The 116,417-nt window shown below is 45.8% G+C and overlaps 2 protein-coding genes across 2 annotated transcripts; both read right to left on the bottom strand.

Moving 5' to 3' along the window:
- Positions 1 to 23,433: 23,433 nt before the first annotated feature.
- On the bottom strand, positions 23,434 to 51,460 carry LOC142796429 (uncharacterized). Its single transcript, XM_075887004.1, has 3 exons — positions 51,382 to 51,460; positions 41,867 to 43,702; positions 23,434 to 23,816 (listed from the first exon to the last, which is right to left on the bottom strand). Exons 1-3 carry the CDS (start codon positions 51,414 to 51,416, stop codon positions 23,510 to 23,512), a joined length of 2,178 nt encoding a protein of 725 aa, XP_075743119.1. The 5' UTR covers positions 51,417 to 51,460; the 3' UTR covers positions 23,434 to 23,509.
- Positions 51,461 to 72,152: 20,692 nt separating this feature from the next.
- LOC119170628 (cytokine induced apoptosis inhibitor 1) lies at positions 72,153 to 102,661 on the bottom strand. The gene is made up of 8 exons (XM_037421845.2): positions 102,578 to 102,661; positions 102,179 to 102,334; positions 101,857 to 101,991; positions 93,895 to 93,962; positions 93,152 to 93,269; positions 83,734 to 83,856; positions 73,336 to 73,460; positions 72,153 to 72,575 (listed from the first exon to the last, which is right to left on the bottom strand). Exons 2-8 carry the CDS (start codon positions 102,330 to 102,332, stop codon positions 72,462 to 72,464), a joined length of 837 nt encoding a protein of 278 aa, XP_037277742.2. The 5' UTR covers positions 102,333 to 102,334; positions 102,578 to 102,661; the 3' UTR covers positions 72,153 to 72,461.
- Between the last annotated feature and the right edge of the window lie 13,756 nt (positions 102,662 to 116,417).

The raw sequence follows: 116,417 nt of genomic DNA, 5'->3' as shown, positions 1-116,417 counted from the left end.
TCATCTTGAACTTTGACCCATTTGCGCAGCGCGTAGTGTTGCAAATTACGGCAACTGCGATTGTGATGTATTCGTTGCGCTCGTCAGCTCAAAATTTTCAAACCTGGTGAGTTGCCCTTTAAGATGACAGCCTTTCTTGGGATAGTTCGCCGCAACAATTTCGGTCTGTGTATGTAAAAGGGTCCTGTGGGTCACCCGACTAAGTCGAATGGTGATTGATTGACTTATATGTGGGGTTTAACGTCCCAAAACCACCATATGATTATGAGAGACGCCGTAGTGGAGGGTTCCGGAAATTTTGACCACCTGTGATTCTTTAACGTGCACCCAAATCTGAGTACACGGGCCTACAACATTTCCGCCTCCATCGTAAATGCAGCCGCAGCAGCCGGGATTCGATCCCGCGACTTGCGGGTTAGCAGTCGAGTACTTTAGCCACTAGACCACCGTGGTGGGGCGGCGATTGGCGCAGCTACCAGCCATCTTGATTGGTGTTTCTGCGTTCATACGTGCTGACATTGTCATTCAAGAAAAAAATAGTGCGCATATTGGTGCGATTGGTGCATTCGATACAACGCGGCTAAATTCAACGTCATCTATCACCGTCGGAGTATGCGCATATGGGCGTCAACACGCCTTTAATCACAACGGATGTGAGCTACCAAGATGCTACGTCAAATGGACTGCAGTGCCATCCGCTTCGACTTCCTCGGACACTGCGTCTATAAGAAGAGCATCACCCGAGTATCTTTTTAGTGGGCACGTCGGCTGGTCGCCTGTGAACAAGATGACAAACCCCTTCTTCTATTTCACGCAGGTGAGCAATAAGTACTCATCAGTCAAGTCTAGTGACCGTTGTCTAGTCCAGCTGACGTGCCCACGTCGTTTGTGTGCTTTGTTTCACTACGCGAAAGATGCCATGTACTCTTAATTGTCTGATGCTTTGTGGCGATATCGAGCCCAATCCAGGGCCTGAAACGGAAAAGATGCTGTGCGAACTTCTTGAAGGTCAAACGTCAATGCATAAAAAACTAGAGAAGTTGGAAAACAGGCTTAAGAATGTCGAAGACTCTGTGGCAATCGTTAAAGAACTCGGAACTAAACTTGTGAATTTGGAACACACAGTGTCACAGTTGGATAAAAAGTTGACGAAGCTTGAGGACAGGAGCAGGCGGAACAATCGTCTTGTTTTCGGCGTTCCGAAGCCGTCTGGGGAAACTCAAGAATCACTAGCGCAGAAAGTGACTGAGGACATATTTCGAGATACATTAGCAGTGAAGGTATCCTCTGTAGAAAGAATTCATAGAATTGGCCGTCCGCGTACGAACCAGTCACCCCCTGTGATTTTAAAGTTGTTTGACCATCGCGAGAAAGTTTCCGTTCTCAGCAACGGTTACAAATTAAAGGGAAAGACAATATCAATCTCAGAGGATTTCTCGGCTGCCACTAGAGAGGTTCGAAAGGGTCTATGGGATAGCGCGGCTGATGACAGGCGAGATGGGACAAAGGTAAAGCTAGTTTATAATAAAATAAAAATCGGCAGTGAATTGTACGAGTGGGACGAAACGAAAAAGGCACGAGTACCAAGTAATCAAAACCGCGAAAAGAGGCGGACAACCGGCCGTCAGCTCCGCTCAGGCGCGAGAGTCGCGGAATGAAATAAAGGCCTCAAAAATACTTTCCGATGTCTTAACTTAAATGACCGAAGTATAATAAAGAAAACAGATGACCTAAAAAGCATAGTTGCCACTCAAAGCCGCCATGTAGTAGTTATTACAGAAATGTGGCTGCACGGTGACATAAGTGACTCGGAAGTCGCACCACATGGATACCGTATCTACCGCAAGGACCGTGATTCCCGCGGTGGCGGCGTTGCTATTTTGTAAATCGACTCTTTGCGCGTTGCAGGACTACCAGATATTACCAGCATTGAATGCATATTGCTGAAAGTTCATCTCGATGAATTCCATTTCGTAATTGGCGGATTTTACTGCCCCCCGAATAGTGACGGTACTTTTTTTTTGAGGTGCTAAACGAGTTCATGTGCAGGAACCACGTTTCTAACCTTGTGCTAACCGGAGATTTCAACACTCCACTAATTAACTGGGATGGTGATTTTCCTGAAGCACTCTGTGCCTCCGCTGAACCACTCGTGGACATTGTTTCATTACATGGCCTAACACAACTAGTAAAGGTGCCTGCAAGAACACAAGGAGATATAGTCAATCAATTTTGGATTTCTTCATTATTAGTGAAAGTGTTCTTGATCGCGCCCAGAGAGTTGACATATTCAAAGGTGTCTCAGACCACAAGCTCGTGTGCCTGAATCTTTAAGTGAAATTCCGATCACGGCTGGCGAAGAAAGAGTGTATCGTTCCAGTGTGTTCTCGTGCTAGTGATGTTGATATTTTGGATGTTTTAGATAGTTCTTTTTCTTTGTTTAACTCGTTTTACGAATCTAATGCCTATTATGTTGAACATGTGTGGTGCTTTTTTTGAAAACCTGGTTTTGACTTGTGTGGAAAAGTTTATCCCACACAAACGACACTTGCAGCGTACACACAACCCGTGGATGACGAAAGAGATTGCACGTCACCATCGTAAGTTAAACAAAGCGAAAAGGCACTACAGGCCGTATCCATGCTCAAGTGGTTCAGATATAAGATATCGGAGTTACGGGAACAACTGAAGAACAGTATTAAAAAGGCCAAAAATCTTTACGAACACATTCGTCTTGAAAACTTTCTTAAAGCTTCGCCAGAAAAATTTTGGCGACACATATCGCCAAAGAAAAAAGATCCTCCTACTATATCAATCGATGGTGACCCTGTGACAGATAACGCAGTCATTGCCGAAGCTCTTAATGCTTATTTTGGTTCTGTATTTGTCGTTGACGACGGCCGCGCACCGAAATTCAGCAAATTTCATCATAGCGAACCTATGGATAATGTGCCTACATCTGAAGAAGGCATACTAGCGCTACTGTTAAAATTGGACGAAAAGAAATCGCCAGGCATAGACGGTATACCAAATGCATTTTTAAAGCGATATGCTGAATGGTGTTCTAAATATCTATGTCTGTTGTTCCAGAAATTCCTGTCTAATGCGGATCTTCCATGCGACTGGAAGTACGCGAAAATCACGCCGATCCCTAAAGCAAACGCACCATCAACTCCGTCATTATATAGACCAATTTCCTTATTATGCACATGCGCGAAGGTACTAGAGCACATAATTTTTAAACATGTATCCAGCTTCTTTGAAAACAAAGACTTAATTGGTTCCTTCCAGCATGGCTTTCACCGTGGTTACTCTACAGTCACCCAGCTCATCGAAACTGTCCACGACTTAGCAGCAGCCCTAGACAAACATAACCAGGTCGACATTGTATTTCTTGACTTTGAAAAGGCATTCGGCCGAGTCTCACATCGTTAATTATTATTGAAGTTAGAACCAATACTCAAGAACACCAAATTATTAGTTTGGATAGAAGCCTACCTCTGATGTATACGACAAGTCGTGGCCATTGATAATGTACCTTCGCGTGCCATTCCAGTCCTTTCGGGTATCCCACAAGGCTCTGTTCTTGGTCCTTTATTTTTTCTTGTATACATCAATGACATCGTTCGGAACATACCCGTTAAAATAAGGCTCTTTGATGATGATTGTATTATATACTGTGAAATCACCACACTCCACGACCAGATAACATTAAATAAATCTTTGGACCGAATTCAAACATGGTGAACAGACTGGCAAATGGCCCTCAACAAAAAGAAAACTGTCGCAATGACAATTAGTCGCAAAAAGCACCCTATAACGTTCTCTTACTGTTTTGATAATGAACCTCTGGAAGTAGTAACTAGCTATAAGTATTTGGGAATTATCATTTCCCACGATCTTAAATGGAATGACCACATTGACTACATACATAGAAAGGCAATGAAAAAACTCGGATACTTGAGGCACTTGAGTAAGTCCTCTCCATAAGTTAAAATATTAGCATATAAAACATTTATTCGGCCACTCTTGGAATATTGTGCCGCTGTTCGGGATCCATACACAAAAAGAAACATTTCAATAATGGAAAAAATACAGCGGAAATCAGGTTCATCTTTAATCAATACAGCTGGGAGGCATCAGTAATATCTCTTCTAGAAACGGCTGAACTGGAAAGATTAGCAAATCGCCGATACCGCGAACGAATGAAACAATTTTACCTTCTTTATCTTGGACACTTAGGTATCAAAAAAAAAGGATACATATCTAAAAGACTCCCACCGGCAGCCTAACTCGGTCCCTTCATAATAAAAAAGTAAGCGAGTTCTCTAGTCACACCAACATTTTCCAGTATTTTTTTTTCTCGAGAACTGCAGCCATGAGGAATTCCCTCCCTTCAGCTGTGGTGGAATGCCCGTCGCTATCATCCTATCTACAGGCCCTTCAATCCATGGGACTTAGCTCTTACATAATTTTACAGGAACCCTGGCGCTTTTTTTCTTCCATATATTTACGTATTCATGTTTTTAATAGTTATTTAAATATCTTGCTGGTGTGCTTGTATGAACTCGTTGTACTCTTCTTTTCTTGTTGTCATTATCGCCGCAATGCTTCGTATGTGTTTATTGTAACCCTTTTTTTTGTATTCGTTTGTACCCACTCCTGCCTAAGGTCTGAAGATCAGACCGGCAGTACTGTAATAAATAAATAAATAAATAAATAAATAAATAAATAAATAAATAAATAAATAAATAAATAAATAAATAAATAAATAAATAAATAAATATTTTGGTGCAACATCAGTATGATGTCATCAGGTAGTGTGTGACATTATTTTTAAAATGCATAGATGAGTAATTATAAAGACCGCAGTGCTTATGACTCGGCGCTGGTAATTCGACGCAATGACTGAAAAAAACAGGCGATCTAAACCTACATGGTGCTGCCACCTACCAGTGACCTTGCGTTCTAGAAAACTTCTAGATGGCGTTTATATCTCACGCAGAGCCTACTTGTCGATTTTCTCGCGCAGTACGTCAAATAAACGTTTTTTAACCCATCTCTCTCTCGCTCGAGCCAGAAGACAATCGTCTTTCGACGAGCTTTGCCAGCAGACCACGCAGATACGTCGCTATTTTTTTTTTTCAGAAGTACTGCCGGCCTCGCACATGAGGCTCTATACAGGGGTGGATGATACATAAAAGAAAACACAGAAATACAACAAAACGAATACTCCTCTACCACCATCTCTCTTACGTGCTGCCTCACCCGAGACATTTGTGCGCTTCTGTAGAAAGAATCGGTTTCTCCTGAATCCAACTATAAAGGCGCGGGAAGAGGTGATTTTCACTGACGCCGCTCAGCACCCGCGAAACCAGGACCACAATAGGTCCGTTCGATTCACCTGCACCAATCGGAACCAGTTCGCGGCTGTGCACGCGAAGTTCAAAAATTGTGCAGCGTGAGTCCAGTGATGCAGGCACAGTGCAACACCCGAAACGGATGATGATTTGCCGACAAGGTACATGCCTTGTTTCTGTTCGCTTAGTTTACACCAGCGAGTTAACACTGACTGATGGCAAACCACACATGCGTACAGTTTATGAGGCGCGAACATCTTGGCAAAACACATCGCGTTAGTACCAAGGGGCGAAGTGCTGCGTCGTCTGCTCAGCTGCAAGCGCGGATGCACAAAGCCGGCACCACCGGCGTAGGAGGTGCAGGAAAATTTTGAACCAGCGCTGCACTTCTTCTGCACCTTTCGAAACGAATGACAGGGTTCAAACGTCGTCAGTGCTGCACCGATGAAACGAATGGCAAGGTGCAGCACATCGTAAACTGGTTCATGTGGGGCAGGCGAACCGAAAGTACCTAAGAATGTACGTGTCCGCGGCGACGAAGGTATACGCCGAGGGTGCCGAGTGAGATTCACTCTTCGCAATGGCGGTCGTAGACAAGAAAGCCAAGATTGAGACAGCAGGCTTTGGAATGACCTGGTTGTTAGACGCAGTGGGTGAAACGGCAATCGCTAAACGGTCCTAAACCAAAGCAGAACAAAAAATGCAGCATATTCGTGGAGTGAATGATGAATAGTGGGGCGAAGCATTCGTCCGTCCATTCGTTCTTGCTTCCGTCCGTCCATCCATGCGTGCGTCTGTGTGGCCACCCGTTCGTCCATCTGCTCGTCCGTGTGTGCGTCTTTTAGTGCGTCCGCACGTTCATCTGTGCGTCCACCCCTGCTTTCGTCCATGCATCCGCTCCTGCGTCCGTCTATGCATCCATCCGTCTGTGCAGCCATCCGTGCGTCCGTCCATGCATCTGTCTGTGTGTCCGTTCGTCCACCTATTCAACACTCCAAGTACCACCATCTCGCATCTTTTTATCATATATTCCTCATTAGGGAGTGTAAGGTCTGGTGGTGGAGGCCATGGAAGCGAGTCTTCTCGGTCTCAAAAAGGGCGCGCTTCGCAAAAAGCCGGTTCTCGGGAGACGATAATCTCGGCGTAAGCGCGCCCCTTCTGGCAAGAATACCGCGGTCAGTCGTGGCTTCTAGCAACCCGCTAAAGGGTCCCCGGACTGCGCAATGCCGGCGGGTGACGTGAGGACAGTGCATAGCGACCCATCCGTCATGTTTAGAGTCCGCGGGACGGCTGTCGTGCTGAACAGCGTAATCATCCAGCGGTAATGGAGGGGGCCCGCAGCCGAACGGCGCCACCATTGTGTGCGGTCGCACAGTTCGCGGAACGTTGTGTGCAGGCCGGTCCGTCCGTCTCTCTTTCCGACCGAGCAGTCGAGTGCGGGAAGAAGAGAGTGAGAGGAGGGGACGGCAACAAGTGTGTTGACTGTCCAATAAACAGACTAAATTGCTTTGGTTGGCCGTGAGGAGAATCGGGAGGGGCAGCCGAGGTATTAAAACCTGGCTTCCGAGTCCTCGCGGCTGTTCTGGTCGCAGTAAAGAGTGCTCTGCACTATCGGCTCTGCCGAGGCAACATGCGACGCTTCCGACGGTCAAGTCTTGTAAATATGTATATAAGTTTGTGTATATAAAGTCGAGTTGTTGTAACGTTTGAAATGTGCTGGCCTCCATCCCCGAACAAGCAGCAGCAACGACGACAAAACAGGACGGACACCGAGAAGCAACCAACCTTCCACTCCCTCTGTAGCAACAGCCGCTACGCAGCTGGGAGAGCTCTGCTCAAGGGAACAGAGGGAGTGGGGAGAAGGCTGAGTTTTACTGGCGCAGTCCGACAGGATCGAGACGACGACGACAAGGAGCGCTCTGCGCAACAAGGAGATCGTCGTGTTGCGGAGAACACGCAAGACCAAAAGCCAAGACATCGGCTGTTCCAACGAAGAGCCAAGCCACCAAGCTGAGGAGGCGGCAGTGTGGCAGTCATCGACCCGAGGAAGCCAGGGGCCAGCTACGGTCATCCCAGTTCATCAGTCCGGCGACAACCCCGGCGACATCGAGCAAACAGCGAGCAGAAACTTCGAAAGTGGTGAGTCCTCTGGTGTTCTTACATCTCAGGGGTGCCGCTGCCTTTATTTTTGAGTTTTAAGGCGTCCTATGGACACGAGGTTTGCCCACTTGAACCCGGACAGGCGAGCGCAGGCCATGAGTCGTGAGTCGGCGGACAAGAGCGACGTGGGAAACCCGGGAGAGGGTAGTGCGCGGGAGAGCCAGAAAGATGGCCGTTTCAGAAATCTCACGCCGGAGCGTAGACTGCAGGAATTGCGTTTGGAGATGGAGAGGCTGTCGCAGATGATGGGCGGAAGCTCTCGGTGGATTGGACCCGAGTTCGGCAGGCGGGATCCCTGTAGCGAACTGAGACGCTACTCAAAAGTACTCACAGGGGTGTTACCCAAACTTCCAGCCGAGGCTGAAGCACCAGTGTGGTTTGAGTCCGTGGAAAGTGCCCTAGAAGCGTACGAGGTACCGGGGGAGTTTTGGGGACGTTTAGTTTTCCCGTTGGTAGCGGAGAGAGTCCCGTTTTTGTCCACGCGGCTAAGCCCAACAGAGCACAAAGATTACCAGGTAATCAAGCAAACGGTGCTGGACGAGCTCAGACATTCAGCCGGGGAATATCTAAAAAGATTTTTGGGGTCAGGCAAGCGTGCGAACAAGGGGTGGAGACCTTTTTCGACACGTTTAGAGAGCTACCTCCACTTTTACCTTGAGGCAAGAGGGGTGTCGACATTCGAGGGCCTGGTCAAGCTTTTGGCGGCCGACCAATTAAAGAAAAATTTGTCGGAGGAGGCCTTGCGGTATGTCACACTCCAAGAAGGTAGAGCGTGGATGAGCACCCCAGAGATATCCGCGTTGCTGCGAACGTTTGAAGAAGCACAGGGGACGAACAGCGCCGCGAGGCAGGCGAAGCAAAGCGCGGCGGAGTCGAAAAGTGCGAGCAGGGCTAGATCCGACGAAGAGACAATGAAGAACCGCGGGGCTGGGAAAAACCGTATCGTGGAGGGGAAACCAAAGCCCAGGGCCTGCTACAGTTGCGGCAGTACAGGGCACCAGAAATGGAATTGCCCGCAGCGTCAGAAACAGTTGACGGAAGTGCTTCAGAACAGTAAAGACAGCTTAGCGGCGCGTGTTTCGATTGAAGGCCCCACGGCCGCACACAGTGATTTAATCCCAGTATCGCTCGACTGCAAAGACAGACATATAGGAGCAGTGTTGGACACAGGTGCGGAAATTACAGTAGTCCGTGAGAGCGTGGTCCCGCCAGAGTTGGTGCAACCGCAGGGGATGGTCAACCTGACTTCGGCGTTCGGGGAGAAAGGACAGGCCAAGCTCGCAGTTATTCCACTGACTATGTCGCGCGAGCGTGGAGTGTTTTCCGACGTTAGGGAACCAGTCCCAGTGTTGTGCGCGTTAACGGACCGTCTAACGGCAAGAACAGATTGCCTACTTTCCGAAGAAGCATGGAAACTACTACACGAGGAGAGCACCCTCGAAGGGGTAGTGAAGGGTACCTCAGAAGTGGGCGGCGCTCGGCCAGAGTTCGAAAGCGAGCCTCAGCATGCCGAGGCCGTATGGCGTCAGGACGAGGTGGACACTCGTGTAGAATTGGTAGAGCGACACGCGACCGAGGAGGTGTTGATCAGCGAGGTAGCTGTAGCAAGCCGCGATGAAGGGGATCAGCGGGACGACAGCGTGTTGCATAACAAAACCCCGAGCGTCGGCATGAAGGAGAGGTCCGCGTCAGAGGAGTTTCGCGAGAAACAACGGGGAGACCCGACTTTACACGAAGCGTGGAGAGGAGCGGCGACAGGAAAAGGCAGTATGCTAGTAATCGACGGGTTACTTTATCATAAGGATAAGGTGTTGGGGCAATTGGTAACGCAGCTGGTACTGCCGGAATGCCGCAGAGGGGAAGTTTTGCAACTGGCGCACGGGTCAAGCTGGGCCGGGCATTTTGGTTGCCGTAAAACGTGCTCTAAGATCAAGTACAGTTTTTATTGGCCAAGCGTAGGAAAAGCGAAGTACATAACGCTGCTCGACCTGCGAAGAGGTATTTGGTAGGTACCACTTGAGCCTTCTTCGCGCCTGCTGACAGCGGTTGCGTGTCATCGCGGACAGTTTGCCTGGACGGTAATGCCCTTCGGGCTTAAAAACGCTGCTCAGACATTCCAGAGGGCAATGAATGAACTGCTAAGGCCACACAGCGGATACTGCTGTGCATACCTGGATGATATACCCGTTTTTAGCGAAACGCTCGAAGAGCACGCGGAAAACCTGGGGCAGGTGTGTGAGACCCTAAAGCGGGTTAACCGGAAGGTCAAGAGGGATAAGTGCCAGATAGCTCGTCCATCGATCCGGTATTTGGGACACGTGGTAGGCTCGGGACGGCATGCACCTGACCCTGAGAAGCTTGCAGTGATCAAAGGTTTAAAGGCGCCGGAAACTAAAAGAGAACTACGCAGCGTACTGGGCCTGTGTGGCTACTACCGAAGCTATGTGAAAAATTACGCAGAGGTAGCGAGGCCCCTGACAGAGCTAACGGGGAAGCGAATCCCGAACCGAATTCCGTGGTCCGCGGAAGCTGAAAGGGCGTTTCAGCGGCTTAAGATCGCACTGTGTGAGGCAGCAGCATTATCGACCCCTGATCCCGAGAGGCCGTATTGGCTGTTTACAGACGCGTCCGCGGTCGTGGCTGGAGTCTGCCTGTCGCAACGTGCGGACGATGGTACCGAGATGCCGATCGCATTTGCAAGCCACAAGTTCTCTCCAACTCAAACGCGCTGGTCGACTATTGAGCGAGAGGCCTTTGCAGTCATCTGGGGTCTGGGAAGGTTTGATTTCTGGCTCTTCGGCGCACAGGTTACCGTGGTGTCAGACCACAACCCCCCTAGCTTTTCTCACCCAGGGCACTCTTCCTGGGGCTAAGCTTACCCGTTGGGCCTTGGCGCTCCAGCGGTATCATGTAGTGGTGCAGCACAGGAAAGGCGTCGAGCATGGCAACGCAGATGCGCTTTCGAGGGTGCCTAATGAGTGCTGGGGAATCGGCAGCGGTGCTCCGGGGGTCGAGACACTAGAGGACTAGGCGCATGGTGGACACTCAAGAGTGACGTGCGCGAACCTGTGGACAATTGAACATTACCACGCGTTGAAAGGTCTATGTGCCTCAGTGAAGTGTATTGTTTCTCTTGTGCGTGTGTGTAGCATGCAGGAGTTATTAGTATTTGGTTGAATTTGAACAGCACCATGTGCGGAAGAGTGTCTGTGTGTTTCAGTGAACTGTTTTTTGTGTGTATATGTACGACTGTAAGCATGTAGAAGTTTGTTGTTTGACTTGCCTGCTTTATAGATTGTACTTGTGTACACAGTGACCTCGTGTCGGTTTTTTTTTCTTTTATTTGCTATGTGGTGGCGTCCGTTTGGTGGGGCCCCAAGGGTTAAGCAGAGAAAGTATTGCAAGCGTTTCAGAAACATCTCTGGCGTTCAAGGAACTGCGAAGGGTGGCCACAAGGTCGGGGACGTGCGGCGCCATACCTTTATGTTGTTATTCGCGTAGCTGCATTCGAGCGCTTGCGCGAATCTTGGAAAAGGCGTGTAAGGTCTGGCGGTGCAGGCCATGGAAGCGAGTCTTCTCGGTCTCAAAAAGGGCGCGCTTCGCAAAAAGCCGGTTCTTGGGAGACGATAATCTCGGCGTAAGCGCGCCCCTTCTGGCAAGAATACCGCGGTCAGTCGTGGCTTCTAGCAACCCGCTAAAGGGTCCCCGGACTGCGCAATGCCGGCGGGTGACGTGAGGACAGTGCATAGCCACCCATCCGTCATGTTCAGAGTCCGCGGGACGGCTGTCGTGCTGAACAGCGTAATCATCCCGCGGTAATGGAGGGGGCCCGCAGCTGAACGGCGCCACCATTGTGTGCGGTCGCACAGTTCGCGGAACGTTGTGTGCAGGCTGGTCCGTCCGTCTCTCTTTCCGACCGAGCAGTCGAGTGCGGGAAGAAGAGAGTGAGAGGAAGGAACGGCAACAGGTGTGTTGACTGTCCAATAAACGGACTAAATTGCTTTGGTTGGCCGTGAGGAGAATCGGGAGGGGCAGCCGAGGTATTAAAACCTGGCTTCCGAGTCCTCGCGGCTGTTCTGGTCGCAGTAAAGAGTGCTCTGCACTATCGGCTCTGCCGAGGCAACATGCGACGGTTCCGACGGTCAAGTCTTGTAAATATGTACATAAGTTTGTGTATATAAAGTTGAGTTGTTGTAACGTTTGAAATGTGCTGGCCTCCATCCCCGAACAAGCAGCAGCAACGACGACAAAACAGGACGGACACCGAGAAGCAACCAACCTTCCACTCCCTTCTGTAGCAACAGCCGCTACGCAGTTGGGAGAGCTCTGCTCAAGGGAACAGAGGGAGTGGGGAGAAGGCTGGATTTTACTGGGAGCCTTCATGTGCGCGCGTCTCTGTTTTAGGGTGGTGACAACTCCGATCATGGCTGCTTACAACTGGCTAAAATGGCCCCCATACTTGACGGGCCGCCATGTTGGTTCTGAGTGGTCGCTCATTTACATTGGCGGCAGCGTGGGTTTCAACGAGAAGAGGGTTTTTTTTTATAGCAAGTGCTGAAGGCTGAAGGGTTGTTTTCTGAAGTTAGCCGTGGTTTGGTAGAACAGGAAAGACATGTTCGTGACTCGAGTTTGTGTAAAATGCTGTTAAAACAGTTCTTTTCTCCCACTTGGTAGACCCATCGCATTGGCTGAGTGAGGTTATTTAGGGAGCCTATATTTGTAAGGGGGAGAACCTCGATGTCACTATGAATAGACTTCAATGTCTGCTCGCCATTCATTAAGCATAGTCACCTTAGCACTGCAAACACCTCAAGGGCCTCTTAGTGCAAGGCTCGAAACCGTGCTGTTCATATGATGGAACTCGTAACGACAGGGAAGGCAGAACAAACAACCGGGTAGCTCGAAACGTTCTCTGTAAACCGAATAGCTCAGCTAGCCTGTTTCTCATACCCTAAACATTGCGTTTTTCCATAATATAATTTCCCACAGCAACTTTCGTTCCTGCGAACGAATCTGTACAATGACTGCTTAAAAACCTTACAAGCTGTAAGCATTGCCCGAAAAAGTAGAGCATTCAATCACATTACACTGCCCTCCCCCTATGCCCACGAGCCTGTATATTAGGCTAGAAGAAAAGCAAAGGGGAGCAACAAGGGACAGGACAGGACAAACAACTTTATTTGGTCCTGAGAGGCAAGGCAGCGGGCCAACTATGTAGGTCCCCACCCAGCCGTTGGCTAGTCCCATGTCGGAACAGAGAGGCCATGCCTCTCCGCTCGTTCACGGGCCCTCTGGACAGCCTGAAGCTGGACGTCTTGTCTGGGGTCTGTGATTGCCGTCGTCCAGTCTTCTTCTGTTTTAAAATCCTGTAACGCAGGGCACTGCCAGAGCATGTGACTCAAAGAGCAAAATTCACCACAATCTGGGCAAAGTGGATCAATATCCGGATGAAGCATGCTCAGAAAGCCCCTAGAGGGGTAAGACCCCGTCTGGAGCATGCGGAGCGTGCTTGCTTGTGATCTGTGGAGCTTATGATGGGGAAAGGGAAAAGTCTGTCGCTCTCCTCTGTAATGAGATGTTATCTCGTGAAAAGTAACGAGAGGATCACTGTGGACGAGCTCTCCCGAACTCACCCGAGAGACCACCCCGTCGCGGCTTGTGAAACCTCGCGCACAGTCGTGGGCTATCTCGTTTGGGTTCAGGTGACCCGGCAGTACGTCTGGTCCCATGTGAGCGGGAAACCAGACTATGTGATGAATAACGTCTGAGGGGGATTTGCTGTGGAGAATTCTGGCTGCCTCTGTGGCTATCAATCCCGATGCGAACGCCCTAACGGCCGCTCGGGAATCGGTGTACACCGTGGTGCGTTTCGTGTCCAGTAATGCCACCGCTACAGCAGCCTGTTCTGCTACATCGACCAAGGAGGTCTTCACTGAAGCTGCCGAGACAAGTTCTCCGCTGTCATTGACTACTGCCACGGAAAACTTGCTGCCGCCGGCGTGGCGCACCGCGTCAACAAATGTCTCTGTTCCGGAGAGGTTCTTTATGAAAGCCCTAGCCCTCGCCAACCTACGACCTTTATTGTGTTGGGGATGGATGTTTCGTGGAAGAGGGTCAACAATAAAGGAATTCCTTGTTTGATAATCAAGCTGCGTAGTTTCTCCCTGATTGAAGATAGGACGGAGGCCTGCCGCATCGAGCAGTTTTCTTCCTGTTTTGAAACTCGATAACCGAATTATTTGTGCTGACCTTTGCGCTTCAATTAACTCCGAAGTGGTGTTGTGCACTCCCAACTTCATGAGTTTTTCTGTGCTAGTCGTGATTGGGACGCCGAGCACCTTTTTGACACTTTTGCGCATGAGCGTGTCCAATTTATCCCTTTCCATTTTGGTCCAATTGAGAGCCGCCACTATGTATATGATATGGCTCATGAGGAAAGCGTGGTGGGCCCTAAGGAGGATATCCTCGCCTATGCCGCCCTTCTTGTTGGACACCCGCATAATTAATCTCAGAATGTTCTCTGTTTTTTGTGGTGAGATGGGCTATAGTCTTTGCGTTGCATCCCTTAGAGTCTAATAAAAGCCCCAGAATTTTCATAGAATTGACTCTAGGAATTGTGCGACCATCCTTGGTGCAAACGCTAATGGGCACCTCATCGAGAGGGGTGAGTCCCCTAACACCTCGTCTAGCCTGTCTGTACAGCAGGAGTTCCGACTTTTCCGGCGAAAGCGCCAGTCCCGTACCTTCAAGGAAAGACTCTGTAACGTCCAGAGCCTCCTGTAGAGCTTGTTCAACCGCCGCCTCCGATCCTCCGGGACACCAGATTGTAATGTCGTCAGCATATAAAGCGTGTCCGACATTAGGAACTTTAGAAAGGCTTGCCGACAGCTTGCGCATGGCTATGTTGAATAGAAGGGGGGAGATAACTGCCCCTTGGGGAGTACCCCTTCGTCCGAGTTTGAAAGGTTCCGAGACTGATTGTCCCAATTTTATTGCCGCCGTCCGACTCTCGAGGAAAGATTCAACGAAGGAGAAGAATTTAACTCCCAGGTTCAAAGCCGATATCTCCTTAAGAATATAGTCGTGTTGGACAGTATCGAATGCTTTAGTGAGGTCCAGTGCGAGGACCCCTTTTACATCTTTGCTTGGAAAGTCAATTATGTGTGTTTTGAGGAGAAGCATGACATCTTGCGTGGAAAGTGAGGGCCTGAAACCTACCATATTATATGGAAATAGGTCATTCCTCTCGATGTAGCGCGATATCCTGTTGTGTACTGCATGTTCTGCTACTTTGCTAAGGCAAGAAGTAAGGGAGATCGGGCGGAGGTGATCTAAGCTGGGTGATTTACCTGGCTTGGGGATTAAGACCACTGTGGCCCTCTTCCAAGTTTCTGGTACGACGCCCTCCTCCCACAACAAGAGACAAATCAAATTTTTCCAGGTCAGATTTAATTGCAAACAGCATCCAAACGGCATCTGGCCTTGTGTCTTCAAACAATCCCGCCTCCTTTGCTGGAAGCTTGTATCCTCACAGTGGGCCTAGAGTAAAGCAATACGACAAAAAATCATACACGGCTCCGACCACATATACGGAGTCCATACACATTTTCTCTACAAGCACTAAATAAAAGCCGAGTTTACGATATCAAATCATCTGTGTGTCTGGTTATGAAACAAAAGAACGACAAATAACGATGCACCACATAGGGCATATTTGAGTTATGAGCTGACAACCGATTTGCTTAGTGCGCATATACTGCTCCGTTCAGGACCGACAGATAGACATAAGGATGGACGCACACGAACAGTAAATCTGTCGCATTCTATGTTAGTAAAGAGAAGTCCTGTTTGCAATTATTGAGCGAGTTTCGGTGTGGTTGCGCGTGTCATTGAAGCGAAGAACGAATACCCCATGGCAAGCCACACAAAAAGTTAGTTGCGTTGCAACTGTGCAAGACAAGCGCCTACATGGAACGCGTTCATCGGCTCGTCTGTCTACCTCTCCAAATGTCCTTCCTCAGCAACCGAGGTAAAATTGCAGGAATGCGAACATCTGCCAGAAAAGGAAGAAGCGAACGGGAGCGTCTGTAAGTGGTTTACTGGCCTGGCGTTTTCGGTGACGAATGCAGTGACGGCTTCGGAAACCGGCAAAGTGCAGATAGTGAATGCGTGCATGACCACACATTCGACTAGTCATATCATTCGATAGAGGAACTGCGCTTCGACAAGGATAAACAAGCATACTCAACCATCTTCCGCTCGCACAGCGTAGCCGAACGAAGCCTAATTCATTGTTATACTGTGCACGTTGTCGTGCTTACTTTGCTCAAACTGCTTTTCGTTGCATGGCTAAGTCAGCCATTTCACGAAATGTGCGGTGATACACTCAACCCACTCGCAATACAACGGGTACTCACCTCACAAACACGGCGAGAAGTAGTCGCCTCCAAGCAGTCTCACTTCACTTGTGTAGCCCAGCGTTTCCGTTGGCTAGAGCAAGTCGGGAAGCGGGAAGGTCTCCAGATTGTTTTGCATTGTGGCACGCAGCACCCTGGCATATAGACTTCAAAGTTCTTATATGTGTGGTTAGCACAAGGATGGTGTCGTAGCGGAAGCTACGTCAAAGGGGTAGTCAAATGCAGCTCATACCGAAGCTTGCACACCCGTGCCAACATGCTGCTGGTGCAGTGCGACGGAGAAGGAACGCCTGGCCGCAAGAACCAACACGGCACCTGTTGCCACGGTAACCGGGTCTGGCAACATTGTGTTTTAGCGATGGGCGGCAAATGGTGGGTCAAAGGCTGACACCACCCTAAAACACGGAGACGCGCGCACATGAAGGCTCCCTATTCCTCATATTGAAGCACCGCCATCCAGTGGACATTCCAAGGACTGAACGAGAGCAGGCACACGCACACTTTCTTACGGCTTGCGCTTCGTGTCTACTTCCCACCTTTAACAACCTCGAGTTCATGGTATATACTAGTTAACTGTATTCATGGCACTGTGGCCCAACGCTCGCTAAACCTTTCTAAAACCTAGGAGGTTACGCCCAGCGAGTATAACGTAGCAACCCTTTCTTGTCTTCTGTGCGTTGTTGAACAATAAAAAATTTGCAGCGTGCGTGTTAACTAAAAGCCGAATTCTCCTGTGTCTCATTCCCCCTTAGCAGCCATTGGCATGTACATTGAGCACTATCTTTTATTGTTCAACAACGCACAGAAGAAATCATTCACCAGCACCACCTTGGAGGTCAAAGTGTTATACTTGTTACACACTACAACAGCTACGAGGGATGAACGGGTGCCGCTATAAAGAGTTTCGCCCCTAATAACCTGCGACTCCAAGAGGGCCATTACGAAGATATCAAGGGACTCCAACGAGGCAGGCAGCCAAAATCCTCAAATAGAGAGTGTAATACTTCGAGAACAGCTAGGAACGAGAAACGCTACCGTTCTGTTCGGGGTAACACGTGAAAACAAAACGCCGGTAGCGACGCCACCTCACAGTTCCCGCAGGGATGTCGTCGTGAGGTCATAGATTGTAATGGTATCTGCTCGGTGCTGCGTAATTACGAGCCGGTAGTTAGTAGGCATTACATTGGATAGTCAGGTATGTAGCATGCAATGTTCCATTATGCTTTGTTGAACGATTGTCACCAAAGCGCTAAAGAAACGACTCGAGATTCCTGACGTCAAATATGGTGATTTGGGCGCTAACTTTGGAAATGAAAACATTGATCTTAATTTTATCTTTTTTTTAATAAACGCGCGGCGGTGAAATAATGGCAATGGAATTTTGATAACAAGATTTGTCAGAAAAATTCGATTCATTGTGTCAGATTGTCCCTTTAAGGACAACTATACTCTCCTGAGTTTTCCTTCGCCTATTTGTCGGTTGGATTCATTTGGTCGTGTCTAACAAAAGAACTAGTGCCTCTACAAAAGCTTCCCGTCATTCGTTCATCTATGGGCCTACATTTACGCGACCCTTTCCGCGGCGTTCCTCTGTCTCACTAACCCGAAGGTCGAGGCGGGATCAAATCCCGGCCGCGATGGCTGCATTTTCAGTAGAGGTGAATATGCTTGAGGTCCACGTACCTATCTTTAGGGGCAAGTTAATAAACCACAGATGGACGAAATTTCCAGAGCCCTTCACATGTATACTATACGTCCCCCATAATCACACGGTGGTTTCGGGACGTTAAACCTTACTTATTACAATTATCTCACTAGAAGAAGATGGCGACGAACGTACCCTCCATCCCTGTTGCTTCATCCTGCGCGGTTCGCTGCTGAGCCTCGTCGGCGGAAACGAGGGATGTCGAGATGAAGAGCAGCGCGACGAGGAGGCAGAGGACGGGAGGACGCCGATGCGCCATTGTCACGCCAGTCCTTCCACTGGCCACACTGCCCTCGATTCTGATGATGATCATGACCTACTTCACTGGCTCATAGCTGCGCTCGGGAATCACCAAGTAACGTATTTCCAAATAAGTAATGAATCTTTAAATAATGGACAAACATGGATTGCATGGCTTTTGAGAATTTTTAATGATGAATATACGTTAACAGTGGTAATTTATGAATTGTCAGTTAAAACCACCCCGCTTTCATTGAATATTTTTCAACAGCGGAGCAGACACCTTCCTCATTGTGGGTGTAGTGGCGCCATCCATGGTGTGCGCCGTGGTGTGCAGATTAGTCAAGAGATGTCGGGACGTAACGGCACACGTGGTTTCACATGGCTAATCACGTGTGCCCGCGTGTTCGTTGTGTGTTGTTTGAATAAACGGCCGCATCGTCGGTCAGTCGTTGTTTGGGCTTCGGCGAATGCGGGACTTACTGCGTGCGGTGTCGAGAGCCACCGTGCCGAAGGGTAGCCCCTGTGTCAAGTCTCGCTGGGCCCTAGCGGTCAGGAGACGGGCCATGACCACAGCGCACCCCACGCGCTGCGATAGCCCACCTTGCCAAAGTATGTTTGCTTTGCGCGTTGCGACCGAAGTTGCTTCGCTGAAGGGTAGTCCCTTTGTCGGGCCTCCCTGGCTTGTACGCCGGGAGGCAGGCCGCGTCTGTTTGGCGCCTGGCACCGAACGGTGGGCCCCTTGCCAGGGCATGGCCGTCTGCCCGAAACAAAACGTCCCCCCCCCCACACGACCCTGGAAGGGAGGTAGTGCCGGGACAGACGTAGGATGATGATGGGTTGATGAGTTAAGTGTGACTCTGGGACAAAGTGCTTCGGTGCCGCATCTTCTTCCTATCTGACAACGGCACTGCTTCAGGTCGCGGGCCGTGCCGGCACGTCCCACTCCAATTTCCAGGTGTGGTTCGTCGGCTGCCACCAGGTGACACAACAGTCATCTTAGCCGGTCGTTATCGGAGCGCCGAGGAAATGGCACAACCCTACTACAGAAGCCAAACATTAGACACAACAGAGGCAGTGTACAATTTTATAGGTGGTGGAAAAATTTTATTGGCAGAAAGTCAGAATGCGAGTGTGTACCACCTTTGACCCGCTCTCCACAATGGAGATGAAATTTGGCGGATCAACCGTGATAGGATGTGATGACGCTATGTGAACCTTATTGGCCGTGTGGACAGCTCGAACTGTGGGCGCTGCTAGGTGGATGAGACTTTATCTATTGAACGTCTGCTGTGCCCCAACGAAAGCCGCTGGCTTCAAAGTTGACCGGCATCGCAACACTTATTGAAAGTATAGCCTATATTATTCACAATGTCCCACCGGACAGCATCAATGGCCGTTACAAGGACAATTTTTTTCCTCAAGAGTACTGACTTTGAGAAGGCCACTGTGTTTTTTCGCGATTACTGCGCATGCGCATCAGCTCTTCCTGTCTCACCGTCATCACTCTTTTCCTTCTTTCTTTTTGCTGTGCGTAGAGTAGGCTGTAGCAGGCTAGATTGCTCAAGCCGGGACCAACCCCTCTCTCTTCTAATAAATTCGCTTTCTCCCTCTCTCTGCTCCGAAACACTGCTGTACGCAAACGCTTACAGTGCGTGGTCCTTCCATACCGCTGTCATAACACAAACTAAATCATTTGCTTAGCGGGTTATTCTCTCATGAATGAAAGCATAGCGTCGCAAATCTTCTCTTCAAATGCTATAATGTTACCATTTCTGGGATGGTCAAAAATATATTGAAGACGTGAGTCGAAATTGTAATAAAGTAGGGTTTAAGTGTTGGGTTCGCAACTAAAACTATAAAATTCCGGTGCATTGCTTGCAGGGGAGCCATGGAAATAAGCAGTTCCCAGAAAATAAGAATGGCACGCTGCGCATGCGGTAGGCATTCCAAACTCATTAACGAACAGTTACCGCTGCTTCTAAGATGAAAAAAAAAAAAACTCACAGAGCGCCTTATGCATTTACCTTAAGACGATTCGCAGACTAAATCCGTCTTCTTTTCCCTCTCAGCCGATGTATTTATGCTGCCCCGCCATCCTTCGAAAGCTTTCTGCACCTATGTAACGTGGTTAAACCCTGCCTCCAAGATCGCAGGCAACTCACCTAATTTTGTGCATGGCCTCCGTGATCAGACCCTCTTTGAACAAGCTACAGTGCAATATGATGACGTCATCACGTCACGGTCCGTCACATGATGCCACTATGAACACATAACGATGGCACAAATTTTACTGATTTTTTTAAGTCATCGAGGCGTCATTTCGTGATGTTAATTTTGTGTGTCTGTGTCACTCGACCCCAACGCCGCGGGATGCGGGACGTTGGCCGTTTCATGAGGCATCTGACATCTTATATGTGCACTATCACTGCATGCTGATAGTCGTTACACATTTCGCAGAAACCATGATCAGAGAGTGCCAGCCCTTGCCTCTGAAAGACAGCTGGAAACTTCGCTTTTTATTGGGGGTCCTTTAGGAGCGATGAAATTAAAAAAATTGTGAACATGAAGTGGATTTTGTTCGTGAAAAATGGGAAAATGGTAGACCAGTGCGAAATGCCTTCGTGCTGCAATAAACACCATAATTCGTGTACTTATGATTTATTCATCGAATAATTTTTGTTTATTTATTTATTGTTTTTCTGATTGCAAGGGTGTAATGATTTCTACACATGTTTCAGAAGGACACCGTTTTTGGTAAGATACGAGCAGTGTACAATGAAGAGGAAGAGTGGAATATTTGTTTATTATTATACGCCATAGCCTCGGGGTTGTAGAATGTGAAGTACGAAACAGAAAAGAAGTTTTGTATTTTAGCAATGTCGACGATTACAAATGACCAACACAACTGTAGCGACTAACAAAGTCTTCTTGTTGCTTGTTGTTGCACGAACCTACTTGTATTCATGATAATGCCGGTTTTAGTCAGGCAATCGTTCCATTCAATGTTTTTGCGTGGAAAGACGGCATGCAATGCCTAAATTGTAATATTTATGAGCGACATCACTAAAGTGACTAATGCCATTCTGTTATATATTCCATTCACGAAATGTCCAGGAGAGCACAATGTCGTTGGCGGAGATAGATAGATAGATAGATAGATAGATAGATAGATAGATAGATAGATAGATAGATAGATAGATAGATAGATAGATAGATAGATAGATAGATAGATAGATAGATAGATAGATAGATAGATAGATAGATAGATAGATAGATAGATAGATAGATAGATAGATAGATAGATAGATAGATAGATAGATAGATAGATAGATAGATAGATAGATAGATAGATAGATAGATAGATAGATAGATAGATAGATAGATAGATAGATAGATAGCGAATATTTGCTTCGAGCGCACATTGAAATTTTTCGTAAGCACTTTCAATATTTCAAATTTAGGTACATTTCCAAACTGATAAAAGGAAGCCAGCTCTTAAGTGCTGGTGATATTCAGTTTGACACGCACCCGGACGAACGCACCAGTGTTATTACACACTTGACCTTATCTTTCAATAGCGGTCCCCAATTTTTCTGTCCGTGAAGTCCTTGAAATATTTTGCCATTGAGGAACTTTTTTTTTGAAGGAACATACTGCATGTAGCCACAGAAACTGCAGCTGGACGTCAATTCATTTATCGTTCCTTCTGCGAACCACGTGCGATTGACATTAGAGAGCCGGTGTAAATTTTAGGGCTCCTTTAGTTTGTAAGACATCAAACTAATGAGAACTAACAGGCAATAGTGCTAAGAAAAGTATAAGGGTTTTGTTACAAGTACTTGTAATGTAATGTAAGCGTGAAGAAAGAAAGTGGACGAAAAGATAACTCGCCACCGGCAGGATCCGAACCGACGACTTTCGAATAACGCGTCCGATGCCCTACCACTGAGCTACGGTGGCGGTCATCTCTCCGTACACCTAATATTTCGAGAAATAAAGCCTTTTTCTGGATATGCTAGACATCAAACTTTCGTTGACAGCCACTAAGAGGAAGGGTCACCGCCTATATAATGCACGATTTTGTTAGGTTAACACGCGGTGATTTGCTCGTCGTAGATGGAAGCCACCAAAAATATATATACTTTCCTCTTTGAAAGCAAACGTTCTGCGTGTTGACGATAACGCATGCTTTGAATTGTCGTCGCGACGTGTGGACTGCAGCTTTAAAACGAGGGACCACATTGGCGGCAGAATGGTTTTGAGCTGCCGTGCGGAAGGTCGCGCACAAGATTTTCACTCACGTCGCCAAATTCTAATCGAACGTGAACAAGAAACAAAAAAGAAAACTCTTCATGTCGTGTGTTAGGCTGAGGTTAACAAATCCTTGTAAAAATTAAAGCCAAGCTGTCGGCGACGTTCCTCATTGGCCACTGAAAATTCATGCAATTTTGAACTCGATAATTTATTTATATACGTAATCGTTCGCGCATTCACATCGCTGCATCTGACGCCAACAGCGCATTTCCATTTTTACATTGCTCTTTTCAAGACCTGACACACCAGCTTGTAGAGTGCACCGTTACTTCATAAATATCGAGCCGTAAAGGTACGAAGTATGTGAAACAAGAATATCCGCTATTTACACGAAGACATATGAGGCCTCCGATAACACGAGTTATAATGTATACCTTTATTTGGTTTGCGTACTCGCCGGGGCGAAACGTATATGCAGCTTCGGCAATGGTAGACGTGCTTATAGTTCATGCGTAGTCGTATCTTTCAGCCCGGAAATCATAGTTTCTTTTTTTTTTCTGCCCGTGGCACAAGCGCCGAGATGTACCCACTCGCAGATGACCGTGCCAAATGCACCTTTACCTTCACTAAAATGTCAAATTGTGAAGTTTCGTCGACAACCGGTTGCTGCCACCCGGCCACAACAAGTGCCAATGTTTTCGCAAACAAGACGCATCGTTATTCGCACTGCACACACGACGCACACTATTCAGTTTCACTGGCAGTAAGGGTGAACCAATAAAGAATTTGTTTGTACGCAAGTCTGTACGTCCGCAAAGTGCTGCGCGCTGCGTACTGTATACGTTTAAGGCGGCATCCTACAGCATTATTTTAACGTGCACAGCACGTTAAACTAATGCTGTATAGAATGTACTTGTAGTTGTAATGACGCCATAGCACACCGATATGGAAAAGAGAAAGAAGAAAAAAAGATTAGAAGAGAAAGAAACCATCCCAATAGACGTGCCCAGCAAAGCCCTGCAGGGGGAAGAAAACCGAACAGAATAGATGGTTGAGTGTCGCTTCATGCGAAAGAGGTGGTTTCACGATATCTATCTATCTATCTATCTATCTATCTATCTATCTATCTATCGGTCTATCTATTCATCTCTGCCCGCCTACATCTGGGTGCTCTCGTTATCGCCCCATGATTTGGGGTAAACCAAAAAATAACAAACCTGGGGTAAACAAAAAAACAAAAAAAATTTAGGAAAGAACCACTGCTCCAAACACTACAGTTTTTTTGTTTGAGTGTTTTACTTGCCTATTATCAACGGTTCATCTAATGAATCAGTAAAAAATTTTGCTCATGTCGTCACTGCTCGAACGGCTCAAAGGTTGTCCGTGTGAGGGACGACCTCTTCGACGTCGTCCAGCATCAGAAACCGCCTAATCAGACTCCAACAGTCTTCGCCAAGGTCGTCCAGCTGCATGCTGCCGTCGTCGCGTGGATGACACGCGACTCGTTCCCTGACGACACCCGTGGCACGCATGTACTGGTCCAAGCCGGCGCTTCTTTGCAGATGGCGGTGCGCCACGCCTCTGATTTCAGCCGCGCTGACCTCCACAAGCTCCGCCAGGTCTTCCAGCAGCACGGTATGGAGTTTGTAGATGCGCTCCAAGGCGGCCGTGCTACGCCTGTTAGGAGTAAAAGAAACCAATTTTCAGTTCTTTTGCGTCATTGTGTTGTATGCATAGCAAGGACCACAACATTCCACTTTTTGATCATTTGCTCTTTACACCATGTGTCCAAGGTATAGGATTTATCGGCCAGTCTATTAGCCTTTTTCGTTATCAATTAGAGAAAGCACTTATTTAACCAATGATATCAGGCACAAACGGATGGTGCTAGCAAAATATTCTAAAAAGCATTTATTTAGCAAAGTATATCAGATACAGGCGGATAGTGCTAGCAAGATATTTGCTCGAGATGCAGCTCCTTTTGTGACATCATTAAGGGCGTAAGAGTTAAATCAAAAGGCAATAACTACGCTGTTAGTTTTCTGTGGCTATGCGGTAGATTAAGCTCTCTAAAGACGCTGACAAAACTAAGGGGTGTTATGCCAGCGAGTCCTCGTCAAACGTCCGTGCCTCGGAAAAAGGCAATCTGGGTCAAGGCCAGCCCGCAGTCTGCCTGGCGCGATCACCTCGACGGCGTGAACACGCGCGGCGCCCCTCTGGCCCAGGTGCAGTGAGTCAGCGGCGCACGTGACAGCGAGCCGGCGGCCGCGTGTCGGGTGGTCTGACGCATGGCGCGGCGACCCCCATTGGCGGAATCTGCCCGGACGACCAGCGGCGCTTCTGATTGGACATTTTGGTTGGACCCGGTGTAAATAAAAGAAGCCCTGCGGCGCGTCGCGATCGGCGGTCCTATGTGAGAGGCGTCCCCGTGTCGGAGTGCCGACATGTGTGTGAGTCAGCGGTCTTAGGCGAAAGACTGACCTATGTGTTAGAGAGAAGAGCTCGGCTCTTCGAGTCTCTGTCGGCCCCAGTGCCGAAATTGTAACGCCTCTGTAAATATGCTGTACATAAACCTTGTTTAACTCACCGTCGTCTCGTCCGCTCGTCTTATCAGCTCTGCGCAGAAGCAGTCGCGAGCTGATAAACATACGCTACCAAACGGCTGGTGACCTTCCCGGCGGAGTTGAAAGCAGTGGCGCCTCCGGGGCCGTGTTGGCGTCGCCGTCTTTCGCAACAGTGGTGGCTTCGGCGGGATCGGTCCGTCGTTCGCAACAGTGGTGGCAGCGGTGGGATCGGCCGGCGTCAGCGACATCGATGCGGTGAGTGCCTGATGTTTTCCCCTCAGTTCACCAGACTACTCTAGCTCAGGTTGTAGTAGTTTAGAGAAGGGCTGTGTGAAGCATTGAAGTGAGCTTTGATAGTTTCAAGCCAAGTCGAAGCGCTTTGAAACCAAAGTTAATGCGGAGGGGGTAAACACGGGAGTGTGAAAAATTGCTTGCGCGTCTTGCTAGTAGGCTTATAGTGGGTACGGCAAGTAGATTCTTAACAGGGGCAAACAGCAAGAGGCTAGTGTGAACGATGGAGAACCTTAAAGTGAAGGAACTCATCGAAATTTGTGAGGAACTCGGCATTACTTTGGGCCGTGCGAAACGAAAGCAAGCGATCCTTGAGATCATGAAGGATGAGGGAGTGTCGGCTGAGGAAGTCGATGAGGCCTGGGTGGATATTAAAGCACGCCGTGAGGAGGCTGAAAGGCGAGAAGTAGAAGCTCGCGAACGTGAGGAGGCTGAAAGGCGCGAAGCTCGCGAACGTGAAGAAAGGCGCGAAGCTCGCGAACGTGAAGAGGCTGAAAGGCGAGAAGCTCGCGAACGTGAAGAAGCTGAAAGGCGCGAACGTCGCGAGCGCGAGGAGGCCGAGAGACAGGAGCGCCTTGAGATGAAACGACTAGAATTGGCAATCCTACAGTGTTCGCAGGCGCCTAGCGCAGCTTCTCCGACGATTCAGGTCAGCAGTATTAGAATTCGGGATCAACTGCCACCGTTCGTAGTAGGCGAGGACATGGCGAAGTATCTCGTCAAGTTTGAACACGTCTGTGAGCGAAATGCTTTGGAGCGGTCTCTTTGGGCGCGGAACCTGCTAGCTCTTCTTCCCGGCGAAGTGTCCGACGCGATAACTTGCTTGTCGAGGGAAGCGTTTGAGAGCTATGACGAGGTTAAGGAAGTGCTCTTGAGACGTTATAAGTTGTCACCCGAGGCTTTCAGGCAAAGGTTCCGGTATGCTGAAAAGGGGAATGAGTCACACGTTGACTTCGCGTTTCGTCTTAAAGCCGATTTGATTGAATGGCTTAAGGGCGAAGGTGTTTATGACGACCGCGATAAAGTGGTGGAATGCGTTGCATTGGAGCAATTCTACCGCTGCATCGAGGAGGATGTCAAACTTTGGCTGCAGGACAGACTTGGGGACGTACAGTTAAACAAGGCAGCTGAGTTAGCTGAGGAGTATTATACTCGCCGAAAGTTGCATAGCAGGGCAGCGCGCGTTGAAAAGGATGAAAGGAAAGAGGGCTTTTCAAGGAAACCTGATCAACGGAAACCCGCTCCGCACCGTAATTTCAAGAAGGACCCGTCTCTTACGAAGGACAGTGTAGGGGAAGGGCAAACAGAAGCGGAGAAATCGAGTGAGGTTTCTACCACACAGGCATTAGAACAGGAAAACAAACGGAGGCCGCTAATCTCCTACAACTGTAAAAAGGAAGGGCACATCGCGAGAAACTGTCAGGAAAAGTTTGCCTTCGCAACGATCCGAGAATCAGAAAAAAACATGCGGTTGTTGGAGCCGTATCTCCAAGAAATTAGGGTCAATGAGAAAACGTGCCGAGCACTTAGAGACTCAGCGGCAACCATGGACGTTGTCCATCCTTCATTGGTGTCTCCGGATGACTTCACAGGAGAATGCGCGTGGATCAGGCAAGTCGCCGAGGAGCAGAGTGTTCGCTTACCAATCGCCACCGTTGTCATTGAAGGCCCGTTCGGTAAGCTTTGCACCGAAGCGGCTGTGTCTGCCGCGCTGAATGGTCGTTTTTCTTATCTTTTCTCCAACAACTCGGAGCAGCTTCTCAAAGAGCAGGGCAAATCGTTCTTCCCCAACTTAGCGTGCATGGCTCCCACGCGATCGCAAGCGCGAAAGCTTTCGCGGAAGCTTGACTTGGTTCCATGCGGTGAACTCTCAAGTGACCTTGTCGGCGGGTCGACGGAACCCCAGAAAGGAAATTTTCCGCATGAGTCATGTGAGCAGTCACGCGAGCGGCCCATCGCGGGAGCGGCCGGCACGGTATGCGCTGGGGGAGACGACGTGGCGCCATTGAGTCAGAGCGAGAGGGTTGCAACGCTCTCGCCTGTAGCGGAAAGTTGGAGCGAGCTGCCGAGAGTTGATCGAGAGACGCTCATTCGAGGGCAGAGTGAGGATCTCTCGATTGAAGCGCTAGTGGAAAGCCAAATTGAAGCGCTCGTGGAAAGCCAGAAAAACGCGGCAAAAGTGCTGTCGAAGGAGCACTACGAGAAATCGGGGAAGAAGCGCGCTTTTGAAGTTGATAATCAGGTAATGCGGCTGCAGCCACCAAAAAGGAACAAGCTTGAGGTTGATTGGGAAGGGCCCGCCAAAGTATTATCGAAGCCTTGCGATACAACTTATGAGGTGCAAGTAGGAAGGCGGCAGAACAAAATTTACAACTTGATAAAACCCAATGTTCAACATCAAGCGGTCGTAAATCAGCTGTTGAAGGCTTCAGAGGAAGAGGAAGCAGAAAATTTGAGTTCTAGTGAGGTGATCGAAGGGGGATCGAAAGTAATCCGGGAGCAGATAAACCTAGAGCCTATCTTAAGTGAAGGAGGACCTGAGAAAGAGGACCTGAGAAAGATTGTTTCCGAGTTTGGGTATGTGTTGTCGGACCGTCCCGGAGACACGACGGTGATCGAACACGATATCGAGCTAAGCGGTGAGGAGTCAATCAGTAGCAAGCCGTATCGTTGTTCCCCTGTGCAACGTCGAAAGTGTGAGCCGCTCTTGGTGCCGCATAGGTATCGTCGCCTAAAAGTGGCCGGTTACTGAAGTGGAGCATGTTGCTCCACAGCGCAACTTTGACGTTCGCTATCAAAAAAAAAATAAAGGAAAGGTAAACGCTAAGGCAGGTGCATTGAGCAGTGAGTTCCAGCTAGTAACTTCTCAACCTTTCGGTTTCTCGCTGGCGATTCGGGGCAAAATTTTTACCTCATCACGACCTGGGCTGAGCGCTCTCGTTCAGAGTGATCTCAAGGGGCCAACTTTGTGGTATTCTAATTCTTTACGTTGTTGTACGTGGGAAAAAAAAATTGAGTTGTCATTTTAAGAGTCTTTTGTCCCACATGTGCCTCTTGATGTAGAGGGAACAAAATTCCGATAAACACGTAGATAGGTATATGTTGTATTATACTTTGTCTGGTGTTCTGTCGGGTGACCGAAGGCACTTGCGTGTGTCGTGTGTTGTCTGTTGTCGAACCGTTCTTAGCAAGTTGCAGAACCATCGACAAGTGCTGAAACCGAAGATGGTCAGAAGAGACGAGTGAAGCTGGTCGACAAGTTGTGGCGACAAGCCAGTGGAGCTGGGATCCGTCGTCAAAATTGGGATGTGTTCCCGGAACAGTCTGGAGCTGTATTCTCCCCATGGCCCTGGAGGCGAACCTGGAGGGACCTGGCGAACGAGCGCACCTGACATCCGAGCCCCGTGGAAGCAGCTCGTCTTTCCGGTGCATTGTCTGGCGGCGGGGGTGCTGTTATGCCAGCGAGTCCTCGTCAAACGTCCGTGCCTCGGAAAAAGGCAATCTGGGTCAAGGCCAGCCCGCAGTCTGCCTGGCGCGATCACCTCGACGGCGTGAACACGCGCGGCGCCCCTCTGGCCCAGGTGCAGTGAGTCAGCGGCGCACGTGACAGCGAGCCGGCGGCCGCGTGTCGGGTGGTCTGACGCATGGCGCGGCGACCCCCATTGGCGGAATCTGCCCGGACGACCAGCGGCGCTTCTGATTGGACATTTTGGTTGGACCCGGTGTAAATAAAAGAAGCCCTGCGGCGCGTCGCGATCGGCGGTCCTATGTGAGAGGCGTCCCCGTGTCGGAGTGCCGACATGTGTGTGAGTCAGCGGTCTTAGGCGAAAGACTGACCTATGTGTTAGAGAGAAGAGCTCGGCTCTTCGAGTCTCTGTCGGCCCCAGTGCCGAAATTGTAACGCCTCTGTAAATATGCTGTACATAAACCTTGTTTAACTCACCGTCGTCTCGTCCGCTCGTCTTATCAGCTCTGCGCAGAAGCAGTCGCGAGCTGATAAACATACGCTACCAAACGGCTGGTGACCTTCCCGGCGGAGTTGAAAGCAGTGGCGCCTCCGGGGCCGTGTTGGCGTCGCCGTCTTTCGCAACAGTGGTGGCTTCGGCGGGATCGGTCCGTCGTTCGCAACAGGGGACAGCCCACGGCCCCTTAATTATCCCCATGCTCGACGTGCAGGCCAACGTAATTGACATACATAAGATAAATAAAAAGAAAAGCATCAAACCACCGTACTCTGATACCGTGTTTCAACAGTTTTCGTGATGTGTTTCCGCATGCAAGATGATTAACCAAAGCTTTAAGGATGCTTGAGCTTCGCCTTCAAGAGTTGAGAGCGACAGCGTAATCAGGAACTCCATGCCCACGTGTATCACATTCAACTGTACCATAACTTAGCTTAGGTTGTCGGGGCATACTTCAACCGTTCCACAAGAAAACGAACGTCTGTAGCAATAACATTGGCAGTGTCACGCTATCCTAGGATGCCTGCTGCAAGTACAACTGCGCGCAGTACCTATCATAATTCTTCCCTTCGAGAGTCAGCGAAGGGCCCGCCACGGGTCTCCATAAGACAAAGCGCGAACCAGCCATGCCCCTCACTTTGTCGGGGATTTTACTGATGAAAACAATGATTGAATATGTCCGAGTGTTCTGTAGTTCATGGGACTTTATGAAACAACCACTCGATGTACAAGTCGCATGTTTTGATGCCTGATATGGCGCGATTCTACACTTTTGCCACGCTTAAGAACACTCCTCTGATTAGAGTTCATTTAGTGTCCTTTTTTTTGTATGCAGTTTCAAGTGATGACACGGATGTGTGTTAGAACACCTGTTCACCACGCAGAATTCCTGGGTTTAATTGTCATTGAGAGCGCCGACATTCATAACTCATTTCGCCACCGAGCCCGACACGCTTGGTGGCAAAATCTCTTTTCGTGCACTTAACTTTTTTTCACATCTATATCACAATCACTGCAATAAAATTAAAACTGTACTGTAAACGTCCCATACAGACACACCTGCCTCAGTTTCACTATCTGCTAGATTTCATTGAAGCTGTGTCGCACAAATAAATGATCTCTGAATACTGCATTCCCTAATTCATAACTACACACGTAGTGGGATAAGTAGAATGAACAAAGGAAGGCTGGCCTACGTTTCAATAGCAAGACCCATCTTTCTAGCAAAGATAGGTATTCCTATCGAAACGTCGGCCGGCATGTCTGAAGAACTTCCTCTGTTCATTCTGCTTATCCCACTATACGTATTTCCATCCGTCGGCTCCCATCTTGATTTAGGAGTTCCGTAGCTATACAGAAACACTCACATCCATGAGAGCCTACACGTCTCGCCCTTCGCACTTTCATTATTCGACCGCAGAGCCTTGCTTTAGGTGTGTTCAAAATAGGAGAGGTGTGTAAGGTGGGCGATAGGGTACGCCTGCGTGTCAATAATAACGGTGTTCTTCGGTGACGTTCCCTCTCAAGTGGTGTGCGAAAAGTAGTGACCTAGCCACTCAACGAAACTCACCGAGAGAGTTAGTGAAATGCAGCAAAAGAAAGCCGGAGACGTTAGCTCAGTTTTCCTTCAGAATAACCAAGTTGCACATGGTTTCCTACTCTATTTTAACATTTCTGTGAAGCAGCGCAGTGAACGCAACAGAGCAAAGGAAACGAGACACTCGTATTCGCTTATATGGTCACTGCTTTGTCGTTTTTCATATCGTGCTCTATGTTATTACGCCTGGGAGTCCACACCGAACATCAATGCCTCTGCAAAGGCAATCTGTCTCAAAGCCAGCGATCAAACCCGCCTGACGTGAGCAACTCAACGAAGTCATCAATAGGCGGCACCGGTCTGTCACGCAACGCACAGTGAGACCCCTCAGCCCACGAGCCCGTTGAAGCAATCGGCGCTTTCCAGTCTGGCGAGTCTTAAGCAATGAGTGGCAACGTCACTCGTCCTTGGGTGCAACCACGCGCAGCGGCTCCGGATTTGATGAGCATGACGCAGCCCAGCTGCGGGACCCATTGAAGTATTCTGACATCACAGCCACTGGAGCTTCTGGTTGGACGTTGGTGACTCAAAAGATCCACCCGGTACCTATAAAAAAAGCTCTGCGGCGGGTCACCAGCAGTTGACCTATGCGGCAGAGAAAAGCCGACGGAGGCGTGTGAGAGAAGACATCTCGGCTCTTCGAGTCCCTAAGCTGTCGGCCCCAGTGCCGAATTTGTAACGCCTCTATTTCTATTCTGTACGTAAACCTAGCTTTAACTCACCATCGTCTCGTCCGCTCTTCTATCAGCACTGCGCAGAAGCAGTCGCGAGCTGAGAAACACACGCTACCAAACGGCTGGTGACCTTGGCGGTGGTGTTCGGAGCAGTGGCGCCTCCGGGACCATGTTGGCGTCTCGCCTTCGTAACAATGTACACGTTACAACTATTAGTCAGTAGTTGACCACACTCTCAACATTGCTGAAGTTGTTCTACGACGCAGTGGAAGACAGCCTTTCTATCTATACTGCAACGAAGGACCGGGTGAACAGATTTTTTCACTACTTTTGTAATCACTAAAATGTGTACCACTATTTGCATTTGCAATGTGTACCACTATTTTCTCGCAAATCGGATCGCGTACCGCAAGCTGAAAGCACACACCAAATGAGCATACACAGCACGAGCGTGGTCAAACAACTGTCGCAGCTCGACGCTTAGAGTGCTCTGCTCCAACAGAGAGACAGACGCACGAAACGAACGCCCAAGTATACACAGGACCAGTGCGAAACACTCTCACAATTCTTACTTCACCATGTGTGGCACCACGCTGTTTTCGTCAATGCGGCCGCGGAAGCGAACGAAGTGACCTTCGTACACTCGCGAATCACGAGATAAGTACGCGCGCACAAAAGAACACGCCACATGGTGACGCGCTTCCATCGAAACGCCAGGAGTGACGTTTAAAACACGCCCCACACCCTTCGCGCAATTTCACTACTGATGACGAAAACACTCTGAGGTTGCCAAGCTGTGAGGAACGCCAAACAGTATGTGTAAACAGCTTGCCGTTATCAAGCTGGACATTGTACGTTCTAGGGCTTATTGTTGCGACGCGCACCTCCGACGACGTTACGAAGTGCGCCTCGAAATCTCACCGCTGCAACCACTGTTTCGAAAGACGGCGACGCCAACACGGTCCCGAAGGCGCCTCTGCTTCGAACTCCGCCGGGAAGGTCACCAGCCGTTTGGTAGCGTAGGTTTCTCAGCTCGCGACCGCTTCTGCGCAGAGCTGATAGACGAGCGGACGAGACGACGGTGAGTTAAATAAGGTTTATGTACAGCATATATACAGAGGCGTTATAAATTCGGCACTGGGGCCGACAGAGACGCGAAGAGCCGAGCTCTCCTCTCTAACACATAGGTCTGCTCTCAAATGGGTCTCCTGTCAAAAGGGTCCGCTCTCGACGCGCCGCAGGGCTTCTTTTATATGCCCCGGGTCCAACCCAAATGTCCAACCAGAAGCGCCGCTGGTCGCGAGGTCAGAATCCTCCAATGAGGGCGCCGCTGGGCCGCGTCCTTCTTTCTCATCGAATCTGGAGAGGCTGCGCTGCAGGTAGCTGCACCCAAGGACGAGTGACGTCGCCGCGCATTGCGTCAGCCGCCAGACAGGAAGACGCCGGTTGTTTACTCGACGGGCTCGCGGCTGAGAGGACTCACTGCACGTGCGCGCCAGAAAGGCGCCGTGGCGTGATGACGCCGTTAAGTTGTTTATCGCGTAAGGCGGGCTGGCCTTGACACAGATTGCCTTTTTCAGAGGCACGGACGTTCGCTGTGGACTCGCAGGCATAACAGCAACCCCGCCGCCAGACAATGCGCCGAAAAGACGAGCTGCTTCCACGTGGCTCGGATGTCAGGCGCGCTCGTTCGCAAGGTCCCTCCAGGTTCGCCTCCAGGGCCATGGGGAGAATGCAGCTCCAGACTCTGTTCCGGGAGCACATCCCATTCTTGAGGATGGATCCCAGCTCCACTGGCTTGTCGCCACAACTTGTCGACCAGCTTCGCTCGTCTCACGATTTTTGGTTTCAGCACTTGTCGATGGTTCTGCAACTTGTCAATAACGGTTCGACAACAGACAACACACGACACAAGCAAGTGCCCTCGGTCACCCGACAGAACACCAGACAAAGTATAGTACAACATATACCTAGCTACGTGTCTATCGGAATTCCGTTCCCTCTACATCAAGAGGCACATGTGGGACACAAGACTCTTAAATGAGAACTCAATTTTTTTCCCACGTACAACAACGTAACGAATTAGAATACCACATAAAGTTGGCCCCTTGAGATCACTCTGAACGAGAGCGCTCAGCCCAGGTCGTGATGAGGTCAAAATTTTACCCCGAATCGCCAGCGAGAAACCGAAAGGTGGAGAAAGTACTAACTAAACGCACGGCTCAATGCGTCTGCATTGGCATTTAGCTTTCCCTCTTTTTTTGTAGCGAACGTCAAAGTTGATCTGTTGGAGCATCATGCTCCATCTCAGTAACCGGTCACTTTTAGGCGACGATACCTATGTGGTACCAACAGCTGCTCATACTTGTGACGTTGCACGGGGGAACAACGATACGGCTTGCTAGGGATTGGGTCCTCACAAGTTACCTCTATATCGTGTTCGATCAACGTCGTGTCTCCGGGACGGTCCGAGAACACGTATCCAAACTCGGAAACAATCCTTTTCAGGTCCTCCTCCCGGACTTCACTTAACCTAGGCTCTAGGTTCAACTGCTCCAAGATTACCTCCGATTCCCTTTCGACTACCTCACTAGAACTCAAAATTTCTGCTCCCTCTTCCTCTGAAGCATTCAAAAGCAGATTTACGACTGCTTTCAAGTTACTGTGGTAAATTTCGTTCAGCCGCCTTCCTAATTTCACTTCATAATTTGTATCGGAAAGCTTAGATATTACTTTGGCGGGCCCTTCCCAATGAATCTCAAGCTTGTTCCTTTTGAACGGCTGCAGCAGCATTACCTGACTTCCTACTTCAAAAGCACGCTTCTTCGCCGATTTGTCGTAGTACTCCTTCGACAACACTTGTGACGCTTTCATGTGGCTTTCCACTAGCCCTTTAAGTGAGAGGTCCTCACGCTGCTCTTGAATGAGCGTCTCTCGATCAACCCTCGACAGCTCGCTCCAACTTTCCGCTACAGGCGAGAGCGTTGCACTCCCCTCGCTCTGACTCAATGGCGCCATGTCGTCTCCCCCTGCTACGGAAGCCGCGCCGGTCGCTTCGTCGACGGGCCGCGCGAGTGACTGCTCACATGACTCACACGAACAATTTCCTCTCTCAGGGTTCCGTCGACCCGCCGACAAGGTCACTTGAGAGTTCACCGCATTGAACAAGATCAAGCTCCTGCGAAAGCTTCCGCGCTTGCGATCGCGTGAGGGCCATGTACGCTAAGTTGGGGAAGAACGATTTACCCTGCTTTTTGAGAAGCTGCTCTGAGTTGTTAGAGAAAAAGATAAGGAAAACGATCGGGAAGCGCGGCAGACACAGCCGCTTCGGTGCGAAGCTTACCGAACGGGCCTTCTATGACAACCGTGGCGATTGGTAAACAAGCACTCTGCTCCTCGGCGACTTGCCTGATCCACGCGCGTTCTCCTGTAAAGTCATCCGGAGACACCAATGAAGGATGGACAACATCCATGGTTGCCGCTGAGTCACGAAGTGCTCGACACGTTGGCCCATTCACACTAATTTCTTCGATATACGGCTCCAACAACCGCATGTTCTTTTAAGATTCTCGGATTGTTGCAAAAGCAAACTTTTGCTTACAGCTTATCGCGATGTGCCCTTCCTTTTTGCAGTTGTAGCAGATTAGTGGCTTCCGTGATTCAAACGCCCGTGTGGTGTCAGTGCGTTGTTTAGAAACCTGACTCGATTTCTCCGCTTCCGTTTGCCCTTCCCCTACAGTGTCCTTCGTAAGAGACGGGTCCTTCTTGAAATTACGGTGCGGAGCGGGTTTCCGTTGATCAGGTTTCCTTGAAAAGCACTCTTTCCTTGCATCCTTTTCAACGCGCACTGCCCTGCTATGCAACTTTCGGCGAGTATAATACTCCTCAGCTAACTCTGCTGCCTTGTTTAGCTGTACTTCACCAAGTTTGTCCTGCAGCCAAAGTTTGACATCCTCCTCGATGCAGCGGTAGAATTGCTCCAATGCAACGCATTCCACCACTTTATCGTGGTCGTCATAAACACCTTCGCCCTTGAGCCATTCAATTAAATCGGCTTTAAGACGAAACGCGAAGTCAACGTGTGACTCATTCCCCTCTTTAGCATACCGGAACCTTTGCCTGAAAGCCTCGGGTGACAACTTATAACGTCTCAAGAGCACTTCCTTAACCTCGTCATAGCTCTCAAACGCTTCCCTCGACAAGCAAGTTATCGCGTCGGACACTTCGCCGGGAAGAAGAGCTAACAGGTTCCGCGCCCAAAGAGACCGCTCCAAAGCGTTTCGCTCACAGACGTGTTCAAACTTGACGAGATACTTCGCCATGTCCTCGCCTACTACGAACGGTGGCAGTTGGTCCCGAATTCTATAACCGCTGACCTAAACTGTTGGAGAAGCTACGCTAGGCGCCTGCGAACACTGTAGTATTGCCAATTCTATTCGTTTCAACTCGAGGCGCTCCTGTCTCTCGGCTTCCTCACGGCGTTCTCACCTTTCAGCTTCTTCACGGACTTCTCGCCTTTCAGCTTCTTCACTTTCGCGAGCTTCTCGCCTTTCAGCCTCCTCGCGGCGTGCTTTGATATCCGCCCAGGCCTCATCGACTTCCTCAGCCGACACTCCCTCATCCTTCATGATCTCAGGGATCGCTTGTTTTCGTTTCGCACGGCCCAAAGTAAGGCCGAGTTCCTCACAAATTTCGATGAGTTCCTTCACTTTAAGGTTCTCCATCGTTCACACTAGCCTCTTGCTGTTTGCCCCTGTTAAGAATTTACTTGCCGTACCCACTATAAGTCTACTAGAAAGACGCGCAAGCAAATTTTAGCACTCCCGTGTTTACACCCTCCACATTAACTTTGGTTTCAAAGCGCTTCGACTTGGCTTGAAACAATCAAAGCTCACTTCAATGCTTCACACAGCCCTTCTCTAAACTACTACAACCTGAGCTAGAGTAGTCTGGTGAACTGAGGGGAAAACATCAGGCACTCACCGCATCGATGTCGCTGACGCCGGCCGATCCCGCAGCTGCCAACCACAGTTGCGACGCGCACTTCCGACGACGTTACGAAGGGCGCCCCGAATCTCACCGCTGCAACCACTGTTTCGAAAAACAGCGACGCCAACACGGTCCCGAAGGCGCCACTGCTTCGACCTCCGCCGGGAAGGTCACCAGCCGTTTGGTAGCGTAGGTTTCGCAGCTCGCGACTGTTTCTGCGCAGAGCTGATAGACGAACGGACGAGACGACGGTGAGTTAAACAAGGTTGATGTACAGCGTATATACAGAGGCGTTACAAATTCTGCACTGGGGCCGACAGAGACGCGAAGAGCCGAGCTCTCCTCTCTAGCACATAGGTCTGCTCTCAAATGGGTATCCTGTCAAAGGGGTCCGCTCTCGACGCGCCGCAGGGCTTCTTTTATATGCCCCGGGTCCAACCCAAATGTCCAACCAGAAGCACCACTGGTCGCGAGGTCAGAATCCTCCAATGAGGTCACCGCTGGGCCGCGTCCTTCTTTCTCATCGAATCTGGAGAGGCTGCGCTGCAGGTGGCTTCACCCAAGAACGAGTGACGTCGCCGCGCATTGTGTCAGCCACCAGGCAGGAAGACGCCGGTTGTTTACTCGACGGGCTCGCGGCTGAGATGACTCACTTCACGTGCGCGCCAGAAAGGCGCCGTGGCGTGATGACGCCGTTAAGTTGTTTATCGCGTAAGGCGGGCTGGCCTTGACACAGATTGCCTTTTTCGTAGGCACGGACGTTCGCTGTGGACTCGCAGGCAAAACATTATATATTGGCTTCACTCGGCGCGCTGCAGAACGAGAGGTTGTAGATTCGACACTCAATGACAAAACGTTTTCCAGTTTTTAACGCGAAAGTGCATGTCGAGGTTCAAGAAGACTTCAGTGACGTACTTTCTTTATAGAAATGACGTAAAAATACACATCATCTGACGAAAACGAAAAAACAAATGTTCCGTCAATGGCTTTCGCAAGCATGACCTCCCGATCAGCGACAACAGTTGCCGGGCGTGCTATCGACTGCACCACGGCCACATGCTTTGTCGGCTTTAAAACACGTCTTTTATACCTACCACTGCTTTCTCACAATGCCTTTGGTAAATAGGCATCATGACCGCCACATCCACCGTTAGTTCTTTCAACGTGTTGTTTCTACGCGACCGTCCTATTAGGTGTGTTTCCAATACGAGGTGCATTTTAGGGGCGAGGCTCCTTATAGCAGCACCCGTTCATCCCTCGTAGCCATTGTAGTATGTAACAGGTATAACATTTTGACCTCTAAGGTGGTGCCGGTGAGAGATTGCTTCGTGCGTTGTTGAGCAATAAAAAATAGCGCTCAATGTACATCCCAATGGCTGCTAACGGGGAATGAGAGACAGGAGCATTCGGCTTTTAGTTAACGCGCACGCTGCGGTCCCCATTAGCAGCCATAGGCATGTACACCGAGCACTATCTGACAAGAAAGGGTTGCTACGTTATACTCGCTGAGTGTAACCTCCTTAGTTTTCGAAAGGTTTAGCGAGCATTGAGCCACCGTGCCATGAATACAATGGACTAGTATATACCATGAACTCGAGGTGGTTAAAGGTTGGAAGTAGATACGAAGCGCAAGCCGTGAGAAAGCAAAAGCCGAATTCTCCTGTCTCTCATTTCCCATTAGCAGCCATTGGCATGTAAATTGAGCACTATCTGACAGGAAAAGGCTGCTACGTTGTACTCGCTGGGCGTAACCTCCTTGGTTTTAGAAAGATTTAGCGAGCGTTGGGCCACAGTGTCATGAATACAATGAACTAGTATATACCATGAACTCGAGGTGGTTAAAGGTGGGAAGTAGATACGAAGCGCAAGCCGTAAGAAAATGTGCGTGTGTCACCTCTCGTTTAGTCCTTGGAATGTCCGCTGGATGGCAGTGCTTCTATATGGGGAATATATGATGAAAAGATGCTAGATGGTGGTACTTGTGTTGAATAGATGGACGCACGGACACACAGACAGATGCATGGATGGACGCATGAACGGACGCAGGGGCGGATGCATGGACGAACGCAGGGACGGACGCATGAACAGACGCACGCACGGACGGGCGGATGGACGCATGGACGGTCACGCAGACGGATGCATGGACGAACGGAAGCAAGAACGAATTGACGGACGAATGCTTCGCCCCACTCTCCATCATTCACTCCGTGGATGTGCTGCCATTTTTTTCAACGCCCTAACACACCGCCAGTTGTTGATCTAACCTCAAGTGTCGGTGTAAGTAGTAGCAACCATCCATACTGAAATTAGCTCTCATGAAATTGTAGGGTTTCATACAATAACACCTCGAGGAGCTAGTGGAGGATCTAGCGCTACTGTCTACGCAGCCTTCTTCAGCGGTGCTTGTACCGCCATGCTAATTACGGGAAGTACAGGCTGCGGATCTGCTTCGGATAGATCACGTTTTTTGAGAATCGCAACGCTTGTTTACCGAGTGTAAAACAAAGTGATATAAAATTACATCCAATTCAAACTTGCTTCATTCTTTTGTAGGTAAACTTTATTGCAGTTTTTTTTTTGTGATCATCGGGTAGAACTGAAACCTGGACAAATATAACCAACACTGTGCGCATTGCTGTGCCGTTGCTTTCCAGACTTGGCATCAAATTTAATTATTTTACAACAAATACAACAGTTATCTATTTATGCAAATACCAGTACAGTATTAAGTGAGGAACACTTAAAGCATCGCCTGCTTTGATTCCAGGTACATCTGTCCAAGTGCCCCGCAACGCACCTCTCGTTTGGTTGGGAAGTCGAGTCAGAGGAGCGTGACGGTGAGTTTATCGTTTTGCATTTGATTTATATCTGTTTCGGACAGAAGCGATTATGAAAACACGTTTATTCTATGCAATATCCTGTACAGGCATTGCACGCTACATCTATGCGTCGTGGTGTCAAAACGACGCTTCGCTTAAACTGTTATATGCAACTTGTAAAACCCCAGCGTCGCAGCAAATCTCAGACATATTGCGGTCTTCAGCCTCTTTCGTGACCAGAATTTGGGGACATATGCGCGTAGCACCATCTGTCGTCGGTCACAGTGGTGGTCTGCCATAACTTAATGGGAAATAGGCGAAAAAATCATATCTGATATAAAAAGATAGTTATCGAATCTACTCCCGGTTCTATACAACAGTTACTCAAACAGTCTGGCAATGTTACTGTACCGCACTAGGAACCGCATGGCTTCCACGAGTGTTTAATATTTAACAATGGAGTCCCATGTGTTCCTATGGGTGTGTTCAATTGTCTTGGGAATCCACTGGCTTCGTGGTGTGATACTGCGATTTCACCAAAAACGTAACAGTGGGTATCTGCTACACATAACCCGGAGCCGTTTTTGATAACAAAATTTTTCTCAAGAGATATGATTTTTCTCATCTATTTGTTATTCAGTTGTGGCAGGCTGCCGTTCCCGCGGCCGAGAGATGGCGCACGTCCAGATGTCCGCAATTTCTGGGAATGGAGCAACAAAGGCGCTGCTGCAGAGCTTTGCACCGCACCCCCCTACCTACATAATAAAAGTGAAACTGTAGAAAAAGATTCGTGGACAGTTCGTTAGCTAACGCAATCCATCTTTAAAGGTAAAAGAGCGCTAACTAGATTAGTTTTACCTTTTACCATGTTTGACCAACTGGCCCAGCAAAATACGCTTCTGGGAATGCTATCGAATCTGAAGCCTGTATACATTCCATCATTCTCACGGGGGGTACAACGATCACAGCACCACATTCTTCTCTATAGGTGCTATTGTACGAAACTCTGGTATTGTATGTTGCTTTATGCATCGCATAGGGCAACTAGCCCTCTTCGTCTGTAGATGTAACGCCGTGTTTCCCGCTATCGTTCTTCCCGCTGAAAATCGTGTTCAGCAAACAGGGAAGAGACAACGCGGGTTGAGTTAGTCGGGTGAAGGTGTTCAATAACCCGAACATTCCACGAGTCCTTAGCCGGAGTTTGGCGTACAGTTAGGCAAGCTCCCTTTTTGTGTCGTTCCATTCTCACAAGCATCCATGACCACAAGGGCACGTTTAATCTTTAATGAATCCTTAATCGTGGGCGTTAGTCGTCGAGATCGAGCTGTATCACTAAGAGTCAACGAGGATGCATTAGCATTAAACGGTGCTTCAGGTGTCTAACACCAACAGAGACTGTACAAATGATCTTATATCAATGTGTTGTACAAATGAAACAACTTCTGTAAAGAGACGTTTTACTTTCGCGTTACGCCAATAATAACGGAGAGATCTGCCCTGCATTTTTCGTGGTAATATATTAGCATATTCTTTACATCATCATATCCGTGACGGGAATACGTCAGTGCACAAGTGGTGAACTCCGACATAAAAAAACACTTTCATGTTAAAACATTTTCTGTCGATCTTCACGAATTGGTATCGCCCCTCCTAGATGAGCTCTCTCTCCCTCCTTGTGCTATAACCCTTGTCTTCCAGAAATATTCCTTTTACCCGGAATGTTCTCAGTGGAGCGACTTGCCTTGGTTTTCAAGGCTCTGTGTTGGCTAGGCCAAAGGGGCCCATGAAAGGCCGGTAATTAATGCAGGCTTCCTTTCCACACCAGTACTGGCACTCAACTTTGTTAGTTTCGCTTCAGAGTCTGCAGCCTGAAACATTTCCTGACACCGTGGGGTTTCGCACGAGATTTCGGCGTTTGGGTGGCTGTTACCATAAACAGCAAATTAAAAACACCTCCCTAGCTCCTCTCAAGTTCTGATTGCTCCACTGTATAGCACGCGTGAATTCCTCGGAACGTGAATGCGAAGATGGTAGCGCGGTGGTCACATGGTATGCTAAGAACGTACTGGTCGCCTGCTTGGTTAGTCATGATAGATAATGGCAGCCCGTATCAAAAGCAATGACTACAGACAAATTATTATTATTATTATTATTATTATTATTATTATTATTATTATTATTATTATTATTATTATTATTATTATTATTATTATTATTATTATTATTATTATTATTATTTGTTGTTGTTGTTGTTGTTGTTTAACGTGAGAGACGCCACACTGGAGGGCTCCGGAAGTTTTAGTTATCCGGGCTTTTTTATACATGGGTCTCAAGCCTTTTCACCTACATGATTATATACAATAAAAAAACACAAATTAAGCAAGTGAATGCTGTATTTTGTCTGTGCTTATGTTTCTGCATCACCATAGTTTCGCATGCGCCCTACAAGTAATAAACATATACACGTCTTCGTTAACACACACTCGTAGATTCGAGTACCGCAAGTGGCAGTTTGTGATTGGTGCACTTTCATTTGCTCATAATGTTTATATTATATATGTAAACGAATTACGAAATGCACCTACGTTTTCTTAGGCTTTCATTTTCTGTCAGTCATTGTCACATAAGTACACAAGGTGAAATATGAAAACGAAGTGATTATGGGGATGACGTCTTTTACTAAACCTACATTGAAAAGATAGGACCATGCATAGAAACGTACAATTGTCAAACAACTGGACGCCAGTGGGACACGAACACACGTCCTGTTTCCTAGAAAAGGCTTTCTGGCCGGACAATCTTGTTGAAAAATGTGGCCAAACGAAGCTTACCTGTCCAATTCTATAGCCTTTCGAAACGCAGCGGCAGCCGCCAGTAAGTCCGAGTTTCTGCGCGTTGCCTCGGAGATGGTAAACACGTTCCGGGATGCGTCCAGCCATCCCTGGTCCAGTCGACCTTCGAGAACAACGCCGAGAAGAGTATGATTCTGCGCAATGTGGGCGGAAAGGCGATTGACGATGGCACGCAGGCTCGTCATGCTGGTATCTCCGACCTTGAGCTTTCTTATACTCGTGCTCCCATCGACTGCCTCCACTAAGCTCTCCACGTCGCTGTCGCTCATGTTGTGTGCGAAGAAAGCTAATTTCTTTATGCTTTTGTTTCTCGAGAGAGACCGCACGATGATGTGCCACCACTCTTGCGAAAAACCCTGTCCATTTGAGCGTCCCGTGCGTAACTGCAGCTTCCGCAAAACCGACGTAGACTGAAGGTACTTTGCAAGAGCCGAGCACATGGCTAAGTTGCCTTTTGGGATCTGGAGGACAAGAGAAGTCAAGTGGTCGCTGTCCAGCAACTGACACAAGGCGGTCGCTTCGAGGTCTTCGCGCTCATCAACAAAAGTTAGCCCTGAAAACATCTTGCATTTCAAGAGGTCTATATTGTCTTCCACGAGATAGTCTCCACAGGACACTTTATGGTCCACACCACTGTCTTCAAGGGCGTGGCACACGTCCGACAAATATTCATAACTATCAATATGAGAGCGAATGTTGAACCTCTTCAAACGGGGCTTTGAAGAAATAATAGACTTGGATTGAGTCCACTGTTGCTGATTCCATATTTCACAAGGAAACGACAATTCTTCTAAGGTGTCATTTTTTCTGAGCGCCTCGAGCCAGATATCGTAGAGGATATTATGCTGTTGCGAATCTTTGTCGATGTAATTTATTTCAAAAGTCTTGATAGGGGCGTTTTTGCTTAGTATTCTTGCAACGAGCATTATGCTCACCGCATGGCCCGTAAAAGTATATATGGTGACTTTCGACAGTGTTCTGTTGTGTAACACACCTTCCAGGACAGCGATTTCAGTCTTTTCGTTGTCACCTGTGTAACTGAATGACATCAGTGAAGGGGTGAGCATCAAATAGCGGGCTAGCTCTTTTCGGCAAGTGTCTGGAATTACTCGCGTACCAAACGTGAGTTCTCTTAAGACGCTTTTTTCAGTCAGACTGGCGAGCAAGTTCTTGGTCGCCTGTTCTTCTAGGCTTATCCCTGTGAGGCAAAGCACGACTAGAGATGGCGACGTTTGCACAAGAGTTGCTAGAGCACTTGATAGCTCGTTGCTATGGTAGTTGCTGCAGCAGCAGAAGAATGAGCACTCCAGTTCCTCTAGACTCGTGAGAGAGGGTATGGCCACCCATAAGCCATCGGACATTAAGGAAGCCAAACAGGTCATCTTCAATTTCTTCAGGCGCGTGTACGGAAGTGCATCACGAAGAGGTTGCACGTATCTCTGGAATTGAAACGACGCAATGCAGAGGGATGCAACGCATCGGTGGTGTTTCAGTAAGTGGTGCATCACGCTGGCACTCTTCTGCACTTCGAAATGATGAGGTTCTCCCATGTAGAGGCGGGAATCGTCGATGTTGACCATAGCAAGCTTGCCTCTCGATCCTGGCATTTCTCGGAGTTGCATCCTCGCATAGAATAGCAATTCGTTCCAATCCGCTAGCTGCTTGAGGGTGTGGCAAGGGCGGTAGGGTGTCGCCGAGCACGCCTTGCAGCAGTCGATGACAGCGCCTGTGATGCAGCCAGTAGCGCTCTGTAGGTCCACCCACTGGTCAGCAGTGGGCGTCCGCGCGTGATTGCTGTCATCCAGATTCCTCGGCCTGCGAATGGTGCAGTTAAAATATCAGCTTGTAAATCGAGAATCCTTGTCATCAAGCTTAAATAAGAAATCCGACGTAGCTATTAAATTGCCGAAATTGAGGACTGGAATGCAATATTGAGATTGACACAAGGTAAAGTGAGTACAAGAGTTACACGAGAAAGCCTCATTGTCAACCCTTTCAACCATAGGCTTGTGAACAGGTGGGGCAAGGGGGGTTAGAGGGGTGGCCGCCCCTTGGTCACATAGAAGGAGGGGGACGCAAGGTCAGCCATATACGTTGGTGTAATAGAGAGGGGTGCTGCGACTCGAGGAGGGGGGCATCGACTGACATAATTGGGAGGGGGGCGTTCCGACGAACCTTCGCCCCCTCTCCCCCGTGAAGGGGATGCCCTTCGCACGCCTATGCTTTCAACAACGACTTCCCTCCTATATTCGGTTTATTGCACTTTTGATTTGGGCGCACTCTTTCAACCAGGCATGACGCCACCAGATATTTGATTTCACAAGGCGCAGGTCATTGTCCTGAGCACGGCATGTGAAGCGAAACGCGGAAGAAGGATACGGAAGAAAGATAAGTGTTCACGGCCATACTCGCTCTCTTCTTCCACCTCATCTTTCCTTTGTGATCACGGAGAGATAGTTGGCCAAAGAGCAAATTATATGGTCCCTAAATGTCGAAATATACCCCCACAGTTCACAAATTTGAACGTAACCGCTTTGCCACAAGGCACCTGCTCCCTTTATTGGTGATACACGGTGGTGCCCTTCCTATACAGACGCCCTCGTCATGCGAAATCTGATTAGCAGAGAGATCCACGAGAAAATACGCCGTGCGAGAAGCAAGCCGAATCCGACGTCCTGTGGAAGCCGCATGAATGTACTGTCACGGGTGTGGAAATACCTCTCCAGTGGAGCAGCTGAAAGGGCGCCTAATGAAAGACGACGACAACATTGGTGTTGTGAGGTTCAGCCTGGGTTGCCCTGTTGTCTGGCATTCTGTGCGCCCTGTGCACTGTGATCCCGCTCTCCTGCAGACTCACGACCCCTAAGGAAATACTCACCGTAACATGTTTTTGGTGGAGGTGCTGGGTAAAATCCCGACTCTGGATCTCCATAGCGGACGTCACCTTCATCCAGCCACGATGCCTGAAGACAGTGCGCCGTCCGTCCAGTCCACGCCTGCTCCGTCACCTGTGATTCCTTTCCATCTGCTAGACCCCGGAACATTTTGCGAAACCGAGAAAACTGAACGCGTCAACGGATTGCTCGCCTTATACGAGCGCGTGAGCATGCACTACAAGTGGGATGAGACGCTCATGATCGCCAATATCCTTTTCTACCTACGGGGTATGCCACGCGCGAGGTATGAGACCTACGTGGAAGACCCTACCAGCTGGGACGTGTGCAAACAGAAGCTTCGCGATTTGTTCGGCTGGTCTCTTGCTCGAGAAACGGCAGCCAGGCAGGAACTCGCTTCGCGTGTTCTATCATCCACTGAATCTTACGTCGCCTACATTCAGGACGTTCTCGCCCTGTGCCGCAAGTCCGACAAAGACATGTCAGAGGCAGACAAGGTCAACAATGTTTTGAAAGGCATAGCTGAAGACGCTTTCGGCATCCTCATGTGTAAGAATTGTGCCACGATTGACTCGATCATCACCGAATGACGGCGCTTTGAGCAAGCTAAAAGTAGGCGGATTACTCAGCGCTTCAACCACCTTCCAAACACCACTGCGACTTCCTCGTGCGAAGATCCTGCGCCGCCACGCCCAAATGCGAATTATACTTCACACGGATTGTTCGCCAGGAGCTAGAAGCTATGGCCCCTGCTACTTGTACGCCCCCTGCGCAAGACCACTTGGTAACCGCTTCACTAATTCAAGTCGTCGTCCGGCAATAGTTTGCCAACAAGGGCGCGCTACCTTCCCCATCCACTCACCCGTTACGCCCCAGCACATATGGACTCCCAGCCACAACGATGACGACAACGCTTTCCCACTTGTTGCCTCATCCCCTTCGGTTCATCGATTCCCCCACGATACCGCAATCCATCTGAGTGGCGCACCAATGATGATCGACCTATTTGTTTTTCTTGTTCTCGCGTTGGCCACATTTCCCGTCATTGCCGAAACAAATGGTACTCCCAAACAACATTTTCAAGTGACCGCAGTCAGTATCGCGCACAGTATTCTAGACCATACTTCCCCGATGACCACCTTCAGAACATTTCACCATGCTGCTCATTTACTCGATCTCAACCCACCTACGTGGACGTCGTTGTTCAGAGGAACTTCTCCAGCCAGTCGCCGTCACCTCAAGGTCGCCAATCACGTACTCTTCGGCGCAATTGCTCTCCGTCACCAGCTCATTGTAATCACCTCCCGGAAAACTAACAAGTGCAGCTCCTGGAGGTGGCGCCGCACTGACTATGAGCACCTGAAGCCCTATACCGACCCCTGATACAAAACGAAATTTACTTGCTGTCCTCATCGATGGCCTGGCCGTTACAGCGCTGATCGACATTGGCGCTCATTTATCTGTGGTGACTTGTAAGCTTTGGTTCTGCCTCGAGAAGGTCCTGACACTGCTGTGTTCCCAACAGTGCGCGTAGCTAACGGAAGCCGAACACCAGTCCTTGGTATGTGCACTGCACGTGTTACTGGTGTCGGCCACCAAACTTCTGTACTTTTTGCTGTTCTTTCCACTTGCCCACGTGATGTTATTCTTGGCATTGACTTCTTGACCAGTCACTCTGACCTCATCGATTGTTCATCCGGTGTTTTAAGGCTCAAGTTGCCTTTGTATGAAGATGTCCTTCCTGCAAGTTGCACGCGGCTACGGTCTATATGAAGTTCCTACGACTTCCACCTCAGGCTGCTGTGTACGTCTCTATGTCACCTTTTCCGTCAGTTCCTGATGGCGACTACTTGATAGCTCCCCTCATTGACCTTCCTCTTTCCCGCAACATAGCCCTTTCACATACTGTTGTGGCTAGCACCAACAACCAGACGCTGCTTCCCGTCCTAAACTTCTCCATGTCAGTTCAAGTTCTTCCCCAAGGCATCTCACTAGCAGAGCTTTCAACTGTCAAAGAATGCACAATTTCTTCCTTCACCCCTGGTGCAAACATTGTGACCAAAGATGTCATTGAAGTGCACACTAAGAAGTTTTCTCAACAAAATTATATCCAGAGGCCTCTTCCCTTCCCAAGTTGAAGCCCTGCGCAGTGTTTTGTTTCCTTACATCGATATCTTTGACATTGACGACCGTCCACTAGGCCGCACAAGAGTCGTAGCCCACCGCATCGATACCGGCGACGCCAGTCCCCTTCACAAACGCGCCTACAGTGTGTCGCATGCTGAGCACCAAGTTATTCAGAAAGAAGCTGATAACATGCTCAAAAAAGACGTCATAGAGCCTTCATCCAACCCTTGGGCATCAGCTGTGGTGCTAGTTAAGAAAAACGACAACAGCTGGTGCTTTTGCGTCATTACCATCTAAATCCAATCACTAAAAATGACGCTATTCCCTGCCTCAAATTGACGAGATGCTCGACTGCCTCAATGGTGCCAAGTATTTTTCGTCGCTCGATCTTCGATCCGGATATTGGCAAATTTCAGTAGATGACCACGACCGCGAGAAGACAGCATTCATCACACCCGACGACCTTTGCCAATTTAAGGTCATGCCGTTTGGGTTGTGTAATGCTCCTGAAACTTTCGAACGCATGATGGACTCTCTCCTACGCGGCTTTAAATGGTTAACCTGCCTTTGCTATTTGGACGATGTCATCGTGTTCTCGCCAACGTTTAAGAGCCACCTCTCGTGTCTGTCGGCCATGGCCATTCGTGACGTATTTTGCCATGCTGGCCTCCAGCTGAATTCATCTAAGTGTTCTTTTGGGTGCCGCCAAATTAAGCTACTTGGCCCCCTTGTCGATGCTACTGGAGTCCAACCCAACCCCGACCAAGTCCACGCTGTTCTTGAGTTCCCCGTTCCGCATTCTACAAAAGAGGTCGGCCGCTTCCTGGGGCTCTTCCCGTACTTCCACCGCTTTGTCGCCAGCTTCGTGGATATTGCTCCACCCCTCTAGGATCTCCTAAAAAATGACGCGACTTTTTTCTAGAGTGCGAACCAAGCATATTCCTTCACATCAATGATTTCCGCTCTCATTTCACCACCAGTGCTGGCCCACTTCGATCCAGCTGCACAAACAGAGCTTCGCACTGAAGCACGCAGTCATGGCAATGAGGCTATACTAGCTCAGGTACAGAGTGGCACAAACCATGTTATAGCATATGCCAGTCGCCTTCTGTCACAGTCTGAGAGGAAGTATTTTATTATCTAGTGGGAATGTTTAGCTCTCGTCTGGGTCGTCGCTAAATTTCGTCCTTGCCTGTATGGACGCCCGTTTTCAGTCATCACAGATCATCACGCGCTGTGCTGGGTGTCAACACTGAAGGACCCTACAGGAAGACTCAGCCGCTGGGCCATACGACTGCAGCAGTACACGTCCTCAGTAGTGTACAAATCTCGGAAGTTGCCCAGCGATACCCCCTTCTTATCCCGCCACCCTGTTGAACTACCGAACACCACTGAATTGGAAGCTGACGCCTGTATTTTCGCCATCACACCCTTTCTGCACTGGGCAGATGAATAACGGCGAGATCCATCACTACTCCTCATCATCGACCGCCTTCCAGCCAGCAATGCCGACCCTTCCCTCAGCATGTTCTTGCTGCAAGACAACGTTTTGTATCACCGTAATTTACAACCAGAGGATGCAGAACATTTACTCGTTGTCCCACATCATCTGCGCAAATACGTCCTTAGAGACCTTCACGTCTCTCTAACTTCGAGGCACTTAGGCGTGACCCGAACCTACGACCGTGTTAGACGACGGTTTTTTTTTCTGGAAAGGCCTGTATCTCGTCGCTACGTTGCGTCTTGCGACCTCTGCCAACATCTAGAAAAAACCTACGACTCCCCCTGCCGGCCACCTCCAGCCTATCGAAGTCCCAGCTCAGCCTTTTCATCGACTGGGATTGGACTTGCTTGGTCCTTTTCCAGCTTCGACAAATGGAAATGAATGGATCGCAGTAGCCACGGATCATGCCACTCGGTACGCAATCACCCGAGCGCATACGACGTCATTCTTCAGCATGGTGCTCCTTCTCACTTGCTCACACACCGCGGTCGCTGCTTCCTCTCTCGGATAGTCGACGACCTACTACGATCTTGTGCACCTCGTCATAACTTTAGCACGTCTTATCATTCCCAGACCAACGGGCTGACCGAAAGCCTCAGCCGTACACTGACATGTTTTCAATGTACGTTTCTGACGACCCCACCGATTGGGACATTTCTCTCCCGTTCATCACCTTTGTCTATAATTCATCGCTCCACGAAACTACTGACTACTCACCTTTTTAGCTTCTGTTTGGGTGCAATCATTTGTTGCCATTCGATGCTCTGCTTCTATGTGATCCAAAATCGACGACTTCATATGCTCAAGGTGTCATCACCCGAGCTCTCATCGCACGCATGGTTGCCCGCACTCGGCTCTCACTGCCCCAGGCTACACAAAAGACCCCGTATGATAGTCGACACATGGATGCTGATTTTCCTCCGAGCTCTCTCGTTCTACTGTGGCTCCCATATAGTCATGTTCACCTCAGCGAGAAGCTTCTATCGTGATACGTCGGGCCCTACCATGTAGTGCGCCAGGGGGCACCTGTCACCAATGAAATTTCTCCGACAACCGAATCATCGAAATCATCGACTACTACTCTCAAAACCGACATAGTGCACGTCTCTCGCCTGAAGGCCTACAATGGTGACACGCCCTTTTAGTCATAGCCGGCACCAAGAAGGTGGCTCTACAGGCCATAGTAATGTCACACGTGTGGAAATATCTCGCCAGTGGAGCAGCTGAAATGGCCCCTAATAAAAGAAGACGACGACATTGTTGTTGTAAGGCTCAGCCTGGGTTGCACTGTTGTCTGGCATTATGTGCGTCCTGTGCACTGTGATCCCGCTCTCCTACGTACTCACGACCCTTAAGTAAATACTCCCCGTAACAATATTAACAACATTTACGCCATGCATCAAGCGTGCATCCAGTAAACATTGAACTTGTCCTGAGCCCCAGTGTAGCTGTGCAGCTCTTGCCCCTAAACCCAGTCTGAATCGTCCAGCCATGTGATAAAACCACAAGTTCCACAAAATGAAACGTTCATTTTTGGATACATAGCCAAATTGTCGCTTTTATACGCGCTTACTGGCTGGTGAGTAAAACGGGAAAATTGACGGTGTCATCTATTATAACCGGTAATTTTGTATCAGTGCGCTTTTCGGTGCCTTTGACTTATTTGCAATAAACAAACACACTTTATCATTAACGGTATGAGGTGAAGTACTCTCTCTGCCCTAACCTATGTTTTCATCATTTTTCTAAACTTTGTGAGTATGGTGTTTAAACTGAAACGTTAATATATTTCACGCAAGAGAGCACTTTTTCTAATTGAGGCTGAATTTCAAGAAATATTTCCTGGAACGTTCACAAGCTCTCTAGAATTTTATCTCACGCTGTCAGAGCCAAGCCTAACCACCTCATAGAAACCGGTACACTTGAAAACTTGACACTCTCAGCTCTCTATGTGCTGCAGGTGTTGTGTCGGCGAGCGGTTACCGACGGCAAACGCCCGGCGACTGGACGCAAGACGTGGAGGGCGCCGGCATGGCTCGCAACACAAGCACTAATATAAATGCGTGGAAGCTCACACAACGGCTGAGCCGGTGAGAAGCCCTTTCATTAACACAACACACAATCGACACGCGTGCCCACTGGATAGGTTGCATTCCAATCACGTGCGCCGTTACACAACGACATCTATCAACTTTTTAACACACTAAGGCACCCACACAGTGTACGTGTGGGTGCCTTAGTGTGGTTGACGTCACCGACGTCCTAGGCAAATGCGCTCACACTTGTTTTGCAAGACATTAAAGAACATCAAAGGCCAGTTGGTGACGTCAGCGATGACATCAAAGGCAGGAGGTTGATTCAGTAATTGAAGTCCCCAGACCCAACGTCACTCCGAGCGGCATTGTCGCTGAAAGTCGTCATCTCAGAATTGGGACTCCGATCTTAGCTACATATTGGCCCGGCGAGAGCCCTATGCATTGTATGAAGTCACGTTTTGTTTTCCACGATAATATCGCATCGCTTCTCTAGCAAGAATTTTCAGCTACAAATTGGCGAGCGAGGCTCTTGCCAGAGCTGAGTGTTTGAGCACGCGTTTAAAGAAACACGATTCGACAACCATACGTATACACAGCCAAATGTTTCCGCGCGTTGACGGAGTGGTTCGCAATATTGTGCCGCAGTTAGATCCTGGTTGGCAAATGGAACCAGAAGCCTGAAGTTTCGTAGGCACAAGCAGCAAATATTCCACCACTGAAAGCGCTTTGATGGAGCTGACTTATTAGCAGCACGAACAGCATCTAACCTGACCTTAACGGCTGAAGTGCTCCACTGGCAATGACACAGTCACGCTTCATTGAGTTATCTCGCGTGATAGCGAAGCACTTACGCTAAGTACACGTAGTGTGGTCACAGTTTACCTCGTCACGAGCTTGATGTTGGCAATGCTCAATGAAAAAAATTCGACTCACCCGCAACATCCGCCATGCCAGTGACTGCTCATCATGATGTCGCACGACTGCACTGCCTTGCAGATGTTGTGGTGGTGGTGATAATGATGATGATGATGACGGTGATGATGATGATGATGACGACGACGACGATGATGACGGCGGTGGTGGGGGGTGATGATGGTGATGATGATGACTATGATGGTGATGATGACCTCATGTGGATGGCGCTCACCCTCAAGGAGGATGGGACAAGAACGGGGTGGCGGGATGGCAAAGTAGTGAAACTAATAACAATATCAAAATTAGTTTTCAGATAAAACTTCGAATAAATAAAAATGCTTACAAAGGGTCAAACCATCTGTGTTCCCTGATATAAATAACTACGACTTATAAACTGAGAATCTGAATAACTGAGGATAGACTAACACGGCAATTTTTTTTCTTGCTTTGATGTAGTCAAACACAGTCGCGCATACATCCCTGTGGCAATAACCTAATGCAGTGCCGTCCAGTGATAAAAGTACTGTAACATTTACTGCATATGCATTTTCATTAACATTAGCAGATTTAGATGTCATTCTTCAGAACATGGTGATGACAATGGTTCCTCCAACATTGGGACAGACCTTCTACGGGTGATAGTCCAGGATCCGGGTGGACTGCGTATCCAAGAAAGTGGTGGCAAATCAAATACAGTGTCTGCTCAGTCTTACGTAAACCCGAATAAATACAACGGAAACGGAATCGACAATAGCGTATAAACGTTGGTTGCGGCCTTGGAGTTTTACCCTATAAAACCTCACCGACCGTGCAAACGAACAGCGTCTACCATAGGCTACCACGACAAGCAATCTTTGTTTAACAGCGTAGCCATTTAAGCTAGAGGTTCGCTACGAAGTGTCAACACAAAGAAGTCAAGCGAAGTTTGCTCTAAGCCGCGCAAGGCTTCAAACAACGAAGCCGGACGGTTTTGATGACTGATCCGGTTGTTTCCAGGCTCTTTCTATTGGTTTTAGCAAGAAGAATGTCGGCTGTTTCAAGACGTACGCTTTCGGCGCAGAAATGTTCGAGTTAAACCACGGACAGCTACAGACAAACCACGGATGTCCCAATTCCGGAGACAGAACCTCGCTCAGAAATCAAGTGCTCACACCTCTCAGATATCAACGAACACGCCGTCATCAGCGCAGGCCTTCCCTCGCTTCGAGGTCTTCTCGTAGCCGTCGTTACCTTTCCCGTTTCTCGGTATTCTCTCGCATCAGTTTCTTGAATCAAGTTTCAACTGTATTCGATTCCATTATCAAAGCTTCTGCCGCTGTGCCTTTTTTTCACCGTATATTTATTAAATGAGGCCATGTGATGTAACAAGTGTACGAACAGCCCTGCCGAAAACAATGAATGCATCTGAAGTTACGTTTTCAGGAGGGCATGATTGAAAGCTTCGCCATTTCAGAGACGTCTTCAACAGTTCGCAGATATGAACACGTCCTCAGCAGCTGTCAATGAAAGAGTTAAACTTCCTGAAAGCAGAGGAATAGCATCCTTTCGTATACAATATTACCCTTTAAATTCGGCCCAAGAGTGTAGAGCAGCCATCCCTTCTGACGTCAATCCTACTGCCCATGAACAATATTAAACTAACCGTATCACTTCACTAACGTTCGCGAGCGATCCGTGAACGATATGGAACAAGCCATATTGCTTAACTTACGTTCGCGGCGATCCGTGAACAATATCTATTGAACAATTCATATTGCTCAACTTTCGTTCGCGAGTGTGGCTACGGTTTTGATATGAGCCACTCGCTAACCTTAAATGTCTTAGTTTTTATGGCATGACCTTACTGCGTGCTGCCTGTGCAACCTGTTACACAGCTGTGCGCCTGCTTCAGATGGACACGGACGGATGGGTGGACGGACGGGTGGATGGATGGATGGATGGATGGATGGATGGATGGATGGATGGATGGATGGATGGATGGATGGATGGATGGATGGATGGATGGATGGATGGATGGATGGACGGACGGACGGACGGACGGACGGACGGACGGACGGACGGACGGACGGACGGACGGACGGATGGATGGATGGATGGATGGATGGATGGATGGATGGATGGATGGATGGATGGATGGATGGATGGATGGATGGATTAATATTGTCACAGGTCATGGGTATGAGCCATCAACTGTAGGCGGAATCCCTTTGAAGTGAAGAAAGAGGAGGGCTTTTTGACAGTTCGTTTGGACGCGGCTTCACCCCCAGGAGCCGCGGTTTCTAGTTTCCCCTGTGGGGACTCGGTGACCGGCCTCTGAAAGGAGCAAAAGATGACGAGGGAATGCTAGGTGACGTGGGGCGGCGAGGTGATGGTGATCTTGAAATGGGGCGTTGACCAAGGCGAGGAGCTTGCTGGCCCGTAAGGTACGCTTCAATGTCGCGGGGACGCTCACCGTAACGCGGGCACCGAGCATCAGGGTGAAAGCCACGGAGACCAAGTTGGCGGTACTGGCAGTTACGGTAGACGTGACCCGCTTCGCCACAGTGGTAGCAGAGTGGTCGGTTATCGGACGTACGCCACACGCTGGCCTTTGTGGCGTTCTGCCGCGATCCAGACGAACGATAAGTTGGTGCACTCGGAAACCTTGAGGCGGGTGGTGGAGTCGAAGAGGTGCCCTGGAATCGATGGCTAGCCTGATCCATTCTCCCCATGGTGGGATCAGGGCCATGTGGTGCAGGAGATCGCAGAGCCGCCGCATAAGTCAGTACAGGGGCCTCAGGCCTTGTTGGCGCGAGTGGGGTGACCACCTGTCGGATCTCATTTCGGATTAAGTCTGTGAAAGCACTTACGGGTGGTTGGGGTCCCGCTGCTTGGAGTTGGCGTAGCTCGTCCCGCACTACGCTTCTTATGAACTCAGCGAGGGCATGCCTCTCGCTGTCAGCCCCGATAAAGCATGCAGCAGGGGTCACGTCGTGGCGTTCATACTGTGACGACCTATACTGGAGAGTACGCTCCATTGTGGTTGCCTCATTTATGAACTCTGCCACAGTCGTCGGTGGATTGCGCACGAGTCCGGCGAAGAGCTGCTCTTTTACCCCACGCATTAAATGCCGCACCTTCTTTTTCCTCGGACATTGCAGGGTCAGCACGCTTGAAGAGTCGCAGCATGTCCTCGACAAACATCAAAACTCTCTCGTTGGGTCGTTGGTTCCGAGACGAGATAGCCTGCTCTGCTCTTTCTTTCCTTTCAGTGCTGCGGTACGCATCACGAAACTGTCGGCTGAACTCATGCCAAGTCGCAAAGGAACCCTCGTGATTCTCGTACCACGTTTTGGCAGAGTCTTCTAATGCAAAGTAAACTCTCCGCAGCTTGCGAGCTTCATCCCATTCGTTGATGTTGGCAACTCGATTGAAGTGGTCAAGCCAGTCGTCAACATCTTCATAAATATCTCCATGAAATGAGCGTGGTGTTTGCGGCGCATGAAAAACATGCGGGAGAAAAGAATAGGCGTCGTTGGTTTGACTCGCCTGGTTGTTAGTAGAAGTTGCCATCTCGTCTTGAGAGAGGGGACCATACTCGGGAGATAGTCCTCGCAGGCGGCGACTGCTTCTTGCCGTGGGAGCTGTAGCTGTCTCCAAGTAGCTTGGTGTGTCAGCTGAAAATCTGCAGCCAAGGCGCATTTACCCCGCACCTCCACCAGTGCCGCGAACGTAATAACAGACAGCGACGAAACGACGTCTTGCTTGCCCTCAGACCAGGACGCAAAAGCCCTCCTCTTTTTTCACTTCAAAGGGATTCCGCCTACAGTTGATGGCTCATACTCATTACCTGTGACAATATTAACGTATTGACGTCGATGCCACAAATAAGAGTTCACGAGTTCAGCGGCACGTCCTCGAATCTCATAACTTTCGAGTTTGGCAAGAAGTATTTTACGAATTGAACTATCGAATGCTTTCTTAAAGTCAATAAAAAGGGCTAGTATTAGGCGTATTTCTTCAAAGTTTTTAAGAATGAATTCTTTCTGCGCCAGCAACGCAGTTTCAGTCGACCTATTTTTCCTGAAACCGTGTTGGAATGGCGTCATAACATTATTTTGTTCAATGAAACTGGATAGACATGTTAAAATAGCTTTTTCTAAGCCCTTGGAAAAAACAGGAAGTAGCGATATCGGCCTATAATTAGCAACGTTATTCTTATCACCTTTCTTGAAGACCGGGACGACCTTAGCGACTTGCATTTGAACAGGGAAAGAGGACGTCGTAATACAAAGGTTAAAAATGTGGGTCAGCGGGGCTGCAATGAGGTCGATAACACGTTTAAAAGGCAATGTTTGTAAGTCGTCTTCATCCAACGAAGTGCTGTTTTTAAGGCTACGAAATATGGTGGCAACTTCTAGGCTGTCAACAGGAGAAAGAAAAACGCTTCCATGGCCACTCGGCGAAATAAATTTCAATGCGTCTACACTACCACTGAACTGGGAATGCGCAAGGAAAGAATTGTAGAAAGAATTGGCAAGTAAAATTCCATTGCAAATCATTTTATCAGGTATGTCACTTCTTCATCCAGGATGCAGAAGAGTGGATAGCTGCCGCCAGAGAGCATCGCTACGGCTACTGCTGCGCTGAAAAATGTCCGCATAATACTGCGTCTTCGCAGCTACAATATTCTTGTTCAATTTATTTCTATACGCCTTGTATTCCGATAGCGTTGAAAGGTCTCTAGTATTGATAAATCTTTTATAAAGCTGGTCTTTAACACTGATGCAATGAAGCAAAAAAAAGGCTAATCCAGGGCTTCCGAATTTTCTTTCGTCGTGATGCATTTGTCATTGGGAAAAGTTCAGAGCTTCAAAATCATTAATAAATATTTCATATGCAGTATCCGCTTCCACTGTGCAGTATACGTTATCCCATGAAGTATTCCGTATGGCAGCACGAAACGATTCAAGGCTGCTATCTGTTATTGACTGATAGTATCGAGCACACTGTAATGGACGTTTACTGGTTTGCCTCAGCGTACACAAAAATATTCCCATGTGATCGCTGAGGCCACAGCAAACAACACCAAATTCACCACAGTTGCCGTTGGCATGATGTATGTCTTGGTTTACATATATAATGTCTGTAGCTTTGTAACGAAATTAAATAGTCAGCACTGCCGCCACAACTGAAGTTTTCCGACCTTTTACACCTCCACAGCTGTGGCAGAATACCCGATTGCCACGCAGAACACTTGGGTTCAATTTCTGCTGAGGTTCTGACTTCTTGTCGTTAAAATCGTCGGTTCTGCGCTGTCGTTGTCAGTTTATCTTAACGTTCTCACATTTTGGCTACTAATGTATAATCTCGCTGTTCTGGGTAGATGTAAACTGTCAATCACCTGCGGCGCATACCACGTATACCGCGGCCCGTGGTATACGAGTGTGCACCTGAGGAAAGAGTTTGCTTACGCAAGCAAGAGAAATTTCGTATTAATAATGTCATGACCAGAAATGATGACGAGAGCCCCCGTACGTATAGACAGCTAGATGGATACGTAGATAGAAACACTCAAAAGGCCTGCAGTTTGTCAAGAAATGTTTCACTTCCAAACCACCAGCACAACATAACAGCTTACAGAGGCGCAAGAAACAGAATTATTAACTTTAATACCAACAAAACAGGTTTTATTAAATATAGCGCATGTGAACATGACCATCGAAAGACTTGGAGCACAAAAATTGTTTCTTCGGAGCTGAACAACGCATGTCGAAAAAAACGTGCACAATAGGTAGGTAGCTATGTGTAGCCCTTCAAGTCATGGTGTACGCGAACTTCAAAGGCACGTCACACGTCACGTGTTTCTTCAAAAGGTTTGAAACGAAGTCTACACGTTTGTTCAGGCTCCCTGAGTGGACAATCACCAGTCATTTCATTTCATTGTGCTGTGTATTGCTGCAGAGGATCACTTTGCTGAAGTCACTACCACGTTCAAAGATCGTTCGACGTGCCGCGGTCTAGGACCCACTCTAAACGAATACAGCCGAAAAAAACTGTGCATGCATTTCGGACTAACAGTTCGGGCCTAACCGTAAACGTGCCCAAAACGTATAGCTATATGTGTAGAGCCGAAATCATAAACACAAAATGCAACGCAATGTTTTATTCTCAGCCAACAGCCATAACGTAAAGAAAATAATAAACACACGAAAAATTCTAGCTGTCCCGAAAGGCTCGGGCTTGTCCATTTCCAAATCACCAGATCGTCATTTTATACCCTGTCATAAATCAAAACGACCTTCGGGAGCTTGCTCGAGATTTGGACACCGGCAGCTGGCTGTTTACTTCCCACTGTTCACTTGGCTTTCCGATGAGTCGAGCTCTGTAGGTGGACCAGGGCGTTTGTGCCGGCTTGATGAACGGAGGATGGCCGTCCGCAGGAACAGTTGGGTCAGGTCAGCGGATGCCTTGGCGACGCCGGATCACTGTGGCGCGATGTACCGACGCATCTTTCGGGCGTTCCGCTTCAGTCTGCCCTAAGGGTGAAGGAATACCCGGTCATGCTGGCGCATTCCCGGATGAAGGCGCACAGCGCCGCGATGATCACGTACAGGCCCTCGCGGTTAGTCAGCACAACACCACCTAGATCAGCACCACTGGCAGGTCGTTTTTTCCTGAAGTCGTACCTCGGGCTCCATGACGCTGCAGCTGCCTTCCCGAAGGCGACACCGGTGAGCGAGTATAGGCGCAGCGTAACACCAAGGGGACACGTACGACGCGACGGCTGCATTAGGTATCTCAGTCTTCACGGACAGCGCAGCTTCGAAGCTTTCAGGGTGCGACGCGTGTCTGCTGAGCTTCCATCTCAAACATTCGGCCATGCGCGTGCTGCTCGTGCTCGCTGCTTCCTCGTCTTCTGTGCCAGCTGGCCGCACGGGCGTTCTTACCCACGCATTGCATCCCTAGACCTCCTTCTATGGCCTGTACGCAGCCTTAATCCTTTACTTACTTGTCTTGACCAATATACTTACTTCTAAGCAAAGGTTATACGCGGTCTCTTGTGTATTCGTCTGAAACAGCTCACCATCTTCTTCTTCCCAGCCATCTTCTCTTTTAAAACGATAGTCTTTCTTGGGGACCTTCGGCGCAAAAATTTTGGTCTGTCTGTCTGTACATTTATCTATTTGTCCACCCTTAACGGTACTGGGTACTCTAAACGGCACCAGCCGGTACCTCAAACGGCCGACCCCACCAATGTTGCTCAAGGTTCAGCGTTCATGCTTGTGCGATTGTCAAGTAAAAAGCAAATATTGCGCATATCTGAGGCACCATAACAACACGTATATGTTATGGATGTGCATCTTTTACTAGAAAAGGCAGACATAAGTAATTCTAAGGAACGTAGCGTTTATCATGCCGCGCTGACCATGCAACGCTTCTACAAAAACGCGGGTGTTTCCAATGCTTTGCTAAGACTAAAGCCCCTTGATCTTGGGAAAGTACCACCATCCACTGTACTCGTCGCCGCACGCTCGGCCTCATCTTTTCCTCTTCGCCCCCCTTCGCGTCCTTTCGGTCTCCGACGCTTTTTCTGCACGATGATTGGTCTCCCAAACGGTTGTCCTTAGAGACGCGTGGATCTTGCGCTTTGCTTGCGTTTTTTCTTTTTTGCTCGCGCCATTTTTCTCTGACGCTTTGCGTAACAAACGTAGCACGCGCTTTGTTTTCCGTGCTTTGTGCGGGCGCTAAGCCGTGCTGTTGTGCCTATGACTGCAACAACCACAGTGAAAATTGTTACGCACTTTTTATGATACTCCAAGGTAAACGCGATGGCTTGCGCAAGCAGCAGTGGCTGCACAACGTCGTCTGAAAAAACTTCGGTCCGACAAAGAACACTGTACTTTGCGAGGTAAGGCGCCTTTCTTATTGCTCGTGTCAGAGCCTCCCCGAATGCTGCATTTAAAATATTGTTTCGGCCGGTTCATCAACATACGTGTTTTTTAGGGGCTTCTCCTTACGCCGAGGGTCCTATGTCCCGTGTCGTCGTAGTAGCCAGTTGCATTCCATTGAATGTCAATGAAAATGGTGTCACAGCATATCCACGGAGTGAATGATGATGAGCGGGATGAAGCATCCATCAGTTGGTCCATGCTTCCGTGCGTCCTCGTGTGCATTTATCCGTCCATCCATGCGTCCGTATGTCCGTCTGTGCGTCCATCCGTCCGCACGCTTCGCCCCACTCGTCGTCATTAACCTCGTGGATATGGTGTGATTTTTTTTCGGCTATTCGTGCGTTGCTTCAAAGTGGAGTTGTCATCAATATGCTGAATTCCTGTGTTGCAAACAAGAAGAAAGTTGAATCGCTGAGTTTTTTTGAAAAAAAAATATGTCAGAAAATTTGCCTTGTTGCGTTCAGCCAGCCACTGCTAGGAATACCCGCCGTAAACATGATCGGTCCTTGGCACCCTTATTAGCACGAACTAATGCTTACAAATAGTTCTTTCCCCAGAACAGTTGATGAATATAACTCACTGACTCATTGATTTTTTCGGCTGACACTTTTCTTATGTCACTGGAACGTTATCTATTTGGTGATTAGAGCGTTCAAATGTGTTATAAATTGTGTTGCTGTTTCACGGACATGTGACCTTTGTTAGCGTATGAATACGTCTTTTTTTTTTTTTGCTGTTAAGAATCGCTTGACGTTTCTTATGTCCCCCCTGCCTTGACCAAAATGCTGGTCTGCAGTATGTCTAAATAAATACATAAAATAAATGAAAATATTTAGCTTCTACTTTTTCACCTCGCACGCACCTTGGCAATCGTGGAAAATGCACAACTAAGTCTGCTTTCACTGCGAACAATTACGTGGGATGAAACAGCTTCTAAATCGTGCTTTTTGTTACTGTTAGGATTCGTTTACAAGATTGTTTGTTGGAGAAAACAAACTAATGGATGAATAGAGATGACACTATTCACGCCCGCTTCCATAAAGGTTTTTTTTCTTGTTATTTGATTTTTCTGAGGGTAATCAGAACACAAAGTTCATGAAAAATATGCGGCCAAAATAAATAAATAAATACAGACGCTCAACGAAAAGAAAGCTATAGCGCGGTGATAGCGAGTGAGCCATTTTTTAGGAGACTGTGGTCACAATCGTTTTGGTCACGCCTGCATTAGCATGTCTTCCGTTCTCCAATAAGAAACTATATTATCTTATATACCAGTGTCACATGGGTACTTCGGACCGGGATCAGTCAGTCCGGATAGAATTTTTTCGTCGCTATCGACGCGCAGATTATCATGACATTCGTGGTGCAGAGTTTCTCCTCTCACGAGTAACCCGATCGTTAGTTTCTTCGACAAAAACGTGAAAACACAGTTCTATATAATCATTTTCTTATGTCTCTGTTATTGTGGTGTAGATGAGTCACTGTTGGCGACACTTAACCGTATTGGCATTGCTGAAAGACCTTCTTCAGTTTGGAGACCACTATGCAAAGCAACTTTCTCGCCGAAAAGATGAACACGTGGATAAACGATCGACCATTCACGAAGTCGTTGCAATATGTAACGCTGTAAGTACCTGTGTCGTGTACTGGCGCACAAGCACGAAAAAAAGAAGAAAGTTCGAACACGGACGGACATGCCACACGCGGAACTACATCAAATGCAAACGCACAGCATGTTATCATGCGGCAGAAAAACATCCGCATCGTAGAACTCACCATAATTTTTTTTTATTTAATGAACATGCCCCGCTTATACGACCTTTTGAAGAAGCTAATCCTTCAATAAACGGTTGTATCAGTGTTCTTATTTTTATTATCACCATTTAAAAAAATTGCAGTGCTACTGCGGCACGCAAGCTGCAAATAAACCGCCTCCATTGAATTCTGCGGTGCGCCTGCGGGTGCGTCAGCGAAAAATGGCGCCGCGCGCCACGCGTAGGGCAAGCGGGCGAGGAGAATCGAGGAGGAAACGCGCGCGTAGAGTAGAGTGTCGTTACTTTCCCAAAATTAAGGGATTTTAGCTAGGTGGTGGCACCTACCCGTCGCTTCGCGTTCTACACCTTATCACGTGCGCTTCCTTTTCCAAGAAAACTGCCAGATGGCGCTCACGTCTCACGTGTGACGTAAAACCCTTTGATTTTGGTCAAGGGGCTCTAGTGTGACGTGACTTGATGCACTCATTCACCTCCGCTGCAGGCTCGAGGCACCCTAACGCAGCGCCTTTAGAATAACATTCACAAATTTTCTTGCGCAGAACATCAAATACATGTATTGTTCACTCTCTCCACACGCAAGACTATCGTCTTTCGACGACATTTGCAGACTAACATACAGATACGGGGCCAATTTTTTTCTCCGTTTGGTCTTCTGAACCTCGCTTAATTTTTCAGAGCCTCTGAGCTCTGCCTGCAGTTGACTTGAGGCTGTCTCACATGCCGAGATTGCTGCGAGAAAAGAAATCGTTCCATTCGCTCCATTCGCTCTGTTTGCGAGTGCCGTTAGGGGGGTTTCGTTTAACATGGACTGCAAATGCTCTGCCATTTCGCGGCGAGCAATGTTTCTTGACGCCATTCTCTTTGGCAGACATCAGACATTGCAGAATCTTTCAAATGTAATGTAACGATTCGTGTGTTAGGATTGATAGCCTTAAGTTTTCATAAACAATAATTAAGAGTATGCGTGTTTTGTCATTTAGGAACAGTTTTTAATCTAAATCCATTTTAAAGCGCGCAATGTCGGCCATTACCAAAACAAACACGTCGGCGCAATTTTAACGGCTTGGAGAGACTTGCGCTATTTCGACGACTCCCGACCGAAAAAGCACTCTGCCGAGGCGATCAGAGCGAAATTTTTTACACATGTTGGTAGCTCGCCACTGACCGCTCTGGTGGGAGCACGCTGCCCTTTTTAGAGGTGAATGTCTTTAGGGCATGGGTCGTTCCCTCTGCTGTAGTAGTAGTAGTAGTAGTAGTAGTAGTAGTAGTAGTAGTAGTAGTAGTAGTAGTAGTAGTAGTAGTAGTAGTTGTTGTTGTTGTTGTATACTAGTAGTAGTAGTTGTTGTGGTATCCACCTCTAGTTTATGAATTGCTCAATAGATGACATTGTGTGTATATTTCCTTGGCATAATATCCCGAGATGGCGTCAGTGGTCTTCGTATAGTTTACGACTTCATATAGTTGACAGACAGACGCACGCACAGTTGTATGGACAGACGGGTGGATAGACAGATGAACGGACAGACATACAGATGCACAGAGAGGCAGGAAGATGAACGTGCAAATCAACGGACGGTCAGACAGATGGACTGGCAGATCAACCGACAGACAGAAAGACAGATGGACGTGTGGACAGGCAGGCAGACAGACGGACGGATGGAAGGACGGACAGACAGACAGACAGACAAACGGACGACAGACAGGCAGAACGAACGGACCCACTGGCAGACAGACAAACGGATAGATGGACGGAGGGACAGACAGACAAACATAGACAAACGGACGAATGAACAGACGGGAATACAGATGAACGAACAGACAGACAAACAGATAGACATACGAATGCACGGACATGCAGACAAACGAATGAATGGATGGATGGATGGATGGACGGGCGGGAAAACAGATGAACGGACAGACAGACAACGAACGGACAGACAGAAGTATGGATGGATGGACAGACGGGCAGACAAATGGACGGATGGGTAGACAGACAGACAGACAGATCGATAGACGGACGCACGGAGAAGCAGACAGACAGGCGAACGAATGGATGGATGGACGGGCAGGAAGACAGATAAACGGACAGACAGACAGACAGACGGATGGATGGACGGATGGATAGACAGGCGGATGAACGGGTGGACATATGGGCAGACAGATGGACGGATGGATGAATATACATCCAGACAGGCAGATACACATATGGACGCACGGACAGGCAGACAGACAGACGTACGAATGGATGGACGAACGGACGGGCGGGCAGACAGATGAACGGACATACAGACAGACAGACGGGCAGACAGATGGATGAATGGACGCATAGACAAACAGACAGATATACGGACACACGGACAGGCACACAGACAGACGAACGAATGGGTAGACGGACGGGCGGGCAGACAAATAGACAGACGGACGAACGGCCGGACGGACAGGCAGACAGACGGACGGACGAATGGACGGACATACAGATGTATGGACGGATGGATCGATAGACAGACAGACAGACAAACGAATGGGTGGACGGACGGACGGACGGACGGATGGTCGGTCGGTTGGTCGAAGTGCCTGCAGTACACAAAGAAATGCTTTGCATTTTAAAATCATTCAGGTGGGCACCTTGCAGATCTGAAACAAGTGTAAATGCACTCCAAACTTGAATTGCGCGACCTTCCTAAAAGCATGCAAGAACACAAAGAAATATAATGGAGGCACATTACATTAAAGAAATGGCAGCATATTCACGGAGTGAATGATGAATAGTGGGGCGAAGCATTCGTCCGTCCATTCGTTCTTGCTTCCGTCCATCCATGCGTGCGTCTGTGTGGCCGCCCATGCATCCATCCGCCCATCCGTGCGTGTGTCTGTTCGTGCATCCGCACGTTCATCTGTGCGTCCGTCCCTGCTTTCGTCCATGCATGCGCTCCTGCGTCCGTCCATGCATCCATCCGTCCATGCAGCCATCCGTGTGTCCGTCCATGCATCTGTGTGTCCGTCCGTCCACCTATTCAACACTCCAAGTACCACCATCACGCATCTTTTCATCGTATATTCCTTATATAAAAGCACCGCCATCCAGCGTACATTCCAAGGACTGAACGAAAGGAGGCACACGCACACTTTCTTACAGCTTGCGCTTCGTGTCTACTTCTCACTTTTAACCACCTCGAGTTCATGGTATATACTAGTTCACTGTATTCTTGGCACTGCGGCCTAACGCTCGCTAAACCTTTCTAAAACCGAGGAGGTTACGCACAGCGAGTATAACGTAGCAACCCTTTCTTGTCTTCTGTGCGTTGTTGAACAATAAAAAATTTGCAGCGTGCGCGTTAACTCAAAGCCGAATTTTCCTGTCTCTCATTCCCCCTTATCAGTCATTGGCATGTACATTGAGCACTATATTTTATTGTTCAACAACGCACAGAAGAAATCTCTCACCGGCACCAACTTGGAGGTCAAAATGCAATACTGGTTACACACTATGACTACTACTACGGCTGCGAGGGACGAACGGGTGCCGCTATAAGGAGCTTCGCCCAAATCAGAGAACAAGTGTGTAAGTCAGCGCCAGTCTACTACGATTATGTGCCTTCTTTTTTTCTACGTTTGTTTAGATCACCCTTTCTTTTCTACTTTTCCAGCTTGCTTTATTTTTATTTAACTTCTCCACTTCCCTACTTCTATTCTTTTAAATTTGTTATGAATTTTTAATTCCTTCCTGATAAATACACCATATCTTTTTTGCTATTGAAGAATTGCTTAGTCAAAGTACCCGGCTCTTGGCCAATCTACCAACAGGGGTGTACGCCACAGCTTCAAGGATTGAACGAAGGAACAAACTCAATTCACGCGGCCAGTGCGGTTTGATTTTGACTATTAGGGCCCGTATTTACAAAATAATGTCTTACGTTAATTATTTTTCATAAGCTAATAATTCAGCCGATCACGATGGAGGGCATGTCAAAAGTGAAACCGCATGACCGACGGGGAACCGAAATTACGAAAAAGAACGTTTGCGAATTTGGCACCTGATATTCTTTTATGAGCACTCACATCTCAGTAAACCATGGTGTCCTTGCATTAGACCACCATGAAAATGTAGCTGCCGTGGTTAGAAATGGAAACCGCATTTTCACCCTCAAAGCTACAATTTGATCAGGTTAGCTGGTACAGTTCTATAATGGGAATAGGTGTACAAGTTAACTACGATGACAGTGAAACCCTCGGCATATTAATATGCACAAGTATATACTTACTCGTCGTTCTCTGTTAAATAAACCTTTTGCTACATACCATTGTTGTTTCTGGCTGCCTTATAAGCAATAGCAGCAGAGTTAAGTGCGTCTACAGTGCAAGTGCACAATTGAGCAATCTTCGGATACTTCATGACAATATCTCCGTCGGCACAGCGAATATACAGCAACACGTTGTTTTCTGCTTTCACAAAAGAAGAGAAAAACCTGTGATGCCAGGTATGGCACGAACACAGTCTCAATACATGACCAAACAAGCTATGAAAATCAGTGTTGCACCTTGAAATGCATTGGTGTTTCATAGCTGATTCTGTTGTGTAGCTCACTAGCGATATTTTCAAACTTGACTGTTTCCACTGCCAGAGGAAAAAGAAGACTGGGAATTTTACTTTGCACTTCATGAGGGCAGATAAAGAGAACATGGGGACCTGTCAGTGAACTAACAAACGGAGTTTTATTGATTGGCAACCTAGGGAAACACACCAGGCATCAAAACTACAAATGAACTTCACCAGGCATAAAAACTGCAAAAGCAACAGAAAAAGCAAAAACTGATAGATACACAAATCGCGAAGGAACCATGAGGGCTATGCAAGCGGCACTGACACAGCTGTCGTTTCGATTCAATACTTTCCGCGCCTCAATTATTTCTCACAGATGATGATCAGTTTCTCGTTGTGGGTATGTATACCATGCCTGTTTGAAATAAATGTTTCGTCGATGCAGTTGTTGGTAGCTGCCGACAATTTATTAAAGGCACAGAATATAGAATTCGAGTTATTAATGCATGTGTTCTAGCAAGCACTGCTACAGTCACCCAATAAATAAATATTTATTTGTTTATTTATTTAACAGACCGGCCTCGGCACAATCACGCATTAATCGCGCGAGGTGCGCTCGCTGGTCCATTTGCACATGCACTGCAATGTTGCCGTTTTCAAAAAACGATCCAGCGAATCCCACTGTGTGGGTTGTTGTTGTTGTTTTCTTCTGCACATGGCTTGTATTCAAAGGAGAGGATTGGCCAATTATAAGGTGAATTTGGCTGATACTTTCTGCATTGTTTCGTTCCTAAAAACATTAGTTATTTAATTGTGATTTGAAGTGCTGATTGCGAATTTGAAGGGGGAAAAAAGGAGGAAAAGAAAAGTACTCAGAGCCCCATCATCATCATTGTCGTCATCATCCAGAACATTCTTTCTGATCAGCGCGGGACTGAGGTGCTTCTTTGCCGAGTAATCTAGCATGTTCAGGTCCCCTTCGGCAGCAACTGTGGAACACGAGTGAGGGTAAGAAGGGCCAGAGGGAACGTTGACCATTCCAAAGAGCGGCAACGGGTTGTGTTGGCCAATATGAGAGCCCTACCGACGGCAGTGGCTTGCACCCAGGATGAAGAGGACCCGTCGTTAGAGGCAAAGAGGCGACCGACCAATGAGGATGATGCATCACCTGAATGTACGTGAAAACGTATATCGCCATACCCCTTAATGTCATTACATGAATCCATGGCTGAAATGGCTTGCTGTCGTGTACCAGGCATATTTTGTAGAGAAGGGTGAAATACACCACCGGAACATAACGTCATTGGTGATTTATTATACCGCCTTAAGAGAAGTGAATAACGCGTTATTTTTTTCCTGCTGCCATTTGTCATGGTTCGTTGTAAAGGAAGCGCATCGATTTTGCTATTAATACGTGCCTTTTCCTGTCTTCGCTCTCCTGGCTAACTTAACTGATGTCGTGATTGCTGGTGAGTGAAAAAATTGATAGAAATTAATAAAGAATTCAGAACGTTGATCGAAGTCAGTAAGACAAAGCCAGAGAGTTGCGTGGCTCAATGTCGCATGTCGTATATATCTATCGACCTCGTTCTGCCTTTTGTACCCCTGGTGGAAAGTCGGTAGCGTCACATTGTTTTAAATGCGGAGCATTTCTTTTAGTCGCACCATGTCGCAGATCCGGCGTCGGCGGCGCCATCCACAACTCCACTGCGCATGCTCACGCCTCATGTATCGTGCCGCGTGCCTGCCTTTCGTGCAAATTGTTTGCTTACCCCCTCTCCCCCTTTGTCTCTCGCCTTGCAAGGCCGACGCAGCCAACGTCTAATAATATTACGTGATTTATTTCAGGCACACAGTGAGTCTTGGATGCAAGGCAAAAGGCTACATATTCACCCAATCAGCAGTGCAATGCTCAACTCTGTCAAGTGAAGGGTGAAAGTCCAATCGAGAAGCGTTTGTTAATACGGGGGTTAGTATCTAGAGCTGTGTAACTTAGTAAAATACACACAACTCCACAGCCGACAGCAGCTATGTATATCGGGGGAAGTTTCGTTTATATATGCAGTGGCAGGTTGAGGCTATCAGCAAATGCATTGGATCCAATGAAATTATTTTCTTTTAGTAATTTTTGTGACCAAAATGGCATCACCAGATACTTACTGTGACGTAACTAGATATAATCAAGCACAACAGGGAGAGATAACTAGAGAAAGCAAAGGGGCACGCTTAGCTGCTAGTAAAGGTTGCTAGTAAAGACCGACTGCTCGCACCGCACAACCGTTCACTGGCCACCCCCTATATGTAGGCACTGGATTGCACATCCGGAATTCAGTCAAGAATGTCTCTACTTGGCTTTCGTTTGACTTTACGCTTTACTTGATTCGAGTAGATGCAATGAATTCAGCAGTGGTATAGTAGTGGGGAACAGCCCAACATCAGCGTCCCATCACTTGTTGAAGGCAACGCTTTTACTTCATTCAATAAATAAGAATAATGAAGACGAAATAACAATTAAGCATTCCTAAACCATACCAAATTACACAGCATTCACGCGATACCCCACCACTTTGCGACGCATTCGCTCGAGTTCCCCCCGTGGGTAGATGCGGGCAGCTTTTTGCAATTTTCCGAGTCTATGACAGTATGCTGAATGAATGGCCCCCGGAAGGCTTCTGTTTCCACATGTGAGCTATGCTACTCTGGATTTCGTGCACATGTAGGAAAACAAACTATAGCGGTGTATCGACCACTGTGACTCCCATGCTGCTGGAGCTCATTCTCTGCGGGTAATTGCAATACCATAAACGTATACCACGTACTCGAATCATAAAGAAATGGCATATATGTGACATATTTCAAGCAACGACATATGTCAAGCAACGTATAGTGCGTTGAAAAATATAATTTTTAAGGCAAAACTTCCTTGGCGAACTTTGCTGGCTTTTCCTGATAGCGGAGGCAGCCTCTGGTCTACTGACTGACCATCTATGTGACAATACCGATTGTTGGCCTAGTTGGTACTAATTGTGTGTGTGTTATTTACGGCCAAAGCATGACCATATATGGGCGGAGTAATCTAACCGCTGCCTGGTTTGCCCTATGTATGACTAGTCGTTCCTAACCTCCACTTTGCCACTTCCGGTTGCCTAAGTGGCCACACCATGTCCGGCTTACTGCTATAAACCTGCTTCCCCAATTCTTAACTATAATTGTTTCAATCATTCCAGTTACAATCTATAATCGACGCTGCAGTCTTCGTATATGATAACAAGTCACACCTTTCAGTTTCCTGCAATTGTTTGCAGTACAGTACGTTTTCTGAACTACCTTCACGCACTGTTTTTGTCTCAATTGGTCGGAGCTGGTCACGAGTGTGTGCTTTTTGGAATTGCGACGTATGTACCCCCGCTTAATTCGGTAAAACCTCGGTAATACAAATCTTATGGGGTCACCCAAAGTATTCGTATCATCCGAAATTCGTGTCGCCAGAAGATATGAAAATTAGCAAGCAATAAAAGAAATCTGGCATACATTTACATTTATTGCTTTTCAGAGGAGAAGCAACGTCATGAACAGTTTTTACTGATTGTCAGCACCGAGGAAGGGAAGAGAGAAGATAGTATGCCCAACCGGCGCGCCGCGGGAAATGTGGAGATAACGACGTCATGGCGGCGTTGCTAAGGTTACGTGTTGTGCAGTGTAGCTAGTCTAGCAGAGAGCGATGGCGGCATGTGCGCCTTTGTAGGCCTCCTACTGACCCGTGGCGTAGAATATTTGAGTTTTTAGCTACGCGATGTTCTCCCAGCCGTTATTGTATTCCTGGAAACGTTCACAGAACCTGTTGTTTGCCACGGGACCTCAATAGTGGGCATAGAAAAGGAGCGTATATTCATGCGAGTGCCGGGCGTCGGACGAACTATTTGAAGTGCTCAACAAAATTTCGTTCGGCCACCATGAATGACAAAGGAGAACCACGATGAACGCCTTGCAGGTCAGTGACAGATGCGCGGTGTTCTTGTTGGTGACAATGGACGAAACATTTTTTGCCGAGGACGTTATGTTCACATATGTAGTTTTGTGTTTGCTTGCATACAGTTACAACTTGCATGTGCCTGTTAACACATTCACTGTCTCGCTTGCTATGTTTACCTCTTACTCACCCTTACTCAGGTTTTACTATGCTGCAGTGCAACGCATTAAAGAATTGCTGCCTTCATCTTCGAACAACAAAAGTTGCGAAATACGACTGCATCCAGCTTTGTGATAACAGAAGCAAGAGTCGTGTATTCGTAAATTGCTCTTGCACATAGAGCTTTCAACACTGATGTTTGTTTACATGCTTGTGATGCCCAAGTCCATGTTGTGACGACAAGTCTTTCAGTTTCATGATATTTCTCGCTGTATTTGGCTTGTTCTGTTCGAAGTGGTTAAGCATTTCGTTTTAATATTTCTAGTGTGGGTGACAATTGACTACTGTAGTCACGTGCATGTACGAGATTACTTCAGTTATACCAAAACTGAAGTATTTCGAGTCGGTCCAAAGTTAGCCAAAGTTTTTAAAAATGGTGAAGATACTTTCTTAAATATGTTGAAATTCTAGGGCTTTTTTTTGAGAATGGTTGTCCTAATAATAAAAAGCTATTAGAATGATATTCTATTTTTATTCAATTTGGATTCAGTATCATCAGTATTCCATTCGTACTTGATTCAGTTCCGAACTTCACTATTCGCACGCCCCTAGTTCTGAGACATCAACAATTATGTGTATACTTTCTTAAATTAAATGTTTTGAAATTCTAGGGCTTCTTTGAGAATGGTCGTCCCAATAATAGAAAGCTATTAGAACGTTATTCCATATTCATTCAATTTGGATTCAGTATCATCAGTATTACATTCATACTTAATTCAGTTCTGAACTTTACTATTTGCACGCCCCTAGTTTTGAGACCAACAATTATGCGTGTACTTGTAGACAAATGGCACATGTACACTTGTGTATATAATGAACCAGATGTTATGTGACATGCTATAGCTAGTAGCCCTTTCCCAGTATAAGTATGCTTTATTGCATTGCAGTAAAGTACTGCGGCAAAACAGACTTAAGAAGCGTTTTGCACGTGATAGATGCAGACCAGAAATTTTTAGAACCGCAACCTTTTCTCTTTATTAATTCTTTTTTTCATGGTAGTGTTATGGATATAATCATAATCTGGACATTTATGGTCGTGTCCACACAATCGCGAGGTTTACCCAAAATTTAGGAGCATGGGTTGACGTTGAGCGACCTAGCTTCTTTGCCAAGATCGTCCACTTCTTTCGGTTTTCATAATCCTTTAGTGGGATGTCTCATTGTGATATGCCTTACTCTGACGTGGCAGCTGCGTGTAAATCTAGTGCAACGACACTACCTGGAGCACAGGAGCACGTGTAAACGCGTTTGAGAGAGAGATAGAGAGAGAAAAGAGACGTCAAGCGTCATCTGCAGTCTAAACGCAAAAGAAAATGAAGGAAGTTTGAAGGGGCTCTGAAACACTTCTATAAGTAGCCTTGGAATGGACACACTAAAAGAGCTTATTGCCTCAAATTTGCCGCCGCAAGAATGTTTGGAATCCGTCCAGTACGAGCGTAGTTACAAAGATTTGTCGCACGTTGCAATCGCATTCTCTCTCCTCTCGTACCGAAGAAAGCGCTAGAAGCTAAACAGGAAGAGATGGCACCGGGGAAGAAAATACTTCACACACGCATCATGATCTTGAGCACTTTTTGTCTTCTTTTTTCATTCAAATACGCGGCTTTTTAGTGCAATCTCGCGCACACGCGTTAAAGCCTTCTATCAAGGGGCTTTAGCACGCATGGGCAAGTAGCGGCCTCCTGTGGCGGCTCCTCTAACAACCGAGCGTGCCATGTTCAACAGGCAATGGCTTACACTTGGTCAGTTATGCAGTAATTTTTTAGCCTGTAGCATCAATTGTCGATAGAAGGGAGAACGATTTTTTCTTGATTGAGATGTTACTGTAAACTCCATGCAGCGTTTTCTCAGTATTCTCAAAAAGTGTCACACCGCCCCTTTAAAAGGTCAAGGTTGTCCCGCGCTATCTTGAATTGAATCTACGGTGCACTGCTGATGGGCAACTGGCGGTTTGGCACACATGCCTACGCTTTTGGCTTCTGTCATGTTGTGCGCGGTATTTTCGTGTGGTGCGCGGTGGTTGTGGTATTGTGCTGTGTGGTGCGTCGATGAAGACGATGACAAGACAGGCTGGAAGACGAAATCAGGATCTAACTCAAATGCTCCGTAGTGTGTCTTGAAACGGTTTAATTGAGACCAGCGTCGTGTAGCTTTGAGTTCTGTTGCAAAGATGTCACCAACGCATGCTGACGTACTATACAAGCATATCATGGTATTATCCCGCAAACAGCAGCCAGCATTTCACGACAGGCATGAGTTAAACCAGTCCTGTGTTTATGTACGCCGTGTCTATGTATGTCATTTAAAGGTGCAGTACAAACTTTGTACAATTTGAACATTTCAATATGCGATTCTGTAAAATCTCAACACGCACAATCATTTATTTATATTGCAGAGCAGTATGCAGAACTTGCATTTTATGTGAAACACAAGATGTGCCCTTAATTATCACTCTACTGGCCTGTACTAGGACATGCGTACTACCTTATTGAAAAGGTATGCAACCTAAGTTCTCTCAGTCATGTGGTGGCGAACCAAGATCACACGGAAAAGCACACGGAAAATGTGCCAACAAAATTTTAGCTCATCACAAGGCAGCCCATGACTGTTGTCGCATGCTACTTTCTCCCAAAGATGTTCACTCATTCATAACATGACTGTTACGAGTCAACTGCTAGTTGGTCTTCGGTAAGAACGATCTTTTCACCAGGCTTGAATGCAGGTAAGCCTCGATATGGACAGCTGGCACAACGAAAGGCATCGCCGAGGTAGCACTGAAGAAGATAAAAGAAAATTGCCACGTTGTATGTTATACCACAGTATTGTAAACTTTCACATGCATAGAATGCACCTTTAGAAGGACATAACAAATTCAGTGCGATCTGCTATCACAAGTCCTTGACAATGCTAGGAGGATCCAAAAACTATCTGCACTCTAGTTGTGCACATCCCCATAGTGCACTTTTACTACGATGTCACTATGCATCCCATCACAGTGTGGCAGGTTTTCAAACACTAACACTGATATCAGTTCAGTTTAGCGACACACACAGACTAAACTGATGGCTGCCTCCTTGCACTGGAAAAAAAGAAAGCAATGTGCATGAAGGCATTCTTCGAGTTTGATAAACATGTCCATCGCTTTTGGAGATCTTGTGCATAGTGATACGAAAGTGTTTTGCAGCAATAAGCTGTTTAAAGTACATACAGAATTGTGTGCAAGTTTTAAAGGAAGAAAGCACAACTCTCAGTCATAAGAAAAGAGCTAGACAAACATCTACACAGATGACAATGTCAAGCATGCACATGCACAATCCTATTCTGTCAAACCCTCCTTACTCGACGGCCAAAAGTGAAAAACTGGACACTGATGTCCACAGTAAGTTATTTGTCCTCTAAGAGGTCTAGCTAAAAATCCTACACTGAGAGCAAACAATTTATTAATGTACTTTATACTTTTGGCTATCTGTCAGGGCTACTGACCAGTTTCCCATCAGTGGTTCTGAGCTACTCAAAATTTGTTACTGTGCTTACATTTCCACACGAAGACTTCTGCTGCTGAGAGGCAGCAGCCTTGGCAGCTGCTTCACGGTCTAGTTCTTCAGCAAGACCGCATGTACAGTTTTTGCAAGCACGTCGCTTCTTCTCACCACCACATGCTGCAGCAAAAGAATCACATGCAATTTAAACCTGATCACACTTGCATGCCAACCGAATTAGCCTCTGTTATGACTAATGCTACTGCCCTCAAATATGTTCAATTGCTATGATGACAGTCTGACACAGTGCCACTTCTCTAAGCACTGCAGAGACAATTTCCACAATCAACTTTTGGTTATGCATAGAAGTGGAATTATCTTAATTTGACAGGCTAATTTTCAAGCAATTTCTATGGGCCCAAATTTTTGTTGTTTGCATCAAAAAATTACGTTTTGCAGGATAATTCCAACTAGGCTGGTCATATAACATGTGGCCAACTAGAACAGTGAACTCAACAGTGGCTCCAAGAACGGCAGTGTAAGACTAATCTGCACTTAGCGTACAGTAAATATGTCAACACACACTTTCCATCAAAATGTTTTACTTTTGACCAACCTTAAGGGGGGACATGGGACCCGATAGTGATATATATTAGTATTAGGCCTAGAGACATGATGTTTTCAGGAAATATTCAGCTTTGTACACTGATTGAAAATATGTAATTACATTTTCTTTACTTCAATCCAAAAAAAAAGTTACAACTATACTTATTTTATGAATTTGGGGTGTGACTTGCATAAAAAGTAATACATCAAAAGAGCTATAATTGAACCTGTATATCGCTGAATATTCAAATAGTACAAATATTCAATTTCATGCTAATATCTAAATTTTACCCAAAGTTATGAAGTTTTTACGTCGCAGTCCGTCAGCTCTGAATTTTTGCTGGGGATTTTTGGAAATTTTCAAAATTTTACAATGTCCTTAATTATTTTATCAAGGTTTTCTTGCACACTTCAATACCCTAGCATTCAAACAAAAAAAGATCAAGAAAATCGAATCAATATTAGTGACACAGTGCTCATCCCAAAAAACTGAAAAAGTTGTGAAAATGAAAATTTCATGCATAAAAGCCACATCACTTGTATTCACAATCACTCAGAAAGCCCCTGTGGAGTAGTCTGAAGCAGGCTTTTGCTTGTGCTTCATTGCGGCTGCCTGAAGATGCACGTTTCCTCTCCGAGCCGACGGCACGGCGATAGTCTTTCTCGACCGCCCGCTGGTTACCTGTGCATGTTTGATCTATCCACAGTTCACGAAAAATAAGCGAACTAGATTCTTTGTTTCCCAAGTTGAAATGCATAACAGCATCTGCCATGGCAGTCTCAACGGCAAACAATGACGCGTTCTTGTCCTTTGGTGAGAGGCTCCAAATGACCGAATGCAAGGCCTCATTCGCATTCTGAGTCTTCTCTCTGGTGCATCTCTGCAGGAGCTTCTTGTCGGACAAGCATTCTAAAACAGGACGCAGAGCATTGCTCACAGCCTCTGGCAAATTGTACTTGCTTTTTCGGGATGGGCTCATTCCTTGACACGGCTGCATTACGCTTGCAGCAAGACTCGGGGCTGTGTAGACAGAAGCTGTGGTTTGATTTCTCGTCAGTGGATGTCACATGATGATACGTAGCCCACACAGCCTTGTGCATCTCATCCACATTCCCATAATGAGATTTCAAAGACCAGTCGTAATAACTCGTCAATTTTGTAATGAGGTCACCCGTGAGGCGGCCCTTGCCACTGATGCGCTCGCTGCTGTCCCCTTTGTGCTTCTGCACGAGGTTCCGAAGCACAGTCCCCATGCGCTTCAGCACATGGTTCGAGCAGTCTTCTTTTTCAACATTTATGAAGCTGTACACCTTAACTTCTTTGACAGCACTGTACGACCGGCTGTCACCATTACAAAGCATGGTGGTGTACCTGAGGCCATGAAGCGAAGGGGAGCGCTGGAATAAAATCATTGCTGCCTCTACTTCCATTTGGCCAGCATTGCATGAGGTATTTTTCTGGCATGAATGTTTGGCTTTCCATTCCGAGTATTCTGGGCTCTCGGGTTTTGGACCACATTCACAGCCAGAGAAAAAATTAGAAAGCACAACATAGTCTAGCACATAACCTAAAAAAACTTCTATCACAGTGGCTATTCCAATGTGAGAGGTGTGTCCTCTTGTGTGCCAGCTTCCATCAAAAGAGTTGGCAATATTTCCGAAATTGCCGAAATTGAGGTCCTTGTAGAGACACTATACCACTGTGGCACACTTAGTCAAATGTTCAGCACAAGCTCTCGTCGCTACTGGCTAAGCTTAATTTTCAAGTACTCTTGGAACGGTTTCGTGTGAAGGCCCTGATGTGAAACGCCGATAGCGGCAAAGATGTCATTCAGAGCTGTGTGACCATTCTCAGTGCCCTGAATTGCATGCGCCGAGCGAACGTTGATTTCGAACGGGTTGCAGTTACTACTGCCACCAACCCGTTCAGTTACTGCTACAGTTACTGCTACAGTTACTGCTACAGTTACTGCTACAGTTACTGCAACAACCAACTTCTCCGCAGTTGCTGCAGTGAAGCTTCAGCTTAACGGCTATGCCGTACTCACGCGCGTCGCGTTCTATGGTCAACTGACCACGGCACACTCGGCAAGCAGAATGTTCGTTCAGTAAACTGTTCACCATGTCGAGGTCAACCATGGTATACGTCGGGGCCGACAAACTTTTGGTGCCGCGATGACTTGCGAGAACACTCATTTTGCGATCGGTTGCCCAGACCAAGCAAAGTTTCGCTGCTTTTTGCTGGGCGCGACCCTCGATGAGTTCTCGGTCAGCCGATGTAAAAAATGTCGCGTCTATCCTCGCAGCTTGATCGCGCATACTTGAAGTACTGCAGGCAGCGGTCGCAGTCACCGCCACGCTTTCTCCGGCTGCGAGATTTGCTGCAGCAGCATTCTCTGCTGTCTTAATCACAAGTGGCAGCGTTCTTTCCTGGCGCCTTGTTGAAGTATCACCGCAATCAGCTGATTCTGACGGCACCATAGTCGCCGTCGCGATCGCTTGAGTAGCAACGCCTTCGTAGCGGAATCCGTCGCGCTCTTCCGCTGAGATTTGCAGATATCTTCGTCGACAGTTGCGATAATTTATGGCACTCTGAGCGCGTGTCGTCACTGGTAGAAGTTGTACCGATCAAAGGCTGCCTTTGTGTCGGGCTGCTGCATCGTGGTGACTGCCGGTCTCATGTCCCGCTCGGCTCCGAGGATGTAGCCTGCGCTGGCTGCGATGACTCCTTGGGCTGCACAGCACGTTTTTTCCATCGCTTGCCGAATTTGTGAAGTGTGCCGAACTTTCGAGCACGGTTCGGCATCTCGATTTCGATCGCAAAACTACAAAACTTCCGAAATGGGGGTGAAAACGCGCGTGTTTGCGGCCACGCGCGCGTGATCACCAGTGTTGTCAATCCCCGCGCTCCAATCACAAGCCGCTGTTCACTCACGTGACTGCTATGGACCAATGATACCGCACGGTTTTGTCGCTTGTTTTTGCCTGGTAGCGCAGACTGGCTGCAGCATTGAAGGTTCCTTCCTGGCGGGAAAGCTCAACAGATCTTTCAAAAGCGACTAAGATGGCCGCGATCCGATGAGTGGTTAGCGCAATCCTAGGGATGCAAAAGGGGGCTATTTCTGGCGATTTCGTAAGCGAAACCAAGTGCTGGGATGAATAAACACGACATTTCTTGGCTCAGCAACGTGTCATTTCGAGTTCATTTTTTGCTGGCAGGTGCGGGATGATATGAAGATAAGGAAAATCACCAAACTGAGAAATCTATTTTTTTGGGCGTTTTTTTTCGTCACCAAGACTTGTGTCCCCCCTTAAGAACGATTTTGTGATCAATTTAGGAACATTTTTACGTGATCGTAAAGTGATAAAAAACCTATACGAAAGGGTAAAAAATTATGCACTTCAATTCTGTATGTCCAAGTTCGTGAACATACAAAAATGAGGGCATGAAGAGGTATCAAGTTGAAACAGATGAGGGAGAAAAGCCACTTTTTATACAATCAGCATTGTCTCACTGCGCACGCTTTAGAGATTTCGCTCACCCAACATCTGAACCTTAACACCATTTTTCAGAGGTGTGTTCACACTGCTATACAAGTCTCCTGTATACATAGGCAGCTCTGAGCGAGTGTGAGGCTCAGCAAATCTAGGCAGGGTAGTATTTGATTTTGATATTAAAATCGATTCTCTCGTGCGCACCTACTGACATCGACACTAGCCTGACGTCGGGCTGCAGTACTAATTCTGGTTACTTCACTTGACAGTGTAGCTAGTTGTGATGATGTCAGGCACCAAACCTTCCAAAATAGCCTCTCATGTGTCACCAAAACATTCAAACTGATCGCCTGTGCATCACCAACGAAGCCACGGTGCCATGGGGCCATAGAAACGACGCGATATCTTGTTGCGACGCCAGGGTACCGTGGTAGGGAACTGAAACTAGCTTTCAGAAACAAACTGTAATTGCATTTTCAGAGCACACTCACACTTAGTAGTACATTTGCAAGTCTCTTGATGACTTGGCCGTTCATTTGAAGCAAAAAGAAAAATAACGGCTACAGCAAATTTTCATGTCTAGCAACAATTCGAAGGGATCACAGCTAGACTATCTTTTTCAGACAAAAAGTGGCACGCCCTTTCAGAGCATAAGCAAACTGTGCAGGTGAGTATATTGAAGAATATTATTTAGTTGTGAGCATGCATAGAGAGCAGAAACAAATGCGATACCTATAATAATCGTTTCTCTAATTGCGAATGCAAGGGAAGCAGTTTTTGCAAGTCGACGAACAGAAAATGCAACCACAGAGGCATCGTTTGTCAGTCAGTGCCTACACGGAAACAGCGGTACTCGCATACCCAGGAGCAACGAACAAGATAGTAACAAATACGTCACTTCTCGAAAAACTCTAAAAAAAAAAAAACCATCAGTTTGGCAGGCACAAAAAGTAGGAACTGGCCAGAGGATGAAAACAAAGCTAGCCAGCACATCACAGTAGTAGAGTATAAAAAAGAAATGTAGAGACATCAACACTAGAAAGAAGTTCCATGTATTCCTTCAATGTGCAGCACATGCCAAGCAAAAAAACATGTTCAAAAAAGGTGTGTGTTTTAAACATACAGGCCAAATATCTGCGTACATGTACGTCTTTGACCATCTTGTGGCTGTTCGGAATGACATACATGTACGTCCGACTCTCAAAGGGTTAAACATCACATGGACGAAGCAGTGTCCACATATCAGCTTCTGCTGTGTTCAGAGTAGAAATTCAAAACTCTCACATCCAGACTGCTGTTGGTAAATGAGCTGCAAATAGCCACGTGCAAGCAGCAGCTCACTGCCTCGTGATGGCTATTTTGACGCATGTGCAGACAAGGTACACCCTGACAAAAGCTGCTACAATAATGTACTTTCTGTGCTAAATTCTCACTCTTGAGATGCAGCCACCTAGTGCTTTTCAAACCACAATTATTCCTTTGATCATTGCAAGATATTGTCAACTGCTTATTGAAGAAATTTTACCTATCAGGAGTTATGGAAACTTGAAACAAGTTTTACTTGTTTCATTTAAGCAAATTTATAGTAATAGTTCACTAAATTCACAACTAAACTAAGTTTAGTTGTGAATTTTAACGAGAGTGACCTCTAATTCTTAAAAAGTGTTATGTAAACTTTTTATGCTATTTATGTTTGAATTTTGTGTTTACAATTTCAGGTTGCTTGAAACCAATGTATTGAATATATATATTGTTTGTCAGTGCTGATGTCTAAGCTTTGCACTGTCACGGACTGCGGAGGGACAAGGGCCTTTGTCAGGCTGTTCGCCTTTAGCCCTTTGCCCCTGCAGTGAGCTCTGTATCTGGCTTACTGTAAATAAAAATACTACTACTACTACTACTACTACTACTAAAAATAGTAATTTCTTGTGTAATTTCTTCTTCCAGCAACCACATGATCATTCGACTTTGTCATGACAGTCTGACTGTATCATAGTGCTGAGTGCGAGTCCTCAAAATTCAATAATGATGATGGTGCGTTAGATTACACTGTACAGAAAGGCAAAAAAAAGAAGTGCATATACGTAACATTCACCGTTTCTTTTCCTATATATATATACCAAGTAAGGGTGCGCAAATATTCAGACTATCGAATACGTTTCAAATAGTGTTTGCTATCTGATTTTTCTTGCATTGGAATTTCACTATACGAAGTATTCAAACTTCCCAACAACAAGTACAGTCAATGTCCAATCAACAAAGACCCCTTCAAATTTTTTAATGCTTCACCTCATCACACTTTTGCATTGCAGCAAAGCTGCCTTTCAAAGCCTGCTGTGGTTGTAAATGTATCAAATCAAGAAAACGCTGGTTCGCACATGGCAATGATAGATGCGGCAGAGCAGGGGGTCCTTTTAATGCCGCTTTGAAGCTTCGATTTGCGTTGAAAGTGCATGGATGCAGAAATATTTAGCTCCCAAAATTATAGATGTTCCTATATGTTGACGTCTATGAGGCAGATTAGGAACTTAGAATTCGAAGGGAGTGTGCTCTTAACCGCCAAATCAGTTGGGCCTCCACAGAAGTTGAAGGACAGGAGAAATGAAGGAAATAGAATCTTCTCCTTTCACGTGTAAGGTGTTGCGATGAATAAGTACAATTCGGCTGCTGTATTGCATCATTCGTGATAAAAAACTAGGGAACACCATAAACACTTATATATTTCTATCTCATAAAATGTGCTCAGAGATCCTGTGCAACTTTTCTCAGTAATTTCACTTCGAAGTATTCGAAAAACATTAAACAAATGTTTACGGGTGAGCACATGTTCAAAATTTCGAATATTTTTCTAAAAGCGCTTGCTATTCAATTCGATTCCCACTAGCTCTTAACTATTCAAATCATTCAACTTCCTTAAGACAAACACAGTCAACATTTACTTAGCTCTTCCATTACCAAATAAAAATGGTCATTTTTTATATGTCTCAAAAATAGTTTTTGCCACTTTATTTTCAGGGCTCCAGCACGCATTGTAAACTTTGCACAATGAAATGTTTTTTTAAAAAATTTATTTTTAGAGCAACAAAAGCATTTTGAAATGAATGCCTATATAAAAAGTGTATAATTTTTCGTTGCCAGCTGGTAAACACTGCAATAAAAAACACTATATGTGCAAAAATATTGAACAAAAGAAATTCGAAAATACATTTTGAAGATAAATGATGCAGGAACAGTTTAAAAAATAAAATAAATTGTTTCTATTCACATGTACAAAGAAAATTGCAAGCGAGGTGCTGCTTCATTACACATGCTATGCAGTGAAGCATTGCTTGAATTTTCGGGAGACACAAGTGAACTTGTACACTGTTTTTTCAGCAAATTTCAGTTTTCTTGCAATAAGAGCTTGCAGGTATTCCAATATAGATAGATGACCGTGACTTGAATAATCTTTCTATAAAAAAGATGTCCAATGAACTTCAATGTTTCGTCTAGCGTCTCTCTTTCCATAAGCCACACCCCGCCACAATGGTCTAGTGGCTAAGGTACTCGGCTGCTGACCCGCAAGTCGCTGGATCAAATCCCGCCTGCGGCGGCTGCATTTCTGATGGAGGCGGAAATGGTGCAGGCCCGTGTGCTCAGATTTGGGTGTACGTTAAAGAACCCCAGGTGGTCAAAATTTCTGGAGCCCTCCACTACGGCGTCTCTAATAATCAAATGGTGGTTTTGGAACCTTAAACCCCACATATCAATCAATCCATGAGCCACCTTACTCTGCCTAGGCTGGCATTTCAATATACACATCCAAGCATACTTTTTGGATTTTGCACATCTCACTAAAAAAAAGAACAATATCACACACAGTTCTAAACAGTTTCGCACTGCTCCGTAGTCAGGGCCAAGATGTGCTCCAGTGGCCTTCTTGTCGCAAGAAGCTCTGCAGTCGGCGTCAGCACACCGCGCTTCAGCGACCTGTGGACCTCGTAGGTAACCAAAGTGGCTATCAGATTGCGTAGAAAGGTCAGCAGCTACGCATTTGTGGTGGGGGAGACAACTTAAGGCCATGAACAAAACAAACCCATGAATGGCTGCAGATGTCTCAGGCTGATAGAAAACATCATTGCCATAAAACTTGAAGCTGAGGTGCTGTCATCCTCGAACTCTAAGCTCGTTGTCACTCAATTTAGATGCGGTTTCAAGACAGTTTCGAGCAGCGCGGGTTTTTTCGCAGTGCAGATGCGCACCCATGCACATGCCACGACGATATTGTCACGGGGTCGTGACGTGGCCAAAGACAGGAGACTTCGTGTTGGGATTTAACTGTTTATTTGGGCGAAACTGTGCTCGGTAAACGGAAAGTCCAATTACAGCAGCAGTCTCGCACAGATAGCAGTCTCGGACTGATAGCGGCGAACGGAGCGTCGGCCTTCGATCAACAACTGACAAGCGGCGAAGCGCGTCGGCATTTATACTCTTGCCGTCGAATGTTCTAGCGTTATCGCTGGCGGTGGCGTAGGTTCCAGAACAATCTGTACCGTTCGCACAGTGGGCGTGATCTTATCGAAATGATCTACTACAGTCCGGAACCTTCTCGAAAACTGCAGACGCGGTTTGCGCTGAGAATCGTGTGGTGTTTTGGGACGATAACAAAAACTTGGGAAATGGAACGTGGCAATATAGGAGCGACTAGTGACACTAGATGCGGCCCTGTGTCTGATACGATACAAGCAAAACCAAACCTGCTGGATACTGGCTGAGAAGGCCACCTCAACACTTTACATTTGCAGCGAACCTTCGGAAATAATTATTGTAAAATAAGTTTTCCCTGACTCCTTGCAACAGCTCTTTATTGAATAGATGGCATAAATTTCTGGCAATTATTATTGCTCAACACTGTCAGATTACCAAACTAACACTTTAATTTGATATTTAACATGAAATGGGTCTTTTGATAACAGAACTTTGATGTTACTGTAGCATAACCACAAAGAGCACGCAGCTCACCAACCTAGTGCATTTTCCCAACAAAACGCACAGATTAGTTCACGTAAAAGTCTGTCGAAAATCACCATGTTGCCAAAACGGGCTAATTCAAATCGATCTTGAAAGTTGACTGGCTGGACTAACTACCAGAAGTTCTGAGTGCATGAGAACCTAATAAACATGCCAAAAGCTGTGACCAAAAGCGTAGATCACTGGTGATCGATTTGAATAAGCAAGGTAATAAGAAAATTAGAAGTGACAGCTTCAAATTTTTAATGTGCTTCACATCATCACACTTTTGTATTGTGGCAAAGCTGCCTTTTAAGCTCCGCTACGGTTATTTTTTTTTAGACGCAATCAACGTAAAATTGAAGGTAGCTATAGCGCAAGAACAGAACGACGACAAAAGACAAGAAGAACACAAGCTCTTTGTCGTCGTTCTGTTCTCGCGCTATCTCATTTGTCATGTCATACCAACTAGCCCAAACTGCCACACTTGAAGGTAGCCCTTACAAATTTTCAATATGCTTCACCTCATCACACATGTTGCTGCAAAGCTCCCTTTCAACCTCCGCTACGGTTGGAAGTGGATCGACTCAAGAAAACTCTTGTTCTAACACAGAGATGAAGGAAATGGCAGAAGTGTGGGCTCAATTAGTGCTGTCATTGACCTGATATTTGGCAGACAGACTGAAAAACTGGATACCAAAGATTTTCAGCATCCAAAATTTCAGGTGTTAATAAATATTGACGCCTAAGAGGCAGATTTTGAACTCCAGAGAAGTACACCCTTGTCCAACACATCAGTTGGCCTGCAAGAAGAGGAGAGGCTGAGAAAATAGCATCGTTGTCTTTCAAGTCACGAGTAGACAACACTTTGGTTGCACCGAATCGCGTTCATAAATGCAATTCAGCCTTTGCATCGCTTCATTCTTAGTAACACAACCATAAAACACTACCCCGCCAGCGCTTTATCAACCCAGGTGAAAAGAGACACTTTCATATTGCTATGTCTTAAGAATATGCTTATGAATTCTCTTCAACGTTTTTTTCAGCAATTTCACTTTAAAGTACTCAAAAAATAACCTAGAAATATTATAAAACTATGCAATTCGATTCAAACCCATACTTCTATATTCAAATTCGCTTCACACCCCAAATTTTTCTATTCGTACCGTTCCAATACTAAGCTATCCTTATGATGACTTTTACCAACATACAAATGTACAAATAATAAATAAATACTTCACAAGCATTTCACCATGTATTAAAACTGCCACTGCAAATGGCATCAAATGCTTTCTGGTCATTACAAGCAAGAGTTATAGCAATCTGTTATATACGCCTCTGCTTCTCATTGGTGGTGACTTGCCTTTGAGATCACTTGGGTCTGGTTTTTTAAAGTCTTCTTCAGTAATCAGTTGGTCTGGATCAACAAGGTCTACTTCACCATCAAGCATGTCTTGTGCAGACAATGACCAAATCTTGCCTACATCTGCAGATATAAAAGACACGTCATTACAAACAAGGTGCTAAATCCCACAGCCATGATATGATTCTTAGGCATGCCCTAATGGGGGATTTTAAATTGATTTTAACCATCTGGAGTTCTTTAACCCTTTGCGATACACAGTTGGGCCCCTCCTGACAATGCAACAATGCCACAGCATTTTGTTGTAAGGCACAACAAGCTGCCCAAATATTGCTGCAAGACTTAGGAACAACATAAACTGCGAAAAGTAACATCCGACGAGTTTTTCTTGTACAGCTGTTTTCTTTCAAGGTGGCTAAAACTCGTGAAATATTTTCGGACCAGAAGGATTTGAAGGTCGGTGAAAGTTTTGGACCACAAGGAATGCGCACTGGAATCTAGGTGCACAGGTGTTGCATCCTGCCCCCATCGAAATGAGGCTGCCATGGCCCAAAATGGAGCTCGCATACTACAGCTTAGCAATTCGACACCTTGTATACAAGCTACAATGAGCTTGGAACACACATTACACATGGGGTCTCTGCGTGTAAAAATCCTTCACATACAGCTTAGCAATTCGACACCTTGTATACAAGCTACAATGAGCTTGGAACACACATTACACATGGGCTCTCTGCATGTAAAAATCCTTCACATACAGCTTAGCAATTCGACACCTTGTATACAAGCTACAACGAGCTTGGAACACACATTACACATGGGCTCTCTGCATGTAAAAATCCTTCACATACAGCTTAGCAATTCGACACCTTGTATACAAGCTACAACGAGCTTGGAACACACATTACACATGGGCTCTCTGCGTGTAAAAATCCTTCACATACAGCTTAGCAATTCGACACCTTGTATACAAGCTACAATGAGCTTGGAACACACATTACACATGGGCTCTCTGCATGTAAAAATCCTTCACATACAGCTTAGCAATTCGACACCTTGTATACAAGCTACAATGAGCTTGGAACACACATTACACATGGGCTCTCTGCATGTAAAAATCCTTCACATACAGCTTAGCAATTCGACACCTTGTATACAAGCTACAACGAGCTTGGAACACACATTACACATGGGCTCTCTGCGTGTAAAAATCCTTCACACAAAGTTATTAGTACACAGTGGAAGTACCTCCAATCATGGTCATACACAACAATACAAGCTCAAATAGAAGTACAACAGACATTTTGAGACCCTTCTTTTGAAGGTGTCGTATAAGAAATCTTCTCCCTTAAGGGACCATGAAAGGATTTTTTTGTTTTGTCGACGTTTAGGCGAGAGCATCGTCAAATCATTTGCACCACAAATTTGGTAGCACACCGTGTAGAAAGGCCACTATGGACAACTATATCATACCCTCCTTTTCATCCCTGCCGTGCCTCCTCAACTCATGAGAAATGCTGGCATCCCTGGCGATCTCTCATGAGCACACTCGACAGTTTGAGCTCTGCCCAATCACAGCCTTGGAAATTGCACGCCAACAGGTTGCGAGCAATCTCAGAGACCATAGCCTAGTGCTCCCAGCAGCATGCATGCCATCTGGCAACAGAGACGAAGATCGCGAAGAGGTTGACATCTGCTCCGACAAGTGCCGCCACCTTACCAGCCAATCTTACTTCCGCACGTTACACAGAATATCAGACCAGCAGCCTGGTCAGGCTACCAAAGGATGTCGTACTATGAATGAGTGGTTGAATACGCGTTTGGCAGAACCTGCAGTTAAACATTAAATCTGTCTGTAAATTACCTTTAGTACTTTCTCTACCAGCCCAATTTGTTTTTGAAAAATTGGTATTGAATAACTTCTCATTGCTCAAGACGAGACATGTGTCTCCGAGATACAGCATCACATGGCTGCTCGCTCATAGCAACAAGCAACAAGCTAATCTGCAGCAACTTAGTAGAGCTGGAACTTAAGAAATGTAATGCTTTATTTGGTGGAGGCCTTCATACTGCATGACGCAAGTGTGCATTAAAGCGGTCGGCCAATAATATTGAAAACAATATGAACCACTGGGTCTGTCATGTGCCTCTGCGGGTGAAAACGGAATGGTAATTTTCACAAGCCAAGCGGAGCCTTGTATATTTTTATAGCCTCTTTTTCATGCGTACAAAACTAGCACCAGATCCCCAATAAGTGGCAGCTATTGCAGCATGATGTCACAGGCGGCCATGGAACTCTTAAAGCTGTCCATTCTGCACTTTTATGGCCAGTTTTCTTGGCATGCTTTATTGCTCGAGCCTATGACACGTCAAATAAAATGCTGTGGATTGATTGTACAGTTTCAGAGGTGTTGACCACATTCAGAGACACATTTTTTACCTCTTATGCAGTGTTGTGTAGGTACCAGAGGTAAAGAAATATCAGCATACCATTTTACAGCTGTCTTTGCTGGCGCTTCATGTTCTCTCTACATTTGAAAGAAGCGTGCACACAACCAGCCGCGTATGCCCGCAGCCAGCTTCATATAACAAACAGTGGCAATGAGAATTCAGTTTTTCGCAAAAACCAGCAGCTTGGCGCTTGCCTTTCAGGTGTGAAGCAAACACACTCCAAGCTGCGGCTCTCACTGAGTGTAATCTCCCCAACAGCATGCAAGAAAATCCAGAAATTATAGCTAGTCGGGTGCTTTCGTGTTAAAGACGCCATGACACAGCCACCATACACTTCGCAGTTTTCAGGAAAAAATAGAAGTAGATCTTAGGGCCTGTTATGCCTGCCTATACATAAGACTGGAACGCAAAAGATTGTTTCAGTGCAAAACGAGCCCTAGAAGTCTCCGGCTATAAACCCCCCCACCACCAGCGACCACCATTTTGCCATGGCGCATCGTGCATCATGTGACGCCACATGATGCACGGAATGGAGCTGTCAATTTCTTCCAAAGTTCAGCCACTGAAAATTTCTCTATTTTAACACGAAGCTCAAGGAAGACGAAATACCTTGATTGAACATGCAGATGACCACGGAACAAGATCAATTGCCAGAATGCAAATGCTCACAAAGCAAGGAGCTTGTTGCACTATGGCTGGTGAGCACATCAGCGTTACCTAAGAAATCTCAGGCCACTTGCGTGTTTACAAAATATTCGATTGTACATTAAGTGTTTGACCAAATGCCATATCAGCCAACAGATAAATTCGTAAAACCCTCAAGCAGGGAAGGGGGGGGGGTTACCGACATTTTTTTTTTATTTGTAACTGTGATAGATTTGCCTTTAGTGACAAGCATAAGAATGTTTTACCGCCATAAGTCATATTGACGCACTGAATTATTTTCCCCCATTTTCAGCACCAAAAGAAAAAAAATTCCCAAAAACAAGAGGGGGGAGGGGCAAGTCCCAAACGCAAGCAAAAACATTGGCGTTAGGGTCTCATAATGGCTTGAAGTGGCCGAACACACAAAGATAGGGTTTCCCACTAAGGTGAGAGTCTTAAAGGGGAAATGCGAATTCTCCTGGAATTTCGCATCATAAAAACAAGTAGCAAAAAAAATCAATTTCCGTCAAAACAACTCGCGTATGTCTTCACAGGTGAATGAACGGGACGGCGCAGCTGGCTCAAACGAAAGCGCAGGTCAAAGCTTTGACTTCGCTCCTACTAGATTTTTTGGACAGCAACGCCAAAACGCTTCTAGCCTTTTTTACATCTTAACCGCCTTTAATCTACCGCTGCGTCCGCCATGTGCCCTCTGCGCTCGTAGATCGTTGCCGCATCTCCGCGAATGCGGTTTTGTGCATGGTGGCTGCGGCAGACGGTTTTGTTTTCAATCCACGTGCCTTCAAAACTAAGTTGTATTATGCTATGTATGATCGCAAACTGCCGTGGTTTTCTCCACAGAGTCTGCGGAAAGCAGCGTGGCATTGACTGGTCGAGCGTTGGCCTCATGCACAATTTCGGAGTTCTGTCAGTAACTTGTCGCCATACATAATTGTGTCGAACGACCGTAGTTTCGTCCACAGCGGTTATGGCGACGACAACCACACGCACTGTAGAAAACAGTGTGTGCGCTGGCCACACGCGTACTTCCTAAGCTTCGAGCACGCTGCTCTCGATCAGCCTTCGTTCGACGGTTTCGGTACTAAAGTTCACATCACACGCCGCAATTAGGGAAAGTGTTCAGAACATTTGAATTTCGGCCCAATGAAACCATGAATTTGGCTGGGGAATTTCACAAATCCGTATTTGCCGTGGTTTCGCATCACAGATTCTACTATACGTTTAGATGAACGCCTCTCAAATGCGTTTATGACAAAATGCGGTGGGCTCGCAAAAAGCCTGGAACGGACTTGCCTGCATTTTTGTCAATGCGGCCAGATCTCGTACATTAATTTAAATTTCAGGGAGATTTTCATGGCAACCCTACAAACGGAAGAAACTGTCGAAATCCGGGAGTCTCCCAGAAAATGTGGGCGACTTGGCAGCTATACGATGATAACACCAATACCATACAAGTCTCAAAGGGGTGTGCAAATACTCCCAAAATTTCGTGCCATCAAAACAACTAGCAAAATTTATTTCCATCAAAACAACTTGAGTGTGTCTTCCCGGGACACACGTGAAAGGACGGGACAGCTCAGCTGGCTGCAGCGAAAGGGCGAGTCACAGCTTTGGCTCTGTTCTTCATCAAATTCTTTGAACAGGAACGCCAAAATGCTTCTAACCTTTTTTCTTTTTTACGTCTTTACTGCCTTTAATCTACCGCTGGGTTAGCCACATGCCCTTGGAGCTCGTAGATCGATCGCTATCGCTTCGCCGCTAACGCGGTTTTGTGCGCGGTGGTTGCAGCTAAGTGTAGTTCTGTTTTCTACCCGCGTGTATTGGCTGCGCACATGCCTTCAAAACTAAGCTGTTTTATGCTATGATCGCATCTGCCACGGTCTTGTCCATAGAGTTTGCAAAAAGCAGCATTGCTTTGACTGGCCGAGCATTGTACGCCCGTACACTTTCGGAGTACTGTCAGCAACGTCGTCGCCATACATGATCGTGTCAAGAACGTCCACGGTTTCGTTCACAGCCGTTGTGGTAACCACACGCACTGTAGAAGATAGTGAGTGCACTGATCGCACACGTACTTTTAAAGCTTCGCGCACGCTGCTTTCCGAAAAATCAGCCTTCGTTTGACGGTTTCGGTGCTAAAATTCATATTACGCGCCGCGATTAGGAAAAGTGTTGGGAACAAATTGAATTTTGACCCAGTAGACACAATAAAAATCGTCTGGGGAATATCACCAATTCGTATCTGCTGCGGTTTCACGTCATTGAGACTACTGTACGTTTCGATGAATGCTCCTTAATATTCATTTATAATAAAATGCAATAGGTTCGCAAAAAGCCTGGAGCAAACTGACCTACATTTCTGTATATGCGGCCACATCACGCACAAAAATTTTGATTTCCGGAAGATTTTCATGTCAACTGTACGAACGGAAGACACTGTCAAAATCCGGGAGTCTCCCGGAATGTCCGGGAGGTATGGCAGGTATGTATATATAAAGACGCATATGCAGTAACTAAGGATAAGTTTGGATAGCATGGCAGTAACACTGAAGAGCTACATCCTGATCAGACAACATAAATCTTTCGATTTCTACTTATTATTTTATTATTTTAATGCCGGTATAAATGAATCTTCCAACTTTGGGTCAACCATGAACACCCCTATGGTCATGGTTTCAGTGTCATTGCTGTAAACGGTCATAAGAAATTTTGGGCAAAAAATTGGGAGTTCACGAGCAAGAAGCTCGAACTGAACGTTACAAGTGTAAAAAATCCCACAGTAGCTCCGCAGTTCCTGAATTATGTCGTACTGAAAGTTCTTAATTAGCTTTCACAAGCTGGAGTTCTTAAATATTCAACTCAAAAACACAAGCACTTTAACACTTAGCCACCATCAAAATGTGCGTGCCACAGCCAGGATGGAACCCCCAACTTCATCCTCAGCAGTAGAACGCTATAGCAACTATGATACTGTGGTATGCTCTCATAAAAAATGACCAAACCATTTCATTTTCGCCACAACCAAAGACTCAAAGCAATTTGAAATGAGAGATCAGTCACTTCACGTGCAGTAGTCTGAACACTAAGAGCAACAAGTAAAACGTAAAATAATAAATTTCCATAGGGTGGATGATGTTACACACATGTTACACGTTATATATGATGCTTTGCCCATCATCTTTCCAGTTACTTTTGCATTATCGTGGTTCTCACATATCTGCAAGACTAAAGTGGGAAGCTCTGTACCTCAGTAAATATGACTACCGTTTGCAACTCTGTGCCGCAGCTTGGTCTATTCAAACACTGCCATTGAACAACATGTCTAGACCACCACAGACATGCTGCCCACCACAGACAAGCATACCTGCCAAGTTCAAGGATTCTGAATCCGGGAGATTTCCGCAACTGGGGGGGGGGGGGGGGCTGAACAGAAAAAAACATTGCGAAAAACAAGAGGGGGGTCCCAATCACAGGGTAGGGTTTCCCACTAAGGTGAGTGTCTCAAAGCATCAACACAACTAGCAGAATCTATTTCCATCAAAATAATGCGCGTGTATGTCTTCCTGGGACACATGTGAACAAACGGGATGGCGCAGCTGGCTGCCGCAAAAGCATGGGTCAAAACTACTACTCACTACTAGATTCTTTTGACAGGAACACCACAACTCGTCTAGACCCTGTTTATTGCGATAGCAATTATGTAGACCATCTAGGCTGGTTTTTTTGCCATCGCCCCAGTCATTCACCGTATATGTATACGCGTATGAACAGTCAAGAAAGAAAAAAAACAGCCGCACACGCTCGGTGTCTAGCTTGTTGTGATGCGCCGTCGCGCGCTTATCTCTCACGTGTACTTTGCGCCGTGAATTGAGGAGGGGGGTTAGATGCTTGTGTGCGCGCACCTATCCTTTGGTGGGACAATCGCGTGCCTTCGGCTTTCACCGGAATGATTGCACTAGTTGCCGGGCCCACAAAGGTCACTTCAGTCTCTGCACGTTTGCGAAAAGAGCACGTTTTTCATACACAGCAAGGGATAATAACTGGGACACTTGTTTATACCCATCTGTACCAGTGACTATATATCGTGCATCATTTTTGTTTAAACAGTGCATTACAAGTGGAGCGGTAAACATTAGTTCACTCTCATCCTGTGCATATCATTTTCGTGCGTCATTTGTGCGTGAGCACCATGCTGCACGTTTCTATCTGCTTGCCGTTCTCAGCGTGGCATTCAAAGTTTTTGCTTTCGCATTCATTGCTTCGCCCTTGCGGCAAAACTGACTTTTTTGTTTTACGTATTTACTGCCTTTATTCTACTGCTGCGTGGTCTCGCAGCTCGTAGTTCACTATCGCGTTGCCACGACTGCGGTTTCACGCACTGTAAAAGACAGTGCATGCGCCAGTTGCACGTGTACTTCTGAAGCTTCGAGTATGCTGCTCTCAGCCTACGTTCGACAGTTTCTGTACTAAGGTTTGTATCACCCGCCGCGATTAGGAAATGTGTTCGGAACATTGGAATTTAGGCCCAACAGACTTAGTGGAATTCTGCTGGGGAATTACAAGAATTCGGTTCACCGCAGCGCCCTTGGCATGAACATAGTGGAATAAACATGGTTTCATTCATTCACTCACGAATTCCTGTCTGCCGCACTTTCGCATTACAAAGATCCTACTCTACGTTTAGATTAACGCCTCTTAAACTCATCTATAATAAAATGGGGCAGGTTCGAAAAGACTGCAGCAGATTGAGCTGCTTTTTTGTCAATGCGGCCAGATCACGCATAGAAATTTTGATTTCCGGGAGATTTTCATGACAACTGTACAAAGGGAAGAAACAGTCGAAATCTGAGAGTGTCCCGGCCAATCCGGGAGACTTGGCAGGTATGGACAAGGATATCAAAAAATTATTTTATGCCGCACCATATGTACTAAGATACTATCTACTAAGATTTGCAATTCTTATCAATGAATCAACGAAAGAAACACTCTGAAAAACATCCCAAATTGGTTTTCCATACTTGGCATCCCTGGAGTGTGACAAATAACAATTTTTCAAAATTGAAACGGCTATCTTCTATGAAAAGAACTAAATAAAGTGTTTATCACTGATATCTGCCAATAATGAAATAAATGTGACACACTCAACTGTATGATTAAGAAAACCACAAAGCTTTCTTTCTAAGAAACCATATGAATTCCTTTCACAGCTTCATGTTACAAAGAGATGAATTTTAATGAGATCTCGGAGACAATCACACCAAGGAACATGCAGATGTTATTAGAGGTAATTATAATGTAAATGTAACAAATAAAAGTGAACAAAAAGATAACTTGCACGGGCAGAGACCAAACCTGGAGCTAACGAAAAAAAAAAAAAAAAACGAGCACAATTTTCTTTTCCACAAATGTTCCTTTACCTTCTGGGCTTCTCCAGAACAACCGATTAAAGGTATAAACACATAACAAATAGTGAATATAGTAAACATATTGTTGCACTAACTGCAAATTCATTATGACAACCCAAATTTATCAATTCCTTATCTGTCTAATAAATTGCAATTGATATCATAATAAACCAGTTAAAAATAACAATTCTGACTATTTTGCTTTCCTTGGCCTAGTTGTCTGCTTGTTTATTTATTTGTGCCTAAAAAAACGAGCCCCTCGAAAAAAATTTTCCCCTTTTATAATCGTTAATCCTCGAATCAGGCACATCATAAAAATGGTTTTATACAACTTAACACCTTCTTGCAGAAACATTTTGTGCTAAAAGATTACTATGTGTGGAGTTAAAAAAAAAAGCCATTAGTAAAAATGGTGAGCCTAACAATAACGCTTATGAAATATTTCAAAAAGTCATCCTAAGGTCTCATAAAAACTTATTAGCTTAAGCATCGTCAAGCTTTTAGAACAGCACTGTGTGCAAATGTAACACTTCATTTCTTGAGGTCTACCAATTTATTGAACATTAGCACACTAATACATGTAAACCGGCAATTACATAAAAAGCATCATAACAATTATTACCACTGTTCTTTCATCTGCAACCACTCTTAATTTTATTTTCAAAGTGCTCGAAGGCATGCATATATGCAAGCATTTTATGATTCATACTACTCTATGTGCAAGTACAACATCATACTTGCCCGTCTTGCTTTCATATTTAGAAATGTAAGACATTCTCAATTTATCACACATGCAAACAATTGAATTTTCCATTTTAAAACTTCGATATCATAAGCATAACAAAATCTACACTAGCTGCATGGCCTGTTTTTACTAGGTTACCATGCTTCATTACCTGAACAGGATTCTTGGTTTCCAGTGGACGAACCAGCAAATGCGAGCTTTGATGAAGACCCAATCTCATAACTTGGCTTTGAACAAGTTATTTCCACATTGTCATCATTGTTCACATTCTACAGGCATAATGAAAGAAAATTTTATGAGATCAAAACTACTGCAGCTAGATGGTGCCACATAAGAAAATCACATTGTTTTTTACTACAGATTGTGCCTTACTATGCCACAAAACAACAGTATATGCTGCATAGTTACCTGTGCCTAAGTGATGATATATTAAACCTTTTTAAAATAGGTTTTGACCACACTGCAGGCAGTCTAAAAATAAGCCATATTTGTTTACGGCAAGAAAACTTGATAGATATTTAGTAAAACTTCTATAAAAAGCTTTATATGGGGCTACATGCAAGCAAATATATTTGTAAAACAAAAAGACAAAAAAAAATTATGAATGTTCAAGTGTTGCAGTACACATACAAAATGTCAACAATTAAGTTACATTTATCCTTTTATTAGAATCGGCCTCATGGCATAACTTTAAAAAAAAGTGATGGCATGGGGGGGGGGGGGGGGAATCTCAGCAACTCTGTAGGTATGTGTGCACAAATATATATAATACTCAGGCAAGATTTTAGTGCAAACAGCTACACAGTTCACACTAAGCTATTTTTAAAATTACCACATCCAATGTCATGCAATATCAGGTACAATCGTATGTACAACCACTTAAACATTTTGTACCTGGGATATATCAATAAAGCCAGACAACTTCATGTTGTAAACGAGGCTGCCAGAATCCAGACCTGCTCCTGCAAGAAATCAATAAAAATGCTTCAACCCATCAGTCCTCTAGTGTCCACTTGGATACTTTGCTTTTTGTAGTCTTCCTCAAGATACAACTCAAAAGCGATTACGTGGGATACTATTCTTCAATACATTATCTGATGCCTAAAAACAAGTGATTCAGTTTAAATACCTTATTTAAAATGTTTGCAAAAAAATAATGCCAATTTGTTCCATGCCACATATCATGACATGTGAAAGTGTCTTTTACATCAAGGCTACCTGCCATACCTTTTTTTAAGAAATTTCAGGTTAGTAGAGTTCGTAAAAATTTGTTCAACTTGGCAAAATATCTGAAGTGATGCAGACTCGGCACATTCATGAAATATCAAAAGCAGAAATTTTAACAGCTAATGTTAACCTTACTAATGTTAAGAAAATAATAAAATGTTCAATTTGGTGAAAACAAAATTACAAGGACCCCAAAACAGTTTTGACCGTTTTGTACAAACGTATCAAGCCAGCAATGCAAGTCTTTCAGACCATTAACACACCGATTTGAGTGTAATGGGCGATGCCTGCAGCTTGCGCCGTGCTCACGCACCACGTTAGATTTGTTAGCAGCGGATCATGCACTGCAGGCATCACCTGTTGCACGAGTGGAGAGGGCACGTAATCTAGCAGCCATGACTCATTATCTTGTTTCACAATAGATGACGCCTTGTTTGGCAATAGACGCCAAAAGTGGATGTGTTCCTTTTTGCTGTCGGCTGATGGAGCTATGGGCAACCGTTGCAGAGCACAGGCCACGGGCTCCCGTGTTTCCTTTCACAAAGGATGACGGTGTATTCTAACAAAGCCTAACAAAAGACATACATGCCTAACAAAAGACTCTTGTGCCTAGAGCAACAGTAGAGCTCAGTAAGCAGAATGATGCCATACCAACATGCCCCAGCTGAAACCTTACTAAGCCCCGACCACCGATTTCCGGTGCTCCTGATGGCACGGCAAAGCAGTGCTAAAGAGTATATTTGATGACCGGTACACCCTCACAGATCTGAGTAGCAGTAACGGTGCCGAGGTAGATCTGGTGAGCCTTATAGAAGAGCAGCTGCCTCGGTACCGATTGCGAGCAGACACCCTCACCGAATTCGGAGGCAAGTCTCTCTCTCTGCATGAGCGACAGTCTTGGTGACCAGAACCAGGCTTTAGAATGTGCGCCTGTGTATCGCACAGGCCTAGCCTGCCTCATGTGCCGACCAGGTTTCCCATGTCGATATCTCTGTCACTGTAGCAATCTTTATGGCCACAGTTTAATTGGAAGAAGCAAAAAGAATGTGCCTCTCCTGAAAGGCAAAAAACTGATGCCCATTCAAGAAATAACTTTTAAAAACCCTCAAAAAAGAAAAATGCTGCCTTCCAAGTTACTCTTAGTAAATGAAAATTTCTTGGTATAGAACTGCTGGGGGCCTCAATATATTGAACAGCTTTGATTTGTGTGGTTTTATGCTAGGATCTTGCAACGCAGTTTATCTCTTGGCAAATGCAACTCTGTTTGAACAGAACATTTTCCTTGTTCCTTCAGGCTCTGATTAACAAGAGTCTAGAGTAATTTCCCTGTAGCAGCAGGCATTTTGAGATGGCTAGAGACATTAGTTATGTCAATAATTAGCAAAAGTGATTTTTCATTAGTGAAGGGAGGCAGTTCAGGTAAACTGGAGAGTTAAAATCCTTACTTACTTCGAAGAGACCGTTGCCTCTTTGAAAAAAAGCACCTCCTGGCAGTTCTTGCGAAGCAATGGAATTGGATTACGCACAGGTGAAAGAAAAGCTCAAGTGCAAACGAGTACAGCTAGTGGATGGTAAAAATGACGACATGGTTGATGACAATAACTGCATTGCGGTTAGCTGTTTTACATTTGCTGGCGTGCATGCATTTTACACGCTATAATAACGAGTACATCCAACATGCACTGAAGCTGAGTCAGACTCATTCATTCAGAGTGTCTTGTTTTGGTGGTGAAGATATTGGCTGAATGGTGTCGTTTTAATGAGTGGCCTCTTTCTGGAAAGCTCAGGGTGGTAACGGGTTCTTCCTTTTGAACCAACCGCTTCTTCACTAATTAAAAAGTTAGTTTACTTTCTTTACCATTTCTGCTGCCATGTCTTTAAAGTGTATGCCACAGCAGAAAAGTAAATATGAAGGCTTAGATTTTCTTTCTCTTTAAGGATTGTCAGACGCATTTCTTGAAGCACCCCATATATTGCATTCATGAGTAAATTTTTTGTTTGATTATCTGTATTTTCTCGTGTAAAAAAGGTTGCTATATTTTGTTGCAGCTGGCTTGTGCATTTTCAAAGTGCTGTGAATCAGCCTGCTTGTATGCAGCCACAATAGTATGTCCAGATCTTTGACAGTGACAGCTATTAAATGTGTATCTATGGAGGTAAACGTGTAAGACTTCAAGTGATTAGTTTTTTCCTACATTTTTTGTTTTTACATAGTTCTAAGTAGCCATACTGCAAACACTGAACTTGAGGAAGCTATGCAATCTCTAATTACTATTGTTTGCCAAATTGTGAAAGTATCCAAAGTCCAACATTCATGATCCCTTCTCCATCATTGTAAAAATTCTAGAACTTGGAATTATTTGAAATGAACGAATAGACATATTTTGCTACACATAAGCCACTTGAAAACGTAATATTAGGGCATGAAACCAGAGTGGTACTATCATGATCTGCTCTGGGACCGTGGATGAGGGGGAGGCCAAGAGAGAGAGACTAGCGTGGTGGGGTAAACAGCCACTGACTGCGTCAGTGAGCCAGATAGACCTGTGCGTCGTTGCCGAAATTGCCGGCAGTGAGGCACTGGTGTTTCCACCTTTGGCGGTGGCCTGTCATTGGCGCGGGGTCCATCGGATCGGCGGCGGCGCTGCGCACGTAGGGGGGAGGGGGGAGCGATCACGATTTAAGAGTTGGTGAGAATAGCAACTTGTTCCTTGAATTTTAGAAAAAAATCTGTTTCGCGAAAGGGCGAAGCGCCTAAAGTGACATAATGTTACTTATATACAAATACTGCTCTTTCAGTTTTCGAGACATAGCAAGTGTACACACCTTCAAAAATACAATTTAACAAAATACATGTAAAATTGTAAATACAGGGTTAATGATAATCTGACAATAACCTTCAAAGAAAGGTATATACCAGCTGCATCTTGGTGGTAGTTAGCTACGGAGATGATACCTGGGGGCTTACAAAGAAAGTTCAGCTTAAATTGAGGACGACGCAGCGAGCAGTGGAAAGGAAACAAATAAATGTAGCCTTAAGAAACAAGAAGAGAGCAGAGTTGATAAGGGAACAAACTGGCGTTCAGAATATCATAGTTGAAATTAAGAAGAAGAAATGGACATTGGCCGAGCACGTAGCACATAGGTAGAGTAAACGCTCGTCATTAAGGGCAACTGTTTGAATCCCAGTAAAGGCAAACGCACAAAGAATAGACAGAAAGACAGGTGGGCCGATGAGTATAAAACATTCGCAGGTTTAACGTGTCAACAGAAAGCACAAAATAGGGCTGATTGGTGGACCATGGCAGAGGTCTTTGCCCTGCAGTGGGGCGTAGTCAGGCTGATGATAATGTTCTTGCAATTCTTTTTTCCAATTGCTCAAAACCGAGTCTGCGCAAGTACTCATTAAGCTCATTCCAAAAATGCACGTTCCGTAGAAAAGCAAACAGCAACAACAGAAAAGAAAATGAAAACAATTCTTAATTTATCTAACGGCACAATTTTTAGAATATCAAATCGGCGGGTACGGTGAGCAGAAGATGCAACGTAAGATGTGAGTGCTAGAACACTGGAAGCATTGCGATTCATCTGGTTTATGCTGTAGGATGACACGATGACAAGCGATAATTGACATAGGCTGCAGTGATAAAACATGCACATGCGAAGTGACGAAAAACACTTGTAAAAGCAAGGTAATGTAAGCAGTATTGCTTTTTAACAAATTCTCACATAGCTATGTCATGTCTGTGGTGAGGTCGCCAAACAACCAACCCTTATTCGAGTTTTATCGAAGTCTTATGCTCTCTTAGTCCGCATCCTTTTGTCTATGCTTTACGTGTGTCGGAGATACGAATGTTTTCGAAGATATTGTACTGTTCCAAAATACTGCGTCATTTAACATTTTTTGGGATAGCTATACCAATGTATTTAAACTCCATCTCACATGCTAAACGTACTCCATAATTAGTATGTGCAAAATGAAGAGGCCTTTTTTTTATTTGAAAATGTCATGACTATGGCATTTTTGCAGTTACTAGACGATTGCCATGTTTCACTCATGTTACAACGCGCAGTTCCCAACCGGAAAAAAAAAAAAAATCCGCGTGTTGATGGAACTGCATTAAGAGGCCTGGGGTGCGGCCTCACCGGTAACCACCGCCGGGAACGCAGTCCCTCACCATAGAAGGATTGGCCACCCTGGTGCAGTATCTGGCCACTACCTCCCACATGCATACGTCAAACAACTCACGGCCCTCAGTTCCCAGCAGCTACGAAGCAACTGACCATGGCGGCGGTCAGATCTGCAACGCAGCAGAGGGTGCTAAAAATCTCTGGACTACAGGCCGCCTTTGGAACCTTAACTTGGCAACGTTTAACGCTAGAACCTTATCTAGTGAGGGAAGTCTAGCTGTACTATTCGAGGAGCTAGAGGGTGTTAAATGGGATATAATAGGGCTCAGTGAGGTTAGGAGGACAGATAAGGCCTATACTGTGCTTCAGAATGGGCATGTCCTTTGCTACCGGGGCTTGGCAGACAGAAGAGAACTGGGAGTGGGGTTCCTAATTCACAAAAACATAGCTGGCAACATAGAGGAATACTATAGCATTAATGAAAGGGTGGTAGGTATTGTAATTAAACTGAATAAAAGATACAAGATGTAGGTAGTACAGGCTTACGCGCCTACATCCAGCCATGATGACGCTTCAGTTGAAAGCTTCTATGAAGACGTGGAATCGGCAATGAGTAAGATAAAAACACAGTATACTATAGTGATGGGCGACTTTAATGCAAAGGTAGGGAAGAAACAGGCTGGAGACCAGGCAGTAGGAGATTATGATGGCATCGGCACTAGAAACGCCAGAGGAGAGCTACTAGTAGAATTCGCAGAACGCAATAATTTGCGGATTTTGAATACTTTCTACCGAAAACGAGAAAACCACAAGTGGACATGGAGGAGCCCTAATGGCGAAAATAAGAACGAAATAGACTTTATAATGACTGCACACCCAGGAATCGTGCAGGATGTGGAAGTGGTTGGCAAGGTACGATGCAGTGACCATAGAATGGTACGGTCTCGAATTCGCCAAGACTTGAAGAAGGAACGACAGAAACTGATATGCAAGAAGCCAATCAATGAGCTATCACTGAGAGGAAAAGTACAGGATTCAGAGTGTCGCTGCAGAACAGGTACTCGGCTCTTAGTGAGGAAACCAACCTTAGCGTAGATACAATGAATGATAATCTAACGAGTATCATTACGGAGTGTGCAGTGGAAGTTGGAGGCAGGGTAGTTAGACAGGACACTGGCAAGCTTTCCCAGGAAACGAAGAACCTAATTAAGAAGTGTCAAAGCATGAAAGTGTCAAGTACAACAGACAAAATAGAACTGGCAGAGCTTTCAAAGTTGATTAATAGGCGTAAAGTATGCGATGTAAGAAGGTATAACATGGAGAGAATTGAACATGCTCTGAAAAACGGAGGAAGCGTCAAAGCAGTGAAGAAGAAACTTGGGATAGGCAAAAGTCGGATGTATGCACTAAGCGACAAAGAAGGCAAAATAACTACCAATATGGATAGGATAGTTAAAATAGCGGAGGAGTTTTACAGAGATCTGTACAGTAGCCGAGATAACCACGACCTTAATACTATAAGAACTAGCAGTAACCCAGATGACACCCCACCAGTAATGATAGAAGAAGTCAGAAAAGCTTTGGAGAGCATGCAAAGAGGCAAAACTGCTGGTGAGGATCAGGTAACATCAGATCTGCTGAAAGATGGAGGACAGATTGTGTTAGAAAAACTAGCCACCCTGTTTACGAGGTGTCTCCTGACGGGAAGGGTACCAGAGTCTTGGAAGAATGCTAACATCATCTTAATACATAAGAAAGGAGATGACAAGGACTTGAAGAATTACAGGCCGATCAGCTTGCTCTCTGTAGTATACAAGCTATCTACAAAGGTAATTGCTAACAGAGTAAAGAAAACATTAGAATTCAATCAACCAAAGGAACAAGCAGGATTTCGAACAGGCTACTCAACAATTGACCACATTCATACTATCAATCAGATAATAGAGAAATGCTCAGAGTATAACCAACCACTATACATAGCCTTCATAGATTGCGAGAAGGCGTTTGATTCAGTAGAAATATCAGCCGTCATGCAGACACTGCGGAATCAGGGCGTAGATGAAGTATATATAAACATTCTGGAAGAAATCTACAGGGGATCAACTGCTACCATAGTGCTTCATAAAGAAAGCAACAGAATACCAATCAAGAAGGGTGTAAGGCAGGGGGACACAATCTCCCCAATGCTATTTACCGCGTGCTTACAGGAGGTTTTCAGAAACCTAGAATGGGAACAGTTAGGGATAAGAGTTAATGGAGAATACCTTAGTAACCTGCGCTTCGCCGATGACATTGCATTGCTGAGTAATTCAGGGGACGAATTGCAACTCATGATTACGGAGTTAGGCAAGGAGAGCAGAAAGGTGGGTCTTAAAATTAATCTGCAGAAAACGAAAGTAATGTACAACAACCTCGGAAAGGAGCAGCGCTTCGAGATAGGTAATAGTGCACTTGAAGTTGTAAAAGATTATGTCTACTTAGGGCAGGTAATAACCGCAGAGCCTAACCACGAGATTGAAGTAACTAGAAGAATAAGAATGGGGTGGAGTACATTTGGCAAGCACTCTCAAATTATGACAGGTAGATTGCCACTATCCCTCAAGAGGAAGGTATATAACAGCTGTATCTTGCCGGTACTTAGCTACGGAGCAGAAACCTGGAGACTTACAAAGAGGGTTCAGGTTAAATTGAGGACGATGCAGCGAGCAATGGAAAGAAAAATGGTAGGTGTAACCTTAAGAGACAAGAGAGCAGAGTGGATTAGGGGACAAACGGGGGTTAAGGATATCATAGTTGAAATAAAGAAGAGGAAATGGACATGGGCCGGGCATGTAGCGCGTAGACAGGATAACTGCTGGTTATTAAGGGTAACTAACTGGATTCACAGAGAAGGGAAGCGGGTTAGGGGGAGACAGAAGGTTAGGTGGGCAGACGAGATTAAGAAGTTTGTGGGTATAAATTGGCAGCAGCAAGCACAGGACCGGGTTAACTGGCGGAACATCGGAGAGGCCTTTGTCCTGCAGTGGACGTAGTCAGGCTGATGATGATGATGATGATGACATACCTTGATAGCGGGTGTTTTGCTTATGATATGGTGCGAAGGATTTTATAATGCTGTAGCCTATCTACTTACACAATTTTGTAAAACAGTTGCTTGGACCCTATAACACCACAAGAGCAATTTCGCTAATGATGAACCATGGTCCTTGTGTTTTTACAAACTTTGCTTGCTTTATTACAATTGTATAAGTTTATTTTTTGCTTTATTACAATTGTATAAGTTTATTTATTTATTTTATTTGTCAAGTACTGTCAGCTGTTAACAGACCATTATTACAGGGAGTGGGTCGAGGTGTACACATAGGAGTATTTTGGCTTTAATAATTTTAGCCTAGAGGCTGACCAGTTTATTGTTCTGTGCAACAAGCCTTTTTATGCGAGAACAACTATAAATGGTAACTATTATGCTACTGCGAAAAGCATTAATATGCAATTTACCACTTAACTTGACAAGGAGCTTTCCATTCGGCTTTAGTAAACCGATAATGTTAACAAAGGTGTCACGGCTCGGCCTCATCTTCGGCGTAACAAACCCAACGAGCACGACATCAAAACTGGATCCTGGGTGTTCAGCTAAAAGAAAGACCAAAAAGAAAGCACAGATCGTTAAAAACTGCGACACCCAACAAGCGGCGGCATGTTGAGAAGAGCAAGCGCAGCAAGTAAAGAGGTAGCCACGACAAAAAGTGAAATGGGTGAGATCATCAACTGCTGTGAAAGTAAAACAAGATAAAAGCTGAGAACATGATGCAATACTTACACTCGATCATCTTTTCCACATTTTCAAAATGACAAAGTTCAGCGTTTTTCACCAGAGCTGCAACTTTCTGTTTGAGAACCGTGGCTGTTCCACCGTCGATATGACCTTCCCACAAAACCAGCACCTTGTCTCCAACTTTGAGGATTTGTTCCATAGCTGAAATTATAACAGTAATGGCACTAAATCTTAGAAACTTGCTTAAAGAACGAACTGCGCAATCCACAAGAAACGGTGCCCTGCCGCGGACATTACTATGCTGAATGAGCTGAACGACTCCTGCTAGCTTGAAGTAAACATTGCATGTAGACTATATTCTACCGCAGCCTGCAGCCATCACAGCAATGCTTTATAATGTGAAACGCCCTTGAACAAACAGCGAAAACAAAAAGCGATCCTCACCTAAACAATGTTTGTGCGCCTGCGACACTCTACCCGCCGTCTATTTAGCTGTCTATTTAGCCGTCTACAATGAGCTGTGTTGCCAACCGGCAGAGTCACTTATTCTCTCTCTTGAGCAAAAAAATTCTCCATATTTCCTTTGATAATCGTGGAGAGCGGTTTTTCAAAGACTGTGTTTCAAAATGTGTTTGTGCTACGGAAAACGATTTCAAAGTTCACTTTTATGGCACATAAGTGCATTCGTTTGTGCATTGATTTGAAAATATTCACTAAAATCACCATGCTGAAGGTGAAAAAATGTCGCAGTACAAATTGCAAAACTTTAAACACTATTTTATTTCATGATTTTATTTCATGAAATCACAATGGTAAAACGGTCATCCTATTGGGGAGTAGGGGGCATGTAGTTTTGCAGTGTTTTATACAAATCACCAAGAAACAAGAAACCATTCCGTCTACACACAATTATACAACATGCAAGAAACAGTACATATATCACTAAGCATTGCATATAGGCCGAAGAAGGGATAAAGTATCGAAATAATATTCAAAAACACTGCTATAGCTGTTCCATGCAAGAGACGTAAATCTTACACGACGATAGAGTGCACTTATAATCGCATGCATGTGACTACAACAACAACAACATAATAATAATAATAATAATAATAATAATAATAATAATAATAATAATAATAATAATAATAATAATAATAATAATAATAATGATGATGATGATGATGATGATGATGATGATGATGATGATAACCACAACGAGCATACAAAGCGCAGTACATGTAATATTCCGGTAAGCAAGCGCAAAAAATTTATCAATTCTGTTATTTTGCGACTCTCCAACAGAAAATGCTTTGTATTGTTCATATGAAACATTAAATAATGCACGCTTTCACAACTTATAAACAATGTCTTGAAAAACATACTCTGAAGCTTTCTCATATGATATATGATACAAGATATTGTGACGAAAAATAGTTTAAGCATGAAAGCTTGTAATGCCAGTTGGCTGTTCATCCTTCGCAACCTGCTGAAAGGTTGCGAAAAGGTATGTTTATTAGAAATGTTGACTGTCATATATTCGTTTGTAATATATCTTTACAGTTTTCCACCAGTCACTTTTTTTTTTCAACCGTGTTTTTTTTTCAGCTGTGCAAGTAACCGCTGGTCATCAAGGGTAACTAACTGGATTCCCAGAGAAGGCAAGCGGGTTAGGGGGAGATAGACGGTTAGGTGGGCAGATGAGATTAAGAAGTTTGCGGGTATAAATTGCCAGCATCAAGCACAGGACCTAGTTGACTGGCGGAACATGGAAGAGGCATTTGTCCTGCAGTGGACGTAGTTAGGCTAATGATGATTATGATGAAATAACCGCATATATAGATGCAGCCTACTGCTCTGGCCGCGCTTTTCACAGAAACCTTGGTGACCTTGGCGGAGCCACATGGCTCCACGGGGCAGCTACTAGCAACGTGACAGAATTCGCAAAGGGAAACCAATAAAAAAAAAAACAGCAACGGACCAAAGAAATAACGCCGCGGGTGAAAGGCGAGAAAATGGGCGCTAGGTTGGTTTAAAGAAAACATATACTTGGTGGGCTAGGGAAAGACAACTTTCTTGTTCTTTGGTTCGAGTCGGGATTCAGGAAATCTACGTCGAACACGACGGCAGAGAATAAACCACAATGTAGGGGGGGGGGGGGGGGGGGGAGTGATGACACAGCGTTGGCAGCTGGATGGATGGATATGGATGTACCTTTTAAATCGGGTGGTGGCTAGCGCCATTAAGCCGTAATACTTAATGAAACGAAAACCAGATTTTTTTTTTTAATAGTGACGTTGAGGATTCATACTTTGCAGTGAAGGGTTTAATTTTCACTCGTGCCTTATTTTTGACTTTAGCCACCAATCAGATAACTTCCTTCTAGTTAATTCTACCCGCTTAAAGTCTATTTTGCCCTTTCTTTCCCTAAAACCCAGTGCTTTGAAAAACTCTGCGCCATCATCCTGAACTATAGGTTGAAGTCCTTTACAGAACATTATCAAGTGTTCGGCAGTTTCTTCTTCCTCTACACACGCACTGCTTACCGTGTCCACCCCTTCGTATTTGGCCCGATATGTCTTGGTTCGCAATACTACCGTCCTGGCCTCAAACAGTAGAGAACTAGCCAAAGTATTATCATAGATCGTTTCCTTGGTAATTTCCTGCTTAAAGGTTCGATAGATCTCTCGTGCGGACTTCTTAATCATGCCAATTTTCCACATATCGGTCTCAGTTTCCTTCACCTTCTTCTTAATTGATAATTCTTTTTGGTTTGGCCCCCTGCTGTTTTTTAAGTATTTACCAGTCAATTTTCTGGTTCGCTTCCTCCATTTTGTATCGACATTCTTCCGCGGGTGGTGCGCACATTTGCCTGGTCTTGGCACTTGTGGGTGGCGTACTAGCTTGCGGCTTCAATTATTGCTGTGTTTAGGTTTTCATTTGAAAGAAATATTCAACCCTTTTCAAGTTTGTGACCCGAATAAGGTGGTGAAGCGCAACCGCTGAACATTAGCTGATTTTTGTTTCGTGAGAAAACTGCTTCAAGCCACACGAACACACACTGAACCAAAAGCAGGCCAGAAGTACGAAGATTAGACAATTGCACAGCGGAAGGAAAGATAGGGGCATAGTGTTTCACACAATAATAGGTAATATTGTATGAAACTCTATGTTCTGTGATGTCACTCCTCTGGCGTCAGCGCGCCACGCGTGGCTTTCTTGATGCGGCGCCGCGCCCTCTCTCCATTGCATGGCTAAGCGATGCTGCACGCCTGAGGGCGCGCCACCGCATCAGGAAAGTCACGCTGACGGGGTGCAACAGGAACAGGTGCGTACAGTAAGGCCACAGAACACCTACCAGTGGTAAGGCCTACTCACAGAACGTAGAACACCTATATACTACCAATTAGAGAAGGGAAACTGTACCTTTGACAATGAAAGAAAAAGAAGGGTGGTGGTGGTGTTTTGAACTAACTTATCCGACCTAGAGACGGCGCTGGTAGGCCTATTCATGCTGGGCTCAATGATGTGTTGAAGGGCAATGATCAGAACCTTCTGAGAAAGCTAGAGGATGGGATGCGTAAGCTCAGAAAAGCCTCTGGGAGTGTGCATGTTACCATATGCAAAGTCCCAGAGGTCTGGGGTCAGCCTCGTGGGATTGAAAGGAGGGTAGTGGAGGCCAATTGTGTGATCAAGGGTTTGAGCCGGCAACTCGGATACAGCGTAATGGAAGTTAACCAAGACGTGTACGAGCCCGGCGCTCGCCCCTTTGCACAGGATGGCATTCACTACAGTGGTTCGGCAGGCAGGAGGGTCGGTAACAGAATGGGTCGCCAAGCCATATATCTTTTTTAGGGGAACCCAGAGCCCTGAGGCCAACAGTGTAGCCAAAGACGGACCTAAAGGGGCGCTAATATTCAAGCCACACGAAGTCCGTGAGAAAAGAAATCGACATAAGCACAAGGGCCGAGCTAAGTCAGACGTAGGCTATATCAACATGCAGGGTGGCAGGAATAGGTTAAAGTGGGAAGAGATGTGATAGACGAGCAGTTAAGGCAGGAGGAGCTGATGGTATATGGGGTTGTGGAGACAGATCTTCGGGACCTGGAGCAACCACCCTGCAATCCAGACTACGTATGGGAATATTGCAATAGAACAGAAGGCAGCAAAAAGGGGGGTAGAATTGGTGCATTTTTACATAAGAGCATGGGTTGGCAAAGAATCAAGCAGGAATGCAAGGAACATTTATGGCTAAAAGGGAAAGTGGCAGGGCAAATGACTTTCCTTGGTTTCGTGTACTTGTGGACGGGAGCAAAGGCCAGAGAGGAAAACCAGGCAATGGTAGAGTGTATATCAAATTACATTCAGGAGTTAGGAGGAGAGTGCGAGATAATTATACTAGGAGATATGAATGCACACATAGAATATATAGATGGATATTCTGACTCAACAGGCAAAATGATGATGGATTTGTGTGAAAGGCATGATTTGATCATTTGCAACAGTACCGATAAGTGTGAAGGGCAAATAACATGGGAGGTAGGAAGGCTGCAGTCAACAATATATATTACGCACTGATGTCACATAGGATGTATGATAAGCTCAGGGGAATGCACATAGATGAAGGTGGCTCCAGAAGTCTGGGTAGTGATCACAAACGTATCGATCTAAGTTTTGGAAGAGAAGCGAAAGCGGGAAGGAGACAAGATGAGCAACTACAGAAAAATTTTCATTCAGAAGGGCAAATAGAAATTGCTACTAAGCAAATTGAGAAAGTAATCACTCAGGGTAATAAAACTGTGTGGACATACACAAACCTAATTAGACTGTTTGGGCTAGAGCTTGCTAAGGCACGTGACAAGTCACCCCGGAACAGAAGACACAAGCCAAGAGTTGGTGGGATGAGGAAGTTAAGAGAGCCATAGCAAAACGTGAGGAAGCCTCTAGGGAACACAGATATGCTAAGCAGTGGGGTGAACCGACAGATGATGTTGAAAGAAAATGGGAAATCTTTCTAAGCTGTAGAAGGGATGCATACCTTCTCATCAATTGAAAGATTAGAAGAAAGGGAGCTCAGTGGCTGGCGGAAGTACATAAAAAAGATGGAAAGGCAACTGCAAAATTTTGGAACCATCTAAACTCCCTAAGAAATGAGACGAGCCTAGAGCAGAGGTTTATAACTACAGCTCAAGGTGCTAGGCTAGAAGGGGACGAAGCTATTGAATATATAAGAACAAGGGTGACAGAAAAATTTCAACAAAGAAGTGCCTTATGCACCACAATAGACAGGGATGGATCCAGTGGCACAATGGCTCCATTTTCACAACGAGAGTGGAAAAGGGCTGAGAAGAGCGTTCAGTAGTACATCAACAGGCCCAGATGGCATTCCAATTATGCAGATAAAGACATTGGGTCCAAAGTCTAAACAGACTTTGAGAAAGGCAGTGAGTAGAACAATAATCGATGGTGAAGTCCCTGATAGCTGGAAACTTAGCAGGATGAGCATGATCTATAAAGGAAAGGGGGACAAAGATGACATAAACAACTACCGTCCTATAACAGTGACATCAGTGGTCTACAGGCTTGCGATGCAGATTATAAAGGAAATACTGCAGGCATGGATAGAGGATGAGTGGGTGCTGGGGGTACTGCAAAATGGGTTTCGGAAACACAGGAGGTTGGGAAACAATCTGTTCTCACTGATGCAGTACATCGAAATATCAGAAAAGGAACTCAGGCCCCTGTGGCTAGCATTTTTGAATATCAAGGGAGCGTACGATAGCGTGGTTCAAGAGGACCTGTGGGGAATACTAGACACACTCGGTGTGGAAGATGGAGTCACTAATCTTTTAAAGGAAATCTATAAAAGTAACAAGGCAGTTATAAAATGGGCTAAACAGGTATCCAAGCCCACAGAGGTGAAACGGGGACTTTAGGTAGGGGTGTTCACTCTCACCCTTATTATTCATGATGTACCTACAAGGATTAGAGACCAAATTAGAGGGAAGGGGACTTGGCTTCAACCTCTCTTTAGTCAAACAAGGAAAACTGATTGATCAGGCACTACCAGCAGTAATGTACGCAAATGATATAGTGCTAATGGCCGACAACAAGAAAGATTTGCAGATATTGATGGACATCTGCAGTAATGAGGGAGATAGGTTAGATTTTAGATTCAGTAAGGAAAAATCAGCAGTCATGATTTTTAATGATAACGAAGGTAGTGAGCTTAGAATACAGGAGGTCACGCTAGATATAACAGATAAATACAAATATCTGGGCATATATGAATAAGCAATGGGGCCGAGTACCTAAGGGAACATCAAAATATACGTGACGACTAAAGGTAACAGGAATGCAGCGGTAATGAAAAACAGGGCACTGTGGAATTACAATAGGTATGATGTTGTCAGAGGAATATGGAAAGGGGTCATGGTTCCTGGTCTGACGTTCGGCAATGCAGTCTTGTGTATGAGATCACAAGTTCAAGCAAGATTACAAATTAAGCAACGTGGAGTGGGTAGGCTTGCTTTAGGAGCTCACGGGAATACACCAAATCAGGGAGTACAAGGTGATAAGGGATGGACATCATTTGAGGGCAGGGAAGCTAGCAGCAAGATAAAATTTGAGAAGCGATTGAGAGAAATGGGGGAGGAGCATTGGGCTAGGAAGGTTTTCAGCTACTTGTACGTGAAGAATGTCGATACAAAATGGAGGAAGCGAACCAGGGAATTGACTGGTAAATACTTAGAAAACAGCAGGTGGCCAAACCAAAAAGAACTATCGGTTAAGAAGAAAGTGAAGGAAACGGAGACTGACATGTGAATAATTGGAATGATTAAGAAGTCCGCACTAGAGATCTATCGAACTTTTAAGCAGGAAATGGCAAAGGAAAGGATCTATGATAATACTCGGGGTAGTTCTCTACTTTTTGAGGCCAGGACGGGAGTGTTGCGAATCAAGACATATCGGGCCAAATACGAAGAGGGTAGACACAGTATGCAGTGCGTGTGGAGAAGAAGAATAAACTGCCGAACACTTGATAATGTTCAGTAAAGGGCTTCACCCTGTAGTTCAGGATGATGGCGCAGAGTTTTTCAAAGCACAGGGGTTTAGGGACAGGGAGGGCAAAATAGACTTTAAGCGGGTAGACTTAACTAGAAGGAGGTTATCTGATTGGTGGTTAAAGTCAAGGCACGAGTGAAAATTAAACCCTTCACTGTAAAGTACCCATCCAATTTTACTATTTAAAGAAAAAAAAAAAGAGCTAAATCTAGTGGTTAGTTCACTAATTATTACGGCTAGGTGACGCTAGCCACCGCCCAATCGAAAGAGTACAGCCACATCCATCCATCCATCCATCATCATTGCGCTAGGGCAATGTGGCGGTTGTTCTCTATAGGCGGTTGTTTGGTAGCGTGTGCGTGGGGGTCGCGGTGCGCGCCCGCATGTTTATGGGCGTTTATTCGCTGCTATTGCAGGGTGGTGTTCGCGCACACGGCACCCTAACGTTACTATAAATATTTCCGCTATGCCGCCAGATGACCGAGAGGCCTGAACTGGCAAAAAAACACGCCAAGCAAGTAAGCTTACATTGTTTATTTACAATCGTGAATGCAGCAGTACACATGTAAACAAGGAACACTGTCTCTCACAGAGTTGAACAATACATGAAAGAAAAAAAAAAGTGATAGCCATCTGTTTAATGAAATTACCAGCTGAAATTGTGCAACTTTCTCTTGGCTCGTTCAGTCAGACAACGATATTTACACCGTACACCCCTTGCACAGTACTTGGTACTGTGCTTCTCACCACACATGCTCTCAAAAAGTTCAGTGTCACTACGATTAGCCTGAGCCGCAATATGATATTTGACAGCGCATTGGCGAGCAGCGCATCGCGTTGAATAAAAAGAAATAAAACATTTTCATCCGGAATCGGCCTCCTACATGGGAGCATGCATCCTTGCACCACAATCGGAACCAATGAGAAGAAAATATTTTAGTAGAAAACACTAATTGCTCGCCCTACTGTCCTGTGCCAGACCGTGGAATTATTTCCTCTTCCACTCGAAACAGTGGCTCGGGGTACGATTTGAAGACAGTGAGAAATTCAAGATCACCGCTCGCAACAGCTTCAATTACCAAACGACGATCTTTTATTCAGATTGACTAAAGAAACCACTGTGACGGTACGAGAAGCACTAAGAAGTTAACAGTGATTCTGTAGAAAAGTGAAGTAGGTTTTTGCTAAACTAAGCCCACTAATAAAAACATTTGCTAATGAATATTTACTTGCTCGGAACCAAATGGCCCTTACTTTTTGAATGACCTTCAAAGTTTTGACGCTTTGCATTGACAGATAAATAAATGAGTTTTCTTTGTGCCAATGGTGCATAGTCATGAAAGACACTGCTCAAACGATGGATAACGGCAGATGCTGAATTCACATTTTTATTCTTCACTACTTCCTAACTGTCTGCCTTCCCTTAACACAGGTACCATACAAAACTAGTCTTTTTGGCTACATGTTTCACAGCAATTGGGCGCGAGGCCCACCACTGGAGGCGCGAGCGCTGCAATCGCTGTGACGTGCAGGGTTGGATCACGTGATCTCGTCTCGCTCTGGCGAAGGAAAGCTGGCAGTTGGATGCGTTCTTTTTAATGGCGACTTCACTGTGTTTTCATTTTTTAACAGCGTTGTATTGCTCTGACTTCATCTGTGCGGACACCTGTAGACTACACAATGCGGAAAGTTGCAGCAAACGTAACTGGCAGCGTGCCACAGTGCGCTGCTTATGCAATGCCATTGTCACAGCGACTGGCAGTGCTACTGTCACCTCTTAATTGCTTTCTTTGTTGTTGTGGTTATTTCGAGCCCATGGGGTTAAAATGAGCACAGACCGCGAATGTTCACATCAAAGCAGAACGTTTCAGTTTCTGCACGGGAGCCTCGTTCACAATGAAAAATGAATGTGCAAACAGTTTGGTTATGTATATCTTAAAATAGGACTCTGAATTGTCAGAGAGTCAAGATATAGCCCAAAAGTCCAGTTTCTTTCCCTTTGTTTTCGTTATATTTACCCTATACCAGTCTATTTCGTGGCTAGTTGCTTCTGCGTGTTCAACCAGCCCGGTTGACAAAACCTCCTTAGATCATACATGTGCTTTATAGTTTGCGCTAAAGCTTACTTCTCTCGCCAAGGTAACTTTTGCCAGTCTGCGCCACCACTATCCTCCCCTTGGCGTCCATCCCCATGTGTGTACCCGACCACGCGGGTTTTCATTCGCCAGTAGTGTAGCCAAAGGGTACCACACCAAGCCCGCCCCCCCCCCCCCCCCCTACTCCGTAAATTTCGCATGGTATATAGCGCACAAAATAACGGTCGCCCACACTTGCCTGCCCAGCCCGCAGTTCTGATCAAGGTTGTGCCCCCTCAGAAAAAAAAAAACTTCTGCCAACACGCCTGCTATCCGCGACTTCAGCTCACAAGGTTTCTTGCTTACAGATTACGTCTGTATAAAATGGGCACATAGCGACTGTCACTTGCTCTAATGTTTTGATCTACAAGCAAAAATGTGGTAAGCTTCGAAAACTGCTTCGTCTTCGAAGAGCTGCCATTGAATATCACACAGCTTATGAATGAAACTGCAAAAAAAAAAAGGACACAGGCAATTTTACTGAAACATGAAATTGCCGTTTAGATCACGGTGCGCAAGACCTCGCCGCATGCTCAAAGGCGTAAAATGATACGTTTTTTTTTAATAACAATTTACCCCTTTGTAGACGCTCTGGAACTAAACCAATCATTCATAATTTTCATTTTCACCCATGTGGGGCTAGATGGCGATCGAATGTGCAACGCGTGACCACCGTAGAAATTTTGTGCAATAAATATTAGGAGCGTGCAACAGAGAAAAGTTACAACTCTGAATGAGGCACGCGTGTGCGTGATTATCACATTTGCCCACAATAATAACAGAAAGGTTGCGGCTGTAAGAATGCTGTGTTGCTTCCCACAAAGCAGGGAATCCACTTGTGCTGTGCTTCGTAGGGTTATGTGTGCTAAACATTTAATTTGTGCATGCTTGTCATGTTAACCGCGAGTCGTCTTTAGATGCAAACCTACAATGAATAAAGTAGCGTGGTTGCACTCATTTCTTGCAGCAAAGAAAAGTGTCTTTACCGTTAATACCCATTTTATACTTCAATTCGACACGGAATTAGTTGTCAGCTTCTCAGAGGCGGCACGCTCGGCCGCCGTGGTTGTTTCATTTAGGTGGCCATAGCAGACGACGCCAGCAGTCAGGTGTTGAGAAAAGCTAGCACTTTGCAAGGGCCAGTTACTTAGCACTTCGTACAGTCAGGGAAGAAGCTGAAACAGTATTTTACTGATTTAGCTGAGTGAAGTGCAATGATAATAATAAAAGAAGACGCAAAAGCGGTTGCAGGCTGCGCGCGAGAAGGCAGTGGAGCAATCCAACCACGTACGTCACAGGGATGCCTCCGCATGGTGGCACCACGGTATGTCCTCGCGCCCAATATCAAGGAAACAGCTGTTAGTAGACATTCGAATTACCAACATGTACAAACACTGCCCAACGTTGATTATACCTACTGAGTGCACTCAGTCATTGTTCTTTTTAAAAATTAACATACCTTTAAAAATGCCTTGTTGTGCATCAGGTATGTTACATAGAACAAATAATATTTGTTCACCTTTGGGGTACATCTTTGGGGTACATCCCTCGTTTGTCATCTGCCGATCACCAAGCCCAGCTATATTGATGGCGTAAAGGCCACACCGGGTGATGCTTCTGGCAACTTGGCAAGAATAATATTTTGTAATATTTAAGGGACCTTATATATTTTGATAACAGTGCAATTATTTAGTTTTCTGTTCTAATACTACCTTCTAGCTTCAAACAAAATTATGGAATTTAGCATAATTGTAATTCTTCTAAAGAAACTTTATTGCAAGCCCATGAAAAGGCTCTAGGTTTTATTTCTACTAGTAGCAAGTTGTCCGTTTTGTCGCCTTGCATTTTTATTTTTATCATAATGACTATACTTAAAATTAAAAAAAAAAAACTAGAAAGAAGCCCTCTTTGCCTTGCTTGGCTTCAACATTTCTCATAGCTCAGTCACTACTGCAGCCACATTGAGGCTGTAGTAAAAATAAATATTGCGCTTCACAATAACATGTTCTTCATTCAATACTCCTTCTTTCGTTCATTTCTTTTTCATAAAAGTTATATGTAGCTTAACGTTGTTGCGGTGTATACTTGATTAAAGGGTTTTGGTAAGTTAGTAGTGACATTCCTATAAACTCATTAGAACCATGACAAGTTCTCATTTCGAGTTATCTTAGAGCCTAGTTATATAATGAGGCAGTTGAAGAACTAATGACTAGGATATAATATTGATAATTTTTGAAGTCCTTTACAAATAACATTTTTCTAGGTTCTAGGACAATGTATTAAAGGACTCCAGACAGGAAGCTCTATTCTTTTTTGTTTTTTCCCATTTGGAAAGCCATCAACTTTGTCATTACTCTAAGGCTCGATCATCACTTAATGCCAGAAGTAAGCAGATCGTTAATTATGTTAACATTTAGATGACAATATCATAATGCACACCCCAAGTCTGCATGGTTTTTGCGTTTTGATGAAGGAGGTTCATATCATCGTTCATACCGTGCCATTTCACCTTCCATACCATATGCCAAGAGTAGGGGGCAGAAAGCCAAGTCTATATTTTACAAAAGGAAAAAGCATGTCAACATGCATATTCAATGAAAATTGTTCAGTTGCTTAATTCTAAAAGGTCATCTCACAGCATTACATAATTACTGTATAGCTGGTATGGCTTTCGGACATCACATTAGCACGACAGCCTCATACGATACAAATGATGTGCTTAGACCTTTTTTTATCATCTGAATATGCATTGTGCTTGGCATATGTTTCAAAAAGATTGCTTGAAACATATACGGCTTGTACACCATTATGAGAGACACTGATGTGACATGATTTGGTATAACAGAAACAGTTCACGTCATTTGGGTGCCATCTTTTAGTCCCTGAAAGACATGTGAGAGGCCCTTGATAACTCTTTGAATATGTCTGAACTTTCGTTTTTGAAACCTCGGTGAACCCTGCACATCTTGCCTATCTCAATAAAGAGGCCTACACCGCGAGGGCCGCAGGGCAAAGTGTGAGGAGGGAGGCCGATTGCTTTGCAGGGCAAGAGAAAGAATTTTGTGAATTGACAGTGAACAGAGCCGGCATAGAAGTCATGTTTATCTTCAGGGTGCAAGTCGCAAGGCTGCTATTTACAAACGTAGGTTTCAAGCGGAAGAAGAAACTCGTCAGCGCAGCTTTTGGTGCACTCTTATCCAACTCGTAAATATCTGCGTCAAGATTACTCACTGACAGACGCAGAAATTCATGGAGGTGTTCATTGGTTAGTCAGGAACGCATTTGATTAATCAACTTCATCCAGGAACTATGTTCACAAACATATGTACTGCTGAGCACTGTCATCATGGCTGCTGCTAGTTTCTTCAAACTGGAAAACTCCAAGTTTGTGACACCAGCGCAAAATTTCACGGTATATGCATAAAATGTGCCTTTGAGAACATCATCTGTATGTGTATCAGGCAGTCCCAAGTGGTACATATGCCCCGCTTGAACGAACTCTGAAAGAACCAGATGCTACTCGAATGTCCTTTAATATCCGAGCACCGAACTTCAAACTCCCTTTTTAATCCCGTACTATTTGACAGTTCTTTTTCAGGAAGCAGTGTGCACATATCTCCCACAAAACTTTTGGAGCAAGAGAATATACAAAGATTACACCCACTAGCCTGCTGTTGTAAAAGGTTTAGTCTTGACTCGGAAGCCTTAATGTGTGAGAGCATGTACAACATAAGTTTCCCTTCTCATTCAATGAAGGTGCCTTCATCACTTGTGTATATCTCGCCTCTTGGTATTGGGCAAATGGCAGGTTATCGTCTTGATTGGAAATATTAGGATACGTTTGAACTGTAAATTGAAGGCTAGGCTGCGTCTCACAAGCAAACGATCGTCACAATAGAGATAGATGACAGCATGCTTAAGCTGGAGACCCAATTTAAAAGAAAAGGCTACTGAAACTTCCAAGACCTTTTAATTTCACCGCAATACACAGATTCGTATTCTTTAAATACTGCATAGTAACACGGTTTATAAATCAGGAAAACGACAGCCCCAATCCAATGCTTGTTATCGCACAACTGGACAATCTGTAGCTAAGAAGTGACCTCCCACGCAGTTTTTTGAAAAAAAGAATTTGGGCAGCGTGAAATGTGTAGTTTTTAAACACCGAGAAAGAAATAATGTAACTACATTTGTGAGAACCAGACTGAAGACTTATACTTGGCTTCTTACTTCGACAGGGAAATTGTGGATGCTTAAGTGCAGTGCTGTGCTGAATTGTGCTTCAAGGCAAGTCAAGTGGTGCTGAAGTGTAGTATGAAAGCTGCCAAGGTTCAGACAGCTTATCGTTGAAGGAGGTGGGTGAGTCACTTTAATGCCATTGCAACATCTAATTATGCTGGCAGTCCTCAAAAAAAAAAAAAGCTTATTCATGCCCGGCTGTGATTCCAGCATGTCAGGCTAACCTGTAGCTTTCCCAGACAACTTTTTTAACAGAAGAAGATGTGGCAGCAGTTCTCCACACTGTTGTATTCAGAGACATCTGTGAAACATGAAATAGATGTTTATTACAAGGCGCTTGAGCCTAACATTGAACAGCTGTACAGGGACCATCCGTACTACACTCGAAAGAAGTCCTGATAAAATGTTGATTGGTTGAGCATGCCTGCGATCAAAAAATACACTACATGATATCCTCAATCTTTCTTCTTTATTTTGGCATCTTGCACCTCAGAAATATGACATCAGACAATTTAGAATAGAAGTATATTTGATCATTCACAGCACTGAAGTGATGAGTACGATGAAGGTGAATACATGAGTGTTGACTCGCAAGTAAAATTTATTGAAAGAAACGGCATGAATGAATGCAATACTGAATGCCTTAATGGTTGCATGCGTACAGCCGAGTCATCCAAGCGATTCAAACATTTCAGAGAACACACACAGAGCACGTGCATCGAAGCAACAAATGAAACTAAAGCATGCAAGAAAACTTTCTCGCTTGTTAAGTCAGGATGACAATCACAAGTTTAATAATTACGGCTATTTTTCACTAAAGGCAAGACAGATTCTCTCTCAACCTA

This window comes from Rhipicephalus microplus, chromosome 2, assembly GCF_043290135.1.
Source record: "Rhipicephalus microplus isolate Deutch F79 chromosome 2, USDA_Rmic, whole genome shotgun sequence".
In the NCBI taxonomy this organism is placed as follows: Eukaryota; Metazoa; Arthropoda; class Arachnida; order Ixodida; family Ixodidae; genus Rhipicephalus; species Rhipicephalus microplus.
The sequence above is the reverse complement of the archived record's forward strand: the minus strand, read 5'-3'. Positions and strand labels throughout refer to the sequence as shown.

What these genes read in the sequence shown, in the direction of transcription:
- LOC142796429 (XM_075887004.1), bottom strand. Translation starts at nt 51,416, where the DNA reads ATGATGAGCAGTCACTGGCATGGCGGATGTTGCGG. An exon ending in TGGCATGGCGGATGTTGCGG is followed by an intron (nt 43,703 to 51,381) that starts GTGAGTCGAATT and finishes CACCATTCGCAG; the next exon opens with GCCGAGGAATCTGGATGACA. An exon ending in AAGGCTATAGAATTGGACAG is followed by an intron (nt 23,817 to 41,866) that starts GTAAGCTTCGTT and finishes TACTCCTAACAG; the next exon opens with GCGTAGCACGGCCGCCTTGG.
- LOC119170628 (XM_037421845.2), bottom strand. Translation starts at nt 102,332, where the DNA reads ATGGAACAAATCCTCAAAGTTGGAGACAAGGTGCTGGTTTTGTGGGAA. An exon ending in GCTTTATTGATATATCCCAG is followed by an intron (nt 93,270 to 93,894) that starts GTACAAAATGTT and finishes TTATGCCTGTAG; the next exon opens with AATGTGAACAATGATGACAA. An exon ending in AAACCAAGAATCCTGTTCAG is followed by an intron (nt 83,857 to 93,151) that starts GTAATGAAGCAT and finishes TTATATCTGCAG; the next exon opens with ATGTAGGCAAGATTTGGTCA.